The sequence below is a fragment of the Arachis ipaensis genome, chromosome B3 (assembly GCF_059453495.1).
Source record: "Arachis ipaensis isolate K30076 ecotype BB chromosome B3, ASM5945349v1, whole genome shotgun sequence".
In the NCBI taxonomy this organism is placed as follows: domain Eukaryota; kingdom Viridiplantae; phylum Streptophyta; class Magnoliopsida; order Fabales; family Fabaceae; genus Arachis; species Arachis ipaensis.
In genome coordinates, this window is record NC_142438.1 from 124,811,950 (window position 1) to 124,947,701 (window position 135,752).

A 135,752-nucleotide genomic window follows, 5' to 3' on the forward strand; every position below is an offset into this window, starting at 1 on the left:
GAAAAGTTGCGTTTTTGAGCCACTTCGGGTCCAAATTTCAAAATTTTATTCCCGTGATTAGTCTCTATGTGACGATCTGGTCCCGAATTTCGAGAAAAAAATTATATTAATATAATATTTATATATTATTATTTTATTTTGAATATTATATTATTATTTTTTTTGTTGTGATTAATGTTGATATATATTTAGTAATATAATAACTAAGCTAGAAATCTACCGGTAATGGATAATACCGACATTTTTAGATGAACTTAGCAATGCTAATGCTTTATCATACATCTTTTATTCTCATGATTATCTTGTTACTAGTATCATTTATACTAGTAAAGCTCATACTTATCCTTTAGTAGTGTAATCTGATGCATCTAGTTTTAGTAATTATCTTCAGAATGATATTTTATTATTAAATTCTGATGAGTCGTCCTCTTATGACACGTGGCTCTTCCAAGGCTAGCCACCACATGTTTTCTTTCTTGCTCTCCAAGCAAAAGTTTCTTAAGAAAAAAGTAAGAAACACTTGTGTTTTAATACATCTAGCTTTAGTAATTATCCTTTCTTGAGATATCTTTACCCAAAAATCTAGGATAATCTCTATCCTAATCCCACGGTCTTCCATGAATCATCATTACTCTCATTCTAGCTTCCAAAACAAGCCAAACTCCATGAGAGAAAATGGAAGAACTTCCATGAAAACTCCAAGCTTCAACCTCCATTCTTTCTCAAATTAAAACCCCTATCAAAAATCTAATTCGACCAAAGTGTTCACTTCTTCCTCCTCTTCAGTTTTATGTCAATTTTCATGGAGTAAATTAAGGTATGATGACTAGTCCTCCTCCTTGAACTTTCGGCCATGGTGGAAACTCAAGCTGATGATGTTTTCTTCATGTTTTCTCTTAGGAACTCTTGTTCAATCACCATAGGCTCTAAGAAAACGTAATTTCTAGCTGCCTTAAGGTGAGGAAAACCTTCTTTTCATCATCATGAAGCTTCAGCCTTCATGGTTCATAAGGTTCTAAAGTTGTTTTTTTATGTTAAATTAGGTGTAAAAGTTATTTTTTTTTATGTTAAATTAGGCGTAAAAGTATTTTTCGAAGCTTCTTCTTGGTTCAACTTTTGGCAGCTGCAAAGGAGGTAGGGTTTGGTAAAATTAATCTTAATTAATTGTGTTTGATTTGTGTGATTGTGATATGCTTTGGTTATGCTTGAAATTGATTGCTTCTATGAGTTATTCTTGGTGAAAGTTTGTTGAAATTTTGGTGAAATTTGATGATATTCAAGCTATGAAACATGTTCTTGAGTGAAGCTGGAAAAACGAACCCTAGGACTCAAATTGAGGTTGATTTTGTGTTGAAATTAAGTGGAAAAGATGGGACTTTAGTGGCTGCCAATTTATTATGAATTATGGTAAAAATCGATTAGTGAAAAGATTGAAAAACGGGTGAAAACAGAGAAAGAATCTGAAGAATTTACGAAGAACACTTTGAGTATGATGAAGAACAGTGAAGAATACCTTTTAGATCTTAAAAAAGGCCAAGGAAGTAATTATTTTGGTGTTTGGAGGGTTATTTTGTAAATATTAGAAGTTAGGGTAGTTAAATTAAAAATATTAAAAATTACAGGTGGTAAAAAGTGAATTTATAAAGTTAAGGGTAAATAGAAGGTAATTTTTGAAAATTTAATAATAAAATAATACAAAAAAGACAATTTTTCATAAAAGTTTTAGAAAGACAACTTTAAGTGCAGAATCTCATAATTACCTTCATAAAACACTTACGGAGTGGTAATAACATATTTGTGAGGCAAAAATAAAGGAAAGATAACGAGTTGAAGAAAAGATAAAAATTGAAGAAAAAGTCGAAAAAGTTTTAATGACTAAAACAAATGGTGATTAGTGAACAAACTAGGAGCAACATAGTTAGTATTTGAGTTGTGCTTAGGGTTAGGTATAATATGAAAAGTTAAACTATTTCAATATAAACTTAATGAACCTATACTTGGGGTAGGCTAACTATTCATACCGAAATTTACATAAGCTATAAATACATACGTTAAACCGAGAAACCAGAGCAAAGTAAAGAGACTAAGAGAAAAGAGTAACCAGAGCAGAGTAAAGTGACTAAGAGAAAAGAGTAATCAGAGCAGAGTAAAGAGACAAAGAGAGAAGAGCAGTAAAACCCACGGATTGATAATGTTAAATACGGGGAGTACCCACGAACAGAATGAATCTTTGGTCTCGGGGAAACCTACGAATTGTTATTTGTTTTATATGCGGGAAAGACCCACGAATTAATAATCATTGATTACGGGAATAACCCACAAACTGTTGTATGTTTATCTCGGGGATAACTCGTGAATTGAGGACCGTTGTTTGTTGTGTATTGATCTCGGGGATAACCCACGAACTGAGGATCGTATTTGTTGTGTATTGATCTCGGAGAAACCCACAAACTGAGGATCATTGTTTTATTTGTGTGTTGATCTCAGGGACGCCCACGAACTGAGGATCATTGTTTCCCCTTGTGCGTATATTATGGGGTCAAGCTTTGCGCCGACTTCCGATAGTCACGAAGAAGTGATATTCTTAACCACCGACGCATATGAACGAAGGACACAATGGGAAACCATATCTAGGACTCGTTCCTAGGTAATGTCGGGCTGCAGGGTGTAAACCGACACGTGAGCTCATGGCCTGCATAGGACAAACATGCATCATACTTGGTTGTGTATTTCCTCTGTTATGATTGTTGTATAAATGTATGCTTTTTTTGTTTGTATTTTATTCTCTGTGTCTGTATTTTATTTTTTTGTATTCTTTTGTTTGTGTCATGTTTTCTATTTTCTCTATTTATCTATTTCTTTTGTTTACTGCTTCTCTGTATTTTGCTATTTGTCCGCTAAATAACATATAATTAATGAACTTAACTAATAACCCCAACACTACTAAGAACTCCCCAGTTCTTACCCCTTCTCTCTCCCTTCCCCCTCCAAATAGAAGCAAGAGTATCCTTCCATAGTCCATTGATGATCGTTCTACAAAAGGATTTCTGCTCTAGACAGTCTTCTGAGTCTAGGGCGAACTTCGTTATCTGTTTATACGTATATGCCGTGAGACCAGCCGACATCTACACCCCGTTTAACTACAAACTTTAACCTAAGTCCTCCGCACGATATTGCTGTTATATGGCCACTCAATAAAGTACCAGTGAGATGCTTTTTGACAACATATGATCGTGCATAGGAGTAGAAGATGTTGTTCCACCTTTTGATGACGTTCCACCTAACTTGACTTAAGTGTGGTTGATTATAACTACTTTATTTGTTATTATTTTGGAATTGGTAATGAATAATTCTGCTTAGCAATTCCGAACCTTAGATCAAACATTTTCAAAAAAAAAAGTATCTCGCAAAATAACTACGCTTTTAACAACGAATCAGGCTCATATAGTAAATGATAGATAATAATTAGGAAGACAAGTTGGTAGAAATCAATTTCTAGTATGATCATGACGTACCAGAAATTGAGTCGTTACAACCGCCGCTTTCCACCCCCTCAGTCCCTCAATGCCACCTCTTAGTCTCTCACGCACTGTGGAGGTCAGTCATGTCACTGTCATGTCATGCACACCGCAATAAGGAGTCTGTCATCTTCGTCGTCGTCCCGTATTCTCGTTCTCGCATGTTCATCGGTCATCGTGTCTTCACCAATCGTCGCCTATTCACCGTCATCGCGCCTTCGCCGGTTGATGTTGGCCAATCGTCGATTAGGAATTTCTTCTCAATAAAAGAATTGTTTCGTTGCAAGTATAGTTCCAAACCAACAATCGACCCGCATCAAAGTTTAATTTGGTTGTCACAAGTTCAACCCAATAAAAATAACCGAGAGTATTACTCCCAGGTCGTTCTCCCTAGGAATTACAATCGAGTGCTCAATTATTAGTTATAAGTATACGGGGGTGGGTTGATGATAAAACAAGAAATTAAATGGCAAAAAATTTAAATGACAATAAAGTAAATTAAATAACTAAAGATAACAAATGCTAAAGAGACATTCATGGCAAGAATTGAAGATCAAGGTTTTCCATCCTAGTCATTAATCATAACACAATAATTATCAATAGCTAAGCCTATTACGTTATCTTCGCATCGGAAGAAAGTTAAATATACCTAGTTAACCCCAATCCATAAGTAATGTCAATGGAAACAAGATTAACTGACAACTCTAGATCACCAATATAAATTGGGTATCAATGACTCAAGATTACCAAACTTCTCTTTCCAAGCCAAAAATGCTCAAAATCTACTCTAAAACTAAACCAAGAATTTTATCAAATACTTGGTGTGCATAAAAAGAAAAGCATCATAAATTACAAGAATAATAAAATCTAAAGCTACCAAATACAAGATAACAATAATAACAACTCAAATAAACATCAATAAACACAAAAATATCAAATTGCATTAATAGAAATCAAAATCAATAAGAGTTCATAAACATAAAGTGACATAAAAGGGAAATTAACAATGTAAACTAAGAGAACAAAGATGTAGGAACAAGAACTTGCAAGGAAAACTAAATTAAAGCAAGAGCAAAACCTAAATCTAAGATGAAGTTAACCTAAATCTATCCTAATTCTAGAGAGAAGAGGAAGCTTTACTCTCTAGAAAACTACCCTAAAACATGTTTCTAACGTAACATAATTGCTCCCCCCTTGTTCCTTCTTGAATTTTGTCTCAAATACTTCAGAAATGAGTTGGATTTGGGCTTGGATGAGTTCAGAAATCGTCAGCCACGTTTTATTTAATGAAGCCACATGACGAGTGTCACGCGTACGCGTCACTTGATGAAATTTCTGGTCATGCGTACGCGTGGCAATGAATTCTACCAAATCCTCATTTCTTCATGAATTCTCTACTTTGCATGCTTTTTCTTCACTTCTTTGATCTAATCCTTGCCTCCTAAGCCTGAAATGACTAAACAAACACATCAAGGCATCGAGTGGAATCAAAATGAATTAAATTTAGCAAATTAAGGGCCTAAAAAGTATGTTTTCACTCTTAAACACAAATTAGGAGAAATTCACAAAACTATGCTATTTCATTGAATAAATGTGAGATAAGTTGATAAAATTCTCTAAATTCAACACAAGATAAACCCTAAAATTGGGATTTATCAACCTCCCCACACTTAAATCAAGCATGTCCTCATGCTAAACCAAGAAAGATACAAGAAAGGGGTATCAACATTTATTCAATGCAAGCTATCTAAATATAATGCAACCTATCTACATGCATGCAACTACTTGGTCAAAATAATCAATTCCCAAGAAAGCATGTATGAATATAAGGGCTAAAGCAATCACAATCAAATCAAATCCACAATTGAATTGAGTTATTGAAAATAATTTAACAACTTGCAAGAAGGAGATAATAATTGGTGAAAACATAGAATTGAGCAATCAAACTCCTCACCGGATGTGTATACGCTCTAATTGCTCAAGTGTATAGGGTTGATTCACTCAATTCTCTTCTAATAATGCTTTCTAAGATTTTTTTCTTCTTCTAACAATCAACAATTATTCAATGTATACATATAAGTATCATGAGGACTTTTCAAAGGTTGTAATAGGGCTATGGTAGAGGTAAGGATGCATATGGTTAAGTAAGCTTAAAATTTGCATCTTTGATTAACCTAAGCTCTCACCAAACACATATAACAACCTATACAATTCTAATACAACACCTAGCTACCCATAATCTCACTTTTTCACATACTCATGCATTCCCTTTTTAATTCATATCCCATATGCATTATTCTTATTACTTTACTTTGGGGCATTTTGTCCCATTTTTATTGCTTTCTTTTCCTCCTTTTTTTTTTAAATTTTTTTCCTTTTTTTCACAATAAAATATATACAAAAGTATCAATACATATGGTTTAGATATTTAATGCATAAGTATGTACCCAATTTTTAAGATTTCAATAAAACTATAAAATACACCTTTATCTAACCCAATGTTCCCAAACTTTCATACTTAAAATGATACACACTCTCACTAGTCTAAGCTAATTAAAGATCCAAATAAGGAACATTTATTGTTTTTCACTTAGGGATAGTGATGTGCTAAAATTAAGAACAAAAGGGAATTAAAATAGACTCAAAATTGGTTAATAAAGGTAGATAAAAAGGGTAAGGCCATTTGGGTAAGTGAGCTCAAATAAAATAAAGGTCTCAATCATATAAATGTATTCATATACAAAATAATAGACATAAAAAATAAAAAAAATCAAAGATTATAATCATAGAAAGAGAATAATATACACAAGAATGAAAATAGTGGTTATATGATGCGACCACACAATTAAAGCTCAAAACTCACAAGCTTATGTGTTCTTAGCTCAAAAAATATGTTCCACAATATATAATTCAAGCAAGTTCAATGAAAAAATTTTTTTACTCAAATCAATTGGGGTGTCCTATAGATAAATTTTTTGAAAAATTTTATTATTTTAACTAAGCTTATTATATATATGAAAATCAAGAAAATGCAACTAAAAATTCTAAAAAACATAGTAACAGAAGAAAAATAAATGAAATGTGAAAGTGTTTGGATTAGAAAATTTCACCCAAAAATTGGCCGATTGGTCGGACGACCTCCCCACACTTAAAAGTTTGCACTGTCTTCGGTGCACATAAGATCAAGCGGGGTAGAAGGAGTTGTCATCACCCCACCTTCAGCTGGTGGGTCCTCGGTTGCTGCGTGTTCTTTCTTTCGCTTCTCTTTTTGCTTATGGTAAATCATTCTGAAAGATAGAAAACAGGATGGTAAGACACGTAAATGAAAAAGCAAGAAAGCATAGATTGTTGGAATGAGGTATGAGTCACTAAAATGAAGTGAGTTAATAAGGTTGTGACATTGATGAAAATAGTGTGTGAAGTCTAAGTTGCGCGTGGTTTAGAACTCATACACTAGCATTTAAAAGCTATGTCACATTTATATAAAAGAAGCATACACTTCACTCATTCTAGTGTGCTTGAAATACTTTAAAAGAAACTTATAGGTTAAGACAAACAAACAAGTAATAAAGAAGCATAAAAGCATTCAAGCAATAATCAAGCAATTGTGAAATGGATATTGAATGGACATTGGTTGATGTGCAAGAGAATTCAATGAATCAAATAAAATATAGAGCTCACACATCAAACAATGATACACATTGAAGTTTGTTTGCATAACCTAATAGACATGAAGTGGAAACATGGTTACTATGCAACTTAGGAAAAAGAGAAATAGAGGTAAAAATAATCACATAGCAAGCATGGTCCATATAGCTTGAGAATTTAAAAAAGATGCCCCTAGGTGTGCTTACAATTCAATTTCACAATTTCACAAGTTCAATGCATCAACTGGGTGATCGAAGCAATAATCAATATGGATGCATATGATCAAGTGACACAATGCATCAAGATAAATGCATATAATCAATCATCAAGAAATTGCCTAGTCAAAGTTAAAGAATTTAAATCACATGGTGGCTAAAATATGTAATTCAAAAGATTTAGAATGTTTTGAAGGCAATTCACAAGTACTTGGTATGTAAAAATATCAAAGAAGCAAAATTCAATGCCAAACAATAAATTATAACCTCAACAAAGAAATCCAACAATAAACAATTTCAGCATCAAGAAACATCAAATCAAATCAATGATCCAATACTTATCACCTAAAAGAGAAAATTAAACTAACTAACTAACTAATTAACAAACTAACTAAAAGAAATAGTGGTGGATGGTAAATGGTGGTGGTGGATGATGTTTGAAAGAAGGAAAGAGGAGAAGAGAAGAGAAAAGAAAAGAAAAGAAATGGAGAGAAGAGAAGAAAAGAAGAGTATGTGAACAAGAGGCGGTCACGCGTATGCATAGGTCATGCGTAAGTGTGACTTAGGAGAATGGGGGTGTGACGCGTACGCATAGGACACGCGTACGCGGGACAGAGGAAAACAAAAAGTGATGCATACACGTGGGTCACACGTACACATGGAAAGAAATTGTGCCAGACGCACAGTTCCCACACACTACGTGCACAACTCTCTGTTTGGACCGTACGATGGCACAATCCATGCACGATCCTGGCACAATCCATGCACGATCCTGGCACATTCATATTCTGGGGTGTCACGCATACGCGTGGGTCAAGCGTACACGTGAGGGCTTTTTTTTATGGACAAGCTAAACTCCAAAATTAATAAAATCTTTAAACATGCAATACAACAAAAAAGGCAATTCAAGATAAGATTATTTACTATTTAAATATGCAACCTAAAACAAGAATTTACCTAATCAACTAATAATCTAAGAGCAATATATACAAGGATGATCTAGAGAAAGGAAGTACCTAACCATGGAAACTCAATTTATTTATCAACTATATACAAAAGAGAAAATAGAAAGAGTTTATCATGGTGGGGTGTCTTCCACTTAGCACTTTTGTTTATTGTCCTTAAGTTGGACTTATGGGGAGCTCTAATTAAGGTGGCTTGTGCTTGAATTCATCCTTGAACTTTCACCAATGTTTGAACTTCCAATAAGCTCCAAAGTTCAAAGTTAATAGCACCAAGCTTTGATGTAGTTCCACACAAGCTAAGGGCTCCCAAAGTTGATCTCCATGTATTTCGGGGTCTAAAATCTTGTTTCTACACCCGTCTTCAAGTTGATCATCAAAATTCCAATCGGGTGGCAAGCAATCCGAATTCTCACTCAAGCATCCAAACAACTTCCTAGATCCTTCTAATTTAGAACTAAACTATCCCTTGCAATTAGACTTTGAGCTTTCAACCACAATGAACCTTGAATGGCAATTTCACCCACTAACCATCTCCCTTTTACTCTTAAAGCCACAAAGAGCTCTAAGTTGACCATCCGTCTCAAGCAAACCATACTCAAGTGGAATAAGAAAGCTAAGAGATATGAATTTTACCCACTTGAATGATGTAATGGATAATGATGACCTAGGAAGAGATGCTTCCAATGGTCTTGACAAGGCAATTTCTACTCCTGTCCATCCTTTTTAAAGGGCTTCCACCACTTGACAAGATTCTTCAAGCTCTACCTCTTGTCAAGCTTCCTCAAGTTTAAATTCTTCCTCACCAACTTCTTTTAGCTCTTCCCTATCACTTAATCCATAAATCAGAGGTTATGTGAAATCTACCTCAACATCAAGTTCAAATTCAATGGGGAAGGATTCATCAAGTTCAAAAGGATCATATGTTGATGCAGAATCATCATTAATATGAGGACTTGTTGCTTGCCCCATTTCTTCCAATTCTTCACTCACAATATGCCTTGGAGGTTGTGCACTATCCTCCTCAACATTACTTTCAAACTCCATGGAAGAAGGCCCTACAACTTTAGATTCCTCTGTGCATTCAATATCTCCTAAATCTTCAACCACTTCTTCTGGTCCAATTATCTTAACTTTCTCCTCTTGTTTCAATTCTTGCTTCAACTCATTCTCTTCTCCTTGAAGCTCTAAGTTCTCCTTCTCATTGTGCTCCTCAGTTAATCCTCCACATTCATCAATGGGAGTGTCTTGATTACATGAGTACAATGATACTAAATGGTACACCGCTTTGGCTAAGCTAGCTACAAATTTTCCTAGCATCTTTTGCTCTTCTGCTTGCTTTTGGCAATAAGTTAGAAGTTCTTGTTGTTCTTGCATTAAGGGTTGGAGAAATTCATCCAATGAAGACGGTGGTAGAAGAGAGGGTTTATTCTTTTGAGGAAAGGTGTCATAGTTGAAAGGTGGTTCATATTGGTGAGAGTCTTGAGGTGGTATATATGGAATTGGTGGTTCTTGGGAATATTTATGTTGGAATGGTGGTAGTTCTAAATATAGTTCATATGGTTGTTAGAATGGTGGATATGGGTTAGGATCATATGGAGGTGAGTGGTGGAATGGGACTTGTGAGTAAGGTTGCCAACAATGTTGAGGGGTTGGTTCATAATTATGCATATTATGGGGTGGATTGTTACCATAAGAGACTGGAGGAGGTTGTTGCCATGAAGGTTGCCTATAAGCATATGACTCCTCCCTAACTTGATTTCCATTTCCATAATGTGATCCTTCATTAAAGCTTTCATTTTCTACAATATAGTTTGAACCAAACTCATAGCCAAAAGGGTGAGAATTCATGGTAACAAGAGAAAATAGAAACAAAAGCTAATAAGAAACAAGAAAAACAAAATTCTACAACTAGCAAAAACTAACAACCAAACTAAAGCAAGCTATTCACAATATTAACATATATACATTAACCAACAACAAGCATACATTGCAATTCACCGGCAACGGCGCCAAAAACTTGATGTTAACCAATCGTCGATTAAGAATTTTCTTCTCAATAAAAGAATCATTTTGTTGCAAGTATAGTTCCAAACCAACAATCGATCCGCATCAAAGTTTCATTTGATTGTCACAAGTTCAACCCAATAAAAATAACCGAGAGTATTACTCCTGGGTCGTTCTCCCTAGGAATTACAATCGAGTGCTCAATTATTGGTTGAGTATACGATGGTGGGTTTATGATAATACAAGAAATTAAATGGAAAAAATTTAAATGACAATTAAGTAAATTAAACAACTAAAGATAACAAATGCTAAAGAGGAATTCATGGCAAGGATTGAGAATCAAGGTTTTTTATCCTAGTCATTAATCATAACACAATAGTTACCAAGAGCTAAGCCTATTACGTTATTCTCGCATCGGAAGAAAGTCAAATATGCCTAGTTAACCCCAATCCATAAATAATGTTAATGGAAACAAGATTAACTAACAACTCTAGATCACCAATATAAATTGGGTATCAATGACTTAAGATTACCAAACTTCTCTTTCCAAGTCAAGAATGCTCAAAATCTACTCTAAAACTAAACCAAGCATTTTATCAAACACTTGGCATGCGTAAAAAGAAAAACATCATAAATTGCAATAATAATAAAATCTAAAGCTACCAAATGCAAGATAATAATAATAAGGGATAAGTACTGAAATCGTCCCTAGGGTCTGGGGTGAAAATCAAAATCGTCCCCAACCTTTTTTTGTTATTAAAATCATCCTCAACGTTACAAAACGTTATAAAATCGTCCTTTTCTATTTTTTTGGACCAAATTACCCTTAATTATTATTAAAAATAATATTAAAAAAAAAACAAAACCCACCACCCTCCCCCCCAACACCCAGAACTCTTCGTCTCTCCCTCCACCCCAAACCCCCTCCCTCACTCCCTCACCCCCTCACTCTCTTCATCAGATCCCACTCCCTCACCCCCTCACTCCCTCACCCCATTGCTGCCGCCACTGCGTCCAACCAGCCGCCGCCCCTGAATCCAACCCGCCGCCGCCGCCGCCGCCCCTGCGTCCAACCCGCGTGCCGCCCCTGCGTCCAACCCGCCGCCGCCTCCCCTGCGTCTTCCTTTGCTTCTTCCTCTGCTCTGCTTGAACTTCTGCTTCTGAAATTGTAACTTGATGATTATTGAAATTTTGGATCTGAAAACTAAAATTATTATGCTTCTTCTGCTTCTGATTTGCTGTTAATTTGTTTTGTGGGGGTGATTGGGTGGATGGGGTAACGGGTAAGGGATGAGGGGTGGGGGTTGAGGGGGTGGGCTGAAGGGGTTACGGGAGGGTGAGGGAGGGGGGAGGCGGGAGGGAGTGAGGGAGGGGGAGGGCGGATGGGGGTGGTGGGAGGGGGTTTGTTTTAATTTTTTGCGAGGGGGAGGCGGGAGGCGGGAGTCGGGAGGCAGGAGGGGGGAGGGCGGATGGGGGGTGGTGGGGGGTTTGTTTTAATTTTTTGGGAGGCGGGAGGCGGGAGGCGGGAGGCAGGAGGGGGGAGGGCGGATGGGGGGTGGTGGGGGGGTTTGTTTTAATTTTTTGGGAGGGGGAGGCGGGAGGCGGGAGGCAGGAGGGGGGGAGGGCGGAGGTGGGTGGGAGGAGTTTGTTTTAATTTTTTAATATTATTTTTATTAATAATGAAGGGTAATATGGTAAAAAAAATAAAATTGAAGTGGAAAAGGACGATTTTATAACGTTTTATAACGTTGAGGATGATTTTAGTAACAAAAAAAGGTCGGGGACGATTTTGATTTTCACCCCAGACCCTAGGGACGATTTCAGTACTTATCCCTAATAATAACAACTCAAATAAACATCAATAAACATAAAAATATTAAATTGCATTAATAGAAATCAAAATCAACAAGAGTTCATAAACATAAAAGTGACAAAAAAAGGAAATTAACAATGTAAACTAAGAGAACAAAGATGTAGGAACAAGAAATTGCAAGGAAAATTAAATTAAAGCAAGAGAAAAACCTAAATCTAAGATGAAATTAACCTAAATCTACCTTAATTCTAGAGAGAAGAGTGAGCTTCTCTCTCTATAAAACTACCTTAAAACATATTTCTAACCTAACCTAATTGCTCTCCCATTGTTCCTTCTTGAATTCTGCCTCATATACTTCAGAAATGAGTTAGATTTTGGCTTTGATAAGCTCAGAAATTACCAGCCACGTTTTCTTTAATGAAGTCTCGTGACGAGTGTCACGCATACGCGTCGCTTGACAAAATTTCTGGTCACGCATACGCATGGGTCACGCGTACGCGTGGCAATGAATTCCACTAAAACCTCATTTCTTCATGAATTCTCCACTTTGCATACTTTTTCTTTACTTCTTTGATCCAATCCTTGCCTCCTAAGCCTGAAATCACTAAATAAATACATCAAGGCATCGAGTGGAATCAAAGTGAATTAAATTTAGCAAATTATGGGCCTAAAAAATATGTTTTCACTCTTAAGCACAAATTAGGAGAAATTCACAAAACAATGATATTTCATTGAATAAATGTGAGATAAGTTGATAAAATTCTCTAAATTCAACACAAAATAAACCCTAAAATTGGAGTATATCACCGGTCATTGCCTATTCGCTGGCCGTCACCTCTTCTCCGTCGGGTAAGTCATAGAACTCTGAAATCTTCATTATTTGCTTTGATTTTGAAGGATTTATTATAATTTCTATGAGTTAGGTTAAGTATAATTTATATTTCTGATGTTAAATTGTTGATTTTGGTTTCCATAATTCTAAAAATTTTATTATTTTACTTTGATTTTGAATTTTTGATGCTGAATTGTTGATTTTGGTTTTTATGATTATGAAATTTTCATTATTTATTTTGATTTTAAAGTATTTGTTATAATTTATATTTCTGATGTTGAATTGTTGATTCTGGTTTCTATGATTCTAAAATTTTTATTATTTTACTTTGATTTTGAATTTTTGATGCTGAATTGTTGATTTTGGTTTCTATGATTATGAAATTTTTATTATTTATTTTGATTTTGAAGCATTTGTTATGATTTATATTTCTGATGCTGATTTTGACATTTATGTGTTTATGCTGATTTTAAAATTTATGTGTTTATTTGATTTTAGAGAATGTCTTTCTCTGATGTATTGAGTAATACTCTTGAGAAAAGTACTCCATCGGAAGAACTTATAGCCACTAATGTTCAAGCTACTCAAGAAGCTCCTCAATCTCAACCCCAAGAACCTCCAACCGATACGACAGCTACCAATAAAGGAACAACAAACTCTACAAGTGGTGTTCGAAAGAGGAAGTTAACCTCTGAAGTGTGGAATTACTTCAAGATTGGCAAAATCAAAGAAAAATTGAAGGCTGAATGCAATTATTGCAAATCGAAACTAGTTGGTGACTCAAAATAAAGAACTTCGTACTTGCGTGATCACTTCAAAACGTGCAAGTTTCACACCACTAAAGATATAAGACAATGTATGATGAAGACAACTCCAACAACTAGTGGAAAAATAGTTGTGGTTGGTGCATATACATTTGATCAAGAAAATGAGGAAAGAGCTATTTATTATGGTTTGTCTTCACGAGTATCCGTTATCTATTGGGGACCACATTGGCTTTCGACGATTTTGCAATGCTTTGCAACCTCTCTTTAAGGTGATTACTCGCAACACTTCAAAAAGTGACATCTTGAAGCTCTACAATGATGAGAGATCGAAGACAATAAATGTCCTTGAAGGGAATAAAAGTTGACTTGCAATTACGATTGATATGTGGACAGCAAACAACCAAAACAAAGGTTATATAGCTATCACGGCTCATTATATTGATGATTCTTAGAAATTGCAAAGCCGTCTTGTGAGGTAATAATATTAAATATTTAATTTTGTTTTTGCGATTTGTGAAATGTTTATAATTGGAATACTTCTAATATTCTTTTTTGTACCAAATTATCATTATAAGTTTATATATGTGCCGGCTCCCCACACGACTGAGGTACTTTCAGGGGTTATTGTGGATTGTTTGATAGATTAGAATCTTGATAGGAAGGTATCCACTTTGACTATTAATAATTGCTGTACTAATGACGTTATGATTGAGAATATTTTGACTAAAATTTCACATAGAAACTTTATTTTGGGTGGTAAATTGTTTCACATGTGATGTTGTGTGCATATATTAAATTTGATTGTCAAGAATGTGTTACAATTTATTTCACATGCTATTGAAAGGGTGAGAGATAGTGTTCATTATTGGACTGCAACATCTAAAAGAGAAGAGAAATTTAAGAAAATATGTGCACAACTTAAAATACCCTACACAAAATTTTTTTGCCTTGATTGCAAAACTAGGTGGAATTCAACCTTTTTTATGCTTGAAGTTGCAATTATGTATAGAGATGTGTTTGAAAGATTATCATTGCATGAAAGTCAATATAAATTTTTGCCTAGTGATAAGGATTGGGATATGGTGGATGGTATTTTTCAAAGATTGGGGTGTGATTAATACAATTATGGCTATTGGAACTTTTTTGGATCCTAGGTACAAGATGTATTTATTGAATTTCTTTTTTTGTGAAATCTATGGTGAGACAGAGACATGTGTTGTAATTGGTCAAGTGAAAAGGGTAGTGTAAGATTTAGTTTTAGAATATATAACAAAAGGAAGAGAGAGAGACCAAACTGCTCAATTAGATATGCCGCCACCACCATCAATTCCTTCAGGTTCAAAGGGGAGGAAGTTTAGTCATGAATCTTGGCAAGCTGACTTTGCTAAGCATGTAAGTAAGGAATCTGCATTTATTGAAACCAAGAGCGAGTTGGATTATTATCTTGAAGAGAGACTGGTGTCACAAACTGAACATAATTTTGATATCTTAAATTGGTGGAAGTCAAATGGAGTAAAGTTTCCTACTATGCAAGCTATTGCTAGGGATTTTTTGGCCATTCCTATCTCTACAGTTGTCTCTGAGTCTTCATTTAGTATGGATGATCGTTTTGTTACGCCACATCGTACTAGGCTGCGCCCGGATACATTAGAAGCTTTAATGTGTAATCAAGATTGGCTTTGGAATGAACTTGATATCACAACTAACATAGGATTTGAGTGCTACACAATTCATAACATTGAAGGACATGTTGATGTGAGTAAACTATTAATTTACATACAACACACTTTTTTTTATATATATTATTGACTTATTGTTGAGTTATTATATAATTTTAACTTTAAATTATTTTCTTTTCGATGTAGGATTCAAGTAAATCAGAATCTACCATCACTACCATTACGGGATGAAAGGAGGATTGAGAATTATGTTTTTACAATGTGATGAACTTTGTTTGGTTGTTTTTGAATATGTTGTTTGGTTGTTTATGGATATGTTTGGATGTTTATGTTTGTTGGTTATTGCTATTTAAGTCTTTAAAGACTATGAAATTTTTGTTTGTAATGACAATTGAGAATTATCTTTATTTTTAATTTTTTCTATTTTTTATTTTTATTAATTTTTACAAAAATTTGCAGAGATGGGGACAAATATTGGGGAACGGGGCGGGGGGCTTGTCCTGCCCCATGGGAACCCGTTGCCCCTAGGTGCATGAAAACTGAAACCGAAACCGAATAATAATAATAATAATAATAATAATAATAATAATAATAATAATAATAATAATAATAAAATTTAGTGTAATTTAGGTAATGAATGATGTTAGTAACACTAAATTTCAGTTATGAATTTAATAAATTATTTATGATTATTAATAAATTTGGTGTTATAAAATATATATGTATAATAATATTAGAGGTGTTTGATATTTTTAAAATTATTCTAGTTATATAAATAGAAAATAATGAATAATAATTTTATTATAAAATAAATAAGTTTTAGACATTAGAAAATATATTTTTAATAAATCTAATAATAATAATAATAATTAGATTTATATTTTAGATTCATTTAAATTTTATTAATTATTATTAGAAGTTAATAAATATAAAATGTGAAATTTTTGTAAAATAGATTTAGTATATTTTGAGTAGTTAATAATATAATTTTTAATATAATTATATTATACTGGTTATGTGATAATGAAAATGAGATATTGTTAAATTTTATTTATTAATTAATTATGGTTATCTTTGTTTGATGTGATATATGACTACGTTTTGTAAGATTTACGAATGTTGATATGAAACCATTTAATGTCGTTGGATCCATACAATCCAATTATGGAGGGGTATTTATGGGAGACTGATTTTTATCACGTTTTTTAGATTAGAGTAATCCAATGTCAGTCAGCAATGATTAATACTCTGATTGAGAGATGGTGTCTTGAGACTCACACATTTCATTTTTCGGTTGGTGAGTGTGCTGTAATATTGGAGGATGTGGCGATAATTCTTGGTCTTCCAACAAATGGCATTCCAGTTACAGGATCGACCATGAGTAGTTATGAGGCTTTAGAGGCCGAATGATTACACCAGTTTGGGATTGCACCTAGGAAGACAGATTGTTAAGGAAGCTTCATAAAGTTGACGTGATTTCAGGGACTGAAAGATCGTTTAGTCTTGGATGATGATATTCACATTCAGAGGCACGTAAAGTGCCACATAATGTTATTATTTGGGACAATTCTATTTAGGGACAAGTCTGGAGTAGCGATGCATTGAAAATTTCTGCCATTGCTTCGTAACTTCCCTGGGATCATAGAATTTAGTTGGGAATTGACATGCTTGGCGCACTTGTAGAAAGCATTGTATAGGGCATCTCGTGTCGACTGTAAGGAGATCGATGATCCACTAACACTTTTACTTACATGGGCTTGGATCTGTCTGCCATTTCTTGCGCCGATTCCCGGTAATCCCGACTCTTTCCGATTGCAAACAGGTAAAATTAATTACTATCTGCTTTGGGTAAGTGTAGCACATTGTATTTTAATTTTTATGATAAAATTTAATTAATGGATTGTCTAATGTCAGGTGGCATAACTAGAAGCGTGCTGACCGGCCTTACAGATTTCATTCTCTTGCTCACTTTAGGAGGTCGTTGGATGATCTCCAAGAAGGACATGTATGTTGTAATAAATAAGTATCTGTTTTTGTTTAGCCGTATTATTATAGAATGTGTAATCCTCTTTTACTTTCAATGCGTTTGGTTTGTTTGGGAGGCTTATGTAGTTGATCGCATTGAGCGAACTTGATTTGGAGTGCCACAGTACCGCTGATATCTTTCGAATGTATTGAGTGGCATGCATCCAATATATTGAGGAGACAATTTGGATTGATCCAGGATATTCCTCATCAAGAACGAGATCAAAGTGGAGCACACGGCAAAGTATTGACTGGACCTAAGAATCAAGATTGGTCCGTAACCCACTCTTTTTGGGTGATGCAATCGATGACGAATCGGTATAGTCACGTTCTTGCTGAGTCCCTGGTGCCTTTACAACATCCTTTGGACATTTACATGCATTGGTATCGAGGTATATATCACTACAAGAATTTGACAAATTAGCGATGAATTTTTGCGAGAACCATTTTTTGTCACTAATCCATCACAAACTTGCGAGGAATTTCTGACGCACTAACGACAAAATTAGTGAGCGGTCACAAAATATCCGAACTTGAGAAAAACAACTGATTAGCGAGAAATTCACGAATAAGTTTGTTTCTTGAAAAATGACTTTTGTAGCTAAAAAAAGAGTGGGAAAAATTTCCTCACTAATTTGTCACAAATTAACTAGTGAATGACAATGTTCTAGCAAATCAGTCACTTAGGGGTTCAATCGAATAAAAGTAAAGTAGCGAGGGATATTATCGTCACTATTCCGCAATTATTTTATATACAATTAGCGAGAAACAATTCACGCACTAGTTCGTTGCTAAATAAACTTTGTGCAAAAAGTCTAATTAGTGAGGAATAATGTTACTAGCTAATTCGTCACAAAGACTTGAAATGCATTTTGCGATGGATAATTTCCTAGCTAATTTGTCACCAAAGTTTTTATTTTTAGCGAGCAACTAGTTTCTCGCTAATTTGTTGGATAATATTGTAAAATTCAAAATTAGGATAGTGACAGAAAACATTCATCGCTAACTCGTCGCAATGTATAAATCATTCAGCTAGGGAAGTGTTCCTTGCTAATTAGTCGCTAAAGTGAAAATACGGATATTGAGCACCTAGGACCTAAGTAGTGAGAAATTTGTGACCATTTAACAACTGACACACTTTGTTCGCGGATTTCAAGTCTCTGATTAGCAAGCAAAATATATTTGTTGCTAAGTTGTCGCAAGTTTAATTTAGCGAGCGACTTGACAATTACAATTTTGTCACAAAGCAAAAGCTATATCCTACCTATTTAGTAGCAAATTACTCGCTAATCTCGTTAGAAATCCGTCGCAGAGTTATAACAAATCCAAAGCTAACCGAGAAAATGTTAGAGTAACTGGTCGCAATTGAGTCACTAATCAAAAGCTTATTTAGTGAGGAATTAGCGACTTCTTAACAATTGATAGACTTTCCTCACTTATTTCATGTTGCTACTAATTTGTGAGAAAAAACGTTAGTCCTTATTCTGTCCTTATTTCATGTTGCTACTAATTGCTAACCTCTATATAAATCCATAGAAAATTCATGAAAAGTTTGAAGCAAATTTGCCAAGCACAATAATATAATTTGTCACAATTTTGTCACTAATCTAAAGCTATTTTAAACAAGAGAATAATTAAAGTCTCAAGGTCGTGTGTATTTGACTCTAAAATCAAATTCGTAAAAATGCAAGCCTAAGCGACTCAGCTTGATTAACCAGAAAAAATAGCGAATTAAGCTGGCTGACTTCCGAGACAAACAGATGCTTTTTTTAAATCAGCTAGTATATATATTTTTTTATTTTGTGGACCCGACTTAAATCTAACCAACCTTTAAAAAAAAGTAACACGCACTACAAGAAAAGCACCCATTCAGCAACATTTTTTTAAGCTACATTTAAAAAGCATAAAATAGGCTATGCTTTTCTTTGTGTTACCCTTTTATAAGAGAATAGGAAATACAATTTTGGCATCACTTGAAAAGTGTCTCCTTAGATATTAAAAAGATCATTCATAAAGCGTATCCTTATCTTAATATTTATGGATACACTTTTCTAACCAAAAAGAATACTTTTGAAGAATAACCTAGGCTGCGCTTATTTATAGGCACGAGATATTGAGACAGAGACATTGAGACACAAAGTCGTGCTTGACAACTGAGTCATAGACAGAGACATTGTGTCTAGAGATACTGAATTAGTGTATTTTATGTCCATCCTGACAGGAAAAATACAAAGACACTAATAAGAGACACAACTTATTTTTTATTTTTTCTTTTATTATTCTTATTAGTAAAGTTAGTGTATTTTTCATTTTTTAACTTATAAAGTTAGTTGCCGATGATGATTTTATAAGTGAAATCCCAATAGGCTTGTAACAGAACGTCTTACATGCTGAAACTAGATGCTCAAACAAGTAGAATTCATTGGTCACTCAATCACACTCAAAATACTGAGTTTGTTATTCAATTTTCCCCTTTTATTTTCTTTGTTGTAGGTAGCTGTTGTATTTCACAAATCATTAAGGCTTACCCAAGAAGCACGAAAGCAATTTGCATTTGGAAAAATAACCAACTTGATGACTACTGATGCTGAAGCACTTCAGGCATGGTTTCCTTCTATTGTTTGGTTGCTGTTCATATAGTTGTTGCTTAAAGATGTCAAAGAACTACTTGAAAGTTATTAATATAGGACCAATATTGGATTTGATAACAATAACATGCCCTCTCGAATAAAACTTTCTTCGTTTGTACCTTAAAATCCAATTATTTAAGGTTAAATGCTATTTTAAATTGTGTGGCAAGGGACAGACTCAAGATTATTTAGTCACTATACTACTGTAGCTTAATTCCAGGGTTTATACATTTTCTATATTCTTGTCCCACAAACATTCTCTGAATATGTTTGATGTTTTAATACTACTATTTTGCAATTAATGTCTGGATTTTTTTTACCCAAACAGCAAATATGCCAGTCACTTCATACTTTTTGGTCAGCTCCGTTCCGCATTACCATTGCCATGGTTCTTCTTTATCAACAACTAGGTGTTGCTTCCCTTTTGGGCACTTTGATGCTAGTCCTTATGTTTCCATTACAGGTAAATGAGTTCACCTGGTTTCTCTAGTTTGTTTTACCCTTACACTACTTTGAATCTATTAGTTAAAATGCACTCTTATTACAGTATACTGCTTCTGTTCCTCTTTGCATATCTTTTATTCGCTAGTCTCTTTGCATTAATATACTGAGGTGGTAATGGATATAACTTTATTTTTTAAGAAATTCATTCATAAGCTAATAGTCTGGGTTGTTAACCATACTAAAAAACTTGAATTAATTTTATAAGATTCCCTGAACTTAATGTTGCAATTTGTGGGATCATCAGTAGAATGTAGAAGTTATCTAAGGAAGGATTACAACATACAGACAAGAGAATTGGCCTTATGAATGAAGTTTTGGCAGCTATGGACACTATAAAGTATGTTCTTTTGAACTTTATAATAATTTTTTGGGTTAAGTACTGTTTTCGTCCCTAAAGTCTGGGGTGAAAATCAAAATCGTCCTCGACCTTTTTTTGTTATTAAAATCATACTCAACGTTACAAAACGTTATAAAATTGTCCTTTTTCACTTCAATTTTATTTTTTTTACCATATTACCCTTCATTATTAATAAAAATAATTAAAAATAATATTAAAAAATTAAAACAAAACCCCCCCCACCCCACTCCCCACTCCCCATTCCCCATTCCCCACTCCAGACTCCCGACTCCCGTAACCCCCTCACCCCCCTCTCGTAACCCCCTCACTCCCTCACCCCCTTCCTTACCCTCTCACCGTAACCCCCCGCCGCCCTACTCCCCTGTTCCCTGTTCCCTCCCCATCCCTTCCTCCTACTCCTCTTTGAACTCCCAATTTCTCAAACCCCAATTCTTCTTCTCAAACTTAAACAAAACACCCTCCCCCTTCAGCCAATTCAGCAACAACAACCACAACCACAAAAACAAAAACAACAGCAACAACAAATTCAGCATTTTCAACCAATTCAACAACCATAAAATAAATCAACAGAAACTTTAGATTTAACAATTCAACAATCATCATCAGCTACAACTTCATATCAAAATCAGCAATAATAGAAATTTTTTATGTTATTCCGAATTAAAAAAAAAATAAAAAAACGAACGAAAAGAGGAAGGAAGTGACAAAAATAAAAAAATTCCTCCTACTACTGCTAGCGCTAGCACTGTCACAGCTGTGGGTGATGGAGCTCGAAGGTGATGGATGGGAACGAAGCAAGAGAAGCATGTGCGGAGGGAGGAATCGGAGGGAGCAAAGAAGCAGAGGAGAAGGGACCCACCGCCACCGTCTTCATAACCCACGGATCTGGCTCCGACACCGGTTGGCTCTTCCAGAAGATCTGCATCCTAGGCCATGGCCGCTCCGACAGTGAACGGGCTTGATCTTCTCTGTACCACATGGAAGTGAAGACGAAGAAGATGAAGGGTTGTTGTTGTGAATGAGAAGAAGAAAAAGATGAAGAAGAAAGAAGATATGAGAAGAAGAAGATGAAAGGTGGGAACTGATGATGATGATGGGATGGGATGGGATTTGGGGTGGAGAGTCAGAGAGTAGGAGGAAGGGAAATTGGGGGTGGGGGGAGAGACGAAGAGATGCTGGGTGGGGTGGGGTGGGGTTTTATTTTTTTTAATATTATTTTTATTAATATTAAGGGTAATTTGGTCCAAAAAAATAGAAAAAGATTATTTTATAACGTTTTGTAACGTTGAGGATGATTTTAATAACAAAAAAGGACGAAAACAGTACTTAACCCTAATTTTTTTTTAAATTTAGTTAAATATCAAGTTCTAACCATTTTATTGTTGGCTTTTCTGGCTTAGATGTTATGCATGGGAGAGTAGTTTCCAGTCTATCTTGATTAATATCTTTTGCATGCAAACAAGAATCACATGATGTGTAGTGTAGTGTAGTGCCTTTGATTTTGACTGTTGTTGGATTTTTTATGATTATGAATTTCTTTTCTTTTCTTTTTTGTTGAATTTATTGCTACTTCTTTGGTGATCATCTTCTACGAATTCATTTGTAGAATTTTGTATCATGGGTTAGTTTGGCTTATAGTTTTATGACCTTATGTATGGACAAAAAATTTCTCATTTTTCTATTAATTTGTGTTGCTTTTTTGTAATATGCATAACTGATGAGGTAATCAACACTTAATTGATGGTTTCTCGGTAAATTTGCCAAAAATGGGTCAAGCATTTTTCTCCATATTTCAGCTTGAAACAAAGAGGTTGATATAGCTTATTGGCATTATATTTGTAGTGTGTAAATTAAATTATTAGTTGTTATAGAATTGTAATTTTTTTAATTATAATTGTAGCATGTAAATAATTATGTAAATCAATAAAAATTAATTTTTTTATACTTTCTTATTTTCTCCCTTCAAAATTGTGGTTGTATGTCTCTTATTGGCATGCTTTCGAAGCGTAGCCAAAACCAACTCAACGGCACGTTTCTAAAAGTGTGGCTGTATATCCACTTTTCGGCACGCTTTAAAAGCGTGGTGAAAAGACATTGTTACACTTTTTTGCATTTTTGGCATGCTTTAAAAGCGTGACAAAAGCCAATTTTTCTTGTAGTGCGAGATACTTATCGATTTGTTTCTAGTTTAAAAAGAATATTCAATAACATTTGCGATAGTATTTCAACTAATTAAATACATATTATTTCCTAGCAAATTAGCGACTACTTAATAACTGGCTTTCTCATTTAGAATAGCTTTGGTTTAGCAACGAAATTCCTACAAATTTGATTAAGGATTTCTAAAAATTAGCTATAGATTTGCTACAAAATGTGATAGATTTGTGATCATATTAGCGGACAACTTGTGACGAATTAGATTCGGAAAATTCTTTGCTAATTAGTGTCAACTAAGCATTTTATTTTGTCTACAAAGTTAGCTTGGATTTAGCGATGATTCTGCTGCAGTAGAGTTTGTCGCTAATTAGCGACCATCTTTTAGTCTATTTCTTCTATGGAATTAGCTTTTACTTTACTGACGGATTTGCAACTATCTATTCTGTAGCTAAAAAACTTTCCGATAAATTAAGCGACTATTGTGTTTGCCTCACTGGTCTGCGACTTGTAATTAGCGAGTAAAGCGTTAGTTGCTAGGCAGTAGCTAAACTGTCACAAATATATTTTGCATCAGATTAGCGATTATTTTACGACTAATCAGGAGGGTAATCCAATACATAATCAGGAGAATCAACAACAACAACCACCACCATTGGCATCGCCATTGCCACCGCCACCACCACATTCACAGCCACAAGCACAACAAGAGCCTAAGTCAGCCAAGCATTTCTCGGCCCCATATATTCCTCACATGTATTCCTCTAATTATTTTACACCATCAATCCCATTACATCAATAATATTAGAGTGTTCCACAGTTTGAATCAGAGGAGCAAACTTTGTTTAGCCAACTGCTTGGATTCATGGCTCCGTTGCTAGGTCACTCATATTCAGGTAATTATGGTGACATTCCTACCGACCATCTAGTGCACCCGAGTGGTATTATATCAGGTAGGAGCTTTGCAATTACGAATGCACATGTGGAGGTGTCCCACAAAACCTCAGCAACAATGATGGCAACTTCTACATCAAAAATAGAAGCCTACCTCATAACTTCAAATTGTATATTATGGCTAGAGATAGTTTATAGAACTAGCTTTTTTTAAACTGTAATAGATTTAATTTTGTCTGATGATGATATCAACAATTTTTCATTATCAGACATCGAAGATGTATGTCATGCATTCTTATGGAAGGATCTTGCAAGAATATTCTCCAATGTCAATCTCTTCTGATAATAACTACTCATTGTAGCATGAGAGACTAATAATAGAGAAACTCAAGTATGACAGACGTCAATTAGAGACCTTAACATCATTGATGTTGTACACGGTAACTATGGAACAGAAGAAAGCTTATGACTAGGGATGGCAACGAGTCCCCATGGGGGCGGGGACATGCCCCCCGCCCCCAATATCTGTCCCCGTCCCCGCCCCGTCCCCATGACGGGTAACGGGGACCCCGTATCCGCCGGGGACCTGGGTCTCCGCGGATATCCGCAGATTTTTGTAAAAATTAGTAAAAATTGAGAAAAATGAAAAAAATTAGAGAAAATCAAAGATAATCTTCAATTATCATTACAAACATAATATCCATAGTCTTTAAAGACTTAAATAGCAATAACAACAAACATAAACATCCAAACATATCCATAAACAATCAAATATTACATAAACAACCAACCATATTCATAAACAACAAAATAAAGTTCATGACATCATAAAAACACAATTTCACCATCTCAATCTTCCTTTCATCCCATAATGGTAGTGATAGTAGATTCCAACTTACTTGAATCCTATATTGACAAGAAAACAATTTAAAGTTAAAATCATATAATAACTCAATAAGTCAATAATATAAAAACATAGTGTGTTATATGTAATTTAATAGTTTACTTACGTCAACATCTCCTTCAATGTTATGAATTGTGTAGCACTCAAATCCTATGTTAGTTGTAGTGCCAAGTTCATTCCAAAGCCAATCTTGATTACACATTAGAGCCTCTAATGTGTCCGGATGCAACCTACTACGATGTGGCGTAACAAATCGACCACCCGTACTAAATGAAGATTCAGAGGCAACGGTAGAGATAGGAATCGCCAAAAAATCTCTAGCAATAGCTTGCAAAGTAGGAAACTTCGCTCCATTTGATTTTCACCAATTTAAGATATCAAAATCATGTTCAGTTTGTGGTACCGGTCTCTCTTCAAGATAATAATCCAACTCACTCTTTGTATCAATAAATGTGGATTCCTCACTTACATGTGCAGCAAAATCAGCTTGCCAATCCTCATGACTGAACTTCTTCCCCTTTGAACTTGAAGGTATTGATGGTGGTGGCTGCATATCTAATTGAGCAGCTTGGTCTCTCTCTCTTCTCTTTGTTGCATATTCTAAAACTAAATCTTGCACTACCATTTTCACTTGACTAATTACAACACATGCCTCCGTCTCACCATATATTTTACGAAAAAAGAAATTCAATAAATACATCTTGTACCTAGGATCCAAAAGAGTCCCAATAGCCATAACTGTATTAATCACACCCCAATACTTTTCAAACTTAGTTATCATACTAGTAGCCATCATTTCAATTATCTCATTTCCACAATTTTTTCACTCCATCAAAGCCAACTTAATCACACAAACCTTAGGAAAATAAAGATTTGATGTAGGATAAGTTGTTCCAGAAAACAGTTCAGTCACATAAAAAAAAACCCTCAATCTTTGAAAAATTTCATCCGCCATATCCCAATTCTTCTCACTAGGCAAAGATTTATATTGACTCTCACGTAATGACAATCTTTCAAATACATCTCTATACATAATTGCAACTTCAAGCATAAAAAATGTTGAATTTCACCTAGTTTTACAATCAAGACAAAGATTTTTTGTGTAGGATATTTTAAGTTGCGCACATGTTTCCTTAAATTTTTCTTCTCTTTTAGGTGTTGCAGTCCAATAATGAACACTATCCCTCACCCTTTCAATAGCATGTGAAATAAGTTGTAACCCATCCTTGACAATCAAATTTAATATATGCGCACAACATCGCATGTGAAATAATTTACCACCCAAGATAAAGTTTCTATGTGACATTTTAGTCAAAATATTCTCAATCATAACGTCATTAGTACTGCAATTATCAACAGTCAAAGTGGATACCTTCCTATCAAGATTCCAATCCATCAAACAATCCACAAGAACCTCTAAAAGTACCTCAGCCGTGTGAGGAGCCAGCACATATATAAACCTGTAATGATAATTTAGTACAATTATAACCAGCTTTGCAATTATATAAACATTCGGAAGAACCTATAATGATAATATTATTACCTCACCAAACGGCTTTGTAATTTCCAAGAATCATCAATGTAATGAGCCGTAATAGCCATATAACCTTTGTTTTGGTTGCTTGCTGTCCACATATCAGTCGTAATTGCAACTCGACTTTTATTACGCTCAAGGACATTCATTGTCTTCGATCTCTCATCGTTGTAGAGCTTCAAGATGTCACTCTTTAAAGTGTTGCGAGTAATCACTTTGAAGAGAGGTTGCAAAGCATTGCAAAATCGTCGAAACCCAATGTGATCCACAATAGATAGCGGATACTCGTGAAGACAAACCATAACTGATAACTCTTTCCTTGCATTTTCTTGGTCGAAGGTATATGCACCAACCACAACTGTTTCCCCACTAGTTGTTGGAGTTGTCTTCATCATACATTGTCTTATATCTCTAGTGGTGTGGAGCTTGCAGCTTTTGAAGTGATCACGTAAGTGCGAAGTGCCTTGTTTTGGGTCACCAAGTAGCTTCGATTTGCAATAATTACATTCAGCCTTTAATTTTCCCTTGATTTCTACAATCTTGAAGTGATTCCACACTTCGGAGGTTAACTTCCTCTTTCGAACACCACTTGTAGAGTTTGTCGTTCCTTCATTAGTAGTTGCGGTATCCGTTGGAGGTTCTTGAGGTTCAGATTGAGGAGCCTCTTGCGTAGTTTGAATATTAGTGCCTATAGGTTCTTCTGATGGAGTACTCTTCTCAAGAGTATTACTCAATGCATCCGAAGAAGACATTCTATAAATCATGAATCAAAAACATTAATCTAAAATATAAATTATGAATCAAAATCTCATTAACCTAACTCAAAAATATAAATTATAAATTAAAAATTAAAATTGAGCTCTCCAAATTATTCAAATAACACTACTTAGATATGAATATGATATTAGTTAAAACTATTTGTTCTAATGAAACAGATCAAAGAATAAAGGAACTGGCACAGTGGTTTGGCCTGGAGGCCTAAATTCTACTGTTCATATTCTTACCAACAGATACAAACCCTTTAAAAGTTGCAGTTCCTGTAAACCCAGCTTTTGAAAACTTTGTAAAGGAAGTATCACAAAATCAATATCAAGGTTTCTGTATTGATCTTTTCTACTCAATAAGACAAATTCTGAGTGACAACTATGGTGACCTATTGCCCTATGAATTTCATTCCTTCAATGAATCCTATGACAGTCTTTTTCAAAATATCATAAATGAGTTAAAGAAATTTTACTTTATGCTATTTATCATCTGAATATATGCACATCAAAATATAACACTGAATTGTACAAGAAATTTGCTAAGGACTTCAAATAAAATCATATCAAAAGAATCTTTGGCATATTTAATCATGGACTAGTTCCAAATCATATTCATAGTTGCATGCTTTTTTTATTATTACGTCAATCTTTCTTTCTGAAAATTAAATACTAATACTACTGCTGTGGATCATACTCATGTGCAGTCTTATGATGCTATAGTGGGAGATGTGCCTCGCTCTTATATATTTATTTGGCTTAATTCATTCAGACTTAACTGTCTTCACAGTAATCACCACTCAATATGATATCTAATGTAATCAAATATTTAAATAGGAACAATTCTTCACTAGAATAAAAATGCAAATATTGTTTATCAAATTGTTTAGCAATGACTTTTAAAAAGAATGAAACCATTTGGACTTAGCATAATAAACATTTATGCAAAAACAAACATGGGACCAATAAACTATCAGGCATAGTTTTGAACCAGAAATATAAATTACACAACCAGAATCCAGAAATTCATAGTCAGAAAATCATTAACCTAATCAGAAATTTAGAAATTCAGTAACCTAGTCAGAAATTCAGCAACTCAAAACTCAAAAATCCAGAAATTCAAAACACAAAAATTCATATTATTAGAAATCTCATTAATTCAGAACACCCAAATTCGTTACCCTAATTTAGACATCTAAATTTAGAAAAGGGGATGGAAGACCAGGGAAGACCAGAACTGACTTACCTGAACCTGATGGAGAAAAGGGGAAGGAAGACCAGCGTCCAGCGAAGGCCGGCGACGCGAACAGGAGAAGACGACGACGTTGCTGAGTCTACTGCGACCAGCAGAAGAAGACGACGTTGCCAGAGGCGGCGCTGAGAGACCAGAGGGTGGAAGGCGGCGGGTGACGGTCGGCGGTCGGCGGTCAGCGGGAAGGAGGCAGGAAGGGCTAAGGGTTTGAGGAGGAGTGGTGACGAGAGTCAAGTCTTAGTTCTCACTCTCTGTTTCTCTCTGAAGCAAGACGACTAGGTTAGGTTATGTTCAAATGAGAGTGGCTCATATATAATATATATATATCAGGGTATTTTTGTCCTTTCACACAAACGGAGATTTAACGGGTCTCCACGGGGCGGGGACCTTTATCCCCACCCCCGCCCCGTTTATTATACGGGGCCCCGTTCCCCGTCCCCGCGGATAAAAATTGCCCCCCATACCTGGTCCCTAACGGGTAAATCCCCGCGGGTACCCGCCCCGCCGGAGATTTTTGCCATGCCTACTTATGACAGTGTTATGAGGGTTGTGAATGGATCCGAGAGATGATTTTTTTCTCTTTATGATCATGGTGGTTGTGGTAAAATATTCCTCTACAACTTAATGGTGGCAAAATTTAGGTAAAATATTCCGGGTTTAGTGCATAGCTATTTGTCAAGCAATTGCTGTAATGATCGAACAATACTAACACCGACTTTAGATGTTATTGACAAGATAAATAGCCAACTACTGTAAATTGTTCCTGGTATTTAAAAGGTGTATCTTAATTCAGACAAGGTTTGTATTGAATAAGGTAATATGGAAAATCACTTGGAATTTTTTGTCCAAAAGTATTGAATGTTCTTAATTGTTCTAGTTTTCTACCTCATAAGCTTACACTTAAAATTGGTGTTCCAGTAATGCTACTTAAGAACATAGACCAGTCAAATAGCCTATGCAATAGTACACGACTACAGGTTAGTAGACTTGGAAATCACTTAGTTAAATGCAAAATACTAACAAGAACCAAAATATGAGGAATTGCATCAATCTCCAGAGTGAATATGGTTCCAAATAATGACAACATTCTAATCAAGTTCCAGAGAAGATAATTTTCATTGATAGTGTCTTTTAGTATGACATTAAAAAAAGCTCAATGACACTCATTGAAAATTGTTGGTATGTACTTACCGAGATTAATTTTTTATGTACAGACAGTTATATGTGGTACTTTCAAGAGTTAAGAGCAAGCAAGGAATAAAGTCTTTAATTCAGAATCATGAGAGGTGTCTAAGAATTTCACGATTAATGTTGTGTATAGAAAAGTCTTTGATAAATTGAGATCATCCAGTACTGGTTTAATCAATTGGTATCTCTTTTTTGTTAATTGTATTTTTTCATATTTTCTTTTGTAGTTGGATAAAAATTTTAATATAAATAATATTTAAATTTTATTTGATACAGGATCAAAGATAGAGTCTATCGATGAGCCACTACAAGAAAAACACTGAATACTGTCGAATTTATCAGCGGATTTAGCGGTGATTTTTTTGATAGTTACGAGTGAAAATTCGTTCTAAAAAAAACTTATCGTTGGATTCTATAATCCGTCCCTGATTTCAATGGTAATAAGAGGCACGAAATTCACTTTATAAGCACCAATTTTATTGTCGGAAATTTTTTAGGGGTAATATGAGTTAGTGAAATGGGTCGTTTTGGACAGCGAACGGTACTTTATAGTCGGATATATCTGCTGGTAAAAATTGAATGAAATTCGAATTTAGAAACCCTTCCCTCTCACTTTGCTACAACCTTATCCTCTCCTCTCTCCTTCTTTATCACCTTGGTTCTCCCTCTCCTCTCTTTTGTAACGTTGTCATTGCTGCAAGGGGTCCATCGTCGTTGCTGCTGCCTTGTGGGTTGCCGTTGTTGCTGCCTTGTCGGTCACCGTAACTGCTGCCTCGTGTTGGGTCACCGAATCGGCCTCGTGGTCAGGATAGAGGGATGGTGTCTACTGGTACTCCTGGTACTTCTGGATTGTCACCTTCTACTCCGACTACCCCTGGGATGTCATAGGTAATAGGGGCATAGGATTAGCCGTTCAAGTGAATTGTTTGTAAATTGTTTAAGTGAATTGTTGATGGACAGAGTTTTAGGTACCTTCCAATTATAGATGAAACTCTACTGAAATTTCTAAAAATTCTAAATATAATTGAAGTTCAAATTTCACTTAAACTACTAATCTCAAATTTTTCATTGATAGGTTTGCGCCAAATAACGATGCATGTACACAGGAGTGTACCAATGTCATTAAGTTGATGTACGACCACCCATGGCTAAGCTACAAGAATATTTGTACTGAGATCAGAGAGTGATGGTTTTAGAAGTGGGCGGTGAGAACTTAACATATTCAAACCTTAGCTAGTCTATATCTTCTATTTTGTTTAATGCAGTATACTTTGATTAACTAGTGTTAAATGCTTCTTTTAACAAGAGAAATTTATATGAGACAAGACTCATGATGCCATGATCAGGAAGATCTTCAACCATCGGATGTCTAGGTGACTTCAGTAGATGATGGAGGACGTACATGAAAGGCGCGACCACCTCACTATTTGACTACCTCTGGACATTAAGAAGCAACTACACGTCCATTGGGGGACTGGTGAAGGGTTCAGACGTCACCTTCTCACAAACAGAGCTAACAAGGCATCTGCAGGTTGTCGAAGTATACGGGTGGGTCAACGATTTTATGAAGACAAAGGCCAGGCTGGTATGTAACTTGTTTCATTTTCTTATTAAGTTCGTTTTGTCTTTGAAATATAATGTCATTATTACTTGATTTAACATATTGTTTCAACATTTGAAGTCTAAGTCATTAGATCGTGATGCTACAATGGTGGAGACCTTCAAGTATACTCCCACCTTGAATAAAAGAACAAGGAGAGATTGCTTATCAGCGATCTGCTTATCATTATGTAAGTAAACATCATGTGATATAAAGTTTTTAATTAACTGTAGTCCTAATCGTAACATGTGTTACACAGAAGTCCTACACGCAGAGATTGGAGGCTGCAACATAGCAATCTCAGCATACTGAAGACGACGGCAACAATTTTGCTGCATTAGTCATCCATCCTGACATAGTTTGGCACGAGACTGCATTTGAGCTATATAAGAATCGCATTTATGGACTTGGATCATTCTTCGCCGATAACCTTTGCACCTCCACATTGAGACCTTCATCCGCTTCTGCCACCAGTCGGCCCGTTGGTCCCGAGGACGGTGTCAATTTGAGGGAGCAGGTGCTGGAGCTCACCTGGAGTCTTCACCAACAGGCTCAGCAACTACAACAGTTTAAGGAGAGGTGTCAGGAGAACCTCATGCGCATGTCAGACACAGATTCCCTCAAGTTAGAGTGGAGGCGGGAGCTAGAGCGACTTCAGTGAATAGAGCAACAGATGTCAGTGTAATAAGATTAGATGCGCTCCAGTGGCAGCAACGCTGCTGCTGTTGCCTCAGCAGGACCAGGGGGATGACGATGTCGATAACTATCAGGATCTATAGTGATTAGAGTTTTGTTCTAGACTTTTCATTGTATTTTATTTATTTGACTTTTTATTTTATTTGTACACTTGATATTTAGTTTACCATATTTGATTTCTATTATTTAGAATTTGACTACTAATTATACAAAAAATAAATTTAAATAAAAAAAAGAATTTGACCATGATAAGATTAATATTGTGCCTATAGCCTAATTAGAGAATTATACTATAAGTAGGAGTACGATGTAATAATGTGAGATATGCATGATGTAATTGGAAACTCTACTTTCTCTCTTTAGCCCTAATCTTAGGGATTTCTATTCTATTCTCTCTGAATTTCTATCAAATTCTCTATTCTTTGATACAAATTTGTATCAGGCCACTAATTGTGTTAAAATTTTTTAAAAATTACAAATTTACCGTCGAATTTACCGCAAAAAATATGACGGTAATTAGGTAGGAACAAAATAGTGGAGCGCCAAAATTATCGGCAAAAATTTTCTGCCTGTAATTAAATAGTTTTGGGGCAATCCATCGCAGAATCCCAACGGTAGTTACCGTTAGATTGAAAAATCCGACAGTAATTGATAACCGGCTAGTATTATACTGTTGGATTGTTTCTGACAAAAAATCTGCCGTTAAAATCGATAATTTTCAGCGGTTTTCTTTAGTGAACAATGATCAATATTTGGAGATATAAACTAAAGTCTTGTTGTTTACAAAAAAATATATACTTATATTTTTTCATATAAATTAAGACATTAATTTATTTCATATTACGCTTTTTTTTAATTGATTCAATTATTTTTTGAGTCTTTTTGTTATATATTTTTATTTAATATTCACATAAATAAAAAAATATATGAGTTTATTTAAAATTTAATATATGGAAGAACATTTTTTTATTAAATATACCTCAAATATAAAAAAGTATTTCTTGTGCATTGCATAGATACATACACTAATTATATCCTAAAACAACTTTTCAACTAAAGTATCCAATATAGATTAATTAATACATGATTACTTTTTAAAAATATTTAAAAAAATAAAATTATTTGAAATAGTTTAATTTTTAAGTATTTCTAACAACACTCATATTCTCTTGAACATGCAATCGAACCCATTTTTATATAAATTTTCATGTGATCGAGTCTCAAGTGAAAAGAGATTTATAAGTAATATTTGAAAGTAAAAAAATTAGAAATTCTAACTTTTTTTAATTATTTTTTAATTTTTAAATAATAAATTTAATTTTTTATATTTAAAAAAATAAAATATATACTTAACTTTTTATTTATTTAAATATTAAAAAATAAATCAAAACTCTCAATAATTTCTTTAGAATTTACAAAAATTCGATCAAGGTAGCATAAAACAAAAAACATAATTCCAATCACATCATAATCTTTTAGAGTTAGATTGTCAGAGTATAAATTTTATATATTTTAATAAAATAATTATTTTTTAAATATCAAAAATAAATTATTAATTAGTTATAGATATACTTTTGTATTTTTATTTATATTTCAAGTATCTATACTAGATATAATGAAAATATAAAAAAAATTAATGTTTAACTTTTTTCTAAAATACTCTTCATATATATAACCTAAAATATATTTTTTTATTATAGCAATAACTTGAATCCAAAATTTTTTGATTAAGTTGTAGACAACTCACTATTTAAACTAATTATATTTTTATTATTTTTTATATATTTAATAAATAAAAAGTGAATCCAAAATTCTATTGATACACTAGTAAATATAAATTTAGTATAATTATATTATTTATAAAATTAATTATAAATATAAATTTAATTTAACTATATTATTAATGTATGGCCCAGTCCGACTCGAAGACTTGGTCTGACTCCGAACACTTTAGGGGTTATTTTGGTGTGATTTCACCGGGTCTAGGGTCGGGTAAGGGTCTCAAAAATAGACCCGGTCATTATTTCGGGTCGGGTCCGGGTCATGGCTCGAGTCACCCGAAGTCGGTCCGGTGGCCCGGTCATCATACACAATTAATATTTTGTATTATTAGTGATGGATGATGGCTATTCTTATGTGGAATTTAAGTATTGTAAATCTTAATATTTTGTGTTATTAGTTAGGGTTAAGTACTGAAATCGTCCCTAAGGTCTGGGGTGAAAATCAAAATCGTCCCCGACCTTTTTTTGTTATTAAAATCATCCTCAACGTTACAAAACGTTATAAAATCATCCTTTTCTACTTTAATTTTATTTTTTTTACCATATTACCCTTCATTATTAATAAAAATAATTAAAAAAAATAATATTAACCCCCTCTCCTCCCCTCCCTCCGTAACTCATCCCCTCACTCCACTCCCTCACCCCTCACCCCACACCCCCTTCCCTCACCCCCTCACCCTTCACCCTACACCCCATTCCTGACTCCCAACTCCTGTACCTCCCTTACCCCCTTACCCCACTCCCTCACCCCCTTACCCCACTCCCGTAACCCCATCCCCTTCCTCATGCCCTTCTCTTCAAAACTCCAACCCCAATTTTAACTTTAATTTTTTTTTTCTCACCACTGCCGCCGCTCTACTTATTCATTTTTAGGGTTCGCCGCCGCCGCCACCGCCGCGTTGGTCATCAGGAGGGGGATCTCGTCGGCACTGCTTTTTCTTCTGTGACTGCCCTGCTTCTTCTTCTGTGACTACTTGAACTTCTGCTTCTGCTTGTTTTGCTTCTTCTTCTGTTTTTGTCCTGCTTCTACTTGAACTTCTGTGGTCATTTGTGACTGCTTCTGTTGTTTTGCTATTTTTGGATCTGAAAACTGAAATTGTAATTGATGATTATTGAATTATTGTTTATTGGAATTGTTGTGATTATTGAAATTGTTATGGTTTTTTTGCCTCTGATTTTTTTGTTGATTTATTTTATTTTGTAAATGTTACTGTTAATTTGTTTTGTTTTGTTATGAGTAATGAATGGCTATGGTGGCAGTGGTGATGGTGGTGAAGAAAGGAAGAGTGAGAAGAGGAAGGAGATTGGGGAAGAGTGAGAAGAGGAAGGGGAAGAAGGGAGGGTGAGGGAGTGGCGGACACTGGCGATGAGGGGTTACGGGAGGGTGAGTGAGGGAGTGGGGTGGGAGAGTTACGCGAGGGGTGGGGTGGGGGTGGGTTTAGTTTTAATTTTTTAATATTTTTTTAATTTTAATTATTTTTATCAATAATGAAGGGTAATATGGGTAAAAAAATAAAATTAAAGTAGAAAATGATGATTTTATAACGCTTTGTAACGTTGAGGATGATTTTAATAACAAAAGAAGGTCGGAGACAATTTTGATTTTCACCCCAGACCTTAGGGATGATTTCAGTACTTAACCCTATTAGTTATTATAAGACTATAAGTTAATGTTTTATGTTTAAAATGCATAAGATTTTAGACTAATGTATAATATTGTGTTATTTATATTGATTTAAATATTTGGTGTTATTAGACAATATTAGTATTGATTATGGTTATGCTATAATTTTAGAGAAGAGTTGGTTCTTGTTATATTTTTCTAAGTGAATTTTACCATGTCAAATAATGATTGGAGTTTTGGAAATTCGGATATTTTCACATGCTAGCTTATAAGAAGGTATCAAGGTAATGTAGTATTAACGGCCCGATTTTCACCCGTTTTTTACCTGGTATAATCGTGGCCCAAAAGTGTATAAGTTTCATCGGGTCTAGGATCGGATTCGGATTTAATAAATAGGCCCGGTATATATTTCGGGTCGAGTCTAGATCACATCAAACTCGGTTTCACCCGACCCATACACACCCCTATCATAATCTTTTAGAGTTAGATTGTCAGAATATAAATTTTATATATTTTAATAAAATAATTATTTTTTTAAATACCAAAAATAAATTATTAATTAGTTATAGATGTACTTTTGTATTTTTATTTATATTTCAATTATCTATACTAGATATAATGAAAATATAAAAAAATTAATGTTTAACTTTTTTCTAAAATACTCTTCATATATATAACCTAAAATATATTTTTTTATTATAGCAATAACTTGAATCCAAAATTTTTTGATTAAGTTGTAGACAGCTCACTATTTCAGTATTTCAACTAATTATATTTTTATTATTTTTTATATATTTAATAAATAAAAAGTGAATTCAAAATTCTATTAATACACTAGTAAATATAAATTTAATTTAATTATATTATTAATAAAATTTAGAATATATATCCAAATCAATGTCTAAAAAATTTTTTATTGGACGTTTTTATTTTAAAAAAGGTTTATTATATAGAAATCTCTAAATTTTATAAAAATAAGATATATGGGTCATTCTATTACACTTTTGAAAATTAATTTATCCAAATAAAAATAACGAGTTTGATTAAGGTGAGATTTATAAGTTTTATTTTTGTAAAATTTAAGGACTTCGGTATAATAAAAGTTTTTAGGAACAAAAAATTTAACTCAATTTTTTAGAGACCTATTTGAGTATATATTCTAAAATTTATTATAAATGTTAGTCAAATGTTAGTAGTCAAATTAATAAATGGACATTGATGGTTTTTTACCCACAAGAAAGTAATAACAAGTCAAAAGGTGACAACAACGTGTTTATAGATCAACAAAAGCACTAAATAAAAGTGCTCATAATAATAAGAGCTTTCATAAGAGAATGAGATAGATGTCCCATATTCAATTTATTTATTGATTTTTCTTTATCCTCAACAGCTTATTTAAAAAGGCAGTGCTTAGGTGATAAAAAAAAAATATTTTTCTTTAGCTATTAAAGAGACGTTGAGAAATAGGCTGTTGAACACGTATTATCTTATTTTCTGAAGAACGCTACGTTCTAACTGTAAGCAGAAGTGGTAGACTATGACCCATTAAAAATAATTAATTAGGTAAGTATAATTTTGTGTTAATGATTATGATTATATTTTTGGACATTTTTATTTTGGACCCAATAACAATTTTTGCAGTTGGCCTTTTTTGCTACATAGATGAATTGGGATAGACAAAGATGGGTTAGCCAAGGATAGCCTAAACTAGCATAAGTTCTTGATTCTTAGACATCACTTATTGATTTAGGGTTTCTCTTTTTTGATGACCAAAATAGAGTGTTTGTACCCCATAAAACTATAATGTTTTAACTCTTCTCTTTATGGGCTCAAGTCCCGTTTAATAATAATAATAATAATAATAATAATAATAATAATAATAATAATAATAATAATAATAATAACTATGTAAAAAGAAGGGTTGAAAGAGGTATGGTTTGAAGAGAAGGGCGTATGTCTCTGTCTCTCTGTCGGTGTGTGTAATAACCCCGGTTTTCAAGTACGTGAGATCTTTTCTAAAGGCACGAATTTTTCCGGAAGATCAGTAAAGGGAACACCTCTGCTGTATCATCAAGCATCTCAATCTTCATTGTCATTATGTTATCTTTAAGCAAGAACCTCACTTGAGGCAAGCTCAACAACGCAGTCACGAAGAATTTAGTTTTTGAACCGTATCGGTTAGGAGTTTTGATTTTGGATTCCGTAAATAGTCTCAGTTTGATGAAAGGGACTTGATTCATGAGAGAATAGATATAATAGTATAATATTATCATTATATTAGTATTAGAAGCTGCTTGAATGATATTATAAGGTTACCTGGTCTGTTTTAGTTAAAAACAGGAAATCAGTTTAACCGGGTTCACAATTTACTGGTGCAGCTTAGCACTAGCACTCTCTGATGACTTTACCAATGCTAAGGCCTCATCATACATGTTCTATTCTCATATTAAATATGTTACTAGTGTCATTTATGCTAGTAGCTCAAAAAAGAATTTTTAGAGATGTTTTTACAAATGTTTCGATACATCTAGTTTTAGTAGTTATACACCTGAGATATTTTAATATTATTTTAACCCACATCCAAGCCAACCAATTACAACTCACCCTACACCCTCAAGACTCCCAAGTCTGGTTCATTTTCACCTTGTGGCCGAAAATAGGAAGAGAGAAAAAGAGAGAAAAGTTATTAATTCCAAATCTTCAAAGCTTGATTTCTGCTGAACTAAAACTCAAATCAAAATTCCAATCCGACCAAAATGATCCTCTCTTCTTTCTCTACATAAATATATGACATATCAAAGCTGGAATCAAGGTGAGTTGGCTGCACCATCTCCCTTTTGCTTCGGTTTCAAGGGAACATGCTTAAACATGTGTTTTCTTGATGTTCTTCCTTAGGAATCATGCTTAACTTGACTTGAAGGCCAAGAAACATTAATTTCCAGCAAGTTTAATGTGAGAAATCTCTTCCTAACATGCTGAGTGAGATTTGGTCAGTTGAGGATTTGTGGATTTAAAGTTGTTCTTGATGTGATTTAAGAGGAAAAAGTGCTTAAGGACCACCTGAGAGTATAATTGAATTTGGAGCAGCAAAACCAGGTAGGGTTTGATGAAATTAATCTTGATTAATTGTGTTTGAGTTGTGTGATTATGATATGGTTTGGCTGTGCTTGAAATTGATGATTTATATGAGTAATTCTTGTTGAAAATTTGATGAAATTCAAGTTATGAATTTGTGTTCTTGAGTGCAGCTGGAAACCAAAACCATAGGCCTTAAATTGGGGTTCAATTTGTGTTAAAATAAAGTGGAAAAGATGGGATTTTAGTGGCTGGGAGTTTATTATGAATTATGGTAAAAATCGGTAACTGAAAAGATTGAAAAACGGGTGAAAATAGAGAAAGAATCTGAAGATTTTATGAAGAATACGAAGAACACCTTGAGTGTGATAAAGAACATTGAAGAACATGTTTTAGATCTTAAAAAGGGCAAGGAAGTAAAATTTTTGGTGTTTGGAGGGTTATTTGGTAATTTCTAAAAGTTAGGGTGGTTAAAGTAAAAATATTAAAAGTTACAGGTGGTAAAAAGTGAATTTATATAACTTTTAGGATAAGAAAGGGTAATTTTAAAAATTTAACAATAAAATAATAAATAATAATAAAATATTAAATAATAATATTTAATTAAAAATAATATTTTATTAAAAATAATAAAATAATACAAAAAATGCAGTTTTTCGTAAAAGTTTTAGAAAGACAACTTTGAGCTCAGAATCTCATAATTACCTTCATAAAACACTTAGGGAGTGGTAATAACATGTTAGTGAGGCAAAGACAAAGGAAAGATAAAAAGTTAAAGAAAAGATAAAAATCGAAGAAAAAGTCTGTAAAATTTTAATGACAGAAAACAGACAAAGATTAGTGAATGAACTAGGGTAACATAGTTAGTTCTTGAGTTGCAGCTAGGGTCAGGTATTAAATGAAAGGTTGAACTGTTTCAGTATAGACTTAATGAACCTATACTTGGGACAGGCTAATTATTCATACCGAAATTTACATAAGCTTTAAATACACACGTTAAGCAGAGAAATTAGAGCAGAGTAGAGAAACACAGAGAACAGAGTAACCAGAGCAGAGTAAAGAGATAAAGAGAAAAAGAGTAATATAGAAACACAGAAAACAGAGTAACCAAAGCAGAGTAAAGAGATAAAGAGAAAAAGAGTAATATAGATATAGAGAACCGAGTAATCAGAGCAAAGTAAAGAGATACAGAGAATAGAGTAATCAGAGTAGAGTAAAGAGATACAGAAAAAAAGAAACCAGAGCAGAGTAAAGAGATAAAAAGAGAAGAGTAATATAATAAAGAGATATTTGTATGTATATTAGTTGCTTGAGGCAACCCAGAGCTTTTGTAGGGAAACTAAGTTACCTACAGCCATTTTCTGTTTCCCCAGAGCAGAGCAGAGCAGAGTATATATATTTTCCTGCAGAAAGCAGATGTTGTCTCAAATGAGCGGCTATTATTAGATGCACATTTAATTAGGAACAGAAAATCGTATCCGGGAAATCGTGGACTACTCGTGAACGGATAAATGTCGGGATTGCGGGTAGCCAAACGATACATGAGCTCATGGCCTGTACTAGGGCTAGACATGTATCATTCTTATCTGCGCATCATTTTCTGTTGCATTCCTTTTTGTGTATGATTTATTTCTCTACGTTTGTCTGCTTGTATGCTATATCTGTGTTTTATTTTCTTGTATTCTTCTGTTCGTGTTCTGCTTTTTGTTTTCTCTATTTTCTCTGTCTATCTTTATCTTCTGTTTACTGCTTCACTGTATTCTGTTATTCGTTTCCTAATCGACACCGAATTAATAAACGTAACTAATCACCCCGATCCTACTAAGAACTCCCCAGTTCTTACCCCCTTTTCTCCTTTCCTCCCCTCCAGATGGAGACGGGTGTGATATTCTATGAGTTCGAGGACCCTTACATCTACGAGGATCTAGTATATCACAGTTACTTCATTATGGGATTGGAGCCTCATATTTGACGATATGCATTACAGAATCGAGCTTTTCAACATCCTCTGTCTAGTCTTCTTTTTGACCCCGATGCTCCTTACGACTTTTCCTTATCCTGGTTACACCCTGACGCACCTGGACATCCTTTTTCCGATGGTTCTGGACACCCTATACCAGCTCAACTCTTGAATGAGGCGGCACCTGAGCCTATCATTCCTGACGAGCTCGAGATAGCTGGAGAGTATGTACCTGTGATTCCACCAAAGAGGGACTTTCCCCTTGAACCGATTCCTGATTTTCCACAGCATGATGAGCCGGCATTACCGGACGATGGGGTAGCTCCTATATACGCGAACGGATCTGTGCTCGTGAATGGTTTTGTACATAGTGACAGTAGTGCTTCTGGTGGTTCTGAGGGTATAGCTATAGCTGCTGATGATGACGAGGAGGAGGACCCAGAGATAGAGATAGAGGCGGATGAGGAGATGGACGAGCCTCATGACGATCTACCGAATGGCCACGTGTAGATATAGACTGACAATAGTAGGGGCATTCTTTTGATGACACTCTAGTCTGACATTGACTTTTGGTTAGTCTCTCACTTGTGTTAGTACACCCGAGAGCTAGGAGTTATAGAGTGGTTAGGCTAGCCTAGGCGCCAGTTTAGTGGCTTTTTATATGGGCCAGGCCTTGGGAATGTCGTGTATATATTAGCTATGTAGGTTTGACGAGGATGTAAACTGACTTAATTTTTTGTAAACGCTACATGTTTTGTTATAGTGTACATGATGTATATTATTAGTTGTGTTCTATGTTTCTTTATGCTTCCTTATTATTTCTCTCAATGTATGCTTAATTATTTTATTCCATCGCTTGCAATGATATAAGTTAAACAGGAAAAAAAAAGTTACTCATAAAATTGATAACGTTCTAACAAGAAACGGGCTCATATATTAAGTAATAGTTAATAATTAGGAAGAACAAATTGGTAACACTTGGCTTGTTATATGACCATGGCATACTGGGAGTTAGGTCGTTACAGTGTGTAAATGTGAAGGTTGATGACAACAAATATTGAAAGGCTTGGCAAATCAAAGGCTGATGAAGGAAAAGCAACGGGAGTATGACTGATTAGTGTTAGAACAATTTTGCAGGTAAGCTTTTCCAACAAAATTCATGTATTTAGTACATTGAAGATTATGCTTGGGTGTATATTTATGCAAAGGTGTGCTTGAGTTGTGAGAGTGAAGAAAAGTTAAAATTAGAGTCAGAGGATTTTTGTTTACAAAAAAGGATGTGATAAAAAATAAAAAAAATTAAATTGATGCCATATTTTCTTTATTTGTAAGTGTTATTAGTGATTTGTTGGTAATGCATATAGTTTTTTATGTGAGAAATTTTCTTTACTTACAGATGGGTGAGAATAATTTTTTAGAAATAATAAAAAGTTCTTTTTAATGGTGCATGTTTGACTTTAAAAATCTTTAGCATAAGTTGATGAGTGGTACAAGTGTAGCGTGCTTTATTCATATGTCGAAATGAAGTTATATTTAGGTAATTGCACTTTATCTCTAGAGATGTAAGTATATCATGTATTGGTTTTGATTAGTATTTGCAAATGTGTAAATAAGTGAGTATAGTGTGATGTTTTTCATCAAATATTACAAAATTAATAGGTAGGGTTGTTTTACGGTTTAGATATTGTGTTTGGAATTAATCAACTAGAGTGGCTACGAGAATTTTTGTTGTTGTCTTAGTGATTACAATTTTTTTTTATTTATTTTGCTACAATTATCATTCGAAAGTACTCCTAGTTAAATTAATTGAATTGATAAATTGATTGAAAATTTTCATGATATTTAAGAGTTAATTGTGTATATGATTATAAATGGAAGGTAACGGAACTGTTGGAGTAGGAGCTAGAAGTTATAGTACAATGGGCTTGGATTTTAGTGAAGAATGGCTAAGTAATGACCATGCAGAGCTAAGATTAGGGATGAATTGTTGGATGAAGAAGCCGGTGACTATAGAGATGTGTTGCAATTGAGTAAGGAAGACATAATGAGAAAGGCATTCCGAAGCGATAAAGCAAAATATGAATTTTACAGGAGGTTTGACAAATGTTTTGGTTTTAGTATTCGTAAGGGTGACTCGGACAAAGATGAAAGTGGAAGGGTTAGTCATAGGAGGTTTTTTTTTAATAGAGTGGGTCTGAGACAACGTCATCACTATGATAAGCTAGATAGATAAAGAGGTTACATACTGGAAATGTGCACAAATTGTGAGGCAAAACTGTCAGTCTACCTTGATGTGCTCAGTGGTATATGGAGGGTGAGAAAAATAGTATTAGATCATAACCATGATTTAACTCCAGTATATATGGTCCATATGATGATGAATTTTAGAGAAATAAGTTGTTCTGCCAAGGTACAAATATTTGGTATGCAGGCTCATGGTGTTCCAACATCTAAGATTCTGGAGTATATGGTTGGACAAGCCTGTGGCTATTCTCTAATGGGTTTCACTAAGAAGGATACATACAATTATATTCACAAGGCTAAGCGTGCAAAGATTATAGATGGAGACTCTAATGCGACTGATAAACCCCAATTTTATGGTTTATCTTGTGCTTAATCTTGTGCTTAATTTAGTGGGTTTTATCAACTTTTCTCACATTTATTCAATGAAATTGCATGATTTTGTAATTCTCCTTAAATTTGTGCTTAAGTGTGAAAACATGCTTTTTAACCCTTTAAATAGCTAAATTTAATTCACTTTAATTCCATTCGATGCCTTGATGTGTTTGTTGAGTGATTTCAGGTTCATAAGGCAAGTATTGGATAGAAGAAGTGAAAAAAAAGCATGCAACGTGGAGAATTCATGGAAAAACAAGGATTTGGAGTGCTTAGAGCGATGCGCACATGTGACAGACGCGTACGCGTGAAGAGGTGCATCGTCGAAGGCGACGCGTACGCGTGACCCATGCGTACGCGTCACAGCCAGCACGTGACCTCATTAAAGTGAATACGCTGGGGGCGATTTTTGAGCTTTCCAAACCCAAATCCAACTCGTTTCTGAGGGAATTTCATGCAGAATTGAAGATTGGACAAAGGGGGAGCAATTAGATTAGCTTAGGATCATGTAGGTTAGTTTTCTAGAGAAAGAAGCTCCCTATTCTCTCTAGAATTAGGGTTCTTAGGTTAATTTCCTTCTTAGATCTAGGTTTAATTTCATGTTTTCATCTAGTTCCTTTTACTTTTTCTTGTTTAATTGCTTTAATTTTCTTAGTTCTTCTTGTTAATTTCTCATTTTAGTTACTTTTTATGTTGATGAACTCTTATTAATTTACATTCTCTTTAATGCAATTTTGAGGTATTTCATGTTTGATGTGTTTTCCTTAGTGGTTATTGTTAATTTCTTGCATTGGGTAGTTGTAGATTTAATATTCTTGTAATTTTATGATGCTTTTCTTTTATGCCTTCCAATTGTTTGACAAAATGCTTGGTTGGATGTTAGAGTAATTTTTGAGCATTCTTGGCTTGGAAAGAGAAATTAGGCAATCTTGAGTCATTAATACCTAATTTAGATTGGTGATCTAGAGTTGTTAGTTAATATTATTTTCATTGACTCTAATCTCTTGCTAATTCAATTAGTAAGTTGATTAGGACTTTTGGATTGAGATTAACTAGTCCTATTTGACTTTCTTCCTATGTTGGAGATGATATTGTACTTTCTCCCGATGTTGAAGATGACGAAATAGGATAAACTCTTGATAATTATTGTGTTATGATTAATGACTAGGATAGAAAGCCTAGATTTTCAATCCTTGCCATGAATGTCTCTCTCTATTACTTGCTTTCTTTAGTTGTTACCTTTATTTTCTTACCATTTATTTCCTTGCACTCTTACCAACCCACCCTTTAGATACTGTTACGAACTGACAACTCCAGCCCAAGTAATCGCCGGGTCGGGGAACTGTCCCACCCAGGCCCAAACCTCCAGCAAAAGGGTTCAACGGGTCGGTCCCTAACACCCGACCCAAGGCCCGACCGACCTACCACCCAAAAGCATGCCATCGCTCGGGTCGGTACCCACGAGGCAATACCCGGCATCCCGACCCGAAGTCCAGGATGACCTGCCCACGTGGAAAGCGACAGCTCACAGCTCCTCCACCAATGAGCTAGGCCATTACTAGGCCCACCCAACATAGTACATAAGGGGAGATGACAGCTCTCCCCCCAAAGTACGTCACATTTTTACCTAATTCGGCTATCTTCTGGTATGAAATCTGACTTGATCGTCGGAGTGTCCTTGCAGGTAGCCACCCCACGCTCCGTTCAACCTCCGACGTCACTAACACCCTCTGAACTTCGTTCCATGTCAGCTCGGGGTCTCTCCCTCTCTCCTACTCATCACCATCCGACAACCTGAAAACCTCAGGTACTGAACATTGGCGCCGTCTATGGGGACCCGGCGCAGACATAGAGCGACCTATCATTTTAGAGGAGCTCCGCGAAGGAGGTGGGGCCCGTTTGAGCAGGACAAGTTCGACAGCCCGCGCTGCCGAACAGTCGAGATCCTCTGTTCAACCTCACCAACAAATGTACACCAAGACCCCCGAAAGGCGCCCCTTCGGGGGGACAGGAGCCGACAGTGCCAAGATCATGCAAGAGCTCAAGTATAGAGTATAAAACCTTGAGCGGGAGCTGGCGGCAAGGGACCGATCCCACAAAGACGTCAGCCATTTGCACGGCGACGTCAGCCGGTCCCGCACCCGCACCCGATCCCCTCCCCCCCCCCCCCCCCCCGCGAGCACACGACAGCGAAGGAAGAAGCCTAACAAGGCGCGAAGAGGTACACACACAAGCAACTTCCCGACCCACTCAAGGCGAGTCGGAAAGCCGGAGGGAATCCCCAAAAAGGAAACCCAGGAGACAACAAGATCCTATTATCATGGGAGCCACTCCCTTTCACCCCTCAATCCTCAAGGTTCGGCTCCCGAGAAACTTCGACAAGCCGACAAACATGAGGTACGATGGGACCAAGGACCCCCCAGGAGCATATCACAGCTTTTGAAGCAAGGATGAACCTGGAAGGGGTAGGCGATGCGGTCAGATGCCGGGCAGTCCCTGTGACGCTGGCCGGTCCAGCAATTCGATGGTTTAACGCCCTCCCACAAGAGTCCATCACAACTTTTGCAGACATAGGATGAAGTTTTCTAGCTCGGTTCACGACACGCATAGCCAAGGCAAAACACCCAATCAACTTACTGGGGGTTACCCAAAAACCCGGCGAGCCAACTAGGAAGTTCCTAGACAGGTTCAACGACGAGTGTTTAGAGATCGACGGCCTCACGGACTCAGTCACTAGCCTATGCCTAACAAACGGCTTGCTAAACGAAGACTTTAGAAAGCACCTCACAACCAAGCCTGTGTGGACCATGCAGGAAATTCAGAGCGTGGCCAAGGAATACATCAACGACGAAGAAGTCAGTCAGGTTGTAGTAGCCAATAAACGGCAGCTCCCTAGCGCATCAGCCCGGCAGGCCCCTCAAGTCGACAGGTACAAAGAAGCTCCCAGGGACGACACCCTAACAAGCCACCCAAACACCCACGGGTAGGAAGGTTCACAAACTACACGCCACTTGTGGCGCCCATAGTAGAAGTCTACCAACAAATTGCAGACAAAGGAATCCTGTCCAGACCTAGGCCGTTGAAGGAGAGAACGGGAGGCAACAAGAGCCTTTACTATGATTATCACAAGGGGTTTGGCCACAAAATTCAAGACTGTTTCGACCTTAAAAATGCCTTGGAACAGGCCATCAGAGAAGGAAAGCTGAGCAAATTCTCCCAACTCATCAGAGAACCGAGGAGGCGGGAAAGGGAGCGCTCCGAGGAAGATCAGAGCCGGACTGTCAAACCAAGACAAGAACCCACGGGGGATGCCAGTAACCCCCAACTTTCGTGGTCAACATCGTGGTCGGGCGCGACAGCCCCCCTAAATCCAAGTCGGCAGCCAAGAAGGATGCCCGAGTACTCTCCATCTCGGCAGATGGCCCCGCCTCCAGCAAAAGGCATCCCACAATATCATTTGGCCTAGAAGATAAGTGGTTCGATGACCTCCCCGAGAACTCTCCCATGGTAGTTACCGCAATGGTCGGGACAGAACTAGTTAGGCATATCCTCGTCGACACAGGAGCCGATTCTAACATCCTATTTAGAAACGTGTTTGATGCCATGGGGCTCAAGAAATCCGATCTCAAGAACCACCAGCACGAAGTCATGGGACTAGGCGATAACTACATTAAACCCGACGGGACAATCTCTCTCCCAATCTGCCTAGGAACTAGTGACACCAGAAAATCAGTTATGGCAAACTTCGTAGTCCTCAGAGACTCTACTGCCTATAACATCATCCTAGGGAGAAAAACCATCAATGAGTTTTTAGCTGTGATATGCACCAAGTTCTTAACAATGAAGTTCATAACGGACAAGGGAACAGTTGGTTCCATAAGGGGAGACCTAGAGATGGCAGTCGCCTGTGACAGCGCCAGTCTCTCCTTAAGGAAAGAATCCAAGAGGGCAGCTGGCGTATTCCTAGCAGATCTGGACGTCAGGATAGAGGACAAGCCAAGACCTAAACCAGAAGGGGACATGGAAAAGTTTCAAATAGGAAAATCGGCATATCAGTTTACTTTCGTAAATAGGAACCTACCGCATGAACTCAAGGGCCCCTCATGGAGATCGTAAGAGCAAACAGCGACCTCTTCGCATGGACCCCATCGAACATGCTGGGATTAGATCCCGAGGTCGCGTCCCACCGGTTAGCCGTAAAGTCCGGGGCCAAGCCGGTAGCCCAGCGGCGAAGGAAGATATCGCAAGAAAGGGCTGAAGAAGTCACTAAACAAACAACAGGATTACTAGAAACAGTGTTCATCAAGGAACTCGAGTACTCGACATGGTTGTCTAATGTTGTCCTAGTTAAAAAAGCTAGCGGAAATTGGAAGATGTGTGTCGATTACTTTGACTTGAACAAAGCATGCCCAAAAGACTCCTTTCCCCTCCCCAATATTGACACCTTGGTTGACTCGGCGGCAGGATATCGTTTCCTCAGCTTCATGGATGCCTATTCCGGCTATAACCAAATCCCGATGCACCGACCTGACGAAGAAAAAACGGCATTCATAACACCAGGCGGCACCTACTGCTACAAAGTAATGCCCTTCGGACTGAAGAACGCAGGGGCCACCTACCAAAAGCTGATGAGCAAAGTCTTCCACGACCTCATCGGCAAATTGGTAGAGGTGTACGTTGACGACATCCTGATAAAAACAGCAGAGCCGAACAAACTAATAGACGACGTCCAGGCAGTCTTCAATGCACTAAGGAAATTCAACATGAGGCTTAACCCGCTTAAATGCGCATTCGCCATGGAAGCAGGAAAATTCATGGGGTTCATGATAACACAAAGAGGGGCAAAATCCAACCCGGACAAATGTGAAGCCGTCCTCAAAATGACAAGCCCTGGGTGCATCAAAGATGTGCAACGACTCACCGGGAAGCTCACGGCTCTGTCTCATTTTCTCGGAGTATCGGCAGAAAGGGCCATCCCATTTTAACCTAATGAAGAAAGGAATCACCTTTGAGTAGACCCCAGCATGCGAAGAAGCGTTCAGCCATTTAAAGGAGATATTCTCGGAACATCCCGTTCTCAGCAAGCCTAGAGTGGGGGATCCCCTATACTTGTACTTGGCCGTGACCGCGCAAGCGAGGCAGTGCTAGTCCAAGAAGAGGACAAAACTCAGCGCCCAATATACTTCATCAGTAAAGTACTCCAAGGGGCGGAGATGAGGTACACCAAATTGGAAAAGCTAGCCTACGCCTTACTGATCTCATCTAGAAGGCTAAAGCAATACTTCCAAGGGCACGTAATCATTCTGAGAACCGACCAAGCCATCCGACAAGTCCTCCAGAAATCCGACCTGGCGGAAAGAATGATGGCATGGGAAATAGAACTGTCCCAATATGATTTGCAATACGAGTCAAGACAGGCAATCAAAGCCCAAGCCATGGCAGACTTCCTCGTAGAAGTCACAGGCGAGACTCCCGACATACCGAACATACGGTGGAAGCTCCACGTTGACGGAGCATCCAACCAAGCATTCAGAGGAGCCGGAATCATCCTCGAAAACTCGACAGGAGTAGCCTACGAGCAATCCATCAAGTTTGACTTCCCGGTCTCCAATAACCAGGTCGAATATGAAGCCCTGATAGGGGGACTGATACTAGCCAAAGAAGTCGGAGCGTCAAGGGTGGAAGTCAGTAGCGACTCCCAAGTCATCACCTCCCAGGTAAATGGTAGCTACCAAGCCAGGGACGCACTGCTACAAAAATACTTGGAAAAGGTAAAAGAGCTATGCAAAAGTTTCGAAGAAGTCACAATCCAGCACGTCTCCAGAGAAAGAAACGCCCGAGCCGACCTCCTTTCTAAGTTGGCAAGTACCAAACTCGGTACAGGGAACAGATCCCTAATCCAAGGGCTAGCAACAGAACCTGCAATCGTCATGTGCACAACCCAGGTGCCGAACCCCCCCCTCATGGATATATGCTATCTCCCGATATCTGGAGCACGCAGAAACACCCCCAGATGTGAAGGAAGCACAAGCTATCAAGAGGGAAGCTCCCAAATATACAATCATACAGGGGCAATTGTACAAATGAGGGCTCCACCAGCCCCTACTCAAATGTCTGCACCCCGACCAAACGGACTACGTCCTAAGAAAAGTCCACGAAGGGTGTTGTGGTCACCACATCAGGGGAAGATCTTTAGCAAGAAAAATCATCCGAGCAGGATATTACTGGCCTACAATGATGTCGGAGGCCCAGGAGTTCGTGAAAAAATGCAAAAAATGCCAAGAAAATGCCAACTTTCACAAAGCACCTCCCGAGGAGCTCAGCCTAATGATGGCTCCCCGACCTTTCACCCAATGGGGAGTCGACCTCTTGGGGACATTCCCACCAGGGGCTGAGCAGGTGAAGTACTTGATAGTAGCCATTGACTATTACACCAAATGGATGGAAGCAGAACCACTAGCTAGCATATCCGCGGTAAATTGCCAAAAGTTTATGTGGAAGCAGGTGGTCACTAGGTTTGGGATCCCGAAAATCGTCATATCAGACAATGGGACACAGTTCACCGACAAGAAGTTTAAAGGATTCCTAGAAGGACTAAAGATCAAACAGAGGTTCTCCTCAGTCGAGCACCCCCAAACTAACGGCCAGGTGGAAGCAGCCAGCAAAGTCATCCTAAAAGGGTTAAAGAAGTGACTTGAAGGGAAGAAGGGCTCATGGGCAGACGAGCTAGCCTCAGTCTTGTGGTCATACAGGACCACCCCCCCCATCATCTACCAACGAAACCCCATTCCGACTCACATACGGGGTCGACGCAGTCATCCCAATCGAAGTCGGGGAACCGAGCCCAAGGATACTCCTCGGAGGAGGGAGTGAGGCAATCGAAAAGGATCTGGTCGACGAGACAAGGCAAATGGCACACCTAGCAGAAGCAGCAATAAAACAAATAATAGCCCTAAGGTACAATGGCAAAGTGCTAAAGAGAAGCCTAGGAGAAGGCGACCTAGTCTTACGACGTAACGACATAGGGCCACCAACCCCAGGGGAAGGCAAGCTAGCTGCGAACTAGGAAGGCCCTTACAGAGTAAGAGAAGTCCTTGGCAAGGGAGGCTACAAGCTAGAAAAATTAGATGGAAACGAGGTGCCGAGAACATGGAACATGGCAAACCTCAAAAGGTTCTACCCATGAGAAGGGACGACCACACGACCTCACGACCTCGACCCCCCTCTTATGCTTCACTTTTATGTTCTCCTTTTATGTTCCTCTTTCTTACAATCATATCATTTTCCCCTTCTATTATCTTTCACTTAATTACGTATTTACATTATTTCCTTGTTTCAGAACCCTAACAATATGATAAGTTTCACTTTTCACAAGTCTTGAATCAGAAAAATAAGCAACGAAAAAAGGCGAACGGTCGACCTAACAGAAATCCGGGACTGATTACCTTGGAAACCATAGGGACCAAAAAACAAAAACAGCTCAGACGAGCAGCAAGAATAATAAATACCACGAAAAACAGTGAACCAAAAGGCCGCGACAGCCCGAGCAAATAAAATAGTAAAGCAAAGCCACGACGGCCCAAATATAACAAGCAATAACCAAAAACGGCAGTTCAAAATAAAGGCAAAAGTATTCGGTACAACCAAAGGGCGCCTTATAATAGGCCCCAGAATAAAAAGCAAGTTACAAGATAAAGCAAAGAGCATGAAAATCGGGAAATATCCATCTAGCGTTTAAGGATGTCAACGATCTTTCTGCCCTCCATTGTCTTCATAGCACCGATTTGGGAGAGGTCGAGGTCGGGAGCCAGCACGGCCACTTGGAGCTTAATCCTCTCCTCGGTCAGCTTAACAGCCTCACGGGCCCCTTTGCAAGATCTTTATTCTTTTTCTTCAGAGCAGCCATCTCCCGGGTAGCAGCATCTGCCGAGCTCTCTACAAACTTTAGCTTCTTCTCCAACTCCTCAACCCTCTTCTTGGCAGCAGCAACCTCACCACGAGAAGTGTTCAAATCCTTCATCAAGGCCATGTCCCGATCCACCAGCTTGTTAATTTCCTTGGCATCTTTCTCAGCCTTCTTCTCCTACTCGGACAATTTTGTCTTCAGGGACTCCTCTCGAGATCGTGAATCCATCAAATCTTTTTGGGAGTTCCGAAACTTTACTTCCATAGCATGATAATTGCCCAAGACAGGCTCCACCTTTTTGGCAATAGCAGCAGCATGGAGAAGACTGCGGTAGATCCACCTAGCTTGCCCGGAAAGGTCGGTCTCGTGGAAAAACTCCTCGTTGCCAGGGAGCAACTGGGACTCAATAAAACCCTCAGCATCAAAGTTTTTCTCCATAACTGAGAGCGCCTTCTCGGTATCCCGTTTCCTCTTCTTTGGCTTTCTTCGCGACTTTCAGCTCGTCGTCACCAAAACCAAAATCCTCCTCAAGAGTCTCCGTCTCTACACCCTGGGACCCCGCAGTGTTCTCGGGAGGAACCACCTTCTCCGGCTGAACCTGGTCGGCCCCGTCCGCCTGACCACTGGCCTCCCCGGTTTCCCCGTGCTCCTGACTCGCCGTTGGGGTCGCCGAGGAGTCGTCCTCACCTTCATCATCCCCCTTGATGAGGCTCATCATATCAGCCAAAGTCTTCTTCCCGCCAGCCATGGAAACTGCAAGCAAAGAAAAAGAGAGCAAATCAGTGAATAATAGAGGAATAAAGCTTGAAAAAGTACAAAAAAAGGAACTCACCAACATACGACCGACCGGCCTCCTGATTCCCCATGACCATTCGGGGATTAAGATTCTTTTCACCAAAAATGGCCAACAGAATATCGGCAATATTGCGATCTTCTAGACTCAGCCAATCATAATAGACCTTTATTAGATAGTCGGATCCCGCCCCAAAACTCCAGTAGGTCGGGATCTGCCTAGCTCCTTCGGCCGTAAGCCAGAAAGGCTGGTGACCTTCAACTGGCCTGACTTTAAAAAAGGTAGACTTAAAGCCGTGATAAAAAATCCTCAAAAAGGCCAAAGATTTTGCGGACTTGTTGGGCCCTAAAAGACATGTATCCCTTATTAGCCTTCCCCTGGCTAGAAGGGTTCGTAAGCAGGAAGAGGTAGAGAAAGACATTCACTGAAGTCGGCAGCTCTAGATACTCACAAACCATCTCGAAGCATCGGATGGAGGCCCAACTGTTCGGGTGAAGCTGCGACGGAGCAACATCGTAACGATTTAATAATGCCATAACAAAGGGGGAGAAAGGAAGACGAAGCCCCAAGGTCATGAACATGGGCTCATAAACCCACAACCAATCAACAACTCGTGGGGAAGCCAAGTTTTTCTGGCATACGCGCTCCCGACCAGCAGGAACATAAACTTGATAAAACGCCTCCTCGGGACCCCCCGCACAGGAGCCCTGACTAGCGCAGTTTCTGGAGGCCCTCCTTTGTAATTCTAGAAGGGGTATCCCTCACGTCGGAAGATACCCAGGCATAGTGGTCGACAAAATCGGCTAGAGGACGCTGAGCCTGACCCGAGGAAACAAGGCGCTCGGCCATACCTACAGCGGGGGCACCACTTAGTCAAGACGGAAAGTCGGGAACCCTCAAAACAATAAAAACGAAAAGAAAAACTATGAATCACCCTCTAGCCCCCTGCACTAACCCAGAAATGCAAGTAAAAAGCCAGTGGCACCCCCTCTAGAAGAAAAAGCAACAAGGAAAACGAAGAAACCCAGGCATACACAAACAAAAATGCACGAAAACTAAAAGGAAGAGGCAACCAAAAGGGAAAAAACCATGAAAACTTACCAGGAAAGCAGAATTTGTAAGAAACGGATAGGAATGAGGAACCTAGAAAGGAAGAAAGGGCACTGGAAGTAGGAGTATTTGAAGCACAGCAAGAAGCAAAAGCAAGAGCAACAGCAACACGAAAGAACTAGAGGATGAGAAAAAGAAAAGTAGAGGGGAGTGGGGGTTACGAAATAAAAATAAAAGGAGAAAAACGTAACCACCGAGGAAGAGCGCCAAAAGGCAGGGGTATATTCACCATTTCACCCAAAAATTTCAAATCAATGAAATGATGGGCATTTAATGCCCAGCGCGGAAGCCAAGAAAGCAGCGCAAGGATAAAGGCGACCACGCGTGAGGGACATGAAACGCCACCAACGAGTTCCCGAAGAAGAAGAAAGTTCGCCGCCTTGGCGAGTAGGACAAACTCGCCAGCCACGAGTCCCAAACCTCAAGGCTGGCGCGTTGGGGCATGGACTGACAAGTCCAGCCCAAGTAATCGTCGGGTCGGGGCACCACCCCCACCCAGGCCCAAACCTCCAGCAAAAGGGTTCAACGGGTCGGTCTCTAACACCCGACCCAAGGCCCGACCGACCTACCACCCAAAAGCATGCCATCGCTCGGGTCGGTACCCACGAGGCAATGCCCGGCATCCCGACCCGAAGTTCGGGATGACCTGCCCACGTAGAAAGCGACAGCTCACAGCTCCTCCACCAATGGGCTAGGCCATTACTAGGCCCACCCAACATAGTATATAAGGGGAGATGACAGCTCTCCCCCGAAGGTACGTCATATTTTTACCTAATTTGGCTATTCTCTGGTACGAACTCTGACTTGATCGTCGGAGTGTCCTTGCAGGTGGCCACCCTCATGCTCCGTTAAACCTCCGACGTCGCTAACACCCTCCGACCTTCATTCCACGTCAGCTCGGGGTCTCTCCCTCTCTCCTACTCATCACCATCCGACAACCCGAAAACCTCAGGTACTGGTGCACGAAATTGTGATGTCCAGGCTCAAACAATCCCTGGTAATGGCTCCAAAGCTTGGTGCTTTGATCTTAATTCATAATTGTCACAACTTCGATACAACTAACCAACAAGTGCACTGGGTCGTCCAAGTAATACCTTACGTGAGTAAGGGTCGAATCCCACGGAGATTGTTGGTATGAAGCAAGCTATGGTCACCTTGTAAATCTCAGTCAGGCAGATATAAAGTGATAATGGTGTTTTCGAATATTATATAATAAGATAGGGATAGAGGTACTTATGTAAATCATTGGTAGGAATTTCAGATAAGCGAATGGAGATGCTTTTCGTTCCTCTGAACCTCTGCTTTCCTGCTATCTTCATCCAATCAGTCTTACTCCTTTCCATGGCTGGCTTTATGCAAGGGCATCACCGTTGTCAGTGGCTACATCCCCTCCTCTCAGTGAATAATATGCTCACGCACCCTGTCACGGCACGGCTATTCATTTGTCGGTTCTCGATCATGCTGGAATAGGATTCACCCTCCTTTTGCGTCTGTCACTAACGCCCAACAATCGCGAGTTTGAAGCTCGTCACAGTCATTCAATCATTGAATCCTACTCAGAATACCACAGACAAGGTTTAGACCTTCCGGATTCTCTTGAATGCCGCCATCATTCTAGCTTACGCCACGAAGATTCTGGTTAGGAGATCTAAGAGATATTCATTCTAGCTTAATTCATGTAGAACAGAAGTGTTTGTCAGGCACGCGTTCATAAGGGAGAAGGATGATGAGCGTCACACATAATCATCACCTTCATCACGTTCTTGGGTGCGAATGGATATCTTAGAAGCGAAATAAGAAGAATTGAATAGAAAACAGTAGTACTTTGCATTAATCTTTGAGGAACAGCAGAGCTCCACACCTTAATCTATGGAGTGTAGAAACTCTACCGTTGAAAATACATAAGTAAAGGTCCAGGCATGGCCGAGATGGCCAGCCCCATAAAACGTGATCAAAGGATCATAAGGTAATCCAAAGATGGTCCAAAAGACTAGTAAAAGGTCCTATTTATAATAAACTAGTCACTAGGGTTTACATGAGTAAGTAATTGATGCATAAATCCACTTCCTGGGCCCACTTGGTGTGTGTTTGGGCTGAGCCTGAGTGTTGCACGTGCAGAGGCCATTTGTGGAGTTGAACGCCAGTTTTTGTGCCAGTTTGGGCGTTCAACTCTGGTTTTGGATCCTTTTCTGGCGCTAGACGCTAGATTTGGGCAGAAGGCTGGCGTTGAACGCCGGTTTACGTCGTCCATTCTTGGCCAAAGTATGGACTATTATATATTGCTGGAAAGCCCTGGATGTCTACTTTCCAACGCAATTGGAAGCGTGCCATTTCGAGTTCTGTAGCTCCAGAAAATCCACTTTGAGTGTAGGGAGGTCAGAATCCAACAGCATCAGCAGTCCTTCTTCAACCTCTGAATCTGATTTCTGCTCAAGTCCCTCAATTTCAGCCAGAAAATACCTGAAATCACAGAAAAACATACAAACTCATAGTAAAGTCCAGAAATGTGAATTTAACATAAAAACTAATGAAAACATCCCTAAAAGTAACTAGATCCTACTAAAAACATACTAAAAACAATGCCAAAAAGCGTATAAATTATCCGCTCATCACAACACCAAACTTAAATTGTTGCTTGTCCCCAAGCAACTGAAAATCAAATAGGATAAAAAGAAGAGAATATACTATAAATTCCAAACTATCAATGAAACATAACTCCAATCATATGAGCGGGACTTATAGCTTTTTGCCTCTTGAATAGTTTTGGCATCTCACTTTATCCATTGAGGTTCAGAATGATTGGCATCTATAGGAACTTCAGATTTCGAATAGTGTTATTGATTCTCCTAGTTCAGTATGATGATTCTTGAACACAGCTATTTTATGAGTCTTGGCCGTGGCCCTAAGCACTTTGTTTTCCAGTATTACCACCGGATACATAAATGCCACAGACACATAATTGGGTGAACCTTTTCAGATTGTGACTCAGCTTTGCTAAAGTCCCCAATTAGAGGTGTCCAGGGTTCTTAAGCACACTCTTCTTTTGCTTTGGACCTTGACTTTAACCGCTCAGTCTCAAGTTTTCACTTGACACCTACACGCCACAAGCACATGGTTAGGGACAGCTTGGTTTAGCCGCTTAGACCAGGATTTTATTCCTTTAGGCCCTCCTATCCACTGATGCTCAAAGACTTGGGATCCTTTTTATTTGCCCTTGCCTTTTGGTTTTAAGGGTTATTGGCTTTTTCTGCTTGCTTTTTCTTTTTCTTTCTATATTTTTTTTTCGCCCTATTTTTTTTTCTGCAAGCTTTGTTCTTTGCTGCTTTTTCTTGCTTCAAGAATCATTTTTATGATTTTTCAGATTATCAAATAACATGTCTCCTAGTCATCATTCTTTCAAGAGCCAACATATTTAACATTCTTAAACAACAACTTCAAAAGACATATGCACTGTTCAAGCATACATTCAGAAAACAAGAAGCATTGTCACCACATCAATATAATTAAACTAAGTTCAAGGATAAATTCGAAACTCATGTACTTCTTGTTCTTTTGAATTAAAACATTTTTCATTTAAGAGAGGTGATGAATTCATAGGACATTTATAACTTTAAGACATAGTTACTAACTACTAATGATCATGTAATGAAGACACAAACACAGATAAGCACATAACATAGAAAACGAAAAACAGAAGAAATAAGAACAAGGAATGAATCCACCTTAGTGATGTTCTTGAGCTCTTCTATGTCTCTTCCTTGTCTTTGCTGCTCCTCCTTCATTGCTTTTAGATCTTCTCTGATTTCATGAAGGATGATGGAGTGCTCTTGATGTTCCACCCTTAGTTGCTTCCAATAATTGTGTGGAAGAAAATGTATCCCCTGCGGTATCTCAGGGATCTCTTGATTTGCAGTCAAATGTTCTACCACTGAGCTATAGACCCTTGATGGAAGCTTTTGTCTTCCCTTTCCTCTTTCTAGAGGCTTCTCTGGCCTTAGGTGCCATCAATGGTTATGAAAAAAACAAAAAAGCTATGCTTTTTACCACACCAAACTTAGAATGTTGCTCGCCCTCGAGCAAAAGAAGAAAGAATAGAAGAATAAGAAGAAGATATGGAGGAGATGGAGGGAGATGTGTATTCGGCCATATGGGTGGGATTGGGTGGGAAAGAGATGTTGAATTTTGAAGGAAAGTGGGTGTTTGGATGTGAGTGGTAAAGAGTTAATAGGGAAGAGTGTTTATTGGGAATAGAGGATGATTGAGAAGAGAGAAGAGAGTGAGTGGAGGTAGGTGGGGATCCTGTGGGGTCCACAGATCCTGAGGTGATCCTGTGAGGTCCACAGATCTTGAGGTGTCAAGGCATTTACATCCCTGCACCAATTTAGGCATGCAAAATGCCCTTGCACACAACTCTGGGCGTTCAGCGCCAGGTTGGTGCCCATTTTGGGCGTTCAACGCCCATTTGCTGCCATTTCTGGCGTTGAACGCCAGAACCATGCTTGTTCTGGGCGTTCAGCGCCAGGATGCTCCCATTCTGGGTGTTCAGCGCCAGAACTATGATCTGTTCTGGCGTTTGAACGCCAGACAGATGCTCCTCCAGGGTGTGATTTTTCTTCTGCTGTTTTTGATTCTGTTTTTGAATTTTTTGTTTATTTTGTGACTCCACATGATCATGAACCTAAGAAAACATGAAAAACAATAAAAATAAGAATTAGATAAACATTGGGTTGCCTCCCAACAAGCGCTTCTTTAATGTCAATAGCTTGACAGTGGGCTCTCATGGAGCCTCACAGATGTGCAGAGCTTTGTTGAGACTCTCCAACACCAAACTTAGAGTTTGACTGTGGGGGCTCTGGTTGACTCTGCTTGGAGAGAAGCTTTTTCTGCTTCCTCCCCATGGTTGCAGAGGGAGATCCTTGAGTTTTAAACACAAGGGAGTTCTCATTCCATTGAAGGAATATTTCACCTCTGTCAACATCAATCACAGCTCTTGCTGTGGCCAGGAAAGGTCTTCCTAGGATGATGGATTCATCCTCTTCCTTTCCAGTATCCAGGACTATGAAATCAGCAGGGATGTAAAGGCCTTCAACCTTTACTAACACGTCCTCTACTTGTCCATAAGCCTGTTTTCTAGAGCTGTCTGCCATCTCTAATGAGATTTTAGCAGCTTGCACCCCATAGATTCCCAGTTTCTCTATTACAAAGAGGGGCATGAGGTTTATTCCTGAACCAAGGTCACACAGAGCCTTAAAGATCATGGTGCCTATGGTACAGGGTATTATGAACTTTCCAGGATCCTGTCTCTTCTGAGGCAATGTCAGTTGATCCAGATCACTTAGTTCATTGATGAACAAGGGAGGTTCAACTTTCCAAGTATCAATGCCAAATAATCTGGCATTCAGCTTCATGATTGCACCAAGAAACTTGGCAGTTTGCTCTTCAGTAACATTCTCATTCTCTTCAGAAGAGGAATATTCATCAGAGCTCATGAAGGGCATAAGGAGGTTCAATGGGATCTCTATGGTCTTTAGATGAGCCTCAGAGTCCTTTGGTTCCTCAGAGGGAAGCTCCTTATTGACCACTGGACGTCCCAGGAGGTCTTCCTCCTTGGGATTCACGTCCTCTCCTCTCCTCACAGGTTCGGCCATGGCGCTTATGTCAATGGCCTTGCACTCTCCTTTTGGATTCTCTTCTGTATTGCTTGGGAGAGTACTAGGAGGGATTTCAGTGATCCTTTTACTCAGCTGGCCCACTTGTGCTTCCAAATTTCTAATGGAAGACCTTGTTTCATTCATGAAACTTACAGTGGCCTTAGATAGATCAGAGACTAGATTTGCTAAATTAGAAGCATTTTGTTCAGAGTTCTCTGTCTGTTGCTGAGTTGATGATGGAAAAGGCTTGCTATTGCTAAACCTGTTTCTTCCACCATTATTAAAGCCTTGTTGGGGCTTTTGATCCTTCCATGAGAAATTTGGATGATTTCTCCATGTTGAGTTATAGGTGTTTCCATAAGGTTCACCTAAGTAATTTACCTCTGCTATTGCAGGGTTCTCAGGATCATAAGCTTCTTCTTCAGAAGATGCCTCTTGAGTACTGTTGGATGCAGCTTGCATTCCATGCAGACTCTGAGAAATCATATTGACTTGCTGAGTCAATATTTTATTCTGAGCCAATATGGCATTCAGAGTATCAACCTCAAGAACTCCCTTCTTCATAGGCGTCCCATTACTCACAGGATTCCTTTCAGAAGTGTACATGAACTGGTTATTAGCAACCATGTCAATGAGTTCTTGAGCTTCTGCAGGCGTTTTCTTTAGGTGAATGGATCCACCTGCAGAAGTGTCCAGTGACATCTTTGATAGCTCAGATAAACCATCATAGAATATATCCAGGATGGTCCATTCTGAAAGCATGTCAGAAGGACACTTTTTGGTCAACTGTTTGTATCTTTCCCAAGCTTCATAGAGGGATTCACCTTCTTTTTGTCTGAAGGTTTGAACATCAGCTCTAAGCTTGCTCAGCTTTTGAGGAGGAAAGTACTTGGCTAAGAAAGCCGTGACCAGCTTATCCCAAGAGTTCAGGCTGTCTTTGGGTTGAGAATCCAACCATAATCTAGCTCTGTCTCTTACAGCAAAAGGGAAAAGCATGAGCCTATAGACTTCAGGATCTACTCCATTAGTCTTAACAGTATCACATATCTACAAGAATTCAGTTAAGAACTGAAAAGGATCTTCAGATGGAAGTCCATGAAACTTGCAGTTCTGCTGCATCAGAGAAACTAATTGAGGTTTCAGCTCAAAATTGTTTGCTCCAATGGCAGGAATGGAGATGCTTCTTCCATGTAAATTGGAATTAGGTGCAGTAAAGTCACCAAGCATCCTCCTTTTATTATTATTATTTTCGGCTGCCATCTCTTCTGCCTGTTCGAAAATTTCTGAAAGGTTATCTCTGGATTGTTGTATTTTAGCTTCTCTTAATTTTCTCTTCAGAGTCCTTTCAGGTTCTAGATCTGCTTCCACAAGAATGTTCTTATCCTTGCTCCTGCTCATATGAAAAAGAAGAAGGCACAGAAAAATAATAATAATAGAGATTCTCTTTACCACAGTATAGAGGTTCCCTTATGTGAGTAGAAGAAAAGAGGGAGATAAAGGATGTAAAGGAAGAAACACAACTGTATTAATGGAAGAGATGTGAGATGAGATGTTAGGATATGAATGAATAAATAGAATAGGATGAGAGAGAAGGAGGGAATTTTTCGAAAATTATTTTTGAAAAGGAGTTAGTGATTTTTGAAAATGGTTTTTTTGAAAAATTGTTAGTAATTTTTGAAAATTAAGTTTTAAAAATTAAAATAATTAATAAATTAAAAAGAAATTTTGAAAAAGGGGAGAGATATTTTCGAAAATGAGAGAGAGAGAGTTAGTTAGGTAGTTTTGAAAAAGTTAAGAAACAAACAAAAAGTTAGTTAGTTAGTTGAAACAAATTTTGAAAAGATAGGAAGTTAGGAAGTTAGAGAAGATATTTTGAAATCATATTTTTGAAAAAGATAAGATAAGGAGATATTTTTGAAAAGATATGATTAAAATTAGTTTTGAAAAAGATTTGATTTTTAAAATCTCAATTAATGACTTGATTCATAAGAAATCACAAGATATGATTCTAGAATTCAAAGTTTGAATCTTTCTTAACAAGCAAGTAACAAACTTCAAATTTTTGAATCAAAACATTAATTGTTTATGTTATTTTCGAAAATTTGATTTAAAAATAAGAAAAAGATTTTTGAAAAATATTTTTGGAATTTTCGAAAAATAACTAAGGATTTTGAAAAAGATTTGATTTTTGAAAAAGATTTTGAGAAAGATAAGATTTTCAAATTGAAAATTTGATTTGACTCATAAGAAACAATTTGATTTTAAAAATTTTTTGAAAAAGTCAACTCAAATTTTCGAATTTGATGAGAGAAAAAGGGAAAGATATTTTTTTTATTTTTGAATTTTTATGAAAACATGAAAATTATGCAATGCATGAAATTTTTAGATCAAAACAATGTGATGCATGCAAGAATGCTATGAATGTCAAGATGAACACCAAGAACACTTTGAATGCCAAGATGAACATCATAGACACAATTTTGAAAAATTTTTAATGCAAAGAAAACATGCAAGACATCAAACTTAGAATTCTTTAATGCTTAGGCACTAAGAATTCAAAAATGCATATGATAAACATGAAAAGACACAAAACAAAAAATCATCAAGATCAAACAAGAAAACTTACCAAGAACAACTTGAAGATCATGAAGAACACTATGAATGCATGATATTTTCGAAAAATGCAAGATGCATATGCAAGTGACACCAAACTTATAATGTGACTCAAGACTCAAACAAGAAACAGAAAATATTTTTAATTTTTATGATTTTCTAATTTTTTTGGATTTTTATTTTATATTTTTCGAAAATTAAAAGAAAAATAAGGATTCCAAAATTTTTAATATGAATTCCAGGAATCTTGCCATGTTAGTCTAAAGCTTCAGTCCAGGAATTAGACATGGCTCACTAGCCAGCCAAGCTTTCAATGAAAGCTCCAGTCCAAAATACTAGACATGGCCAATGGCCAGCCAAGCTTCAGCAAATATGGATACTTTTCATGTATAGAATAACTAAGTGTGTGAGAATCTCTTCATTTGTGATGGTAAGTTGAAACCCCAGTCCAAAAATTAGACATGGCTTACAGCCAGCCAGGATTCAACAAATCATCATGAAACACTAGAATTCATTCTTAAAAATCTTGAATAAATTTTTGAAAACATTTTTTTTTTCGAAAACAAAAGAAGAGTTTTTGAAAACTTTTTGAAAAGAAAACGAAAAGAAAGTTACCCAATCTGAGCAACAAGATGAACCGTCAGTTGTCCAAACTCGAACAATCCCCGGCAACGGCGCCAAAAACTTGGTGCTGTTGCCGGATCAAAAGGGAATTTGGCACTGATGTTACCGAACCAAAAGCTTGCCGAGAACTCAAACAATCCCCGGCAACGGCGCCAAAAACTTGGTGCACGAAATTGTGATGTCCAGGCTCAAACAATCCCTGGTAATGGCTCCAAAGCTTGGTGCTTTGATCTTAATTCATAATTGTCACAACTTCGATACAACTAACCAGCAAGTGCACTGGGTCGTCCAAGTAATACCTTACGTGAGTAAGGGTCGAATCCCACAGAGATTGTTGGTATGAAGCAAGCTATGGTCACCTTGTAAATCTCAGTCAGGCAGATTTAAAGTGATAATGGTGTTTTCGAATATTATATAATAAGATAGGGATAGAGGTACTTATGTAAATCATTGGTAGGAATTTCAGATAAGCAAATGGAGATGCTTTTCGTTCCTCTGAACCTCTGCTTTCCTGCTATCTTCATCCAATCAGTCTTACTCCTTTCCATGGCTGGCTTTATGCAAGGGCATCACCGTTGTCAGTGGCTACATCCCCTCCTCTCAGTGAATAATATGCTCACGCACCCTGTCACGGCACGGCTATTCATCTGTCGGTTCTCGATCATGCTGGAATAGGATTCACCCTCCTTTTGCGTCTGTCACTAACGCCCAACAATCGCGAGTTTGAAGCTCGTCACAGTCATTCAATCATTGAATCCTACTCAGAATACCACAGACAAGGTTTAGACCTTCCGGATTCTCTTGAATGCCGCCATCATTCTAGCTTACGCCACGAAGATTCTGGTTAGGAGATCTAAGAGATATTCATTCTAGCTTAATTCATGTAGAACAGAAGTGTTTGTCAGGCACGCGTTCATAAGGGAGAAGGATGATGAGCGTCACACATAATCATCACCTTCATCACGTTCTTGGGTGCGAATGGATATCTTAGAAGCGAAATAAGAAGAATTGAATAGAAAACAGTAGTACTTTGCATTAATCTTTGAGGAACAGCAGAGCTCCACACCTTAATCTATGGAGTGTAGAAACTCTACCGTTGAAAATACATAAGTAAAGGTCCAGGCATGGCCGAGATGGCCAGCCCCATAAAACGTGATCAAAGGATCATAAGGTAATCCAAAGATGGTCCAAAAGACTAGTAAAAGGTCCTATTTATAATAAACTAGTCACTAGGGTTTACATGAGTAAGTAATTGATGCATAAATCCACTTCCTGGGCCCACTTGGTGTGTGTTTGGGCTGAGCCTGAGTGTTGCACGTGCAGAGGCCATTTGTGGAGTTGAACGCCAGTTTTTGTGCCAGTTTGGGCGTTCAACTCTGGTTTTGGATCCTTTTCTGGCGCTGGACGCCAGATTTGGGCAGAAGGCTGGCGTTGAACGCCAGTTTACGTCGTCAATTCTTGGCCAAAGTATGGACTATTATATATTGCTGGAAAGCCCTGGATGTCTACTTTCCAACGCAATTGGAAGCGCGCCATTTCGAGTTCTGTAGCTCCACAAAATTCACTTTGAGTGCAGGGAGGTCAGAATCCAACAGCATCAGCAGTCCTTCTTCAACCTCTGAATCTGATTTCTGCTCAAGTCCCTCAATTTCAGCCAGAAAATACCTGAAATCACAGAAAAACACACAAACTCATAGTAAAGTCCAGAAATGTGAATTTAACATAAAAACTAATGAAAACATCCCTAAAATTAACTAGATCCTACTAAAAACATACTAAAAACAATGCCAAAAAGCGTATAAATTATCCGCTCATCAGGTACCGAACAAATACCATAACCAATAATATGCATACCTCACTGCAATTCCTTGAGAAGACGACCCAGGACTAACTCTCTCGGTTACTTTTATTGGGTTGGAATCGTGACAACCAAAACTCTAAACTTTGATTGAACATTGTTTGTCGGTTGAAAACTATATTATCAACGAAATTATTTTATGCGAAATTCCTAACCGACGAGGGTAGGTGGGTTGTCCTTTTCAAATTGTAATTACGGCAAGGGTAGGTGGGTTGCAGACAGTAAGAGACCACTATATTCTTGGTCTGACTGTAAGCAGTTCATATCCCCCTAATAGTCATGTAGACTAATACGACGCTAGGATTTTTCATTTGAGGGTTATTGCTAGCAGCCTCTAAATTGTCATATGCCAGAATTTGACCCCTCTTCCCTCTTAATAAAGTAGGTGTATTCCAAAATTTTTTGTTAATATGTATTTTACTGTAGAAAAATATTAGGATATCATCAAAAATTTTTTTAACTATTATTTAGCCATCAATTCAATTTTTTTAGTGTAATTTTTTTAGTCTAATAATCCAATAACATACTTTATTCAATACTTTTAAATATTAATGATTAATTAATAATAAAAAATAATAAATTTTAATAGTCCTCTAATATTATTCTTAACTATATTTATTATATACATTCATAAGTTATATGTATAATGTTAATGTAAAATAATCTAGGATGCGTGATAAAACAATTGCATTTATAGGAGATTCTCTAGTCCTACAACAATTTGATTCTCTGATGTGTATGGTCACTAGTGAAGGTAAGAATTTAAAAGTTCAAAATGTGGGATGAGAATATGGTCTAATAAAACCTTCTGGAGGTATTTGTCCCAACTAGGGATGTTAATGGGGTAAGGCGGGGACGGGGGATGCCTCTCTGCTCTCCATCCCCACTTTTAAATTTGCTCCCCATCTCCGCCTCCATTCTTCGTTATAGGAGAATATTGCTCCCCATCTCTATTTTTCACGAGACTCCATTTCTCGCGGGGACCTCATTCCCCATCTACATAATAGTTCTAACTAATTATTAATTTCCATATGAATAGAGTTGCAAGTATCTATCTTATACAAAAATTGCAAGATTTTATACAAAAAGTCTAAATGACACGATAGTGACTTCTTTCGAAATAACACAATGGGGAGACGCAACGGCGAGCCAAAGGACAAAGCAGTGGATGAGGTGGGAGACGTGGCAACAGAGAAGAGAATGGACACGACGACAGAGTTACGAAAAGGAACGCCGCAAATAGAAATTACGACGCGGTAAGGGTGATGGCACGGTGAGGTGTGACGATGCGGTGAGAAGGGTGACGAGGGAGTGGCTGCAGAGGGAGTATGAACAGCCTTAGAAATCTCTGAATTGAATAAGGGTTATGCAAATAAAGATTAGGAGTTTTGGGTTTCTCTATATATGTGTGTGTGAGAAATAACTAAAAAATATATATGAGAAATAAATTATTAAGAATAATTCAAGGAATTCATAAATTTCGGGGAATAGCGGGGACGGGGCGGGGATCTCCGCTCGGGTCCCCGCGCCTGCTTCGAAGGAATTTTGTCCCCCATCCCCATCCCCGCGGGAAAAATTTTCCACAATTGAATCCCCATTCGAGGCAGTTCTCGCAGGAATTCCCGCATCTCGAAAAATTTTGCCATCCCTAATCCCAACGGCTTCGCTTACAGGTTTTCCAAGACTAATACCACAATCTTGAATTACTAGTCAGATAACTTATGTGACTAGTTCTCCTTAACAACGTCTCCGATGTAGCTATGCACTTGGATCGTCCACCAGCTTTCATTAGAAAATTCCTCCATCACTTTGATGTTTTAGTTCTTAACACAGGACACAATTGGAACCGCGAAAAGTTTACTAAAAATAGGTGGGTAATGTATGTTGATGAAAAATCGAATGAAGACAAAAGGATTTATGAGATTTCTAATGCTAAAAACAAAACAATATACAATATTGTAAGGTGGCTTGATTTACAACTTATGTTGCAGCCTCGACTAAGTTTTCTTTAGGACTATTTCACCTATGGATTACTTTAATCGGATTGAAAAATTGGTTTTGGGTATGAGAACACTATCCCATTAAGTAATGGGAGTGAGGTGACGCAAGAGAGGTCTATGGATCGAACTATTGAGGGTGCACTAAAGGGAACCAAGATCAAGATACTTGATATAACAACCCTTTCAAAGTTGAGGAATGAGGCTCATGTATCTCCTCCTCGTTTCGGTACAAGAACAAGTGATTGTTTGTATTGGTGTCTTTTCAATGTTTTTGGTACGTGGAATGAACTCCTCTTTTCTCAAATATAAGCTTTGTTATAGTATTACTGTAAGGTGGATACTACAATAAAGATTTTATAATTGCCTTCATGTGAATATATTTCTTTTTGATTCTTGGATGATGGATTATATGATTAGATTTTAATATTTATAAAAGTATTGTTTTTGTTTAAAGTGTGGCTAAATAAATAAACCATACTTTTAAACAAAGCATCTTCATGAGAAGATATTTTTGCCATCTTCATTTGAGTAGTTGCCTTACTGTAAAACATAGACTAGATTTTTAAGTTTATAGAGTGGAATAATGTTAATAGTTAACGAATTTGACAATAACGTAACTAAAGTACTAGTAGTGACTGGTAAAAATATTAGTAACAAAATATACATTCTAAAAATGAATATGCTCTCTTTAGATTTAGAATTGTCATTTAAATTCTAACTAAAATAATTTGCAAGACTAACAAAAATTAGGATTGATCATTATCACATGTAAGATTTTACTTGTCAAAATTAATATTTATCTATAAATAATTTATATTGTTTTGTCGAGAGTTAAAAGTCGCATAGGCTTAAAAGTTCTAATTCTAAATGAAGACGATAATGTGAAGTCATCAACAATAAATGTCGTGTTTAAAGAATTTTTAATAATATTTATATACGAAAAATAGTATTTTTATTTTAATAACATATTATGATTTACACTTTTATATTGTTATTGATTGTAAATATAACTAATTTATCTATAACTCTAATTTTAGTTATTTTCTAAAGAAGTTAGTGAAATATTAAATTGTTGAAATACTTTTATTAGCTTTTTAATGTAAAATTTAGTATAAAATTAACATATTAATAATATATTTTTATTTTTTTAAATTTTTATTACAATTTAAAAATATTATAAATTTTAAATTATTCAATTTGTATTTTATATTAAATAAATATAAAACAACATATTCATTATATTAATTACATAACGACGATAATAGTATTATACTAAATTCAAAAAATTTATTATTAAAAATTATTATTTTTTATTTATTATGTGAAATTAGAATGTAAATCCCTGAATCTTACTTAAATATAAGTGACAAAATGAAAAACATAATAATGATAATGATATAATGGATTTGTTTGGACGTTATTTTAAAAAAAAAATTAGATGATATTTTTTAAAAATATCTTTTATAAAAATAAAAGTAATTTTATGTTTGAATATTTTATGTAAAAAGATCTTTTTATTTATCAATTATGTTTATAAAAGTATTTTTTTATTTATTATGAAATATTTTTAAAAAAAAAAAGATCTTTTAAAAAAAGATGTAAATTATAACTTTTAAAAAAAAGATTTTTTTTATTTTTTTAGTACTCTTATTTTTATTATTAGAAATTTGTCAAACACGTTAAAAAATAAACAAAAAAATTTATATTGACAAAAGATATTGAAAAAAGATTTAACGGCACCGATCATTATAGAATAGTATTTTTAGTTTTTTACTATTTTATTTTATAAGAAAAGGACAAATTGATTCTTGACTTTTTAGTTTGCGGATATTTATTAAAAATATATTTAAGTTCTTGACCTTTTCAAAATATGAACATATCGATCCCTGAGTTTAATTTGGCGAAAGCTAGTGCACTCAAGACAAAATAGAGAGTGCAGCACTCTTTAAAAGTTTTTTTTGGTGACCTTTTTTTTTGGTGACTAGCACTCTTTAAAAGTTAACTTACTATCAAAAGTTATCAGGTAAATTAAATTTATTTATTATTATTATTATTTTCTTTTTTTTTTTTTTCATCGGCTGAACAAACAAATTGGCACAAACAAAAAAAACTAATCCCCTCTTTCAAACACCAAAAAATCACCCAAGAACTTGATGAAACTCCTCTATTACTCTATTATTAGCGATGTGATGTCTTCAAACATCTTCGCTGCTGGCGGTGCTTCTACTATCGTTTTGGCCGGCGATAGATTTAAACGTTCTTGAACCCACTCCCTTTCGCCTCTGTCATGAATGACTTTTCAAGCCCGAAAAATCACTACCATGGAAGAGGGAGACGACTGTCTGTCGCCGTTGTTGGCTGGCTAACTACAAACGTAAAACCAATTCTGGAGAAGAACCTCCCTGTTTCCATAAAAGCTCCATGACTCCATTAATTTTAAAATACTAATTTACACTTATAAATTATTTGAAATTCTTTAATTGCATTAAAAATTAAAAATATTAATTTAATATTAAAATAAAATTAATCTTTAAAAAAAATTAAAATACCCTTTTAAAATAAAAATTAAAATACTCTTTGAGAATAAATATTCTTTTAATTATATTAAAAATTATAAATTTAAACTTAAAAAAAAAACTAAAATACTCTTGTAATTAATTTTTATAAGAACATAACAAGGTCTGAATGTTACTAAAAATACTAAAGTAATTTTATAAGAACTAATTCGTATTATTTAATTGTATTAGAAATTAAAAATTTAAAATAATTTTAAAAATATTAAAATACTCTTATATTAAAATTTTAAGATATTAAAATAATCTTTTAGGATTAATCTTGAAAATAATAAAATACTCATTTAAGATTAAAGTTGTTTAATTATGTTTAAAATTTTATATTATAATTTTAAAATATTAAAATATTCCTTTACAAAAAAATATATTTAACTATTTTTGTTTGTTTCATTCTTTATATTTATCTTAAATAAAAAAGATATTAAGGCATAACTCAATCTTATACATATTTCATACTAAATATAACACAAAAAATTATATAGTCTCTGTCGTCTTTCAGTTTTTATCTTTCAGTCTTTTTCTCAGTATATAATTTTATTTATATTTAAGAAGCTACGTTTAGCTTTAGATAGATAAATAACTAATAAGATTATTATTATTATTATTATTATTATTATTATTATTATTATTTTATTATTGTGTTTGTTTGCTTTTTATGTAAGTATATTTATTTTTTAATTAATTTTATATAATACAAATTTTTTTATCATTGTGTTTATATTTAGAATAAAATACATAATTAAATTAAATCCAAAATAATATTACACAATTCACCCAAAAAGAGAAACATTACATGGATCACCTAAGTACATATTTTTATATAAATTGAATGAGATGCATTCGATTTATAAATCCGCCTAGTAAATTCGAATTACCAAGACGAATGCAAATCGAATTAGTCAGAATTGATTTATACATGTATGTCAGCCACCTAGTAAATTGGATCAGTTACAATGGGATTTACAAATCGAATGTATCTCATTCGATTTACATAGAAATATGCACTTAGGAGACCTGTGTAATATTGTTTTGGTGAATTGTGTAATATTGTTTTAGGTTTGGTTTAATTATGTATTTTATCTTTATATTTATAGTATAATTTTGTTTCACACAAAATAAAATTATTATATGTTTGTTTGCTTTTTAAGTGAGTATATATGTTTTTTTAATTAAATTTATATAATACAAAATCTTTTATCATTGTCTTCATATTTAATTCTATAATTTTGTTTCGCACAAAATAAAATTATTATATATTTATTTTTTTTACGTGATATATATATATAACACAAAATCTTTTATTATTATGTTCATATTTAATATTATAATTTTTTTACATAAAATAAAATTTATTTAAATTTTAATATTATATACATAATATATATTTAATATTATTTTTTCTAAGATTCTAATATATCTTTTTTCTAGATTTGATGTATGAATTTTTAACTTATTTCTTATGTATTATTTATTTTAATTCTAAAGTATAATAATTTTTTTTGTACAGATATATTATAATTAATATTCATATGCTATTTTTTGTTTTAGACTTCAGCCCAATATTTAAAATTTACAAAAAAATCTAAATTTTATAAAAAAAAAATGGTTAACCTAATTAACAGTTTGCCTTCTTAAATCCAGACCATTCAAATAAAATATAATAAATAAAAAGTTCAGATTTAACAAACTAACAAGGTGTGCAGCACTCCATACTTAACAAAGAGCGTTTAAGGATGAGCAATTTAATTTGTCCAATTTTAAAAAAATTTTCACGTGTGTATCTATATCAACTAGGTTAAATTTTTTTTGTTGAATCTAAGATATCCAAGTGAACACGAGAGATTGATAAGTCCAAATTTTAAAAAAAGTCAATAACTTAAATGTATTTTCAAATTCTCAAAGACCTAAATATTTACGGATCAAAAGGTTAAGGACTTATTTGTCTTTTATTATTATTTTATTTTAAATTTAGATCCTTTAAAGTTTGAATTTTACTTTAGAGAATAAAGTATACTCTCTCACCATTAATTTTATAAATGAGACCAATAATAAATATAAAAGAAAAATTATTCAATGATAAAAGATCATATTTACTCTCTAAAATGAAATTTAAACTTTAGAAATTCTTTTATTTTACGGTAGTAGGGATGTGGAACATCTTGCCGTCAGATTAACGCTTAAGGTAGCATACCAAAACTTCTAGGGCGGGTTTTTTGCCAGCTCTCCACTCCCCACAACCCCCACTGGCGACGTTCTCCGCCACTGGCGGCGCCGTCTTCATCTTCTCTATTCGTAGTTCTCCGATTTCAGTTCCATCCCCTGCAGCTATGACTATAGGAGCTTGCACAGACCTATCACGCTGCCTTGGAGGAGTAGCAGCGCCACTCACACCCAACTCCAGCCGCGCCGCCACATTTTGCCACGTGCTTCGCACACCCAATAACGCCCACACTCGCGCGTTGACCCTGTCAATGTCAACGCACGACCACAGCAAAGTGGTGGCGGCTGCAGGTAGCAGCACTCAAGGTCTCACCTACAAGGACGCAGGCGTCGACATCGATGCTGGCTCCGAACTCGTTCGAAGAATCGCAAAGATGGCACCCGGAATCGGAGGCTTCGGCGGTTTGTTCCCTCTCGGTATGCTTCACTACCTGCCATATTTTTCTTCTTCGCGTTTTCTGGTATTCGATTTTATTCACCTTTTTCTTTTTTGAATAGGGGATTCGTACCTTGTTGCGGGCACGGACGGTGTGGGAACAAAAGTGATGCTTGCTTTTGAAACTGGGATTCATGACACCATTGGTATTGATCTGGTAAAAACAAAAAGGTTTTGCTTTAACTTTTAATTTGGAAATAATAATTTTCATACCAATGCTACAACAGAATGAGCCTATTGAACCTAGCTTTACGTGAATTATAAGATATCAAGGCGAAATTTGAAAAGGGGTTTTCTGCTGTTTACTCTGCGTTCATCAAAATCAGCATCTGATTTTCTTTATTTTTTTTAATTTTTTATTTTGGATCTTTTCCTTTTTCTTTTGTTACAAGATTTATAGGGTTTTGGTGGCTTTTACAATGGAGCTTTTTTTTTGTGTGTGTGTGCGTGCTGTTACTTGCATAGGTTGCAATGAGTGTGAATGACATTGTTACATCAGGGGCAAAGCCTCTGTTTTTCCTTGATTACTTTGCCACTGGCCACCTTGATGTCGATGTTGCTGAGCAGGTAATGGAATTTGTCATTCCTTGGTTTTGTCTCAACTTTTAAAGTGCCATCCACTGAGAAAGCTGATATGTTTTCTTCTTCTTCTTCAGGTTATAAAAGGCATTGTTGAGGGCTGTAAGCAATCTGACTGTGCGCTTTTAGGAGGAGAGGTATTATATCTTTTTGCAATTTATTTTATCACTCTGATTAATTCGGTGCTAGGTTATTTTGCCGAGACATAAACTACAGTAACAGTATATAAGCAACTGGAACTGTATGGTTCTAACAACTATGGCTATACATTGAAACAGAATCTTGGGAATGAGTATATTTTTGATAGTATGTTTGAGAAGCAATTTGATTAGACATTGCAAACTGTTTTGGCCTTGTGAGATTTATATAGGTTTCATTTAGTAAAAAGGTTCAGATTGTTAGATGAAGTTATGAAAATAGCAAATGCTTTTGATAGAGACCTTGTTCCAAGTGTTTTTATTGATGATTGGGTTTTGCATATTTGCATGTAGCCCAATGGCTTTATTTGTTCCATGCTCAGCCACCTGCAGACAAAGAGATGATGTGGCTTTTTAGTTTTTATAATTCTTCTCTTGCACTTAATTAAATTTAATATAATTTTTAGACTGCAGAAATGCCTGGTCTATACAAGGAAGGTGAGTATGATCTTAGTGGCTGTGCAGTTGGCATTGTGAAGAAAGATTCTGTAATCAATGGGAAGAACATTACTGCTGGTGACGTCCTTATTGGTCTACCATCTAGTGGTGTTCATTCAAATGGTTTCTCACTTGTAAGAAGGTTGGTTTTGAATTGATAATCCATCAAATTTCACATAATTTTAAGTTACTGAGTTGTGCTAGTATATCTTAACAGAGTGCTTGCTCAAAGTGGTCTTTCATTGAAAGATCAACTTCCTGGTGGTAATGTCACAGTTGCAGAAGCTCTGATGGCCCCAACTTTTATTTACGTTAAACAGGTGATTCATTTTTCTTCGTAGCACATGACAATGATTGTTCTTTCAGCGTGATGCCCCTTCTGATCTTGGAAGACTTGTCTCTTCATAAAATAGGTGCTTGACTTGGTTAGCAAGGGAGGGGTGAAAGGAATTGCCCACATCACAGGTGGTGGTTTCACGGATAATATACCCCGAATCTTCCCAGAAGGCCTTGGTGCTACTATATACAAAGACTCATGGGATGTGCTTCCAGTGTTTAAGTGGCTTCAGGAGGTAATGCATTTTTTTCTCTTATGTCTTCTCCTGAAAAGAAATAATTTATTAGGAAATATAAGGTAAAGTATAATTTTTGTCTCTAACGTTTTTTTATTTTTTTTCAAAAATATCCTCGAGTTTAATTTCATCCAATTTTGTCTTTAACATTTTTTATTTGTGTCAATACTACATCTAGATGTTTTTAATTTTGTCCTTAATGTTTTAGATGGAGTTAATGTCTAGGGATAATTTTGACACAAATAAAAAACATTAGGAACAAAATTGAATGAAATTAAACGTTAAAAGTATTTTTGAAAAAAAAACCACAAATGTTAGGGCGTACACTATCCAAAGTTTTGTTTATAAGTTTTATCAATCAGCAATTATACATATAAATTTCATATACTAAATCTATTGATAACCTCTCTCGTTAGGCTGGGAAGATAGAAGACTCAGAGATGAGACGAACTTTTAATATGGGCATAGGGATGGTCTTGGTAGTTAGTCCAGACACAGCTGATAGAATACTTGAGAATAGAAGTGATACAAATAAAGTCTACTGCATTGGAGAAGTTACAAATGGCAATGGAGTGTCCTTCAGTTAATCTGATCTTCTTGATCTTGGTTAATCTTCTTGTACCTTTCTAGTACTTTCATGGAAAATATCGGTTATGATATTTCTCTACATAAATGTTATGAAACTTTCACCAATTTTGAGGATGCCATTGTAGTTTAGTTGCTAGTGAAAATAATTGTTATGTTATTTTAATCTTGTTTTTTAGTACACATTATTGAGGGTTAGTTATCCCTTTTACTTGCAAAGTTATTCATAGCATAGGGACATGAACCCAAATGTAAACCTATGAATGAACCGTGTTAGCTCCCAACTTCTTATGAGTGTAATGGGAAATATGCTGATTTCACAATGTATTGTTATATATCATCATAATCGGCTTGTAATTATGAAATCTCAACGAAGCATAAAATGAACCAAGTAAATATAATAAAAGTGAAAAAAGATTTATAGACTCGTTGTTTAAAGTTGCGTTTTAATTCTCTGTCAAATTTATAGTGGATATAAGGGAAAATTAAAATTTATAAATGATAGAAACATAATTAATTTATTTAATATTAATATTACTATAATCTTCAAATAAAGTTGAAGTTTTATATATATTACAGAATAGACGGAATGGAGGATTGTTCCAAACTTCCAAAGTTTTAAAATTATTTTATACCAAAATGGGAATCCAACTTTGATACTTGTATTCTTAAGAATATTATGTTCACAAATATTATATTCGAGGAATAAATGACCATTTGTATCCATGAGAGATGAAAACGCTGACATTTGTACCCATGATAGCTCGAAACTAACCTTGTACCCATGAGAGATGCTGTCCGTGTGACAAAAGTGTCCCGCCTTGGATCTGAGCTTGGTTCGTGCCTTTCCGAACCTACGTGGCACTCCCAAACCCTCCCCCCAATCTGAGCCAACCATTCACCATTATCATCTTCATCTTTTTCACCATCACCATTACCATAACCTCCATAACCTCCATCACCATCACCTCAGCACCGCCACAGCCACCTCCCTTCACCACAACCTCCGGCGACAACCCACACCGCCGCGCCCCTTTCTCTTCTTCTTCCCCTCTTCTCACCTCTGTTGAGCCTAGAAACCACAGCGCCAGCTCCTTCTCTCCACCAAAACAGCAAAATTTTCAAACACCAGCATGAATCAAAACACACCTAAATCCACTAACAAGCATTTCTAACTAACCAAATTAAGCAAAATGAACTAAAAGCAATACAATGAAAGAAACAGAACTCAGGAAAAAACGGCAGGGGATGGAAAATTATTCTTCTGCAATTGTTCCACACAGCCTCCAAAATCAGAACTCCATGGAGCTCAAACTCCACTCATCAATGGCGTCACTGGGACCCGTTCCCCGCAAATTAAACACCGTCATCTCATCCCATTCCAAATTCCCACACTTCTCTCCTCCGAAGCCCTCCAATTGCTCTCTCCCTTCCACTCCTCTATGCTCCTACGCCGTTCCCGATTCCAAGAACCCCACCACCAACAGCAACAAGGTCCAACCCCGCCGTAAAAACGCCACCCCCACTGGTCGTTTCGCTCAAAAGACCCAAACTTCACGGAAGGAGAATCTTTCCAGAGAACCAAAACCCAAACTTGATAATACTCATAATAGGGTCGACCAGAACCGCCAAAACGCGCTGTTTGATGCAACCACCCTGAACGTTAATTTGATTGAGTTGTGCGAAGAGAGTAAGCTTGCTGAAGCTTTGGAACTCATGGGTCAAGGTTCAGTTGCTGATTATGGTGTTTTTTTCGCCATGTTGAATTTGTGCGAGGGTACGAGGTCGCTTGAGTATGGGAAAAGGGTTCATGAGTTCTTGAGAAGATCGAGGTTTCGAGAGGAGGTTGAATTGAACAATAGATTGATCGGAATGTATGGAAAATGTGGTAACATGAATATTGCACGCAAGGTGTTTGATCGAATGCCAAAGAGAAACATGAGTTCTTGGCACTTGATGATCATTGGATACACTGAAAATGGCGCTGTGGTTTCTGGGCTTAGCGGAGGTGAGAAGAGGGGAAGAAGAAGAGAAAGGGGCGCGGCGGTGTGGGTTGTCGCCGGAGGTTGTGGTGAAGGGAGGTGGCTGTGGCGGTGCTGAGGTGATGGTGATGGAGGTTATGGATGTTATGGTGATGGTGATGGTGATGGTGAAGAAGATGAAGATGATGATGGTGAATGGTTGGCTCAGATTGGGGGGAGGGTTTGGGAGTGCCACGTAGGTTCGGAAAGGCACGAACCAAGTTCAAATTCAAGGCGGGGACTTTTGTCACACAGACAGCATCTCTCATGGGTACAAGGTTAATTTCGAGCTATCATGGGTACAAATGTCAGCGTTTTTATCTCTCATGGGTACAAATGGTCATTTATTCTATATTCGAGTATTATAAAATAATTTATTTGTTTAGTGTTACCAATGATCGAGAATTATTTGTAATATTTTTAAAAATAAAGTAGAATACATTTATTTTATTATACATATTTTTGGGAATAAATTTTTAATTTTTAAAACAACTTTAATATCAATAAAATAAAAAATCCTTTGATAAGAAATATAATAATAGGTGAATATAATAGTAATTTTATATTAAAATTTTTATTCCTTTGGTATAAAAATATTAACAATTATATTATGCGTAAACAAAAAATTAGTCATTTATATAAAATATATATTGAGATATAAAATAATCATTAAAAATGTGTGAAACAATATATATTTATACACAAATGTAATTTGGTGGCTAATATTTAGTGTACATATAATATTTTTGAAATACTAAATGTTCACCCTTATTTATTTTGGTGACTAAAATGTTCACCCTTACGAATAAGAGTAACATTTTTTTATTTTAGAAAAAATATTTCTAGAAATAAATTATTCATAGAAATTAAATTTTAAAAATTTTAAATAAACATAAAAATAAAATATATTTTTAGATGTATACAAAAAATTAATTATTAATCAATCATTATATAGAAATATGTATAATTTTTTCATGTAATTTTTTACGATCTTATGGTAAAAAAGTTTGATTATTCTACCATGATAAATTTAATTATTTTGATTACTGATTATTTAGTTGAAAAATATGTAAATTATATCCACAAATACGTGATGATTAATTTAGTAAATAATTTTTGGTATCCATGTAATATTTTTAAATATTTTCATAGACAATTTGTGTGAATAAATTGAAATGTGTTTAAACAAAGGTCACTTTAGGTAGTTTCCTTCCGTGGCTTTGTTATTCTTATGGTTTTTTTTTTTTTTTTTTGGATAACGAATACTTGCGGAGTTCCATTCAAACAAATGCTTTTGTTTTGGGGGTTTTTGGGTTGGTGTTAATTACCCAGCCTTGATGTATTGTCTTGTTCAGCACAAAGGAAAAAATAAATCAAAATGAAGAAGAGCCAGCGAATGTCGTTTGGGTGCCGAATGGAGACTTGAGAGAGAGTGAATATCGCATGGTTTGAATCCAAACAAGGGTTTTCCTTCTTCGGAGCCACGTTTTCTCTTGTCTAACGAGTCTTTACTCAGACTCACTGACTCTCTCCGAACAAGCAAATTAGAGAGGAAATTAAGTTCTTCAATTCCTTCCCTCCTTCAACGATTCGAGGTTCCTTCTTCTCAGCTCATATTTCCCGCCTTTCAATTTCTCCTCTCAGATTTTATTGGACAGCGAGAAAAAAAAGTGTACGAAAGACTTGGAATTGAAGCTGGGAATTATTCACTAAGGAGGTCAATCCAAGTTCCAGATTGAAAGAAGCCACCTTGGGTTCAAAGTTAGAATCTTTCATCCTTCTCTCGAAATGCATTTTTATAACTTCACATATGTCTCCCTCATTTCTAAATTATATTATAGAAGCGTTTTTTTTTTTTGCTGTAACAGTGGGAGCATCATCTTAACTGGTGGCAATGGTGTTTGAGGACTTTGAACCCATCTTTGCGGAGCCAAAGGTGGACTTTTCAGCTCACAGATCATGTCCTTTGAGCTCCTTTTTGTTGCATGCCTATGCTCCTGATACTTCTCACATTGTGATTCATGTCACTGATTTCCACTCTCACACTTGGGAAGCTCGTTTCTCAGTTCCACTCCTTGAGGACATTGTGAGCATTCTCATCTCACCTGATTCTGCATTCTGATTTGTTCTCTGTTTTTATTGAGAGATTTGATCTGTGAATCATACTGCTGTTAAAAAGGAAGAATATTTTGAAACTTTGATGGCCAAAATGCTGCACCCTATGATTTAACTTGGTTAAGAGGTTGATCAAAAGACAAATTGCCTTACTGTGAAACATTGATGCCATGGCATTGTAGATCCTAGCCCCCTGATTATTTATTATTTCTATGTTAAGTTTTTTCATTTTACCTTTTGTGCAGAGGGACATCATTGGAATAGGGGGTTCTTGGTCAGAGTTTGTTGACTACTTTGTAGCTTCCCTCAAGTCAGAAGATCTGAAGCTGGTTTTAGAGGCCAATTCAAGCTCTGATGGTAACTAGTGGTTCCTATACGTATACTCTTTGTGCCTTTCCATTGATAGTTTAAAGTAAATAGTATCATACATGTTGTTTTTGTAAAGATTTATTTATTCATTTTGATGCCACTAATTTGTTAATTAGTTACTGAATCCATAGTTTTTGGTGTAAGAGATTATGGTGCTATCTTTTTCAAATATTGGAAAATATATTCTTTGTGGACGCCTTTGACATGTTTGAATTTAAAAGTTTATTCATGCATTGAATAAAGAATGCCCTACTATTTGTGTTTGGGAGTTATTTTAAGGAATCATACTCCTTGGTCGATACCATAATTTGTCCATCTTATTTATTTCAGGTATTAGTAATGCAAAATTAGTTGCTCAGAAATCAAAAGGAATGCCTCTAATTACCATTCCTCTTACCAAACTTGTGGATTCCACTGCTAATGAAGCTATTTCAAATATATCCTCGAGGCTCTTTAAGGCATATAAAAACATAAAGCGTTCTCTTGTAGAAGGTTAGACCATGCAAGTTCTTTTTTGGTTAGGCCTTGATATGTTCTTCAATTGTTCGTGATATGGAGAGTTCAAATATTACTTAGAAGTTACTAGTTTATATTTTTAGAATGTTCAATTTAATTTGATGTATTTTGATTTTTGTTTATTCTTGCTGATCTACCCCTCATTGCCTTTTTTTTGGTGTTATAACAATATAATAGTGCAATCCATTTTTGTCTTCCAAGAATGTTGCTGGACTAAAATTGAATTTATGTGGATGTGTTGGAACTAACTGTTACTTTTTACATGTTGTGCCTCCAGAGCAAGAGCGCACTAGCCGGTTGACAAACATTGTAGAAGCTGAAAAGGTACAATTGCAAAATGTGTCAAAACTTTTACACTATAAATAATTAATTTTTATATAGTTTTTGGTTGATTTTTCATATCGTAATCTTTGGTTGGGGTTGTGCTGGAAACCAGTTTGGCAATCCTACTTTACAACAGTAACAAAACTGTTATTGCAATTAACTTCCAAACCCATGTATAATGACCAAGTATTGTAGAATCTCCATTATTTTGGTGTGAGATTCACTGATATATTCTTTATATGATTCATTCTTCTTCTTGTGGCTATTTGTGGGGGTTTTTTTTGCTCAAATTGCACAATGATCTATGCCTAAATGATTTATAAATTACAAGTCTGAAAAATTTTTCCTGTTTCACACCTGTATGATCCACACACTCAATTTTTAACATAATATGATAATTTGTAACGTTAGCCTTAGATGTCTGAAATGGACACTTTAACTTTCTCTCATTTACTGGCTGGCAATGATTTGGTGAATGTTATTCCTATCTATCAGGAAAGAAATGAAACTCTACACCAACAACTGGAACATCGGCATAAGTTTCAAAAGATTAGTGACTTAGAGAAAGTTGGGGTTTCCACTAATGGGCCACAAAACTCACCAGGTCTGTTGTGTACAGTGTCATTCTGAAAAGTTGTTAAAAGTTTTTTCCTCAATTGAAGGTCTTATTGAACTAGCCTGTGTAGTTTATCATTTACACGAGTGCATTGTGGAAAAAAAATATCTCAAGGTTGATTGACTCAGATCTATTTTTTATGCGTCAAAGAAAGTGACATGAGTAAGAGGAGAAATGCTTGTTCTTCCATTTTGAATGTTGGAGAAATCAAATCTTCTATTTTAGTGGTATTGGTTTTACAAAGGGTTTTGGCTTGTATTTGCAAAGCATTAGGCATAATTTCCTACCAAGTTAATCAAATTTTATTTCTCACCGTCATGTTGGATTAGCAGCTAAGCAAACAGCTCGTGACACTACGAAAGTTAAGAAACGTGTGCTGCCGGCGCATCGCAGGCAAGCGATATTTCCATCATATTCACCTTACTTTCTAGTACTACTATAATTTCATAGTTTTTCACTCACCTTTCTTGGGCAGGACCAAAGTAAGAGGGGCCCTCTTGCATGATAGTGATAATGATAAATAACTCGGCTTTCAGATTGAACAAGCTGCTCAGAAGGAAGTGAAAGGATTGTCCTCATTCTATGTTTTGTTCTTTTTTTTCCCCTCCAGCACTTCACCTTGTATTTTTTGTATAGTATTGAAAACATATATCACTAGTTACTCCCGTTGTATATTAACTATGCAAAATGAAATTGTTCATTTGAATTTAATGCATGTTCCTCCCCTAGTCCCCTTGTCATACAGCACAGTTTGAATAATTGAAAAGATGGAGATGCTCCAAAATTTTGTTAGTGGAATAATTGAAATGTATAAGCAATTAAGTGTCGAGCTTTGATCAAAATTAGGAGCTGACCCTTCCAATTTACTGATTTTGGTACTGTTAAACATGTGATTTACTGATAATAGCTCAGTCTTGATTGCAAGAACAATGAGCCCAATACAGCTCAGGTGCCACACTACAGAACAGATGCATATTCTGTTTCACATGGTTGGAGATTTCAAAAAATGAATTCAATAAGAAATAGTTAGCTATTCAAGCCTGGTGACAAGTTATTGTTATAGTGTGATCCCATTCTACGTTGAGAATACAGCTGGTTAAGGCATTAGTTAACAAGATTAGAATTATAAAGGAAATTGTTAGGGGAAGAAGTATCTAGATGGTGAGAATATAAAATCATATAAAACAAAAAAACCAACATAATATCATGTTAGTACAATTTGTTGGCACTGACCGAACCTGTAATTCTTTATATTTTTTTTTTTTCCTGGTTGATAACATCTTTTGTTGCTATCAGAAGAAAACTCCAAGACATGTGAAGTTTGAAGCCTCTTAGGAAGAGAGAGAATGAATCACCACCATAAGCTTTAGATGATGACCACACTCCTGAACCCCCTCTGTGAACATCTGTATCTAAGAATCACATAGGATATGAACCTGTAAAGCAAGATGAAGCCCATCATCACCCCAACATTTTTCCATCTATTACTCTCCCCGCCATAACCTTCTTCTTTGAGCACATCTTCACCACTCACCACACATCCACCAAACATGTACTCCAAGCATTTACCTGAGTTGGAGAACTCATTTATTAGAAACCCTTCAAAGGGATACTTAAAAAGAGATATGTAATGCATAAAAATCCAATATTTTGGAATCTCATGCTGTGATATGAAGTATCCAGAGAACAAGAAGAATGATCCAATGACACCAGCAATGACTGAATTCCCAACAATGAAATTAGGCACCAGAGCACTGAAACAGACCACAACTGAATTTGCAGTGTATAGAATCAGCCATATCAGCAACAAGAAGTGTAGAAATGCCATGAAGTTCTTGTTGAGACCAACAAGCCAGTATAATGGAATTGAGAACAAAATGGCTAGGATTAGAAGAAATGGTAGGTAAACTAGGCCATTGGCAATAGCATAGGATGATACTCTGTAGCTTCCACAAGATGTCTCCTTCATCAGAATCTCCCTTTCTTGCAGAAAAATTGGTAGAGCTTCTATGGTGCTTGATAGCAAAAAAGTTAAAATGAAAGCAAATAGACCAACCCTTTCTTCTGCTCCCTCAAGATCATCCTTGAGATTACAAAAGATGGATCCCAGAACAAGCCCTGAAATCAGCATCTGAATAGTCCTACATGCAAAAAGCTCTTTTGTACGAAAGATGTTCTTGGAGAACCTATGAGTGAGGATCATAGTTTCTCTCAATCTAGAATTAGCAAAATCACAAGTGAAATCCATTCCAGCATTGATAGCTTCTTCATCAATCACCTTGGATTGTTGAAAGAGCTGTTGTAAAGTAAACCTACCACTTCTACACTCACCTTGTTCATCATCACCTTTCTTCTGAGGCAGCGCCGTCCCCTGCAATCGCCTTGGCGTTTGTACCAGGAATCTCTTGCATATCTGTTGTTGCTGAAAGGCATCAATGGACTCAATGGAAAACTCAACCACATTGACATGAAGGGGAAGCTCTAAACCCATTAGCCTCATATTCACACTAAGCAAATCAGCAGTGCCATGGTGTAAAACAGAACCATTTGCCAACAAAAGCAATGAATTGAGCAACTTCACAATTCTGAATCCGGGTTGATGGATACTAAGGATTATGGTTCTTCCCCTAGTATCAGCCATCACCTTAAGCATATCAATAATTTGCAATGCTGAAGTACTATCAAGACCAGAAGTTGGTTCATCCAAAATCAACACCTTTGGATCATGTATGACTTCAACACCAATAGAAACTCTGCGTCTTTCGCCACCGGATATTCCTCGGACCCTTTCGTCACCAATTCGCGCCCCGGCAACATGATCAAGTCCGAGCTCCTTGATCAGTGACTTGACCCTAGATTGGAGCTGCTCCTGAGGGAGCCTTAGCCTTAGCTTTGCACTGAACATCATAGTTTCTTCAACTGTAAGTAATGGAAACAAAGTATCCTTCTGTGTTACATAACCTGAGAGCTTCCTGAACTGAGCTTTCTCCACAGGCTTGTGATTCAGCAACACAGAACCACTCTGTGGAGTAACTTTTCCTGCAAGAATCTCAAGCAGTGATGATTTTCCAGCACCACTTGGCCCAACAATTGCAAGGATTTCCCATGGCTTGGCTTTGAAACTCACATTCTTGAGAACATGCCTTCCTCCTCCACTGCAACACCTTTGTGATGAAGCTTTTTCTGCTTCTGCTTCTTCAGCATCTTCTTCTTCTTCTTCAGCTTCTTCCAATTCTTGTTGTGGTGATTTACTGAAGATTTTAAAAGGGTGATCGGTTTTATGTTTGAGGATCTTGTAGTTGATGCCAATGGCCTCAACCTCACAACCTTGTATCTTCTTCATTTGAATAATAGGCTTTTTTCCTACTCTCTGTGTTTCTTCTTCTACTCTTACTTTCTTATTATTCTCAAACTCATTTGGTTCTCTTCTTCCCTCCTTCTCTTCTTTGCTCATTTTTTAATCACAAGATTTTTTTGCCTCACTACTGACAATGAAACCAATGAGTGGTTCGAAGGGATTTTGATGCAATAACACTCGGCACCTCGAACTTTGTATACATAGTTCACGTGCACTTGTTCTTTGATATTTTTTTCTCTACTAAAACAAAATTTTATACATGCAATTACATTATTATTTGGCCATTAATAATCCACAAAATTAGTGATATATCAAATATAAATAGTGAACCATCTGATTATAAATAGTGCAATTCATCCTCTCAATATATAATAGTTTACAAGTCAAAATCATGTCTAATAATGCAAAAACTGAAAAACTTGTTTCAACACCTTTTGTAAAACATAAAAATAATGTGATTGTGTATAATATTTCATACATTGAATAATATAATATATATATTAAGATGTCGGTCTCACTCTTGCTGTAATGTAAAATGTTAAAATATGAAAAATGGTTTCATGTGTTTGGACATCAAAAATAGAATAGTTCACGTGGATAATCTAGTTTTGTTGGTCTGGTTTCTAATTGTTTTGATGGACAGCTATGCATTAACCACAAGAAGCTCAGTACAGTAGCAATTAGCCAATACTAATTAGGTAAAATAATTGGAGGATGCCGTGTCAGATAACAGATTAGCATTGTTTAATTTATCACTTCAATGTGTTGGACAAAATATTGTTTATGACAACTAAGCTTCTCCTACCGCCTATTCTGTAACTTGTGTACTACTATTCTTTTTTCTATGTTCATCTATCTCATCATGTATGCAAAACAATGTTCTCACTTCTCACTATCATTCTAGTCTTGGACGGATTAATTTACTTGCTATATGAAAGTGATCATTTTCCAGTTTCCATGGCTCTAAATCTATCTCTACAATTAAACAAGAACAAAGTAAGAAACCCACGTTGTCTTATTTAGTATAAAGGGTTGAGACTTGCTTCTATTACAAATAGTTATCTGGTCAAATGTTAAGTTTGTCTAATCTTAAAGAATAATATCGGTCAAATTAAAAAAAAAAAAAAAAAAGAGAATAATACCGGTCAATATAACCAACCTATAATACATACTTTATTAGTGAAATTTTGGAGCAAATGCAAAGTTTAATTCTCATTACGCTTAATTGTTATTAGATATGATTATCTTATATCAAAATGAATCCTCTCATTTTTTTCTTGGTTAATGTTATAAGATGTGATTTTTCATTGTACATTTTTTAAGTAAGATCGAGAAAAAAGATGCGAGGAGAATTATATTTAATAGTATCAATTAAAAAAATTGAAAGAAGCCATTACTGTCTTTTACCTTCTTTTAATGATATATATCAAGGCATGTTTATGCTTCAGGTACGGAAATTTCTGTAATTCTGGGTAGTTTACGAAACAAGAATACAACGACGATAAGAAAAATTAAAAGAAATAAATTGTAGTTAAGGGCTAATGATATGATTATTGAAACTCCAAGTACAGAGCCGTAGCACTTTGGAGTCACATATTGACATATACGAGTACTCGAATTCGAGAATTTAACATATTGGTGGTCCCTGATGGGTCCTCAAGTTTGTGGCTGAGATTACATAATGCTCTTAACCAATCACAACCTTCTAAAACTGTATAAATTTCACAAGCTTTCGTCAACTTTTTCTTCTTTGTCTTGTAATTCCAAGCATTCAAACTTCAATTTATATCTCTTCCATGCATCTCTCTCGCAACTTATTATATACAATAGTACGTAGAGAAACACTAGGGATTATTAAATTTTTTTTTTATTATTTAATTATTAATTTAATTCTTTTAGTTTAATAATTTAACAATATAGTTTATTTTATATTTTTAAATATTAATGACTAACTCATCGTCAAAATTAATAAATTCTTATGACTTTTTAATATTTTTTTAAAACGTGTATGAACCTAAAATGACTAACTGATCGTCAAAATTAATTTAATTTTTTTAGTTTAGTTCTTTTAATTTAATAATCTAACAATATACTTTATTCTATATTTTTAAATATTAATGACTAACTGATCGACAAAAATAATAAATTTTGATAACTTTTTAACATTTCTCATAACACATGTATGAACCTAAAATACTTTTTTTCTTGTTTTCTTTTTGTTTGTCACCTCTCTTAGGGGTGTACATGGCTCGGTCCGGTTCGAAGATCCGGTCCGGCCCCGAACACTTTAGAGACTAATTTAGTGTGATTTCATCGGGTCTAGAGTCAGGTAAGGGTCTCAAAAATAGACCTGGTCATTATTTTGGGTCGGGTCCGGGCCATAGCTCGAGTCATCCGAACTCGGCCCGGTGGCCCGTTCATCATACACAATTAATATTTTGTGTTATTAGTGATGGATGATGGCTATTCTTATGTGGAATTTAAATATTGTAAACCTTAATATTTTGTGTTATTAGTCATTATAAGATTGTAAGTTAATGTTTTATGTTTAAAATGCATAAGACTTTAGACTAATGCATAATATTGTGTTATTTATATTGATTTAAATATTTGGTGTTATTAAACAATATTAGTATTGATTATGGTTATGCTTTAATTTTAGAGAAGGGTTGGTTCTTGTTATATTTTTTTAAGTGAATTTTACTATGTGAATTGTGAAATAATGGTTGGAGATTAGGTGATTTTTACATGCTAAAGACCCGATTTTCACCCGGTCCGAAGATGCGTAGGTTTCATCGGGTCTAGGATCGGATTAGGATCTAAAAATTAGGTCAAATCTATATTTCAGGTCGGGTCTGGATTAAGCCAAACCCGGTGTGACTCGGGCCATGTACACCCTGTTCTCTCTCTTCTAACATCCCAAATTTTCAAAATTTTTTGACGGTAAATATCCTAATCTTAAACAAGAAAAAAACTTACTATGAGAAAAAAAAAAAAGAAAATGACTGCCAATTAAATGCTATCAAATTTAATCAAGAAATTATTAGTTGTTGGAACATCTTTAGAAAAAAGCAGTAGTTAGAAGTGATGGACTTAAGAATCGAAATCCACACAAAATGTTAAAAAGAAATGATGAACATAAGATAGATTATGTGATTCAAAGCAAGATTTTTTTTTTCATTCCTTAAAATTTTTTTGCTTCCTAATCTTTAAATAATTGTGCTATTATATCTTTGTTGTTTTGTTCGTTTTTAGTTTTAGAAACCTGTCTGGATTCCAATATGTGATTCAGTGTCATAGAAGAAGCACCCGTGAACTCTTTTATATATGTGGTCAATTAAACACATCCTCTTCCTCTTACTTGCCACATGCCCCACCTATGAACAACCCATTTATCTCATCACATACAAAATACTATATAGTAAAATTTACTATTATGATTAAGAACAAAGAAAGTTAATTAATTAAGCGTGTCTAGCTTTAGCTAGCTACTATAGAAGTGAGTAAATAACTGTATTTATTTATTTAATTAATCACTTTTATTATTAGCAAATCCGATATTAATAATACTTTTATTACTTTATAAATTTCTTTATTTTAAAAATTTATATATTTAAATAATTATGTTAGGTGTATATTAAAATTAATTATTAATATAAAATACATATTAAAATATAAAATATATATTAAAAATAAATTAAACTACATATATATTTATCTATAAATACACAATACTGGGTTGTTAGTTAATTTTTAACGTGCAGGTAGAATTTTTTTTACTCCAATTAAGCATGATAAACTCGAGCATATATATTAGAAAATAAAGAATAATAGTTAATCTAGCCCGTGAACCTTTCCCTCTTTCCTTCTCCAATTATTCAACATCTCACCCCTTTGTCCCTCACCCCCAAAAAAGACAAGGTCTTAAGCATAAAACTCCAATACATCCAAACGGCTTTCTGTTTAATCATCAGTATTAAAATGCTTTATTATATTTTAAATAATCTGACTTTCATTATGTGGAGTAAAAATTCTTTATATATATCAATTATTTCTGTCCACAAATTAAAATTTGTCTGAAGTCTTTGATTATAAAGATCGAGTATTGAATCATCATCACTTAAATTAAGTAAGCCATCCAAATGACTTTTAGAAAAATGGATTTGATTGATTTGTTTTTTGATAGTCAAGGAAGTTTTCTAGTTAAGGGTTGGTGGTCTAAAAACTCGGAATTTGCATCTCTTTTATTATTTTTATTTGATCATATTCATATGTATGTTTATTTTTAATAATTTAATTTCCTTGGCCCTTGAAAAATAATGAATCGCCATATGGTGACACCAATTAGTTAAAACATAATCATTAGTTAATTAATTGATCTTATAATAAGAGGCTATGGGCTTTTTCTTTTGTCTCTGATCTGCGGAGTAAAGTTATATGATATGCTATCCACCATTATTTAACGATGTGACATTGCAAGCAGTTTGCAACATCCAAAGAACAAGCTAAGGTTCCAGAATAATACCTCTTGTCTTTGTGAAAGTGAAACACTTCAATATGAGAAGTAGATAAGTGTTGTGTTACGTTGCCTCATGGACATTCATCTATCTTCTTCTTTTTATATATACAAAATGAGAAAATGAGACATAATTTTTCTTTTTAAACAAAATCTTATTAAGGACCTTTCTCTTTATATCCATCATCTTCAAAGTACATATTTCTGACTTAGCAGTGGAGTCACGAGTCAAGGATACTGGAGCTATCTCTTCTCCATTTATTTAATTGTATGAAGATGGATTATGATAAAATGTGTGAAAGCATTTCGAATCTTCAGCAACGCCATTAATAATTGAATAGAGCCAGCATTCTATACTGTATACACATCTTCACACAATTATTATTATGATTATGAGAAAGTCTAGTGCTAGCATTTTTATTAAAATCTAACTAGTACTTAACCATCAAAAGAAAAATAAGTAATTCTATATTATTGGATGTAATCTCATATCATTAAAAACACTAATGATAACTAATTAATAGTTACAAATTATAAAACATACTTGCCCCTAGTACTTATTATTATTATTATTATTATTATTATTATTATTATTATTATTATTATTAGGTTGTTTTTTTTGTTATTTTTATTATTTAAGAAAACAATATTAAATAACGTTTTTGAAATAAGACAAAAACTAAAAAAATGTTTAAGAAAAGGCTAGTTTTTTTGTTTTAATTTTTTAAGCAGAAAATTGGATCAAAATTTTGGTCAAATATGATTCAATCAAATTTGTCTATATCCCTAAATTAAATTGTTTAATATAATTTAATTATTTTTTTCAAATTTTGGTTAGGGATGAGAATGATGGGAATATTTAATTTATCCCAATTAAATTTGTTGAATGTTTAATTTAGCCCAATTAACTTGATTCGAATATAATTATAATTTTATTGGAAGTAACACGGGTCAAATGGGTCGAACCTGGTTTGGTTGGTCCTAGATTATTTATGCACAATGAATAAAGAGTGTTTGTGATTATCTTAAATGCTGGAGACCGCCTCTTTTGGATATAAGATTTCTTTTGGCCTTTTGGCTCTAATGTGTGAATAGTGGGGCTAATCTGCAAAGACACTCCAATGATTAAATCAGTAAATATTTAAGAGGCAGGATTTGAGAGGGTTTCAATAGTTCATACTTAGAGGAGGTGCTAACTTCTCTTTGTATAGGTTTGGCCGTTTATCATATCTCCTGACTTGTTAAGAGATCAAGGACTTTTGAATTCGAAAGTTTGTTAGAGTTGTGCTGAGTTAGATGATAGTAAAAGACTTTAGGTCTTGGAACCATAAGGGGATGAGAGCTCCTTATTAGGTTATGGTTGGGCCATTAAGGCCAAAAGTTAGGACCGTAACAGTGCCCCTGAATGTGGCGTGTCTGGGCTGACAACATCACATTTCTGTGGACCTGGGTGACCGTCGAGTCGACGAGGCCTCAACTTTCACGAGGTTGCTTCAAAGCTTCTGGCCTCTTTGCTGCAGGCATGGGTACATTTTTCGAGGTGTGACATCAGTTGATGTGAGTGGTCTTATTAAATGCTGCCATGATGATTTTACTGTTTTTCCCCTAGGTCCCTTTGTATTCGTGCTAGTCTGTATTTGTTTAAAACTGGTTTGGTTTTTTCATTTTCACATTTCTTATCTACTGGTTTCCTCTACTTCATCCTTTCTTCTTCTTCTTCTTTTCTTTATTTTTATTGCTCGTCCTCCGCCCTAAGAATTGTGATTCATTTGGTCATTCAGCGATTGTGGTTCAACCTGTTTGTTGTTGCATGTTTGCTGCGTCGTCCTCCATTTCTTACTTGTGATCGTTTCAGTTCCATCACTATTTTCAAGTATGCGTTTTGATTTTGCTTTATTTTCATGGTTAGTTCCGTTGCTTTTGTTGCTTTTTCTGGTGAATATATTGCGTAGTATAGTGATTGGGAGTGTTGGTAGCAATATCTGATAGGTTAGGGGTGCCACAACCTCTCTAGGATTGGCTTCCAGTTTTTCCTTTAGCTTAGCTTCCTCCGTTTGTTTTTTTTAGTGTAGCTTCGTCCATTTCCATAGTTTTTGTTAGGCTTATAGTGGTGGTGCCTCCGTTTGTAGGTATGGTGTGAAGGAGAGCCGATCCTCAGCCTCGGTATCTGGCGGCGCCTCGCATCCTGGATTGGATATGGGTTTACAGGCCCATGTTCAGTGTCCTAGGGATTCAATTTCTTTTCTCTTATTTCGTCATGTCCCGCCTCAATCGATGTGGTATGGCTCCCTCCCAGCTTTACCCTAATAGTTGGGCCACTATTAGGGTTTTTGAGCTGGTATGCGAGTTTTTGTGAATTTTGGCTGTAGTGGAGGTTTTTTGTTTACTTCTCTTTGTTGACTATCCCAAACTGAGAAAAGAAACACAAGAAGGGGTACATGTCTTTCCTAGCAGTTCAGAATAAAAAAATTTTTGGGCTTTTCAAAGGCTCTTTTCATGGTTTTAAGGAAGAGTATTTTAAGATAAGACCAATGAGGGAGAACCATCCTTTCTGGTTAACCTTAGAGGGGGAAAGGAGGTTCCCGACGTATTGAAACTACAACGCTGGTGCAGATTATTTTATTAAGGTTTCTTGTGAGGGTCTTAGCCAGGAAAACCGGAACATAGCCGATGTATTGTTGGCAATTTGAGGGCGTAATTCTCTACACCCCAGCATGTTTTGAGTGACCGGAAAGCCGGCTGTCAGTATGTGAGTGGGACCTTGAGCCTTTATTTTTGTTTTACCTTTTAGTTTAAATACTGTTGATTTGATGGATTATTTTGTTTTGCAGTTAACATGGCTGGCAAAAATGTGACCATGGCCAACTTGATGGCTAGCTTCCTTGAGGTGGAAGGAAATGATGAGGAGGAAAGTGTTCTCAGACTGTGGAAATGGCAGTGTACGAGGCTGGTCGAGATGTCGACAATCAAGGTGAGGCTAAGATGGGGATGACGAGCTTTGTGAGATCACCAACCCGGAACCTAAGAGGAAGAAAAGGAAGAAAGGAGAGGGCAGTGGCAAAGTGAAAGAAGTCATCACTCCGTTAGCTATGGAGAAGAATTTTGACGCTCCGGGCTTTATTGATGACTACTTGCTTCCCGAGATGGTGGATATTTTCACAGAGTGCGACCTTTCGGCTCAGGTGAAGTGAGTTTATCGCTCCTTACTTTGTTATGCGGTAGTGGTTTGCAAAGTCGAGTCCATCCTCAGCCAATCTCATGTGCTGGAAGAGATGCCGCACCTAGCCTAATTCAAGCTCACGGCTTCCTAGGCAGATAAGTTAGTGGTTGAGATCGCCTATGCTTAAGCAGAGAAGAAGGCGAGAGAAGCCGAGGAGGAGATCTAGCACTTGATCAATCTCGAGACTGGATTCTGGGTGCAAATTTCTATGGTCGAGCGCTACATCAAGGAGGAAGAAAAGAGGGCAAAAGGCGCTAAGGACGCGGTCACTAACTTAAAGAAGAGGAATAAAGAGATTGTTAAGAATGCGAAGGAGGCAATTTCCGCTACTGAAGAAGCCCTGAAATTACAAGTCACTTTTCTCGCTCCGGATTTTGATGTTTTTCGAATTGGTGACCTTAAGGTTATTTGGGATTGCTAGATTGTGGACATGAGCTTGAAGAAGAACACTGATGGTTTTGACGATCGGACTTTTGCTAGTAAAGAATTTTATAAAAATAATCACGTTATAAGTATAGTTTCTAAACCAACAGAGAATCCTTTCGTACAAAAATTTGGTTGTCACAAGTAATAAAACCCAATAAAATTTATAACCGAAGTATTTAAACCTCGGGTCGTCTCTCAAGGAATTGCAGGGAAGTATGATTTATTATTGGTTATGGAAAAAGGTATATTTTTGGGTTTTTGAAATAAGGAATAAGTAATTTAAATGGCAATAAAGTAAATTAATTATCATGAACACCAGTGCAAGGTATAAGAGCTGGAAATCCCATCCTAGTTATACTTATCAGGTGTGATGAGAATTGTTATTGCTCCCACTTAGTTAACCCTTATTAAATAAAGGAAAGTCAAGTGGACTAATCAACTTGATTCCTCAAGTCCTAGTCAACTCCTATGGAAAGACTAGCTTTCGAGGGATCCAAATCAATCAGCAATTTCTAATTTTTAATCAACCGCTGAGTTTGACAACTCAAGTTTTACCAATTACTCAACCAAAGCAAAGGGGGAAAAATCTAAATTATTTATATCATAAATATAAGAAAGCAATCATAAATCTGAAATACCTCAATATGTATTAAATAAGAAAATCAATCCTAACATGGAGTTCATAAACCAATATTAACAAACTAAAATAATAGAATAAAAAAAAGTAGAAGAGAAATTAAATTAAAGGAACATTGAACCTGGAATGAAGAAGAAGTAAACCTAACCTTTAAGAGAAATCCTAATCCTAAATCCTAAGAGAGAGGAGAGAGCCTCTCTCTCTAAAAACTACATCTAAAACCTAAAATTATGTGAATGTAAGTTATGTTGAATGAATGGATTGATTTTCCCACTTTATAGCCTCTAATCTGTGTTTTCTGAGCCAAAAATTGGGTCAAAAACAGCCCAGAAATTGCCCTCAGCGATTTCTGATATGTCCAGCACGCGACAACGTCACACGTGCGCGTGATCCACGCGTGCGCGTCACTTATCTTTGGGGAAGCTATAGAAAATTATATATCGTTGCGAAGCCCCGGATGTTAGCTTTCTATCTCAACTAAAATCGCCTCATTTGGACCTCTGTAGCTCAAGTTATGATCGATTTAGTACCAAGAGGTCAGGCTGGACAACTTTAGCAGTTCCTTCCGTTTCTTGTATTCCTTCCACTTTTGCATGCTTCCTTTCCATCCTTTAAGCCATTCCTATCCTATAAACCCTGAAATCACTTAACACACATATCACGGCATCGAATGGTAATAAAAGAGGATTAATATTAGCAAATATAAGGCCAAAGAAACATGTTTTCAATCATAGCACAAGATTAGGAAGGAAAATGTAAAACATGCAATTTACATGAACAAGTGTGAGAATAGTGGATAAAATTCACTCAATTAAGCACAAGATGTACCACGGAATAGTGGTGCATCAAATCTCTCCACACTTAAACATTAGCATGTCCTCATGCTAAGCTCAAGAGAAGCTATAAGAGTGAAGAGGAATGGTAGAATGTATGAAATGCAACCTATATGTATGAATGCAGCTAAATGCAAAATGCTTTTACCTACTTGGTGAAAAGTAAATAAATCTTTCAAGAACAAATATGAACTGGATTTCACTAATTCAAATCATAAAAATGAAGTACAAATAGACTTGCAAGAAGAAGATATCTCATGAAAGCCGAGAACAAGGAATCGAGCATCGAACCCTCACTGGAAGTGTATACACTCTAATCGCTCAGGTATTTGAGGTTCGATTCTCTCAATTCTCTACTGATCTTGCTTTCTAAGGCTTGCTCTTCTTCTACCAATCAACAAAAGTTTAATGCACAAATACACATATCAAGAGGTCTTTTCAAGGGTTGTAATGGGGTTAGGGTCAAGGTAGGATTGTATTTGGTCAAGTGGACTAAAATCTGAATCCTTAATTAACCTAAACTTCCCACCTAACTTAAGACAATCCATGTAATCAAAATACAAAACCTAACTATCCATTAACCTTGTTTTCCACATATTCATGAATCATGATTTCAAGTACAATACATATGCGTTGCTTTCACCACTTACTTTGGTGCATTTTGTCCCCTTTTATTTATTTGCTCTTTTTCTTTTCTTTTTCTCCTTTATTTATTTATTTATTTTCTCTTTTTTTATTTTTTTTCATAATTTTTCTTTCTTTTGCTTTTCTCAAGGCATATGATTAAGGTATTGAATGCATGAACATATTCTCAACATTCTTTCACATTTTCAGAAAATTCTAACATACTCAATTCTCAAACCAAATGTTTCCAAACCCAATTTCTCCACACTTAAATCATGAACACTCTCACTAGTCTAAGCTAACCAAGGATTCAAATTAAGGACATTATTATTTTTCGTTTAGAGTTAATGATGTGCTAAAGTAAAGAATAAAGGGGTAAAATAGGCTCAAAATTGGTTTGCAAGGGATAATGAAAGGGTAAGGCCATATGGGTATGTAAGCTCAATGAAACAAAGGCCTCAATCATATAAGTGCATGCATACATCAAACAATGGAAATATAGAATTAAGCAAGACAAAGATCACAATTTTAGAGAGAACAACACACACTAAAAATAAAATATTGGTTGATAAAATGCAACCAATCAAGTAGGCTCAAAATCTTACTGGTTTTGTGTGTTCAAGCTCTAAACCATGTTCCAATATAATATTTCTTCAAACAAGTTCAATAAAAATTTTAATTCAAATTAGTGAAATGCTATAAAAAGTTTCTTGAAAAAGAAATTCGTTACTTCAACCAAGCAGTGGTAGAATATGCACAAAATCAAACAAATATGCAATCAAACGTACAAATGCAACAATGAACAAATAAAGAAAATAAAACATTGGTGTTGAGAAGAAGGTAACTAACCCACAGAAGTCGATATCGACCTCCCCACACTTAAAGATTGCACCGTCCTCGGTGCATGCAAAGAAGTGCAAGTGGACGGGTGGCTTCAACTGATGCTTTTCTCCAAAGATTTGTGCAGGTGGACTTGTCTGTCGCCCCATATAGAAGTTCTTCCTTTCCCTTTTTTGGTGGCCATCCTGAAAGAAGAAGAAAAAGAAGAAAAGTGATCCAGAAACAAAGATAGAAAACAAATAAAATATGGGTGTTAATACCAAATAATAAGGGTCTCAATTATATGGTAGCTACAACATGCAAGTGAGAAAATAGTGGAAGCAAATGGCATATCAATAGTGAAAAAGTTGCAGCAATGGGAAAAAGGCAGTATAAATTCATGTCAATGCAAAAGGAGCATAGGTATCATAAAAATTAGCATTTGACAAATAAATAAAATCACCCAATTAATGTAAAACAAGTCACTAAGCACCAAAATAATACCAGAAAAGACACAACAGTTGAATAAGAATATTTAACACCAATGGTAAAATAATAACTTAGAGAAGAAAAATAAAAACATGCACAAAATTAAGATGCAATGAATGAAAGTATGCAAATAAGTTAAGTAAAATAGAATGAAAGTGAAGAAGGATGAGAAGTTAAAAAGATGAAGAAGAAGAAGAAGAAAGTAAGAAAGAAGAAAGAAGGGGAAAAGATGGAAGAAAGGGGAAGGAAATTAAAGACGGGACGCGACGCGACGCGCGCAGGGCACGCGTGCGCGTGAAAACTGCATTAACCATGTGACGCGTACGCATCGCACACGCGTACGCGTGGGTGGTCTTGGAAGCAAAAGGACGTGCACGCGTTAGGGACGCGTACGCGTGGATGACCTTGTGCCTCTAGCATAGTTCCAGCGTGGGGGCAGCACAACTCTCTGTTTGATTTGCTATTTACGCCGATTTTTACCCCACGCTTACGCGTCGCTGACGCTTACGCGTGGTTTGAACTTTTTGTAGGGGACGCGTACGCGTGAGGTACGCGTACGCGTGGCGTGGCTTGTGCGCCACGCACCCTTCCCGCACGTTTCTCGCACAACTCTCTGTTTGGTTGCGCATACACAAACGACGCGTGCGCGTCATAGACGCGTGCGCGTCATAGACGCTTGCGCGTCGATCCCCCCTTTTTTTGATGCAAAAAATGCAGAATGCAGAATGCAAATGCTTATGCAAAATTTATGAATGACCACTAATAAAAATGAAAATAAAATAAAACTAAGAATAAAAAGCAACAATCATACCATGGTGGGTTGTCTCCCATCTAGCACTTTTGGTTTAAGTCCTTAAGTTGGACATTTGGTGAGCTCCTTGTCATGGTGGCTTGTGCTTGAACTCATCCAGGAATCTCCACCAACATTTGCAATTTCAATGGCCTCCGGGATCCCACACTAGTTGTATAAAGCCTTCAAGCACGTTAAAGCAAGTGACAAGGTCCCAAGAGTGTTGATTGCTAGAATGAATTCCGGGGTCCCAAACCTTGCTTTTGCATCCATCTTTGCCTTGATCATCATTATTCCAACCGGGTGGCACACAATTGGAATTCTCACTGAGATATCCAAACAGCTTCCTAGACCCATTCGATTGAGAATTGTACCAACCTTTGTACTTCAATTTGGAGCATGCAACCATATTGAACCTTGCATGACAACTCTTACCACTAGCCATCTCCCTCTTACTCTTAAAGCCACAAAGAGCTCTAAGTTGCCCATCCGTCTCAAGCAACGCATATTCAAGTGGGCTAATTAAGCTTAGAGATGAGAGATTTACCCACTTGAATGAAGAGATGGATGGTGATGGCTTTGGGGGAGAGGTCTCCAACAACTTTGGCAAGGTGATTTCCAGCTCCATTCTCTTGAGCTCTTCCTTGACAACTTCCACCTCCTTGCAAGCTTCTTCAATTTCAACCTCTTCCTCTTGGTAGCTTTCTTCCAATTTGATCTCTTCTTCATTGTTCACCAAGGGCATGGTAGGTTGTGCTTCTTCTTCTTTAATCTCCATGTCAAGTCCAATGGGAGAGGACTCAAATGTAGATAAGAATTCATCAATGATTGAATCCATCTCTTGATCATCCCCTTCAAAGTCTTCAACCATGATATGCCTTGGAGGTTGTACACCCTCCCCAACATCAAATTCAAACTCCTTAGAAGGGGGTTCTATGACTGGGCTTTTCCATGGACGTTCCGCATCTCCTAAGTCTTCGACCACTTCTTCTTCTTTAACGATTACGGCTTCCTCCAATTGTTCCAATACAAAGTCATGCTGCTCACTGTCCACCGCAGTTTCTAGTGTCTCCTTCATGCTACGTTCTTCATTAGATTCTCCACATGAAGCCATGGGGGTTCTTTGAGTGTCCGAACGTCGAGAAGCTAAGTGATTTATTGCTTGCTCCAGTTGATGAAGGGTTGCATGAAATTGATCTACTGTTTCCTTGAGGCGAGCCTGTGATTCTTGGGTCGATGGATATGGACATGGTGCATATGGAAGTGGTGGTTCTTGGGGGTAATTGGATTGGAATTGGGGTGGATAAGGTTTAGGGTTATATAGAGGTGAATGGTTGTGGGTGGCTTGTGAGTATGGTGGTTCAAAGCTATATTGAGGAGGTGGTTCATAGGCATATGATGGGGCTTATTGGTAATTACAAGGTGGTCCACCATATCTATCATCTTGGTATGCACCTCGGAATGGCTCTTGACCATAGTAATTTGGTGGAGGTTGGTTGTCACGAAAAGGTCCACCATAACTATTGTCTTGGTATGCATCATAGAATGGTTGTTGGTTATAGTGCATTGGAGGGGGTTGTTGCCAAGAGGGTTGATCAAATCCTTGTGGCTCCTCCCGTCTTTGATTCTTCCAACCTTGATGCCTATTTTCATTATAGTTTCCATTCCTTACAACAACATTGGAACCAAACTTAAACCAGAGGGGTGAGAATTCATAGTAGCTAAAGAAAATAAAAACTAATAAAAATTAATAAAAATAAACTCCTAAAACTAGAAACACTAACAAAGAAACGAAAAAGCAAATATTTACAATAACCAATAATAAAGCACACGTTTGCAATTCCCCGGCAACGGCGCCATTTTGACGATCGGACTTTTGCTAGTAAAGAATTTTATAAAAATAATCACGTTGTAAGTATAGTTTCTAAACCAACAGAGAATCCTTTCGTACAAAAATTTGGTTGTCACAAGTTATAAAACCCAATAAAATTTATAACCGAAGTATTTAAACCTCGGGTCGTCTCTCAAGGAATTGCAGAGAAGTATGATTTATTATTGGTTATGGAAAAAGGTATATTTTTAGGTTTTTGAAATAGGAAACAAGTAATTTAAATGGCAATAAAGTAAATTAATTATCATGAACACCAGTGCAAGGTATAAGAGCTGAAAATCCCATCCTAGTTATACTTATCAGGTGTGATGAGAATTGTTATTGCTCCCACTTAGTTAACCCTTACTAAATAAAGGAAAGTCAAGTGGACTAATTAACTTGATTCCTCAAGTCCTAGTCAACTCCTATAGAAAGACTAGCTTTCGAGGGATCCAAATCAATCAGCAATTTCCAATTTTCAATCAACCGCTGAGTTTGACAACTCAAGTGTCACCAATTACTCAACCAAAGCAAAGGAGGGAAAATCTAAATTATTTATATCATAAATATAAGAAAGCAATCATAAATCTGAAATACCTCAATATGTATTAAATAAGAAAATCAATCCTAACATGGAGTTCATAAACCAATATTAACAAACTAAAATAATAGAATAAATAAAAGTAGAAGAGAAATTAAATTAAAGGAACATTGAACCTGGAATGAAGAAGAAGTAAACCTAACCTTTAAGAGAAATCCTAATCCTAAATCCTAAGAGAGAGGAGAGAGCCTCTCTCTCTAAAAACTACATCTAAAACCTAAAATTATGTGAATGTAAGTTGTGTTGAATGAATGGATTGATTCCCTCACTTTATAGCCTCTAATCTGTGTTTTCTGAGCTAAAAATTGGGTCAAAAACAGCCCAGAAATTGCCCCCAGCGATTTCTGATACGTCCTGCACGCGGCAAAGTCACGCGTGAGCGTGGATTGGATTTTTGTCAGGTTACGCGTGCGCGTGATCCAAGTGTGCGCGTCGCCTATCTTCGGGGCAGCTATGACAAATTATATATTGTTGCGAAGCCCCGGATGTTAGCTTTCCAACGCAACTAGAACCGCCTCATTTGGACCTCTGTAGCTCAAGTTATGATCGATTTAGTACCAAGAGGTCAGGCTGGACAGCTTTATGAGTTCCTTCCGTTTCTTGTATTCCTTCCACTTTTGCATGCTTTCTTTCCATCCTTTAAGCCATTCCTACCCTATAAACTCTGAAATCACTTAACACACATATCACGGCATCGAATGGTAATAAAGGAGGATTAATATTAGCAAATATAAGGGCAAAGAAACATGTTTTCAATCATAGCACAAGATTAGGAAGGAAAATGTAAAACATGCAATTTACATGAACAAATGTGAGAATAGTGGATAAAATCTACTCAATTAAGCACAAGATGTACCACAGAATAGTGGTGCATCAGGTTTTCATTGTGGTTTTTTTTTGTGCCTTGTGGACCAATTGTAAAGTGCTGGTTTGGTTCTGCTTGACAGGTCAACTTCTAGACTTATGAATTTGTTTGCCTTGAGGGCCGATAATATTTTTTTATTAAGTTATGAAACTTTTGCTGCTTGTTGTTGTTTGCTGGATATTTGTATGTTTGATATTTTGGTTCTTGGGATGATCATTTGTCGAGGTACCACTTTTTGATGGTTGGTAATAACTTTGCTAAATTTCTCATCACAATTTTGAAAAGAATGGTATAAATTCTCATCATAATTTAAAAGGAAAGGTAGAGAGGTTTAAAATGACTTAAGATAATAAAAAGGGGGGGGGGAACCTTTCAAGGTTGGCGACATTCCAAGTTTGAGAGATTCAAGGTTGGCGACATTCCAAGTTCGAGAGATTGTAGAGCCGTCGATCCTTTCTAGTTGGTATGCTCCTTTTTTGCATGACTCTCGGGTGCAATAGAGGCTTTCCTTTGGTGAGAGTTTTCCTTCTCCCGGCATGCGGGCTCCTTTGTTGTTATGCTGGAGCACCAAGTCCTCTTTATCAAAAGTTCTGTCTTTACTCCTTGGTTGTATCTTAGAGTGATCCATTGCTTGAGGGCCGTTTCTTTCAAATGAGCATGGTTCTGACTTTGTTGAGTAGGTCTTTCTCAGATTCTTGGTCAAAAGCTCCAAGGTGGAATCTGGGGTTGGGCTCCCAAATTTCCACTGGAATTACGACCTCCGTGCCGTATGTAAGTAAGAAAGGTGTCTTGTTGGTTGCCAACTATGGGCTAGTTCGGTAAGACCAAAGGACGAACCCGAGTTTATTTCCCCAATCACCCGTCTTCTACTCCAATCTCTTTTTTAATCCCCTTGAGGATAACTTTGTTGGCAGCTTCCACCTGGCCATTTGCTTGAGGGTGTTCCACCGAAGAGAAATGTTGTCGGATTCTCAATCCTTCAAGGAAGTTACAGAACTTCTTGTCAAAAAACTGAGTGTTGTTGTTCGAGATGATGACCTCAGGGATTCCAAATCCGTTGATTACTTGCTTCCAAAAGAATTTCTTGCATTGGGATGCCATGATTCTAGCTAAAGCCTCAGTTTCTATCTATTTGGTGAAGTAGTCAATGACAACTATGAGGTGGTTGAGTTGTCCTAATGCTGTCAAAAAAGGTCCCATGAGATTTATTTTCCACATCGCAAAGAGTTGGGATGTCATGATGGGGGGGGGGTCAGTTTTTCAGCTGGGGCTTTGTGGAAGTTGTCATTTTCCTGACACTTTATGCATGACTTGACGGGCTGCATGGAATCCTGAATTATCATTGGCCAATAATATCTTTCCCTTATCAACTTTTGGGACAACACCTTTCCGTCCATGTGATATCTACAATAGTCCTCATGCACCTGTCTCATGATGTACTCTGTTTGGTCTGGTCGGAGACATTTCAGCAAGGGTCGTGAGATGCCTTCTTGGAATAGCGTCCCTTTGTATAACCATATACTTGACTACTTCTTTTTAAAGTTTTTCCCTCGGCAAGGTCTTGAGGGAGTTCGCCACTCTCGACAAACCTTTTTATCGCTATTGCCCAGTCTCGGTTCTCCCTTTGTCTATTGACCAGGGTTACGAAGAATTCCTTGATTGTTTCATGGATTAAAGAGTGGTTTTCTACTGTTGACTTTATGCTGGCTAGTTTTGATAGTAGGTCAGCTCTCGTATTCTTTTCTCAAGTTACATGATGGATTGTTACCTCATCAAAAGATGTATAGAGTTCCCTAGTTTTCTCCAAGTATTTTTGCAATAGGGGGTCTCTAGCTTAGTTGATTTCATTGATTTTAGATGCGATGACTTGGCAGTCGCTGTTTACCTCCAAGTTTCTTGCTCCCACTTCCTTTGCTAAAGAGAGTTCGAAGATAATAGATTTATATTCTGCTTGGTTGTTCGAAACTGAAAACTTGTACTTAATAGACTGCTTGTACAGCAATCCATTCGAATTTTTAAGGATTACCCCTGCCTTGTCGGACAGTTGGTTGGAGGATCCATCCACGTGGAGCTTTCATCGTTTGGTCGAAAGGTCGGCATCGTTGGCAACTATTTTTGCTAGAAAATCTGCCATTGCTTGAGCTTTAATAGTGCTCCCTAGTTGATACTCTATATCAAATTGTGAGAGATCTATGGACTAAGACATCATTCTTTCTACTAGATCTGGCTTCTTCAGGACTTTCCAAATTGTTTGGTTCATGTGAACAACTATTTGATGGCTTTGAAAATACTATCGTAATTTCCTAGAGGATAGGAGCAGCGCAAAGGCCAAATTTTAAGCCGCATGTATGGGGTTTTTGAATTTTGGAAGACATTGTTGATAAAATAAACCATAAGTTGTAGCTCGTCCTCTTCTCTAATAAGTGTCGCCACCATGGCTTCGTTGATTATCGATAGGTATAGGAAAAAACATTCCCCCTCTATTGGTTTGCTGAGTATAAGGGATACAGAAAGGAGTTTTCTAAAATGGAAGAATGCTTCTTTGCACTCCTCCGTCCATTGGAAGGTGATCTCTTTTTTCATTAAGTTAAAAATTGGCAGAACTTTGTAAGCTGAGGTTTGTAAGAAGCAGAAAAGGCCGATAAGTTGCCCTATCAACCTTTGGAAGTTCCTTCAAGGTTCCCGGGCTAGGCATATAGAGGATGGCCTTATATTTGTTTAGGTTCACTTCTACTCCTCGTTGTGTGATTATAAAGCCTAAATATTTCCTAGCTTCGATTGTGAATGCACATTTTGTCGGGTTTATCCGCATCTTATGCTTCTGGAGAACTCCAAATACTAGCTTCAAATCCTCATCTAGAGATCCCGCATTGGTGGTTTTAACTAACATGTCGTCGATGTAGAATTCTACCACTTTCCTGATTTGGTCACAAAATATCTTAGTCGTTGATGAGCAGATATTTTATACGCTTTTTGCCATCATTTTCATATAGTTTTTAATATGTTTGTTTAAGTTTTATTAAGTTTTCATAGGTTTTAGTGAAAAATTCACATTTTTGGATTCTAATTTGAGTTTGTATGTTTTTATGCAATTTCAGGTATTTTCTGCCTGAAATTGAGGAGTTTGAGTAAAAGTCTGATTCAGAGACAGAGAAAGCACTGCAGATGCTGTCCAAATCTGACATCCATGCACTTGAAAGAGATTTTCTGGAGTTACAGAATTCCAAATAGAGTGTTCTTAATTGCTATGGAAAGCTAACATCCAGAGCTTTCCAGTAATGTATAATAGTCCATACTTTGCTTCAGAATTGAAGGCCCAAAACTGGCGTTCAACGCCAGCCTCCTGTTCTATTCTGGCGTCTAGCGCCCTAAGGAGAAGAGACCAGCGTCCAACGCCCATAAAGGACCCCCTAGCCAGCGTTCAACACCCTAGAGGCCTCCTAGTATGTGGATATCAATCAAGCTCAGCCTAAACAGTCACCAAGTGGGCCCCAGAAGTGGATTTTAGCACTAAAAGACTGTTTTACCCTTCTTACGTAATCCTTAGTCATTAGTCTAGCTAGTATTTATTTGAAAACTTTTACAGACTCAAGGGAGGACCTGTCATATTTTTATTTATCATTGTATTTTCTATTAGTATGAGTTTCTAAACCTCCTAGGTTGAGGAGAGGAGCTCTGCTTATTTTTATGGATTAATAAAGTACTACTGTTCTATCTCAATACGTGTTTGATTCTCTATTCTAAGATGTATATCCGTTCTTCATCATTATGAATGTGTTGAACCAGCACAAAGGTTAGCTCATTCTACAGGGTTTCAAAGTGAGTCTTTTATCGGACAATGATGAACCACTAGTTTGATTATACATCTCTTAGACGGCTAATCCACGACTTTGTTGGGGATTTCTCGAGACAGCAGTTCAGCCGAGGTACGGGAAGATTAAAGTCTTTGTGGTAGAAGCTAGAACCAAAGGCGCGGCATTCTCTGATCCAAAAGATTCGAGCTTGTCTGTGGCATTTTGAGTAGGATCACTAAGGAGAATGAACTGCAGGAGCTTCACTCTCAATCAGACTGGATCCGCACTGACCTTGGGTTCAGATCTGGAGGAGTATTGGCGATACCTTAAGAAAGGCGTTGATCACATATAGCCTGCCATAGAAGAAATCATTCATAGTTGAAGAAGACAGTAAGACCGGATTGATCCAAAAGAACAAAGCATCTCTAAGCCTTAACCATCTTCATATCATTGCATTCACCATCAACTGAGTAACGTTTTATTTATTTTCTTTTCATGCGAATTAAACAAACAAACAACTCTTCTATCCGCCTGACTAAGATCTACAAGATAACCATAGCTTGCTTCAAATCACAATCCTCGTGGGATCGACCCTGAATCACTCAGGTATTACTTGGACGACCCAGTGTACTTGCTGGTTCATTAGTGCAAAGTGTAATTCCGCGCCAAGTTTTTGGTGTCGTTGCCGGGGATTGTTCGAGTTTGGACAACTGACGGATTATCTTCTTGCTTAGATTTGGTAATTTCCTTTTCTTTATAGGTTTAATTTTATTTTATTCGAGTTTTTTATTTTCTTTTCAAAAAATTTTCAAAAACCTTTTCTTTTATTTATTAATCTTGATATTTTGTTTGAGTCTTTTGTTCTTGTTCTTCTTGAATTTTTGAATTTCTTGAGTCTTTTTCAAAAAAAAAAATTTCAAAAATAGTGTCTTTTGTTTGAGTCTTGTGTCAATTTTTAAGTTTGGTGTCTTCTTGAGTCTTTTCTTTTAAATTTTCGAATTTAGTGTCTTTGGTTTTCAAAATTTTTAAGTTTGGTGTCCTTTGCATGTTCTTATTTTCTTTGAATTCTTTAAGTTTTGTTCTTGGTATTCTTTTTTATGTTCAAAGTATTCTTGTTTTTCTTCTTGTTTTGATCTTAAAATTTTTAAATTTGGTGTCTTTTTGTTGTTTTTCTCTTTTTTCATTAAATTCAAAAATAAAAAAATAAAATATATTTTCTTATCTTTATCTCAATTTTCGAAAATTACAACAAGTTTTTCAAATTTTAATTTCAAAATCAGTATCTTATCTTATCTTAGTTTTAAAATTTAAAAATTCAAATCTTTTCAAATTCAAATCTTTTCAAAAATCATATCTTTTTTCAAATTACTATCTTATCTTTCTATCTTTCTTTAAAATTAAAAATTTTTATCTTATCTTATTTCAAATTCAAATTTCAAAATCAAATCTTTTTCAAAAATCAAATTTCAAATCTTATCTTTTTCAAATCTTTTCAAATTCTTATCTTATCTTTTCTAATTTCAAATTTTAAATTCAAATCTTTTCAAATTCTTATCTTATCTTTTCTAATTTTAAATTTTAAATTTAAATCTTTTCTAATCTTATTTTATTTTCAAATCTTTTTTTATTTAGTTAGTTATTTTCTCTTTCTTCTTTTTCAAAACTTCCTAACTAATTATTCTCTCTCCTATTTTCGAAAATTCTCTTCTATCTCTCTCTTCTATTTTCAAAAATTCATCATTTAATTTTCAAAACTTTTTAATTAATTAGCTTCTATTTTCGAATTTCATTAATAAATAAAATAAAAACAAAAATACTTTAATTCTTGTTTATCTTTTTACTTCTAATTTCCGAATTCTTCTTCGAATTCTTCTTCCCTCCTCTCTATCTTTATTCTTCTTCCCTTTCTTCTTCATATCTCATAGGGAGTCCTCTGTTCTTGAACATAGAGCTCCCATTCTTCTTCTTTCTTATTTCCTTTTCTTGTTTATGACTAGAAACAGAGATAAAGAGTCTCTCTTTAATCCTGACCCTGAACCTGAGAAAACTTTAAAAAGGCATTTACAACAAGCTAAAGCATAACACTCCGGAAGAAACCTCTCAAAAACTTTCGAACAAGAAGCTGAAGACATGGCAGACAATGCTAATAATGGAGGAGATGCAAGAAAGGTTCTTGGTGACTACACCATACCAACCTCTGATTTCTATGGAAGAAGTATCTCCATACCTTCCATTAGAGCTAACAACTTTGAGCTTAAGCCTCAGTTAGTCTCTCTTTTGCAACAGAATTGCAAGTTCCATGGACTTTCACTGGAAGATCCACACCAATTCCTGTCAGAATTCTTGCAAATCTGTGATACTGTTAAGACCAATGGAGTGGATCCTGAGGTTTACAGACTTATGCTCTTTCCATTTGCTGTTAGAGACAGAGCTAAAATATGGTTGGATTCTCAACCTAAAGAGAGCCTAGACTCTTGGAAAAAGTTGGTCAATACTTTCTTGGCCAAATTCTTTCCTCGTCAAAGGATGAGCAAAATCAGAGTGGAATTTCAAACCTTCAGACAAAGAGAAGGTGAATCCTTCTATGAAGATTGGGAAAGATACAAGCAACTGATCAAGAGATGTCCTCCTGATATGCTCTCAAAATGGTCTATCCTAGGTATCTTCTATGATGGTCTTTCTGAGATGTTCAAAATATCATTGGACAGCTCTGCAAGTGGATCACTCCACTTGAAGAAAAGGCCTGTAGAAGCAAGATAACTCATTGAGATGGTTGCAAGCAACTAATTCATGTATACCTCTGAGAGAAATCCTATGAACAATGGGGTCCCTCAGAAGAAAGGAGTTATTGAAGTTGACACTTTGAATGCCATATTAGCTCAGAACAAGATCTTGACCCAGCAGGTCAATATGATCTCTCAGCATTTGACTGGAATACAAGCTACAGCTTGCAGCACTCAAGAAATTTCCTCTGAAGTAGAAGCTTATGATCCTGACCAACCCACCATGGAAGAGGTGAATTACATGGGAGAACCCTATGGAAACACCTACAACCCTTCATGGAGAAACCATCCTAATCTTTCATGGAAGGATCAACAGAAGCCTTAGAAAGACTTCAATAATAATCAAGGTGAAAGAACCCAGAATAGGTTCAACAATAGGCCACCATTCCCATCTTCTCAAGGGAATATGGAGACCCCTAAGTAGAGCCTTCCTGACTTAGTCATGCTAGTCTCCAGCCTCTCTAGGATCACTCATAGTTTCATAACTGAAACAAGATCCTCCATTAGAAATTTGGATATACAAGTTGGTCAGCTGAGCAAGAGGATCCTGAGACTCCTCCTGACACTCTTCCTAGTAACACTGAAGTAAACCCAAGAGAATAGTGCAAGGACATCAGCATAGAGGATGAGGTCGAACCTGGAGAAACTCAGATGGCATTGAACGTTAGTGAGGAAGACCTCACTGTGCGTTCAACGCCCAAGCTGGCACAGAAGCTGGCGTTGAACGCCAGTGAGGTATGCGTTCAACGCCCAAACAGGCATCAAAGCTAGTGTTGAATGCCAATGAGGAAGCCTTCACCGGGCGTTTAACGCCCAAACTGGCAGGGAGACTGGCGTTGAATGCCAGGAAGGAGGTCCCTCCTGGGCGTTCAATGCCCAACTTGGCAAAGAAACTGGCGTTGAATGCCAGTAAAGGGATGCCTGATGGGCATTCAACGCCTAAAGAACCATCAGAACTGGCATTAAATGCTAGTAATGACAGACCTACTGAATATTCAGCATCCACTGAAGAAATTTCTATCTAGGAATTAAAGGAAGCCAAGGCTCATATAGAGACGATAGAGGTTCCCTTGCATGCACTTCTGCAGTGCATGAGTTCTGATGAATACTCATCCTCTGATGAGGATGAGGACACTAGGAAAGAGCAAGTTGCTCGGTACCTAGGAGCTCTCATGAAGCTGAATGCCAATCTGTTTGGTACAAAGCATTTGGAGGAAGAACCTCCACTGCTTACCAAAGAACTCAATGCTTTGGTTAAGCAGAAGCTACCTCAGAAGCTTTCGGATCCCGGACGCTTCTTAATCCCTCGCATGATAGGCACCATGACCTTTGAGAAGGCTCTGTGTGACTTAGGGTCAAGTATAAACCTCATGCCACTCTTTGTGATGGAGAAGTTAGGAATCTTTGAGGTACAAGCTGCAAACATCTCACTAGAGATGGCAAACAAATCAATGAAGACAACATATGGCTTAGTAGAGGATGTATTGGTGAAGGTTGAAAACCTTTACATCCCTGCAAACTTCATTATCTTAAATACTGGGGAAGATGAGGATGAATCCATCATCCTTGGAAGACCTTTCCTAGCCACTGCCAATGCTATCATTGATGTAGCTAAGGAAAACTGATTCTACAACTAGAGGAGGATCACATCTTATTTAAGATACCTCACCCCAACTCTCCCTCTGAAAATAGAGAGATAACTGTACAACACTTAGTGTTCCAACAATCTCTTTCAGTGCAAAGCTTTACTAAACCCTCAAACATCAATTCTAAGTTTGGTGTTGGGCATCCATCAACAAGCACTGTGAACAAAGGTACTAAGAAGAAAGTACCTAAAGGCTAGAGGGACAAGAAAGTCCCCACTGAAGGCCTCTCACCTGGCATGAGAGTTGTCTTTACCAAGAAATCAGTCATACCACATACAGTAAGTCGTGTCCTGTCTCTAGAGCATGTGGAGCTCATTCATAAGAAGACAGGAAGAAAGTTCACTGTAACGGTCAAAATTCTGAGCCCATATCCGTCTCCGTAAGGAGCTAATCGTCAAGCTAATGACGTTAAAGAAGCGCTTGTTGGGAGGCAACCCAACCCTAATTAATTATTTCTATTTCTTTTAATTCCTTAAAATTGTTTTTCTTTAAGTTATTTTTTTAGGTTCATGATCATGTGCAGCAGTCAGAACAGAGACAGAAAAGTTCAGCAATGAAAACAGAACACTCTGGATGGAGTGTCTTACTGGCGCTGAACACCAGCCAGGGAGCACTGGTTGGGCGTTCAACGCCCCAACTGGCAGACTTGCTGGGGTTGAACGCCAGCCAGGGAGCACTGGCTGGGCGTCCAATGCCCCTAATGGCAGCAAAACTGGCATTGAACGCCTGCCAAGAGCATAGCCTGGGCGTTCAACGCCTATACAAAGGGCAGGGATTCTGAATTTCCTAGCCTTTCAGGACCAGTGGGTCCCACAACATCTTTACCTACCCCACTTCTTTCTTCTTTTTCACACTTTCCTATACACTCTTCCCTATAAACCCTAGCCCAATCACATCCATATCACTTTCCCAAAACCATCATAACTCTCACCAACTCCCACCCACTTCAAAATCAATTTTTTCTCCCATTTATCCCACCCATGATCGAACCCAACCCTAGCCCACTCCTATAAATACCCCTCATTATAACCCTTCATACACACACCTTTCATACACATCAAAGCCCCCTTGGCCGAATTCCTTCTCTCCCTCCATCTCCATCTATTTTCTTCTTCTTATACTCCATTATTCTCTTTTATTTATTTTTGCTCGAGGACGAGCAAAGCTTTTAAGTTTGGTGTGGGAAAGGCTGTAGCCGCCACCTCTGAATCTTGGGAGATGGAGAGATTCATCACCAAAGCCCACCAATACCACTTCTATGAAGTAGTGGAAGAGAAGAAGGTGATCCCCGAGGTCCTTTTTAGGCTCAAGAAGAATGAGTATCTGAAAATCCAAAGAGAGATCTGGAGAAGAGGTTGGGAAGTCCTAACCAATCCTATCCAAGAGGTTGGGATCTTAATGGTGCAAGAGTTCTATGCTAATGCATGGGTCACGAAAAACCATGACATTAGTGTGAACCCAGATCCCAAGAATTAGAGCACCATGGTTCGAGGGAGAATATTAGATTTTAGTCCGAAAAGTGTGAGGTTGGCGTTCAACCTGCCTTTAATGCAAGAAGACCCACATCCTTACACTAGAAGAGTTAACTTTGTTCAGAGATTGTATCTAGTGCTATCAGACATCTGTGTGGAAGGAGTACAGTGAAAAATGGATTCCCAAGGCAAGCCCATTCAACTAAGAAGTGTTGACCTCAAGCCCTTAGCTAGAGGATGGTTGGAATTTATCCAATGTTCTATCATCCCTGCTAGTAATCGGTCAGAAGTGACCATTGACAGAGCCATCATGATTCATTCCATCATGATTGGGAGTGAGGTGGAAGTACATGAGGTGATACCTCAAGAATTGTACAAGATAGCTGAAAAGCCTTCCACCAAAGCAAGGTTGGCATTTCCACATCTCATTTGTCACCTATGCAATTCACCTGGAATTGTCATAGAGGGAGACATCCTCATTGAGAAGGACAAGCCCATCACTAAGAAGAGGATGAAGTAAACTAGAGAGCATGCACATGAGCCTGTGCAACCGCCTCATCAAGAAATCTCTAGGATACCTCAAGGGATGCAATTTCCTCTTCAAGGCTATTGGGACCAATAGCATACTTCTCTTGGAGAATTGAACACTAATATGGAGCAGTTGAGGATGGAGCATCAAGAGCATTCCACTATCCTCAGTGAAATAAGACAAGATCAAAAGGCTATGAGGGAAGAACAACAGAGACAAGGGCGTGACATTGAAGAGATCAAGCACTACATTATATCCTCAAGGATGAGTAGTAGCCGCCATCACTAAGGTGGATTTGTCTCTTAATTTCCTTTTCTTATTTTTTGTTTTCTGTTATGTTTTATTGTCTGTTCTCGTATTCTTATTGCATGATCATTTCTATCTATGTCTTAAAGTTATAAAATGTTCCATATATCTCTTACCTCACTTAAAAAAAATTTTATTTGAAAAAGAAAATTAAGTTGCATGAATTTTGAGTTTATAATAAGAAAAGTCAATTATTTTGATGTGGTGGCATTGCTTTTATTTTCTGAATGTATGAATAAACAGTGCATATTTGAAATTAAAATTAAGAATGTTGGCTCTTGAAAGAATGATGAAGAAAGAGAAGTATTATTGGTAATCTGAAAAATTAAAAAAAAATGATTCTTAAAGCAAGAAAAAGCAGTAAAAAGAAAAAGAAAAAGCATGTTGCATCAAAAGAAAAAAAATGGTATATGCATGCGAAAAAAAAAGAAATAAAAAGCAGAAAAAGCCAATAGCTCTTTAAACCAAAAGGCAAGAGCAAAAAGCCAATAACCCTTTAAACCAAAAGGCAAGGGTAAAAGGATCCAAGGCTTTGAGCATCAATGGTTAGGAGGGCCTAAAAGGAGTAAAATCTTGCCCTAAGCACTTCAAATAAAAAGCGTCCCTAACTATATGCTTGTGGTGTGAAGTTGTCAAGTAAAGAAGCTTGAGACTGAGCAGTTAAAGTTGTGATCCAAAGCAAAAAGAGTGTGCTTAAGAACTCTGGACACCTCTATTTGGGGATTCTAGCAAACCTGAATCACATTCACCCAATTAAGTGTCTGTGACATTTATGTATCCGGTGGTAATACTAGAAAACAAAGTGCTTAGCACCACGACCAAGACTCTAAAAAGCTGTGTTCAAGAATAAAAAAGAACTGAACTATGAGATTCAATAATATCATCTGGATTCTAAGTTCCTAAGGATGCTAACACTTCTGAGTTTCAATGGATAGTAAGATGCCAAAACTATTCGGAAGCAAAAAGCTACTAAGTCCCGCTCATCTAATTGAAACTGAGATTTATTGAAAACTCTGAGATTTATTGTGTCTTACTCTTCTTTTTATCCTACTCTGTTTTTAGTTGTTTGGGACAAGCAACAGTTTAAGTTTGGTGTTTTGATGAGCAGATATTTTATACATTTTTTTCCATCATTTTCATATAGTTTTCAGTATGTTTATTTAAGTTTTATTAAGTTTTCATAGGTTTTAGTGCAAAATTTACATTTTTGCATTATACTTCGAGTTTGTGTATTTTTATGCAATTTCAGGTATTTTCTGGCTGAAATTGAGGAGTTGGAGCAAAAGTCTGGTTCAGAGACAGAGAAAGCATTGCAGATGCTGTCCGGATCTGACCTCCTTGCACTCAAAAGAGATTTTCTGGAGCTACAGAAGTCCAAATGGATAGTTCTCAACAGCTATGGAAATCTAACATCTAGAGATTTTCATCAATGTATAATAGTCCATATTTTGCTTTAGAATTGAAGGCCCAAAACTGGCGTTCAACGCCAGCCTCCTGCCTTATTCTGGTGTCCAGCGCCCTAAGGAGAAGAGACCAGCATCCAACGCCCATAAAGGACCCCCTAGCTTGCGTTCAATGCCCTAGAGGCTTCCTAGCACGTGGATCTCAATCAAGCTCAGCCCAAACACTCACCAAGTGGGTCCTAGAAGTGAATTTTAGCACTAAAAGACTGTTTTACCCTTCCTATGTAATCCTTAGTCATTAGTCTAGTATTTATTTGAGAACTTTTACAGACTCAAGGGAAGACCTATCATATTTTCATTTATCATTGTATTTTCTATCAGTATGAGTTTCTAAACCTCCTAGGTTGAGGGGAGGAGCTCTGCTGAGTTTTATGAATTAATAAAGTACTACTGTTCTATCTCAATACGTGTTTGATTCTCTATTCTAAGATGTATATTGATAAACCCCTATTTCGTGATTTATCTTGTGCTTATTTTAGGGGATTTTACCACCTTTTCCCACATTTATTCAATGAAATAGCATGGTTTTGTAATTCTCCCTCGAATTATACTTAAGTGTAAAAAACATGCTTTTTAGGCCCTTAAATTGGTGATTTTGATTCACTTAAGTTCCATTCGATGCCTTGATTTGTTTGTTGAGTGATTTCAGGTTTATAAGGCAAGTATTGGATGGAAGAAATGATGAGAAAAGCATACAAAGAGGAGAATGCATGAAGAAACAAAGATTGAGAATGCATCAATGGGCGCACACGCGTACAAGGCGAGCACGTGCAAAAGTGATTTCGCAAGGGCACGCGCACGCGTACATGACGCTTCCGCGCGGATGAAGAATTTGCCAATCGACGCGCACGTGCACATGGCGCATACACGCCGATACCCTCACGTGACCCACTTAAAGGAAAAACGCTGGGGGCGATTTCTGAGCTGCCCAGGCCTAAATCCAACTTGTTTCTGAGTGTATTTCATGCAGAATTGAAGCCCAAGCAAAGGGGGAGCAATTAGTTGTAGGATTAGCATCATGTAGTGTTGTTTCTAGAGAGAGAAGCTCCCTCTTCTCTCTAGAATTAGGTTAGGTTAATTCTTCTAGATCTAGGTCCAATTTCATGATTTCATCTTGTTTTCTTTATGAATTCTTACTTCTACTCTTTCATTATCATGATTTGTAGTGTTAATTTTACTTTTATGCTTCTTTTATGTTCATGAACCCATGTTGGATTTGGATCTCTTTAATGCAATTTAATGTTTGATGTTCTTTTTATTGATGAATTGAGTGGTAAATTTACTTTCCTTGCTATTTGTAGTTGTTAGATTTTACTATTTCTTGCACATTTACCATGCTTTCATTGCATGCCTTCCAAGTGTTTGACAAAATGCTTGGAAGGATGTTAGAGTAGACTTTGAGCATTCTTGGCTTGGAAAGAGTAATTAGGCAATCTTGAGTCATAAAAACCCAACTTATGTTGGTGATCTAGAGTTGTTAGCTAGTGTGATTTCCATTGACTCTAATCTTTTGCTAATTCTATTAGTGAGTTGATTAGTACATTTGGATTGAGATTAGCTAGTCTTATTAGACTTTCTCCGAGTATGAGGATAACATGATACTTTCTTCCATCTTTGGGGATGACGTAATGAGATAAATTCTTGTTTATTATTGTGATATGATTGATTAATCTTGCTTGACTTTCTCCCTATGTGTTAGATTTGACTAAATAAGATGAATTAGTCATTGTATGACTAGGATGGAAAGCCTATGATCTCAACACTTGCCATGAATGTCTCTCTTTATTAATTGCCTTCTTTAGTTACTCGTTTGATTTACTTTTCTTGTCATTTAATTTCTTGCCCTCTCACCAATCAAAACCCCCTTGTTCCTTCATAGCCAATAAGCATACACTTCATTGTAATTCCTTGTGAGACGACCCGGAGTCCAAATACTCTGGTTAATTCTTATTTGGGGTTTGTTATTCGTGACAAAACCATAAATTTTAATTTGATGCGAGAGTTGTTTGTTGGTTTGGAGCTATGCTTACAACGAAGTAATTCCTTTCTTTAGCAAGAAATTCTAGACCGACAACGATTTCTTGCTATCAAATTAATGGCGCCGTTACCAGGAAATTACAATGGTGCTATGTTATTGGCTATTGTATATATTGTGAATAGCTTGATTTTTGGTTTGTTTGTTAGTTTTTGCTAGTTTTAGGATTTGGTTCTCTTTGTTTCTAGTTAGAATTTGTTTTTGTTTTCTCTTTCACCATGAATTCTCATCACTTTGACTATGAGTGTGGTTCAAACTATGTTGTAGGAAATAGAAGCTTCAATGAGGATGTGCATCAAGGATTTGGAGATCAAAGGTGGGAGGAGCCCCAAGCTTATGGACAACCTTCTTGGCAACAACCTCCTCCGGTTTCTTATGGGTACAATTCAAATCTTGATGCATATCAATCTAATGTATGTGATGACCCTCATTGTGGTTGTCAACTACAATCATCATATGCAAATGAACCCCCTCCTCAACATAGCCCTCCACCATACTCACAAGCCTCATGCCATCATTCACTCCATATGATTCCAACCCACACCCACCATACCAACCACCATATGAACCATATATAGAGCCACTACCATTCCAACACCAATACTTCCATGAACCACAAAGTCCATACACACCACCTCAAGAATTTCACCAATATGAACCACCTTCCAACTACAATACCCTTCCCTCAAACAATGAACCTTCTCTTCCACCATCACCTCCCGATGAAGCCTTCCTGCTAGAATTGAGAGATCTTGAATCTCATATCTTAAGGCGACACAAGGAGGATGAAAAGAAGTTTGAGGAGATAAGAGCCAAGACGGCTATCATGGTAGAAGCCATTGGCAACATGGTCTCATCCCGCCTAAGCCTATGCGATCAAGGCACTCCCATTGTTGAATGTGGAGAAGCACCCAAAGAGCTTAGTAAGGGAGTGGAATTGGAGCTTCAAGGTGGAGAAGAAAAGTTGAAGAAAGAAGTACAACAAGAGGAGAAGGTAGAGATTATTGAACAAGAGGAAGTAGTGGTTAGAGCCTTAGGATATGTTGAGTACATAGAGGAAGCACAAATTGAAGAGCCTTCTTCCATGGAGTTTGAAGTTGATGTTGAGGAGGAGAGTGTATAACCTCCAAGGCACAATGTGATTGAAGAATTGGAAGAAGTATCCCAAGCAATAGGCCCTCCTATTTATGATGATTCCATACCAACATATGATCCTTTTGAGCTTGAAGAATCCTTCCCCACTATGCTCGGAATTGATGATGAGGTAGATTTCACTCAACCTCCTATTTATGATATGAGTGATGGGGAAGAGCTAGAGGACATTGGTGAAGAAGAAGAACTTGAACTTGAGGAAGCTCGGCAAGAGGTAGAGCATGAAGAACCTTGCCAAGTAGTGGAAACCTCTAGAAGAAGATGGACGGGAGTAGAGCGCGCATTGTCAAGATCATTGGGAACTCCTCCACCTAGGTTGTGATCTAATCCTTCATTCGAGTGGGTAAAGCTTCTAACTCTTAGCTTTATTATCCCACTTGAATATGGTTTGCTTGAGACGGATGGCCAACTTAGGGCGCTTTGCAGAATTAAGCGTAAAAGGAGGATGTTTAGTGGTTGGCGTTGTAAGTCTAGGCTCATTATGGTTGAAGCTTCAAGGAGCAAAGGTTGGACTAGTGCTCAATTGGATGGGTCTAGGAGGATAGTTTGGTGCTTTCATGAGAATTCATCTCTCTTGCCACCCGGAGGAAATCACCATGATCAACTCAAGGACGGGTGTGAAAACAAAGTGTGGGATCCCGGATCACACAAGGAAGATCAACTTTGGGAGCCTATGGTTTGTGGAGAACTCCATCAAAGCTTGGAGTTATTAACTCTGAATGATGAAGCACAATGGAAGTCCAAGCATTGGTGGATGTTCAAGGATGGATTCAAGCACAAGCCACCTTGATGAAAAGCTCCCCATAAGTCCAACTTAAGGACAATAAACAAAAGTGCTAGGTGGGAGACAACCCACCATGGTAAACTCTTTCCTTTTTCTCTTTTGTACATATTGGTAAAATAAGTTTAATTTCATGTTTTGTTTGATTAGTTGAGTTTAATTGGGAGTCTAATAGGTTAAATAAGGTTTTATGATATTTTGGTAGTTGTTTAGAGGTTGGGAATGCTTGGTTTGGTGCAAAAACATAGAAAAAATTTGAAAAACAGAGCACTATCCACGCGCACGCGCACTCCACGCGTACGCGTGAATCAAGCAATTTCGACCATCCACGCGCACGCACCATGTACGCGTACGCGTGGATTGATTTTTTCACTTCCCATACATTCACCCGAGAGTTATGCCTGAAGTGTGCCAACTTTGTGCCCCAGGGAACGCGCACGCGTACCTTACGTGTACGCATCGACTCTCTACTTTGCCATGCACGCGTACGCGTACTGCACGCGTACGCATCGCTTCCATTTCATCAATTCACGCTTACGCGCACATGACGCGCACACGTGAATTGCCCTGTTTCACTCACCTTCTTTTCTTCTCTTCTTTCCATTTCTTTCCTTCTTCTCTTTTCTCTTCTTTTCTTTCCACCTTTCAAACATCATCCAACACCACCAAATATCATGTAACACCATTTCTTTTAATTAGTTAGTTAGTTTAATTTTTGTTTTCCATTATAAGTGTTGGATTACTAATCTTGTTTACTATTTACTGCTGCTTATTACTGATAGGATGTTAGTTTAACATCATTGTTGTTAATTGTCATTGTTGGATTTCTTTTTTTTTAGGTTGTATTTGGATACTTGGTTCGGAACTTTTTATGCTTAATGCTTGTGAATACCAAGTACTTGTTACATTGCCTTCATGCATCTTAACTCTTTGAATTACATGTTTTGGCCACCATGAATTCATCATCTATTGTTAGGCAATTGTACATTATCAATGCATTTTTTTTAGGTGATGCTTGTTTATGATTGACCCTTTGTTCATATCACCTATTTCATGTATTGAGAGTGTGGGTGTGAAATTGGATCGAAAGCTTACCTAGTGACATATTTTTGAGCTTTTCAAGCTTTGTGGACTATGCTTGCTATGTGATTGATCTTAACTCTTATATTTCTTTTTCTAAGTTCCATAGCATCCATGTGTTTCACATCTATGTCACTTAGGTGTTGCAACAACTTCAATAGGTGTCATTGATTATGGTGTAAGTTTCATATACCATTATGTTCATTAAGTTCACTTACACATCAATCAATGCCCATTCATTATCCAATTTCACAATCGCTTGATTTTTGCTTGAATGCTTTTATGCTTCTTCACTACTTGTTGGGTTGTTTTAGCCTACAAGTCTTTTAAAGTATCTCAAGCACACTAGAATGAGTGAAGTGCATGTTTTCTTTTGTATAATTGTGACATAACTTTTTGTACTAGTGTGTGCGTTATAAACCGCGCGCAATTTTAGAACCCACACACCTATTTTTCATCAATGTCACACCAATTCACCCACTCAATTCTAGTGATTTACCTCATTCCAACAATTCACGCTTCTTTACTTTTGTATTTTCTCATCTTACGGTGTCTGTTTTGTTTTTCATGATTGATGCACCATAAGCAAAAATGGAAGCGGGAGGAAGAACACGCAGCAACCGGTTGACCTACCAGCTGAAGGTAGCAACTAGGAGAGTCGCCGTACCCCGTTGCTCATTTAGTGCACCGAGGACGGTGCAAACTTTTAAGTTTGGGGAGGTCGTCCGACCACTCAGCGTTTTTGGGTAACAAGTTTCTAATTCCAACACTTTTGCATTTCATTTTAGAATTTTTAGTTGCATTTTCTTATTTTGCATATGTATATATAAAGCTTAGTCAAAATCATGATATTTTTCAAGAATTTTATCTATAGGGCACCCCAATTGATTGAAAAAAAATTTTTTTTTAGAACTTGCTTGAATTATACACTTTGTGGATCATGTTTTGAGCTAAGAACACAAGCATGTGAGATTTGAGCCTAATTGTGTGGCTACATCATATAGCCACTTATTTTCATTCTTGTGTGCATTATTCTCTTCCTATGAGTGTAATCTTTGATTTATTTGATTCTTTATGTCCATTATTTTGTGTATACATGCATTTATATGATTGAGGCCATCATTTTATGTAGCTCACTTACCCAAATAGCCAACCTTTTATCTTCCATTGTTAGCCAACATGAGCCTTTAGTTAAATTTCTAGAAAGAGAAGCTCACTCTTCTCTCTAGAATTAGGTTAGGATTAGGTTAGATTGTTATAATTCCATGTTTAATTTCTTGATCTCATCTTGTTTCCTTTATAATTTCTCATTTCTACATCTTGATTCTCTTAGTTGTAAAGTTAATTTTTCATTTTACTCTCTTTTGTGATGATGAACTCATGTTGAATTTGGTTTACATTTAATGTAATTTGATGTTGATGTTTCTTTTTATTGATGAATTGAGTTGTGATCTTACTCTCCTTGCAATTGGTAGTTGTTAGATTTTACTATTTCTTGCAATTTATGATGTTTACTTCTATTGCACTCTATGTGTTTGATGAAATGTTCTCTTTAGTTTTTGAGTAGTTTTGTCCACTCTTGGTCTAAGCTAAAGGAAATTGAGCAAACTTGAGTCATTGGGTACAATAGATTTGGTGATTTGAGAACCCTTGGTGATCAATTTGATACCTATTGATACTAACCCACTACTAAGTTAATTAGTAGGTAGGTTGGGACCTAAGGGTTGATGCGATCAAACCTATTTGATGTACTTCAAGCTTAGGAGTAGATATCACGTACTTAAGGCTTTTGGGAAGTAGACTTAATAGGTTGGTCTCTCATGATTATCAATATTTGGTTTGTTGACAAGGATGGTGATCTCAGTTACCTAAGTCTTAGCCAAGATTTTTTTTATCTTGCTTTCTTTAATTACTTGCTTAATTTACTTTTCTTGCCATCTTATAAACCAAGACCCCCTTTTACCCCTTTATAGCCAATAATTGACCACTTCATTGTATCCTAGGGAGACGACCCAGAGTCTAAATACTTCGGTTTAATTCTTATTTGGGGTTTGTTACTTGTGACAACTCAAATTTTTTATGTGAGAGTTGTTTGTTGGTTTGGAGCTATGCTTGCAACGAAGTTCTTATTTCTATGAGAGAAATTCTAGACCATCGAGAAAATCTTAATCATCAAAGTTCAATAAAAGTCAATGCATATGGGTGGTGATCAAAAGAGAATGCATGAGTGTGTGAAAAAGTGAAGAATGGATAGCTAGGTTTGTTTAGAATTGTTTAGGTTGTCATAGGTTAGGTGGGAAGTTTAAGTTGACCAAAGATTCAAATCTCTAGCTCACTTGACTATATGCATCCTACATTGACCCTAGCCCCATTACAACCTATGGGAAAGCCCTCATGATATTTGTATGTATGCATAAAGTAATTGTTGATTGTTAGATGAAAAATAAATCTTGGAAATCATGATTAGGGGAGAATTGAGTGAATCAACCCCATACACTTGAGTGCCTAGAGCGGATACACATCCGGTGAGGGTTCGATCGCTCAATTACATGTCTCCACACATGATCATATTTTCTTGCAAGTTTGTAAGATCTTTCAATGATTCAATTCAATTGTGGGTTGATTTGATTGCTATTGCTTTAGCCCTTGTACTTGTATATGTATTCTTGGGAATTGATTGTTTTGACCAAGTAGATGCATTCATGTAGATAGATTGCATTTAGATAGATAGTTGCATGTAGTTAATTTGCATTGAATAAGTGTCGATACCCTTTGCTTCTTTCTTGATTTTAGCATGAGGACATGCTTAGTTTAAGTGTGGGGAGATTTGATAAACTCCGATTTCGTGATTTATCTTGTGCTTATTTTAGGGGATTTTACCACATTTTCCCACATTTATTCAATGAAATAGCATGGTTTTGTAATTCTCCCTTGAATTGTGCTTAAGTGTAAAAACATGCTTTTTAGGCCCTTAAATTGGTGATTTTGATTCACTTAAATTCCATTCGATGCCTTGATGTGTTTGTTGAGTGATTTCAGGTTCATAAGGCAAGTATTGGATGGAAGAATGAGGAGAAAAGCATACAAAGAGGAGAATGCATGAAGAAATAAAGATTGGAAATGCATAAAAGGGCGCGCACGCGTACATGACGCGTCCGCGCGGATGAAGAATTTGCCAATCGACGCGCACGCGCACATGGCGCGCACGCGCCGATACTTTCACGTGGCCCACTTAAAGGCAAAACGCTGGGGGCAATTTCTGAGCTGCCTAGGCCCAAATCCAACTTGTTTCTGAGTGTATTTCATGCAGAATTGAAGTCCAAACAAGGGGGAGCAATTAGTTGTAGGATTAGCATTATGTAGGTTAGTTTCTAGAGAGAGAAGCTCCCTCTTCTCTCTAGAATTAGGTTAGGCTAGGTTAATCTCTTCTAGATCTAGGTTCAATTACATATTTTCATCTTGTTTCTTTTATAATTTCTTGTTCCTACTACTTGATTCTCTTAGTTTTCATGTTAATTTCTCTTTTATGTTCATGGATGCTCTTGTTGGATTTGATTTACTCTTAATGCAATTTAATGTTTGATGTTCTTTTATCGTTGATTTGAGTTGTTGATCTTGTTTCCTTGCAATTTGTAGTTGGTAGATTTTACTATTCTTGCACATTTACCATACTTTCCATTTATACCCACCAAGTGTTTGACAAAATGCTTGGTTGGGCCTTAGAGTAGATTTTGAGCATTCTTGGCTTGGAAAAGTAATTAGGAAATCTTGAGTCATGAAAACCCAACTTATGTTGGTGATCTAGAGTTGTTAGCTAGTATGATTTCCATTGACTCTAATCTTTTGCTAATTCTATTACTGAGTTGATTAGTACATTTGGATTGAGATTAGCTAGTCTTATTTGACTTTCTCCGAGTATGAGGATAACATGATACTTTTTTTCATCTTCGGGGATGACATAATGAGATAAATTCTTGTTTATTATTGTGATATGATTGATTAATCTTGTTTGACTTTCTCCCTATGTGTTGGAGTTGACTAAATAAGATGAATTAATCATTGCATGACTAGGATAGAAAGCCTATGTTCTCAACCTTTGCCATGAATGTCTCACCTTATTAATTGCTTTCTTTAATTGCTTGCTTGATTTACTTTTCTTGCACATTTAATTTCTTGCCCTCTTATAAATCAAAACCCCCCTTACCCCTTCATAGCCAATAAGCATACACTTCATTGTAATTCCTCGTGAGACGACCCGGAGTCCAAATACTCCGGTTAATTCTTATTTGGGGTTTGTTCATCGTGACAACCAAAATTTTTGCATGTGCGGATTCTTTGTTGGTGTAGAACTATACTTGCAACGAGAATTCATTCATTCTGTGTGAAATTCTACATCGACACGAGAGTTCGTTCATCATATATCCGTTCTTCATAATTATGAATGCGTTGAACCGGCACAAGGTTTGCTCATTCTATAGGAGTTCAGAGTGAGTCTTTCATCGGACAATGATGAACCACTAGTTTGATTATACATCTCCTAGACGGCTAATCCACGACTTTATTGGGGACTTCTCGAGACAGCAGTTCAGCCAAGGTATGGGGAGATTAGAGTTCTTATGGTAGAGGCTAGAACCAAAGGCGTGGCATTCTCTGATCCAGAATATTCGACTTTGTCTGTGGCATTTTGAGTAGGATCACTAAGGAGAATGAACTGCAGGAGCTTCACCCTCAATCAGACTGGATCCGCACTAATCCTGGGGTTCAGATCTAGAGGAGTATTGGCGATCCCTTAAGAAAGGCGTTGATCACATATAGCCTGCCATAGAAGAAATCATTCACAGTTGAAGAAGACAGTAAGACTGAATTGATCCAGAAGAACAAAGCATCTCCAAGCCTTAACCATCTTCATATCATTGCATTCACCATCAACTGAGTAACGTTTTATTTATTTTCTTTTCATGCGAATTAAACAAACAAGCAACTCTTCTATCCACCTGACTAAGATCTACAAGATAACCATAGCTTGCTTCAAATCATAATCCTCGTGGGATTGACCCTGACTCACTCAGGTATTACTTGGACGACCCAGTGCACTTGCTGGTTTATTAGTGTGAAGTGTAATTTCGCGCTACCAGTCATGAGCTGCTGATATGTGGCTCCGGTATTCTTTAAATCGAAAGGCAAAATTATGTAACAGCATGATCCTTTTGGTGTTATGAACATCGTTTTTTCTTCGTCAGGTTGGTCATTAGAATTTGGTTATATTCCAATTATACGTCCATGAAGCTAAGGTACTTGAACCCTGAGGTCGAGTCCACCAAGCTGTCAATGCTACGCAACAAGAAGGAGTTCTTAGGGAAAGCTTTGTTAAGGTCGAAGTAGTCTACACACATTCTCTATTTTTTATTAGCATTCTTTACAAGTATGACGTTTGATATCTAGGTTGAGTAGGATAATTCCTGGATGAATCCAACCTCTAGGAGGCTGGCCACTTGCTTCTTAAGTTTGGTGGCCCTTTTGGCGGACGTCTTTCATTTTTTCTGAGCTACAGGCTTAATTTCTGACCTTATTGACAACCGGTGAGACATGACCCTTGGGTCTATTCCCGACATATCAGCGAGCGTCCATGTGAACATGTCTCTATTTTGCCTAAGAGTTGCTATCAGGGGACTCCTGAGCTCGTAAGGTATGTTTTGGTTGAGATAGGTGTATTTTTACTCTGAATCCCTGATTTGTACCTTCTCAAGGTCCCCTTGAGGCTTCGATCGAGGGCAATCTTTGACCCTTGCATCCAGGTTTGCGATGGAGATTCTTGCCACATCTCAAGACTTCTTTCTCAAAGATAAGTTGGCATTGTTACAAGCAATTGCCAACTCAATATTGTCGTGTACTTTCATCATTCGATACTTAGTGAAGACCACTGAGTAAAAATCATTAATAGTTTTTCTTTCCAAAATAACATTTTATGCTGTGGAGTCCTTGAGCACAACAAAATCAGCCATTACCGACCCTTTTGTGCCCCCTGACCCCGATGCAAATTGGCAATTCAATGGCTCTATCCGGCTTGATAAAGAAATCTTCGAGGCCTACTACTCGAGGTTGGTGGCTTTGCAGATCTGTTTCCTTTAATCCAAGGGCGTCAAAGGTCTTGGAACAATATGTTAGAATTGGCTCCCTATCAACCAGGATCCATTTGACTAGGATGGTACCTATTCTGGTTGTGATAACCATAAAGGGGTTATCTGTTAGGTCGTTGAACTTGCAATCTTGTGGACTAAACTTTATGTCAGGAACCTGGGTGGTTGCCGAGGCTCCGAGATCATGGAAAGGATCTTGAGCTCTTTCTTTTGCGAGGATTTGAACTTCTTACAGGATCTCCCAGTTACCACATTGACGATAATGGTTGGATCTGGGCTGCTCTCTTCTCATGGAGTAGGTTTGAGGGTTTTGGGTTTACGCCCTTTGCCTACTTTAGGTGATATTTCATAGGTGGACCTTGTAAATCCCGAGTAATTAGTAAATAATTAACTAATAAATTAATTATTATTATTTAAAGAAATTAGAAAATTCAATTTTATAGTTTAACTAGTATATGTTTCCGTACACTGTACGGGATATATAATTAATAAAAATATATAAATTTTTTATTAAAAGAGATTAAACAAAAAATATATATAATAATTATTAATATAAATATTTTATAAAATTATAATTAAAATTAAAGTTTAATTATTTTTAATGTTAAAAATATTAAAAATAATTAGTATTTGTCTTAACTTATTTAGATTGGTTGAGTGGTCATCTCACTCATCTAAAGTATTAGAGTTTCGAATTCCATCTTGTGTACGTAACAACTTATTGGCTAGCGGCAGACCGTTAATAAATGGAGCTTCAATCCGTGAAAGATTAGTTCTCGACCTGCCGAGTTGGAAAATACAGTGAAAGAAAATAGTATTTTTCTTGAAAGTAGAACAATTCTCATTGATGATATAGCATACTTATGGAGATTTGCCTTTGTTGAAATTTAACTGTGACAGTTTTATTTATTAGTATCATATTCATTCAAATGATGTCAAACAATATGATCAATGTTGTTACTGGTTAAAATTTTATATTTTATGACATGACTTTCAAGCTTCTAAACTTATAAACTTATGTCATTGCAAAAGCTATTAGATTTATTAATATTTCTTAATAATATTACCAATATACTGTCGTTGAGTATTAGCTTATGTAAAAAGAAACTATAATAACTTTTGTTATTCAATATATAATTTATTCTGTTGAAAAATGAATTATTATTCTTAGATTGGTAAATATATTTCTCTATTTTTATATCATTTTATTTGACAATAATTGCCATTAAAAAAAAACGAATGATTACAATATCTTATAATATGATGTATAAAATAATTTTTTATTTTAAAATTAATTCTGGTTAGTGAAAAAATTCAAAATATTTTTTTACATAAATTTAAATTTAAAATTGATTAATAACTCACATTTTTTTAAAATTTTAATTAATAGCAAAAACAAAATTAGTTAGGTGTAAAATATTCAGCATTTAAATTTCAATTGTAAAAAATTGAGTTAGAAATTAATTATAACTTAATAATCGATAAATATATATATATATATATATATATATATATATATATATATATATTAGTACACGAATAATAATATCCATATAATTTAATTTTTTTAACAGAGCTAATGTATAATTTATTAAGAATTAATTTATTGTCTAAATTTTTTTTATAAAATTTGTAGTATGTGAAAAATAGTGATCTTATTTTTTATTATTATTTAAAAAATTATTCATAATTTTTTAATATGTAATTAACTTAATTAATAACTTTTATTATTGTTTTTCTACCAAAAAAATCATGTTTATATTATTTGTATATTTTTTAATACTAATATATATGTAGGTATTTGTATTATTATATTTATTGTCTTAGATAATGACTTAAGTTACTTATTTCGTATGTTAAATAATATAACTTATATTTTATATATTAAATTAATTATTTATCCATATTAAGAGCAAAAAAAATTATGCAATAGATCGTATGTTATAAAGATTAGTTGATTTACATATAAATTATCTTTAAAAAAATAAAGAAATAATTTATCACATATAATAATTCTTTATATATGTAGTGTCATGTATATATTAGGATGATCTATTTTAATTATGTGAGTAATTATTATTATTCACTTTTTCATTAAGATAGTAAATAATATTTAAAATTAAAAAAAAAAAGATAATTAGAATTTTTTTAGTTTGATTATAAAATCTATTGTAAGTATACCTAACTTTTATATATACTAAATATAATCATATTTAATAGTATAGTATTTATTACAGCAATGACCCAAAATATTAACTCAAGTGAGTAAGATCAACTTAGGCCTATTGTTAGAATCCTAAATCCAAATTAGGCTCGTTGTCTTAAAACCCAATGCAAATAAACTTCATGTGTCCTATCTCAAATCGGCTCAAATTGAATTTTCGTTGTTAGTTAGATATAGTAATAGATACTCGTGTGGTACAACGAACCCTTTTTTCCGTCCTTCACTCCCGTTTTAAAAAAATATATCCCTTATCCTCTCTCCATCTTCGTCGCAAGTCCTCCTAATTAATTATCCCCTCAGCAAATGTATATCTACCCACGATTATCTATGGATATATATCCTTTGAAAATTTTTGATAAAAATAACAAAAAAAACTATAATATAATAATCATAAATAATCAATTCAATATAATTCAACACAACTCATAATATATTCACTATAAAAAAAATAATATTTCAAAAAAAATATAAAAATATTTTTTAACATAATATAATATTTTAGGGCGAGACTAAGCGACAGAATGACGAACTTAAGAAGTAAAGAAAGTGACTTAGAGAAAGAGTAGATACAAAATCAAGGCTAAGGATGAGTCTAGAAGAAAAAAAGAGTTTAAATTAGAGACAAAAATTAGGATTACTAAATTTAATTATATATATATATATATATATATATATATATATATATATATATATATATATATATATATATATGTAACGGGTCCCTTGAAGAGGGTATCTATGTCTTCATCCCAGTCTATTTCACGTGGACAAGTTTTCACCCGTAAAAATTTCACAAATCCCCATTTAATCCCAAATTGCAAGTAATTCAGCGAATATCCATTTGGTTGGTCTTTTTTATCATTCCAATTGCTAATATTTGTTGGTTCGTAATGTAAAACTACTCTAGCCACTTAGTAAATTCCTATATATATATATATATATATATATATATATATATATAACAATGACTAATATCACATATTATAATTTGTAAAATTATATTATAAAATATTGATAAGTTTGAACAACTTTAAAAAATAAAAAATATTATAAATTCCTGTTTGATTCATAAGATTTTATTTTTAGAAATTTGTCTATAGTCTATGATTAATAATGAAATTACATATATGTTATTTATCTTATTTGTATTTTATTTTACTTGATAGAAACTTATATTTTTTTTGTATCGACGATGTTAGTGATTATAAAGAGATTTTTACCATTAAATAAAACTATAGAGAAATTAAAAACAAAATTTGTTGATATTTTTTTGATAATTCATTTAATTTTTAATTAAAATTAAAATTAAATTATATATTTAATTTATATTTTTTTGTTTATTATAATAATTATTTGTAATAGATAATATATTTAAGTATTTTTGAAAGAAATAATTTAATTTTATTCAATTGAAAGATAACCATAAAATTGAATTTAAGACGAAGTGGAATATAATAGACACATTGGAAGTAAAAGTTAAATAAATAATTAAAAATAAGATAAAAAAAAGTAACTAAAAGAAGTAGAAATGGACAGCAAAGACTATACATGTAGTCAATAAAAAATACACTGCAAGAAAAATTTAGTATAAATCAATGAATATAAAATATGAAAGACAAAAATCAAGATATATTCCTATTAAAAAATTTTAAAAAAATATTATGAAGAAAAATTTATTAATAAAGTTCTAAAAAAATATTATAGAAAATTTGAAATATTAATAAACAATATAATAACATCCTTAAAAACTATTAATTAAAATACATAAAAAATATATAAAACAAAATCATAGAAAATTTTGGCAAAATAAAAAAATTACAAAGATTATAATAGAAGTACCAAAAAAAAGAGAGAAAGAAAGTATAAAGTACATTTTAATTATATATATCTGAAAGTTTTAAATTAAATTTATTTATTTCATTTATTTATTCATTATTTATTAAATAATTTAATATTTATTTTGGTCAAATCAAATAATTAGTATAATTAATTATTTATACTTAATGTTATTTATCTAGTAGTATAACGAAAACATATTGATATATCAAAAATAAAACTAAAACTAAATATTAAAGATAAAATTAAAAAATTTATATTTACTATCTTATAATTTTTTTAGATAAAAATAGGAAATAATATATTTATAAATAAATAAAAATTATTATTAAAAATTGAATATCCAAATAAAACAAAAATTAACTATAACTTGTAAAAGCAATTTATAAGATTTGTTACACAAATATTAAAATGTATGAACCGTGATGTCGCTAAGGTAGCGTTTGGAAGAAAGTTAGAGACTGAAAAACTGAGACTGAGAGACTGAGACTAAGACTGAAATAAGTTTTAGTATTGTGTTTGGTGTAAAGTGAGAGACAGAGACTGAAATATATAAGAATGAACACTAATTTAATTTGCATAAAACATAAAATTGAAATTAATTAATTGAAATGAAGATATTTTAGATATAAAATGTAATTAAAATTCAATTTTCATTCTAAAAAACTTCAGTCCTCTGTCCCCACTTTTTGAAAATACTGAAATTTTGGGAATATAGACTGAAATTTTAATACCAGTCTTTGGGCCAATAAACATGATATTGAGTTTCAGTCTCTCAGTCTTTGTTCTAGTATAACACAAATATAAATCATACAATATAAACAAATGTATAAAAGTAGAAATAAAATCTTCAAACTCAGTTAATATAATAATAAATGAAAATTTTGTTATTTATCTACTAAACGCAGTAGTAAATATTGGACAAAATGAAATCATATTTTTATAAATATATTTACAGATAACTAAAAAATTAAAAGAGTGAATACCCCACCCGACCCTTGACAATTACCTCGAAAAGACAACGAGGCCCCCAAGAAAAAAAACACCCAATCCGGCCCCTGATATTTTTTTTGGGACTGATTAGCCCTTGTGCAAAAAAAAAAAACAACATTGACTTTTTTTTTTGCACAGGGGCCTCGTCCTTTCGAGGTAATTGTCAGGGGCCAGGTTGTGTTTTTTTTTTGTCAAGGGCCTCGTTGTCTTTCGAGGTAATTGTCAAGGGCTATTTTGGGTTTTTCTCTCAAATTGGAATACTTTCTCATCAGAAATTATTTTCAATCATACCTTTTCAATAATAAGAAATATCGAATATACTTTACAATTTTAGAGTATATAAGTGAGTATCAATAATATTTCAATGTTTCAAAAACACATATTCAAATAAAATTAAATATTCTAAAATAATACAAAATTTCATCAAACATGTATAAAGTCTCATGTGCAGATTGAAAATATGAATTTCATAAGAAAAAATAGTTAGTTCTAATAAATTCATTGTTAAGATCAAATTCAAATCCTTTGCTAGTAACTTTGTAAGTATAGTCATAAATTGAAGCAGCATATATAAAAATAATTATAAATGCAAAGTCAAACAATTATAAATGTAAAGTCTACTCACAACTTAATCCCAAGGGACCAGAGAGACTGAACCATTTAGAGACAAGAATGAAGGAAGTGTGGGGCTGCGCAAGACCAAAACAGGGACTAAGACGGTTCATCAATAGTGATGCTGGTGACCCCAACGGCAAGCTCCATTGATGGCAATAGCAGCCGCAACGATGGTGAATGGCTCCTCCATTGTCACTCTCTCTTCCTCCCTTCTCTGGCCAACTCAATCTCTCCTTTTTCATTTAGCAACGACAGTGGCCCCCAACAGAGACAGTAGCGACCTCAACGGCGATTGAGGCAGCAGCAACAGAGGAATGACTCCTCTCCTGTCGCATTTCTCTCTCTGTGATCTCCTTTTTCTCCTTCGGCTCCTTAATCACGGCGGCAGCGACGACAACAGAGGCTTCCGTCATCACCTCCTTCCCTCTCCTTTGTTCATTGCGCCTCTCTCTCTTCTGCGCATTCTCTTCTTTATTCTGCTCAGCGATTATGGTGGTCCTAGCAGGGACGGCAGTAGTCGAAGCTTCAACGGCAACGGATCGCGACGGCAAAGATGCCTCCCTTCTCCCTCTCATCTGTTCATCGCGTCTTCGTTCTCTTCTCTCTCTTTAGCTCCACGGCGGCAATAGCTTTGCGGTCTTCCCTTCACCGGCACTATCTTTCCCTCCCCTCCTCTTCTTCTCTCCTTTACTCCCTTCTCGATCCTTTTTCTCTCTTTCGTTCTGCGTGGGTGTGTGTGAGAGAGAGTGTGGGTGGGCTAATTTAGGTGTTAGGGTTAGGGTTTGTTAAAAGAAATAAATGTAGTGTAGAAATTTTGATAAAATTAAAGAGTAAGGTAGTAAATAAAAACTAAATATTTTCTAATATAATTATTTTAAAAATATTATTTATTAACTTACTAAATAGTTTCAAATAACTACTCTAATTTCAGTTTAGAAATAATTCAATTAATTTTTCTTTTAATTTAAACTAAAATTTTCAATTATTCAAATTAAATTATCAAATCCTCATTAATTTTCAACTCTTAAAATTTTAAATTTTTAAATAAAAAAATATTCAACTATTATAAAAATGATATATAAAAGTATTGATTAAATTTTTGATTTACCTGTTCTTGCTAAAATAATTTTCTAAAAATAAAATCTTAAACAAAGATAATAATCATAATTAACTCGTTATTTAATTTTCAAAAATTCGGGACATTACATTCTATCCGCTTACAATAAAGTTTTTGCCTTCGAAAATTGATATAATTTGCAAAAAGGCTACATAGTTTTAACTCTTTACTAAACATGAAAAAGAAGTATAATGTGATGCAAAAGTTACAAGATAGGTCTGTGTTAAATGATGTGGTTAACATTCACACACTCTTATTCCCTTGATAAGACAAATACATATAGAGCATTTCACTTCGTTTATCACTCCCAAAGTACATCCGAACGTCAAACATTAGGAGAACTTTTTAATTTGTACCAAAATCTCCTTAACTTCCTCCTCAGAACACTCCTACTTCATAATCTTATTATTCTATTGCACATATCCAATATATCCATGGTAACAATCGGTCTCACGCCAAGCCTTAGAATTATAACTTTTCAAACTTCAGCAAAACTTACCTTCACAGTTCCCAACCCAAATAACTCATCCGAGGATTTTTAAACTAACTAATTACCAAGAGGCAATCCGATCACCAACCCAAATTGATCTTATGTTGATCCAATCACTTAGCTAACTTATTGCGAGTTGTATGCATTGAGATACTGAAGACTTAACACTTTTTCAATTCCCAAACTGACTCACTGCAATGTTATCGACATCCGCTCAGAAACTTTAATGAAACATGATCACCTTTCCCAGACCTAACATTTTCTTAAACCACAATCAACTCGTAAATCTATTACCGCCAACCATAAATTTGACGTTAACGAAACTTTTTTGCCAGAATTAAAACTTCACAACTTCTTGTGATGTTGCATACTTACAAGTTTCATCTTCTGGGTCCATGAGCCGTGTTCTAAAAGCTAACATATCGCATTGCTATATCTAGGAATTACACGTTACACCAATACAATCTCGAGTTTACTCAAAGGAATACAAAATTTAGGAAGAGAAGAACAAGCATCACAGATGATGTTCGCAAGAATTCGAAGGGTTGCATAAGATCGCAACTAAACAAGGATATACAAAAATAGTGAAATATGCCAAAAAGAGAGTCAATTGCATCTTAGCTAGGAAATCTGAATCAAGAAACATTGATAGAACAATAAAAGAAAAGCCAATGCATTAGGTCAAAATAAGTTTAGGTTGGATCAAAGAAGTACAAAGTTCACAAGAGATGGCCCCTAAGTCATTGACAATGTTCACAAGAATTTAAGAGAATGATTAGGAACACAATCAAATAGGACACAAATTTTTCAGAATCAAAGAAGAAAAAAACATACAAGGCCTAAAAAGTTTATAATATTTAAGATCAAAATAACAATAATAAAATTTTCACAATAATTGTAAATCAAAATCCCAAGCAATAAAACAGAGACAATAATAGAGAAGCAAATCAAAACAACAAATTAAATATTTGACAACATATTCTAGGAAAGACAATTGAACAGTCATGAAAATTTAAAAATAGTAATTGTCACAGAAATCACCATACTCCCTTTCTCTTATCTAGAATTCTTTGAAATAGTCCATTCGAAATAATTATTGTCATCATCTTGAATATTAAGTATACTAAAATAAAATTTGATAGCTTTTGACTATCAATAATAGATAAATAGTGTAAAATATGACAAGAAAATGTAAGTAATCATCTCATTATCTTCAAAGCCAAGATTCACATATACATTTAACTTATTATTATTGTAAAATACACTCAAATATTTTTATATGATCATACAGTTATGACTTAATTTACGAATAACTCACATGTAAAATAATAAAAATAAAACTAAAATTTGATGTAATTGCAATTAACATAAACTAACATTAGTTATAACAAATTAACTGCTACTTTTTATTTTGTATAAATCTTCAAACATGATTTAGCTTTCAACATAATTCAAATACATAACAAGTAAATTTCATGAAATTAGTAATTTTATTTTTGTAACAATCCCAAGAAATAGCTAATCTTCAATAAATAGTACACTCAACTTAATGCACATGAACAAAGGATGAACTCTTTTTTTTTTTGTGAAAAATACTCCAAACACAGCTTTATGCTATTTTGTTGTTTAGTTTTTTGTATAAAAGTCCTATTTTAAAAAATTATAACTTACAAACTACAATTCCAACAAATCTGAAATCGAGACAACAAACTAGGTTGTAATTTTATTTTTTAAATTAGTTTCAGGTCAAAATGCAATTTGAAATTAGGATAGCAACTCAAATAACTTGTTGGTTTAACAAACAGAATTCTACAAAAATCACTTTTTTGTACAAAATAATAACCTCAAACCCCAAATCCCATTCTAACTATTTCCAAAGGTTCAAATCTAGTTTATTCGTCAGTTCTTACCAATTGAAATTTGTCTCAAAAGACAAATCACCCTAATTTGCCAAAAGTATATATTTTGCCCTTTTTCGTGTTTCCTAGTTTGTAAGTTGTTTGTATTTAAAGTCAAACGGTCAAATTAGCTACTTGGTAAGTTTCAACCCTTCAAACAAGTTTTAACTCATTCTTGAGGATTGTCTAATACTCTAGGAGAGGCCAATTACGTAGCAAATTCAATTTGTCCCTTTAATTTTCTAATTTTTCACTTTGACAATAAGACAGCAACCTCCTAACTCACTACTAACTAATTTCAGCAATTCTCAACCAAGATTCACCAAGTTACAACCAAATCAGTCATCAATTCAGCATAAATATATATTTTTAAGCTACTTTATAGCAACAACAACCAATAACCTCATGAATCCCTCAAAAAGAAATTATCCAAAATTACTCATTTGTTAATTATGGTAATAATCACTAATCAAGAAATATAAAATCAGCAAGCAATTATTCGAATTAGTGGCTAACCCGGGCATGCATGCTACAATTTAACATAAATTCAAGATAATCATCATATGCTTCATACTCACCATGATCAGTTCACGAGTTCAGCAAGCAAATCCATAAAATTAGGAATCACATATAATCTAAAACATGCATTCACTTAATAAAAAATGGACAAGAAGATCCTACCCTTAGTGAAGCTCAAAAACGTGTTTTCTAAACAACTAATTATAGTAAGTATAGAAGTTTAGTGTTTAATCCAATTAACATCTAAACATCAATTTCAACCATAAAAATTTTCAACGACTTTGAAACAAAAACATAACTTTCTCAAAGAAACTCATGCTATGAATTTAGTTCCTTGAAAATCCATCATTGATCACTTATAACTAGCCAACATATTTAACATTTGTTCAACTAAAAACCAAATAAATTCAAATTCCAAAAGGATAAAACATCATAATAATTTGAGGTTTTAAGATAAACAAAAGTAGTATCATTAAATATCAATTAATACTTTGTATCACTACTCAAGTAGTCTTAATTCTATGAAAAGATTTCTATAAATTTTAGAATCTGCCCAAAATAGGTTGAGATTGAATGCAAAGAAGAGTAAAGCAGCAGGTGACAAAGGATGAATGACAATTATAATTAGAAGGAAACAAAGACAGAATGACAAGGACGACATTCTTATAGGTCTCTAATAGTGCCATAATTCGTATAAATAGGCGCACTTTTATTTATACAATTGTGATCCTACCATATGTCACTTGCTCCATATGCACAGGTTAACCTAAGCTCTGATACTACTTTGTCATGGTCCAAAATGAGCTATGACAGGCACTTAGAGAAATAGTTTCCTAGCAAGCCTAACAGATTTGAATATGAGATAAATAAGAAGGTTACAAGTATTTTTAATAAATTTATAAGTTCTAAAATGAATAATTACACATTTTTAACAAAAAATAAAATAAATAAATATGGATGGATCCAGCTTGTGACATATGGAGCAGATAACGTCTAAGAACTCGACAATGACTAGGTACTCATTGTAGATCATTATTCTTGAATAGAAAGTCTCATATTCAAGTATTCGTTCCTGAAAAATATTTTTAGAAAAATGGAACGAGTTTAGCAACTCAGTGACTAGACAATACATCTATAATCTACATGAGACCATATAAATCATATTATTCAAAATATATTTTATCTAGAAAATAGTAATTTATACAAATAAGTGAATCAATAAGGGAGTTCTCAGTATAGAAATCAAATTAAATAGTCCACTGGTAGCACGAATTTCTACACTTTCGTACTGTTATACCAGCAAGTGCACTGGGTCGTCCAAGTAATACCTGAGCGAGTCAGGGTCAATCCCACGAGGATTGTTGGCTTGAAGCAAGCTATGGTTATCTTGCAGGTCTTAGTCAGGCAGATCAGAAGGTTAATTATGTTTGAATGCAGTTTGATGAGCGGATAATTTATACGCTTTTTGACATTGTTTTTAGTATGTTTTTAGTAGGATCTAGTTACTTTTAGAGATGTTTTCATTAGTTTTTATGTTAAATTCACATTTCTGGACTCTACTATGAGTTTGTGTGTTTTTCTGTGATTTCAGGTATTTTCTGGCTGAAATTGAGGGACTTGAGCAGAAATCAGATTCAGAGGTTGAAGAAGGACTGCTGATGCTGTTGGATTCTGACCTCCCTGCACTCAAAGTAGCTTTTCTGGAGCTACAGAACTCAAAATGGCGCGCTTCCAATTGCGTTGGAAAGTAGATATCCAGGGCTTTCCAGAAATATATAATAGTCTATACTTTGGCTAAGAATAGATGACGTAAACTGGCGTTCAACGCCAGCTTTCTACCCAAATCTGGCGTCCAGCGCCAGAAAAGGAGCCAAAACCAAAGTTGAACGCCCAAACTGGCACAAAAGCTGGCGTTCAACTCCAAAAAGGACCTCTACACGTGCAACACTTAGGCCCAGCCCAAACACACACCAAGTGGGCCCAGAAAGTGGATTTATACATCAATTACTTACTCATGTAAACCCTAGTAGCTAGTTTATTATAAATAGGACCTTTTACTATTGTATTAGACACCTTTGGATTACCTTATGATCCTTTGATCACGTTTTGGGGGCTGGCCATCTTGGCCATGCCTGGACCTTCACTTATGTATTTTCAACGGTAGAGTTTCTACACTCCATAGATTAAGGTGTGGAGCTCTGCTGTTCCTCAAAGATTAATGCAAGTACTACTGTTTTCTATTCAATTCATCTTATTTCGCTTCTAAGATATCCATTCGCACCCAAGAACGTGATGAAGGTGATGATTATGTGTGACGCTCATCACCATCTCCCCTATGAACACGTGCCTGACAAATACTTCCGTGCTACATGAAATAAGCTAGAATGAATATCTCTTAGATCTCCTAACCGGAATCTTCGTGGCATAAGCTAGAATGATGGCGGCATTCAAGAGAATCCGGAAAGTCTAAACCTTGTCTGTGGTATTCCGAGTAGGATTCAATGATTGAATGACTGTGACGAGCTTCAAACTCGCGATTGTTGGGCGTTAGTGACAGACGCAAAAGGAGGGTGAATCCTATTCCAGCATGATCGAGAACCGACAGATGAATAGCCGTGCCGTGACAGGGTGCGTGAGCATATTATTCACTGAGAGGAGGGGATGTAGCCACTGACAACGGTGATGCCCTTGCATAAAGCCAGCCATGGAAAGGAGTAAGACTGATTGGATGAAGATAGCAGGAAAGCAGAGGTTCAGAGGAACGAAAGCATCTCCATTCGCTTATCTAAAATTCCTACCAATGAATTACATAAGTATTTCTATCCCTATTTTATTATATTAAATTCGAAAACACCATTATCCATTTATGTCTGCCTAACTGAGATTTGCAAGGTGACCATAGCTTGCTTCATACCAACAATCTCCGTGGGATTTGACCCTTACTCACGTAAGGTATTACTTGGACGACCCAGTGCACTTGCTGGTTAGTTGTATCGAAGTTGTGAACTATGGTATTGGCACCATATTCTTGGCGCCATTGCCAGGGAAAGAAAGAGCCATGAATTTTACATAATTAAAGTGTAATCACGATTACGCATACCAAGTTGCTCACGTTGCCAGGGATTGTTCGAGCCTGGACATCACAATTTCGTGCACCATGTTTTTGGCGCCGTTGCCGGGGATTGTTCGAGTTTGGACAACTGACGGTTCATCTTGTTGCTCAGATTAGGTAATTTTCTTTTTGTTTTCTTTTCAAAAAAAAATTTTTTTATTCAGAATTTTTAAGAATGAATTCCAGTGTTTCATGAAATATGTGAAGCATGGCTAGCTGTAAAGCCATGTCTAATTCTTTTGGATAGAGCATGTTAGGCTTGTCATGTCTGAATTACACTCATATTTTGATTAAAGCTTGGCTGGCTATTAAGCCATGCCTGACCCTTTGATTGGAGCTTTAAAACTAACATGGCAAGATTCCTGGAATTCATATTAAAAATTTTGGAATCCTTATTTTCTTTTTCAAAAGAATTTTTCGAAAAATATAAAATAAAAATCCAAATAAAAATTAGAAAATCATAAAAATCAAAAAATAATTTTGTGTTTCTTGTTTGAGTCTTGAGTAATATCATAAGTTTGGTGTCACTTGCATATGCATCTTGCATTTTTCGAAAATTTCATGCATTCATAGTGTTCTTCATGATCTTCAAGTTGTTCTTGGTAAGTCTTCTTGTTTGATCTTGATGATTTTTTGTTTTGTGTCTTTTCATATTTATCATTTGCATTCTTGAATTCTTAATGCCTAAGCATTAAAGAATTCTAAGTTTGGTGTCTTACATGTTTTCTTTGCATCAAAAAATTTTTTTTTTCAAAAATATGTTCTTGATGTTCATCTTGACATTCAAAGTGTTCTTGGTGTTCATCTTGACACTCATATCATTCATGCATGCATTCATTGTTTTGATCTAAAAATTTCATGCATTGCATCATTTTTCTTGTTTTTTCCCTTGCATCATAAAAATTCAAAAATCAAAAAAATATCTTTCCCTTTTTCTCTCATCAAATTCGAAAATTTGAGTTGACTTTTTCAAAAATTTTTAAAATCAAGTTGTTTCTTATGAGTCAAATCAAATTTTCAATTTGAAAATCTTATCTTTTTCAAAATCTTTTTCAAAAATCAAATCTTTTTCAAATTTCTTAGTTATTTTCGAAAATTCTAAAAATATTTTTCAAAAATTGTTTTCTTATTTTTATACCAAATTTTCGAAAATAACATAAACAATTAATGTTTTGATTCAAAAATTTGAAGTTTGTTACTTGCGTGTTAAGAAAGATTCAAACTTTAAGTTCTAGAATCATATCTTGTGATTTCTTATGAATCAAGTCATTAATTGTGATTTTAAAAATCAAATCTTTTTCAAAACTAATTTCAATCATATCTTTTCAAAAATATCTACTTATCTTATCTTTTTCAAAAAAATATCTTTTCAAAAATATCTTTTCTAACTTCCTAACTTCTTATCTTTTCAAAATTTGTTTCAACTAACTAACTAACTTTTTGTTTGTTTCTTAACTTTTTCAAAACTACCTAACTAACTCTCTCTCTCTAATTTTCGAAAATATCTTCCTTTTTTTCAAAAATTTCTTTTTAATTAACTAATTATTTTTATTTTTAATTTTAAAAAAAAATTTGAAAAAATACTAACAATTTTCAAAAACCATTTTCG

The 135,752-nt window shown here is 35.8% G+C and overlaps 6 protein-coding genes, 1 non-coding gene and 2 pseudogenes across 10 annotated transcripts; 7 read left to right on the plus strand and 2 right to left on the minus strand.

Moving 5' to 3' along the window:
- Positions 1–24,867: 24,867 nt before the first annotated feature.
- LOC148572354 (zinc finger BED domain-containing protein RICESLEEPER 3-like) lies at positions 24,868–27,196 on the minus strand. The gene is made up of 2 exons (XM_088507467.1): positions 26,660–27,196; positions 24,868–24,912 (listed from the first exon to the last, which is right to left on the minus strand). Exons 1-2 carry the CDS (start codon positions 27,194–27,196, stop codon positions 24,868–24,870), a joined length of 582 nt encoding a protein of 193 aa, XP_088363593.1.
- Positions 27,197–40,313: 13,117 nt separating this feature from the next.
- On the plus strand, positions 40,314–40,965 carry LOC148572355 (uncharacterized; annotated as a pseudogene).
- Positions 40,966–46,516: 5,551 nt separating this feature from the next.
- On the plus strand, positions 46,517–47,113 carry LOC148572356 (uncharacterized). Its single transcript, XM_088507468.1, has one exon. It carries the CDS (start codon positions 46,517–46,519, stop codon positions 47,111–47,113), a length of 597 nt encoding a protein of 198 aa, XP_088363594.1.
- A 6,427-nt stretch (positions 47,114–53,540) lies between these two features.
- LOC148572357 (protein trichome birefringence-like 14) lies at positions 53,541–65,861 on the plus strand (annotated as a pseudogene).
- LOC148572358 (small nucleolar RNA R71) lies at positions 59,214–59,321 on the plus strand. Its single transcript, XR_015908415.1, has one exon. It is a non-coding gene; the product is annotated as a small nucleolar RNA R71 (small nucleolar RNA).
- A 4,399-nt stretch (positions 65,862–70,260) lies between the features above and the next one.
- PUR5 (phosphoribosylformylglycinamidine cyclo-ligase, chloroplast / phosphoribosyl-aminoimidazole synthetase / AIR synthase (PUR5)) lies at positions 70,261–73,475 on the plus strand. Its single transcript, XM_088508892.1, has 8 exons — positions 70,261–70,762; positions 70,844–70,938; positions 71,247–71,348; positions 71,438–71,497; positions 71,965–72,137; positions 72,213–72,315; positions 72,409–72,567; positions 72,984–73,475. Exons 1-8 carry the CDS (start codon positions 70,453–70,455, stop codon positions 73,152–73,154), a joined length of 1,173 nt encoding a protein of 390 aa, XP_088365018.1. The 5' UTR covers positions 70,261–70,452; the 3' UTR covers positions 73,155–73,475.
- A 979-nt stretch (positions 73,476–74,454) lies between these two features.
- Positions 74,455–75,252, plus strand: LOC107633581 (uncharacterized). The gene has a single exon (XM_016337192.2). It carries the CDS (start codon positions 74,455–74,457, stop codon positions 75,250–75,252), a length of 798 nt encoding a protein of 265 aa, XP_016192678.2.
- Positions 75,253–76,377: 1,125 nt separating this feature from the next.
- On the plus strand, positions 76,378–79,824 carry LOC107630943 (U2 small nuclear ribonucleoprotein auxiliary factor-like protein). 4 transcript variants are annotated; one of them, XM_016334241.3, is made up of 8 exons: positions 76,378–76,934; positions 77,042–77,259; positions 77,534–77,645; positions 77,988–78,149; positions 78,451–78,497; positions 78,993–79,101; positions 79,446–79,506; positions 79,589–79,824. In XM_016334241.3, exons 2-8 carry the CDS (start codon positions 77,068–77,070, stop codon positions 79,635–79,637), a joined length of 732 nt encoding a protein of 243 aa, XP_016189727.1. In that variant the 5' UTR covers positions 76,378–76,934; positions 77,042–77,067; the 3' UTR covers positions 79,638–79,824. The 4 variants fall into 4 exon arrangements, with proteins under 4 accessions (XP_016189727.1, XP_016189726.1, XP_088365835.1 ...); XM_016334240.3 differs by having other exon boundaries at positions 76,388–76,934; positions 79,443–79,506; XM_088509709.1 differs by having other exon boundaries at positions 76,544–76,934; positions 77,015–77,259.
- A 448-nt stretch (positions 79,825–80,272) lies between these two features.
- LOC107630942 (ABC transporter G family member 5) lies at positions 80,273–82,931 on the minus strand. Its single transcript, XM_016334239.3, has one exon. The coding sequence runs from the start codon at positions 82,565–82,567 to the stop codon at positions 80,480–80,482; it is 2,088 nt and encodes a 695-aa protein (XP_016189725.1). The 5' UTR covers positions 82,568–82,931; the 3' UTR covers positions 80,273–80,479.
- Positions 82,932–135,752: the final 52,821 nt, after the last annotated feature.

What these genes read in the sequence shown, in the direction of transcription:
- LOC148572354 (XM_088507467.1), bottom strand. Translation starts at nt 27,196, where the DNA reads ATGTCTTCTTCGGATGCATTGAGTAATACTCTTGAGAAGAGTACTCCA. An exon ending in CTTTGCAACCTCTCTTCAAA is followed by an intron (nt 24,913 to 26,659) that starts GTGATTACTCGC and finishes TTGTCAATATAG; the next exon opens with GATTCAAGTAAGTTGGAATC.
- LOC148572356 (XM_088507468.1), top strand. Translation starts at nt 46,517, where the DNA reads ATGGTCGGGACAGAACTAGTTAGGCATATCCTCGTCGACACAGGAGCC.
- PUR5 (XM_088508892.1), top strand. Translation starts at nt 70,453, where the DNA reads ATGACTATAGGAGCTTGCACAGACCTATCACGCTGCCTTGGAGGAGTA. An exon ending in GTGCGCTTTTAGGAGGAGAG is followed by an intron (nt 71,498 to 71,964) that starts GTATTATATCTT and finishes TATAATTTTTAG; the next exon opens with ACTGCAGAAATGCCTGGTCT. An exon ending in TGTTTAAGTGGCTTCAGGAG is followed by an intron (nt 72,568 to 72,983) that starts GTAATGCATTTT and finishes CTCTCTCGTTAG; the next exon opens with GCTGGGAAGATAGAAGACTC.
- LOC107633581 (XM_016337192.2), top strand. Translation starts at nt 74,455, where the DNA reads ATGGAGCTCAAACTCCACTCATCAATGGCGTCACTGGGACCCGTTCCC.
- LOC107630943 (XM_016334240.3), top strand. Translation starts at nt 77,068, where the DNA reads ATGGTGTTTGAGGACTTTGAACCCATCTTTGCGGAGCCAAAGGTGGAC. An exon ending in TTCCACTCCTTGAGGACATT is followed by an intron (nt 77,260 to 77,533) that starts GTGAGCATTCTC and finishes CCTTTTGTGCAG; the next exon opens with AGGGACATCATTGGAATAGG. An exon ending in GTGCTGCCGGCGCATCGCAG is followed by an intron (nt 79,507 to 79,588) that starts GCAAGCGATATT and finishes TTTCTTGGGCAG; the next exon opens with GACCAAAGTAAGAGGGGCCC.
- LOC107630942 (XM_016334239.3), bottom strand. Translation starts at nt 82,567, where the DNA reads ATGAGCAAAGAAGAGAAGGAGGGAAGAAGAGAACCAAATGAGTTTGAG.